Here is a 144,179-nt window from a genome sequence, read left to right as displayed (position 1 = left end):
ACAGTTGTACTGTTTGTTCTCTTTGGTTCTTCTGTGGTGGCAGCGTTTACAGCCAGTGGAGCTACAGCTTACATTTGCAGTACTTGCTCTTGTTGTGTCTCCAGTTCTGTTCCTTTTGCTGTCCCTTGATTGTGATTTGCTTTGGATAAAAGCTTCTGTCAAATACATTTTAAATGTAATTGTTTATTGTGGCCTGCATTACCTATTAACAGTTGATTTTCTGTCTGTCTGTCTGTGTCTCTCTCTCTGTCTGTCTGTGTCTCTCTCTCTCTGTCTGTCTGTCTCTCTCTCTCTCTCTGTCTGTCTCTCTCTCTCTCTCTGTCTGTCTGTGTCTCTCTCTCTCTGTCTGTCTGTCTCTCTCTCTCTCTCTCTGTCTACATCTTTTTGCCCCAGGACTTCCAGCTTGAGGCCCAGGCCATCTACATGCGTGCTGGTCAGAGGCTTGTCCGACAGAGGCATTATGGGGCGGTCCGTCAGTTGCTCAAATGTGTGAGTGAATCGGGCAGTGCAACCAGAAATGACTGTGACTCTCTCATCCTCAGCTGTGTCTCCAGTGCGGAAAAAATTCCAGCTGATGTGAGTAAATTCCTGGAAATATTAAATTGAGTGCACTACTGCTGTGTTATCATGTGGTTATTTATCTGTATCTTGTTGGGGTTTTTTTAAACTATGAAGGTGTTTTTTTTTTTAAGGCAAAGGAGTTGGAGAGTCTCATTCTGGAAACCAAAAGCACAGAAAACAAGGTATTTTTTTAACTCGTAATGGATAGTTGAGCACTATAATCAGTCTAGCATGAAAGAGGGCGCCAGTAGACTGTTTTCTTATTTAGATACTGTTTTTAGCAGTACACGAAGGTTCTGTCTTCTGGGTAGGATTTATCTAGAAATTTATTCTAAAGGAAAACTTAAAGAAGTCACTTGGATGACTGGTGACATTTCTGGTGTTTAAGGAAGAAGATCAGTTGCTTCAATATAGACTACTAGATATTTTTGGCAAACAGCATCTCTAGACTGGAATGACCTGATCAGAGAGTCACGACTGCAAAGTCAGTGTCTGTGTTATGTTTAAGCTCCTTTCACACCGGGCCTGCTTCGAGTTGCTTCATGTGGCATCATGATGACGCAGGAATGTCTGCATCAGGTGCGCGCAGCAAGGGAGCAGAGAGGAGGTGAGGGCACAGAGGAGGTGCTACAGCCAGTCTGTGTTCTGATTTCTCTTCTGGTTTCTATGTCTTGTGCTGAGGTGCAGGTCTGCGCTCTGAGTTCTGTTATAGTTTATCTTTTTCCTGTGACCGGAAGCTGCAGCCGGCTTTCGTGTGTTTGCACGTGCGAACCGTCCGTGAGTGGAGATGGAGAAGTCCAGAGTTTATACTGGATGTGGACATGTCCTGTCTCTGGCAGTCAGTGTGTGAGCAGGACTTATTATGGACTTTAACACAATCAGAGAGAATTTGACAAGGTGAGCGCAGTGAGCTGCAGTCAGGCTGCAATCTGAGCTTTTTTTTTTTTTCCTTTAATTGTTCACATGCGGTGTAGTTTTACTTTATTGTGTACATGTGTAAAAGGTTTGTGTCAACAATCCTGCGTGATTTATAGCTCGGGAACAATAGAACACAGCAGGAGTCATAAACTGGCGTTGGGTAATGTGCTGTGTGGGTGTGGCACGTTGAGTACTGTTGCTTTGCTCTGACTGGCGTTGAAACTACTTCATTTCTGCGTCCTTTGCGTGACGCAGAAAAAATTAAACGTTTAATTTTTGGCGTCCGATTTGCTTCGTCCTTTGTGTCCGTCACGGTGTTGTGGTGTTGAGATACATCGTCTTGGCACTAGGTTGCATCCACGTGGTGTCGACCAAACACGAAGTGGGTCCGGTGTGAAAGGGGCTTTAGAGACTTGTTGCAAAATGATTGTAGCATTATCACCATTATTTGTCTGCCTGCAGATCAAAGCCTACCTGCTGTGCAGTAAACTGAGGCCTGCGTATCTGCTAGCGGTGAAGCTAGAGCCGAGCCGGGCCGGCCCGTTTGTGCAGGACGTCCTTCAGGCTGCTGAGGGGGCACAGGACTCAGTGATGCAGAACATCTGTCGCCAGTGGTTGTTTGAACACCTCAACAAGTCACCTCAGCAGCGTCAGAGCCGACCCAATGCCAGGTAAAGACAGAGAAAACCGAATGAGAGACTGAAAACCACATGAGGAGCAAATGATCTGGAGAACAAGAGACTTTAGGTTTTCTGTGTTGCTCAGATCCAGCCGTGTGTAGGTGGATGAGCAAACACATTATGTAAAGAGCAGCTGTTGCACACACTTGTTGTGATATTTGCTGCCTTTGCAACAAAATGTACCTCATAATAGATGTACAGAATTTCACATCAACCATTTCCAGTCTCTTAGACAACTATGATAATACATGGGTGGTTTTCATTTGGTACATCAACTTTTTGGTCAATCTAACCATTTTTGACACATCTTCACAGCCACCAAGATGACTCCGTCTCCAGTGTGTCATGCTAACCCTTTAGCACACATTGTGCAGCTCAAAAAAATTTCCCTCATGTCAAGTAGAAGCACATTTTTTTAAATGTCTTGTGTGAAATGGCTTTTAGATTTACAAATGTGCAGATGAATTATTTTCATCACAACAGATCTGATATCCACTGCACAGTGAGTTTTTACTTCTCTACACCAGGGGCATGTTGCACACCAGTATGACTTTAGCCTTTTAATTCTTACCATTTATGAATACACAAGTATCTAGACAGTGACACAATTTTTGTGATTTTCCTTCTGTACACCACCACAATGAAGTTGAAATGCAACAATCAAGTTGTTTTGGTAGTGCCTTTCTTTCAGGTTTAATTCAAGCAGTTTAATAAAATATTGCATTAATAATTTAGGAATTACAGCCATTCATACACACAGTACCTCCATTATCAGAGGCTATGAGCCAGAGGTGGGACAAAGTCACCAGCAAGTCACTCTCAAGTCATGAATATGCAACTCACAAGTCTCAAATCATAATGACCACCAATTGTTTTCAAGCTGACTTGAGACTTGCCGATTCATGACATGACTTGAGAGTGATTTAGTCCCACCTCTGCTATGAGTTCCTTTATTCTCTGAAGCTGCTTATTCTAGTTAAGGGTCATAGGGGGCTGGAACCTATCCCGGTAGTCATTGGGGAGAGGTGGGGTCCACCCTGGACAGGCTGCCAATCCATCGCAGGGCCAACATATAAACAAACACATTCACACTCTACAATCATCAAGGAGCCAGAAGGAATTGGAGAAACTAAAATGCTTTCTTTAGTCAAGTCAGGTTATGGATACGTGAACATTTCAGTCACTGAATATGTCTTGGACTTCCTTTATGTCAGTCATTATAAAATACACACTGTTATATCTGGAGTTGGTAGTTCTCAGAAACTGAATGTGCAAGAAGGAGATGAGTGAGGGAAGCCACCAAGACATATATAACAACTTTGAAGCTGTCTTCTGTGGGTATGACTGGAGAGACTGGGGATAGTGCAACTTTTGTCTGTTGTATCACAGCGTTATGGTGGAGTTGTGCAAAGGATGTTCATTTAAAAAAAAAAAAATCTTAGCTACTTTCCCATGTGTCTTCTGGCAGACTAGCTGAAATTTCATGTCTTTTTCAGAAAATCCATATTTGTTCCACACCATCTCAAAGCTGATGTGTTCAGTGACTTGGGAATGTTTGTGTATCCATCCACTGACATGTCAAGTGAAAACCTGTTGTAAAAACAACCTGCTTTTTTTTTGTACAATTACTTATGGCCTGAGAAATTTAAGTGGTCTGTTTCTAGCTGCCTAATTACTAAACTATTGTAATATTTTTGTTGAACCTCTTCCTTTAAATCTGAAACTCTGCACTACAGCTACAACACATCTTAATTATTTCATTCTAACTCCATCATGATGGTGTACAGAAGTGCGTTTAGAAAAACACTTGTGGGCCCAACTGTACATAAAAAGGTAAGTTGGCCACATTTAGTATTTATTACATTGTTGTCTTTTGGGTGATGATCAGGTCTTGCTGTTGCTCATGAGTCTGATGTATGCAGAAGAGTTTGCATGAGGCACTGGAGTCCTCGTCAGTCAGTCAGTCAGCCAGATGGAAATTGAGTCTTATGGAAGACTTGAAAACTTGTGGAATTTGAAATTAGAGCGGTCTACCCACCCTGGGGATCGCTGTTTTTGCATTTGTTGTGTGGCATGATGAACCACCATTGTGGTATATGGAAATATTTTCAAGTTCTCTACCTTGACAGGAAACAGTGTCGTCACATTGGAATAACAACCAGTAAATAAATGGGGAATTGTAGCGTGTATAGCTAATGTAGCTCCTAAACCATTTACAGCATGTTTTTCAATTTGAATGACTAAATTTTCACATCTGTAATGAAATGTATTTGGTCCACATCAAATAAAAAAAATTGTAGTTATATTTTAATTGGATTGGTGACTGTGAGCTTTACATCAGTACTGAACCTCTTCTGTTATCAGACGCATTAAAACAAAGCCTCTTGGGCTACTTATTCTTCTTACTAGTGTTGTCATAATATTAATATCCCATATTTCGGTTAATTTCCTTCCTTCACAGTCTTGACAAACCATATGCATTGCTTTTTTCTTGGTAGGGTAGTGTTTTACTTTAATGTCATATTCATGATCACTCAGTCCAGTGGTTTGGTCACTTTGCTTTTACACCAAAAATTCAGCAGAGTTCACTTCCAGATCAGACTGCTTTGGTTCAGTCAGGTCAGAAAACACCTTGAATTCTTCTCTACCTCAGCCACAAAGGGAGTCATATTTAATGGCCCATGAAGGCCCTCACACATTCATCACTTGTAAATCATTTATTTTATGCCTTTATATTCTTTGTGTTTGGATGAGAGTCAACTTGGACAAAAAACTGTGATGCCATAAAACAAAAGTCATTCACAAAGAAAACTGCGTAAAAGTTAGAGTAATTAAGTTTTTTTTTGTTTTGTTTTTTGTTTTTGCCTGAGGCTGTGTAGCACATTTCCTGGACAGTAAACAGTTTCCTTTTGAATATCAAATCCAGTATAAAATCTTCCAGAGCATTCAGTATAATGTGAAGAAATTCACAGAACGGAAATTAGATGGATGTAGAAAGGGACCAACTGGTTGATTAGAATAAGAGCAGTTTATGCTAGATTCATGAAAATCAGGTTCGTCTCATTTTGGTTTGTGTAAAGGCCACAGTTAATGATTATTCATGTTTGTATTTTAACATATCTGTAGGTTTTCGTTTTTGTTTTTGGCCCCCCTCATAGGTAAATTTACCTACACATGTGAACTTCTGCCTTCTGTAATGATTTAACAGCACATTTGGCCTTTCAAATGCTACAAAAGGGATTGTTTTATCTTTTAATGTGGACTTTTTTGTTTAACTTCATAAAGAATCTGTTAAATTTCAGGCAGTAGAGAAAATGTAGCCAACACGTGACAGATTTTTACTTGACTTCCATCACTTGTTACTAAAGCTGCTTTCTCAAAGGAAACATCTGTTAACAGGATGCGGTAAAAACCACCTTTACTGATGCAGCAGACATTCTCTGTTGCCATACAAATGAGACATTTTGCTCTGATGTGGACATGTTGGTTTGTTTGGGAAGAATTCAAACTTGAGATGCACACTTATGACATTCTTTGCACTATATTCTTATAATCTTCCTCATGTTTGACTGTCGTTGCTTCACTGCCGCACTTTATACTCTGTGAGCTTCAAAACAACTTTGTGTGTGTTTGGTGGGGAGAACAGAATTCTGTAACTGCTCTAATAATGAAGGTAAAATGTGTTATTGATTTCCTACGTTTCTGTAAAATATGTATTAAGCAGAAACATTTATCGGTACATTTCTTTCCTTCTGTATTTTTAAAGTGTCTATGAACAAATTGAATAAAAATCTTTGAGATGTTATTTACGTGCTTGTGATTGAACTTTGGTCAGCATTTCTTTTGTTTGTGATCCTTTAAGTAACTGGATTTCAAAGCATTAGTACAAGCAGCCATGTAGTAATAGATTATTTTATTTACATTGACTGTAAACATTCAACCCTTAACATGAATGCAGATATCTTAAAAGGCATGTATGGCCTATAAAACACAGAATATAAAGTGGAAACCTTTCTCATCACTGGTGAGAGGAGGAGAAACCTGTAAAGGGAAAACTAGTTAAGCAACAAATGTTGGGGGGGGGGGGGGGGCTGCAGCCTATCCCAGCAGTCATAGCGTGCGAGGTGGGGTACACCCTGGACAGGACACAGTCTGTCGCAGAGGATGAAATTCCTCTTTTTCTTAAAAATTCTGCACACAATACCCCATAATGATAGTATGAAACTTTTTTCTTTTTTTTTAGATTTTTGCTAATTTATAAAAAAACAAAACAAAAAAAAAAAACTAAGAAATCACATGTACATTAGTATTCACAGCCTTTGCCATTACGTTCAGAATTGAGCTCAGGTACATCCTGTTTCCACTGATCATCCTTGATATGTTTCTATAGCTTAATTGGTCCACCTGGGGTGAATCCAGTTGACTGGACATGATTTGGACAGACACACACCTGTCTACATATAAGGTCCCACAGTTGCCAGTGCATGTCAGAGCACAACCAAGCATGAAGTCAAAGGAATTGGTTGTAGACCTCCAAGGCAGGATTGTCTCGATTCACAAATTTGGGGAAGGGTACAGAAACCTTTCTGCTCCTTTAAAGGTCCCAATGAGCACAGTGGCCTCCATCAAATGTAAATGGAAGAAGTTCATATCCACCAGGACGCTTTTTAGAGTTGGCCGCCTGTCTAAACTGATCAACTGGGGAAGAAGGGACTGAGTCAGGGAGGAGACCAAGAACCTGATGGCCGCTTTGTCAGAGATCCCAGTATTCCTCTGTGGCGAGAGGAAAACCTTCCAGAAGGACAACCATCTCTGCAGTAATCCACCAATCAAGCCTGTATGGTAGAGTGGCCAGACAGAAGCCACTCCTTAGTAAAAGGCACATGGCAGCCCGCTTGGTGTTTGCCAAAGGGCACCTGAAGGACTCTCAGACCATGAGAAACAAAATTCACTGGTCTGACGAAACAAAGATTGAACTCTTTGGTGTGAATGCCAAGTATCATGTTTGGAGGAAACCAGGCACCATCCCTACAGTGAAGCATGGTGGTGGCAGCATCATGCTGTGGGGATGTTTTCAGTGGCAGGAACTGGGAGACGAGTCAGGACTGAGGAAAAGATGAATGCAGCAATGTACAGAGGCATCCTGTATGAAAACAGGCTCCAGAGCGCTCTTGACCTCAAACTGGGACGATGGTTCATCTTTCAGCAGGACAATGACCCTAAACGCACAGTCAAGATATCAAAGGAGTGGCTTTAGCAAAATTCTGTAAATGTCCTTGAGTGGCCCAGCCAGGGCCCAGACCTGAATCCAATTGAACATCTGTGGAGAGATCTGAAAATGGCTGTTCACAATGCTCTCCATCCAACCTGATGGAGCTTGAGAGGTGCTGCAAAGAGGAAGAGGCAAAACTGCCCAAGATAGGTGCGCCAAGCTTGTGGAATCGTATTCAAGCAGACTTGAGGCTGTAATTGATGCCAAAGGTGCATCATCAACGTATCGAGCAAAGGGTGTGAATACTTGTGTACATGATTTTTTTTTTTAATCTTTCTTTTTAATAAATTTGGAAAAAAAAACCCTCATGTAGTCCTTATGGGGTGTTGTGAGTAGAATTTTGAGGGGAAACATTTAATTTACTCCATTTTGAAATAAGGCTGCAACATAAAATGTGGAAGAAGTGAAGTGCTGTGAATACTTTCTAGATGCATTGTATGCATATTGTTAAAAAGGAAACCTTTACATACAGCTCTGTTCAAAATAATGTCTTTACAAAAAAGTGAGTAAAGCTCAAATTCCTTAAAATAGCTTATTTCCATACATGCAAATGAATTGGAAACACTGCACATTCTGTTCCAAATCAAAACATCAAGAAAAATGTATCAAATTTATTAATTCACAGATGGTACAGAAAAGTCTTCAGTGCATTAAAAGTTCAGATAAATAAATATAGAACAGTCAAGAACTCAAACCCAGTAATCCATATTTCCCTACTAAACAAATTTTCAAGAGTTCATAACTCCAAAAAAAAACAAATTTCTTTTGTATTTCAGAGCATTATATAGGATGGTGTCCTTTATCGAGTGACTAAATTTGAACCAGATTTGATCCAGATTACAGATTTCGTGGACATTTAAATTTAACATTGAAAGCCCCATTTAATGTATATTTTACATTATATCTTAATCAAACCTTCCCCATTCGCTCTAAAATTTGAAAATGAGGTGCAGACTGGCACTCACTATCACCTGACAAAGTTTGATCCAGATTGTGGAAATTTGAATTTAATATTGAAAAGCCCATTTGGTCTACATTTTGCATTATATCTCAGCCAAAAGTGCTGTTATGGATTTACCTACACCACCAAAATTGGATGGAGGTTCCAATTTTATGTCTGTTCTAGTTATCAGTCAGAAACCAAGTGCTAAATGATAAATTGTGCATAGCAGAGATAACCAATGTTCTGTAAAAATTATCTGAAAAAGTAAAAAAAAAAAAAAAGGCAGAAAAAAAATACAATTTTGATTCAAGCCCACTAAATACATGACATTTGATCACATCTAATTTAGCTTATGAAAAGCCACATCTAACAGGACTTAGGTAAAATTTTGTGGAATTGTAAACTAGTCTTGGCAGAGGTTTGTGCTCTATGAGCACAGTGCTCTAGTTCTTTTTGGTTCTGGGTGCCGCAGACAGTTTGTCAGAAGACCCCAAAAACTGGATCCAAGCCACAGTACACTGTAAAGACAGTGAAGCCTGGTGGAGCAAGCAATGTGATTATGGGGATGTGTCTCAAACTGTGGTATTGGGCCTAGTTATCACACACCAGGGATCATGGATCAGTTTGAATACATAAAAATACTTGAAGAGGTCATGCTGCCTTATAGGGAAGAGGAAATGCCCTCCTGCAAAATAATGTCCCCAAACTCACCAGCAAGTGAGCAGCATCCCAGACCAACTAGATTAATGTTCTGGAGTGGCCACCCCAATCCCTGGGACCTTAATCCAATAGAAAACTTGTGGGGTGACATCAAAAATGCTACTCTGAATCAATATCAAGATATGCAGAAGAATTGTGGAATGTAGGCCAATCGTCCTGGGCTGGAAAACCTGGTCACATCTGCCAGGAGTTGCTTCATGCAACACAGATGTGAAGCAGTTCTCAAAAACTGGTTATACAACTAAGTATTAGTTCAGTAAATCTTCCTACAGTAAATGTTTGAGTTTGCAAAAATGCAGACACTACTATTTTTGAACAGCCTAATATTCCTTTTTCTTCACTTTCTGTAAAGTAAGAAATTTTTCTTCATGTTCTGATTTAAAATTGAACGTGCAGTGTTCCCAATACATCTGGGTGTATGGAAATAAAAGCTTTTGTAAGGATTTTGAGCTTCACTTTTTTGAAAACAGGCTGCTATTGACTGTAAATGAGCTACTATAAAATACACTTGGACTTGAAGCACTTATCTCTGACAGCTGATCAATATTCAATCAACTTGGAAACACAGTAAGAAACTCTGCAGCTTTTTTTTTTTTTTTTAATGCTGGCACAGAAGCAGTTTAGCTGCAAATTCTTCATAAACACCTTCTGTCAAGACGCTGGCCAGGTACTGTGGTTTGACCTGTCACAGTATCCAACAGTTTTGCAATATATCAAGTTTTTTTTTGTATTCATAGTCACAAAAATATACAGTAGCATCAAAACTTTAGTTGGCTCATAAAACAGCTGTGCAGTTTTTTGCCTGTAGAACTAGTCAACAATTCAGTTACTGAATGTTAAAGTACTCAACTTATGTAGTTACTGCATTGGTACACAAAGTCACCTTCACTTCACATGATCATAACGTTCACATTATCACCTGATGATACTCAGATCTCGGGGGGGGTCTAAAGATGCAATAACTCCATGAAGTAGATAAAATGCAGAGGGAGAAAAAGGTATAATGAGTCCACTGAGAACTCAAATAATGTTCAATCAGTGCCACTCAATACTGAGAACCTCACAGCTGATGTCCCAAAGTCTCCTGGCCGTCTCCTCGCTCCGTCCCTGCGGGGCCACAAAGGCAGGGGTGCAATCACTGAAAGGAAAAACCACAAGAGGAACTCAAAAGCCAGCAAAGGGTGGGGATCATCACATAAGCATCATAATCAGGTGTCACGGGGCCTGTACTCCCTTTGTTATGGCCCACCTTACCACTTTACAATAATGCCTCACATTCACACACAGATGTCAGAGTGCTGCCATGCAAGGCACTCAACTGCACAGCAAGATCACCTCGGGGAAATTAAGGACCTTGCCCAATAACACAATGCCCTTCATGATACTCCAATCTAGCGAGGACTTGAACAGAGGATCCTCTGGTCTCAAGCCCATCCATCTATCAAGCAAGAAACGTCTGTGTGTGGGTGTTTGTCAGATCGACCTCAGCTTTAGGATAGGGCTTGTGCATAGAATGATGATGTGCATCCTTTATTCTGAAAATTTTGGGGATTCATTTTGAAAACCTTTATTTTGAAACTAAACCTTTATTTTGACATTGTAACATTAGTACTTCCAAGATGGCGCCTCCATGGGCTCTCTGTCCTGCAAAACCTCCGTTTATATATGGACTGCCACCAAAATTTGTTTCCATGTTCCGTTTATTTCGTCATAGAAAGCCGCTAACTTAAAAAAAAATCCAAAACTATATTTTATGGCTTGATTTTGACACGAAACTCACTGGTCACAAAACGTGACACTGTGGTTAAAAACAAGTGCACCCTTTCTTCTTCTATGGTGTTTAATGGCAGCTGGCATCCTTTTTGCTGCCAAACTTCTGCATCAGTCCATTATAGCAGTACTAATTCCTCTGGATGAGTCCAGTGTCTTTCAAGTATTTATAAAGTAAACACTTTCCCCTCTCACTTGATCTTATGGCTAAAATACTTCCTACAGAAACTTCTTTCAGGCCTTACGATTGATTTCCTTCACTTTAATCTTTAGTAGATAAACCATTCAAAAATGATTATATAGTTTGCAAAATAAAATATTTTGAGTGAAAATTAAAGCACTGTGCAGGTATATTAATTGGTTATCATTTTTATTATTTATATTACAACTGGTGGCATTTGAAAGTGCTGCATTCTGGTGATGGTATTTCACAACACTATTTTGAATTCAATTCTGGTGGTGGTATTTGGCATTATTATGTGATAATCTGATGGGTTTTTTTTATTTCATTTTTTAGCTCCCAATTTTCTGTAGGAATACAAACTTACTACGTGCACTGCACTAGTTGCTTTAACACCAGACCATCACCTCATCAACTGAATGCAAACTAAGAACATTCTGTTAGCCAGATTACAGAGCAGTTAGAATTTTCAGGTTTCTCACCTGCTACATGTAATATACGGCTTTTTTTCTTTCTTTCTTTTTTACGTGAGCCAACTGTTTTTGTAACCTTTGTAGTCTACCTGAAGTGTTTCCCAGAGACGGACTGTAGTTCTTCTGCCACGGCACAGTAGATGCTTGTCTGTGCTCCCTCCTGCGGCGTTTTCAGGAATATGGAGAACACAGTGAAAAGTAACATCATGAGGGTTGAGTGCCTGGTCAGATCAGAGTTGACCGTCCCCGGATGGACTGAGTTTACCGTCACATTAGAACCTGTGAGGATGAGGACACAACAAAGTTATTACAGAGAATATATAAGGTCAGGCTCGTTATTACAAAACTCTGGTGTTTTGTGTTCCAGCAATTAATCGCACCATAAAGTGTCACATTATCTCAAAGTACAATTTGAATAAAATATATTTCTAAATAAATACAGCTGTGTAAGTAGGAAATTTCCCAAAAATATAAATGCAACACTTTTGGTTTTGCTCCCATTTTGTATGAGATGAACTCAAAGATCTAAAACTTTTTCCACATACACAATATCACCATTTCCCTCAAATATTGTTCACAAATCAGTCTAAATCTGTGATAGTGAGCACTTCTCCTTTGCTGAGATAATCCATCCCACCTCACAGGTGTGCCATATCAAGATGCTGATTAGACACCATGATTAGTGCACAGGTGTGCCTTAGACTGTCCACAATAAAAGGCCACTCTGAAAGGTGCAGTTTTGTTTTATTGGGGGGGGGTACCAGTCAGTATCTGGTGTGACCACCATTTGCCTCATGCAGTGCAACACATCTCCTTCGCATAGAGTTGAAGAGAACACCTCTCCAACGTGCCAAACACCAGCGAATGTGAGCATTTGCCCACTCAAGTCGGTTACGACGACAAACTGGAGTCAGGTCGAGACCCCGATGAGGATGACGAGCATGCAGATGAGCTTCCCTGAGATGGTTTCTGACAGTTTGTGCAGAAATTCTTTGGTTATGCAAACCGATTGTTTCAGCAGCTGTCCGAGTGGCTGGTCTCAGACGATCTTGGAGGTGAACATGCTGGATGTGGAGGTCCTGGGCTGGTGTGGTTACACGTGGTCTGCGGTTATGAGGCTGGTTGGATGTACTGCCAGATTCTCTGAAACACCTTTGGAGATGGCTTATGGTAGAGACATGAACATTCAATACACGAGCAACAGCTCTGGTTGACATTCCTGCTGTCAGCATGCCAATTGCACGCTCCCTCAAATCTTGCAACATCTGTGGCATTGTGCTGTGTGATAAAACTGCACCTTTCAGAGTGGCCTTTTATTGTGGGCAGTCTAAGGCACACCTGTGCACTAATCATGGTGTCTAATCAGCATCTTGGTATGGCACACCTGTGAGGTGGGATGGATTATCTCAGCAAAGGAGAAGTGCTCACTATCACAGATTTAGACTGGTTTGTGAACAATATTTGAGGGAAATGGTGATATTGTGTATTTGGAAAAAGTTTTAGATCTTTGAGTTCATCTCATACAAAATGGGAGCAAAACCAAAAGTGTTGCATTTATATTTTTGTTGAGTATAAGTAGAGTGATTGGGAGTGTTGTTTGTAGAGGGACATTAACTGAACAAGGACAGATAAATGTTCATATGGAGCACAATTTTTAAATCAAAATGTTAAAATGATAATGTATCAATATGAATCAGTTCTTACTTCAGATTGACACTGTTCGCTTTGAATCCAAAGTAATGTTACATCGTTACACACAAGCTGTTGTTTGAACAAACCTCACACTTCAACAAACAAAAGTTGAACTTGTGCACATTTTAATGTTACTTGAAGACAAAGTGATTACAGGAGGAGAAATTTAACATTTGAAGAAAATATGCTCTTGAATTGTATGTAAAGACAGTTTATCAAAATCTGACATTATCGGGGGTCATAATTTGAGGTTTATGACCATCAGGTATTGCAAAGTCCTTGCACGGGTTCGTCTGTCTGTCTGTGCTCAGTATAAGTCCAGTCCTATTACTAGCAGAGGCTTCAAATTTACAGGCAACATTCTTGGGACACTGACCTTGGAAAAGTTTGAAGATGGCTAATCTTGACCTATTTTAAGAGGCTAAAAAGTAGGAAATCTGTTCAGTTTTGTTTATGAGTGGCGGGCATGACAGCCAATCAGAGTAGAGCTGCACTGTGACATCAGTGGCAGGTCTCCCAAAACTGCTTTGTTTGTAGAGAAGCTTGAATCTTCGAATGGATTGGGTTGCTTGACGTGAGGACGTTTCACTTCAAATTGCAGAAGCTTCCTCAGCTAAAATTCTCGCTCTGGTAGTCTGACTTCTGTCTTGACTTGTAGAGAAGAGACTTGTCTTGACTCTCTACAAAAGTCAAGACAGAAGTCAGACTACCAGAGCAAGAATTTTAGCTGAGGAAGCTTCTGCAATTTGAAGCGAAACGTCCTCACGTCAAGCAACCCAGTTCAGTCGAAGATTCAAGCTTCTCTACTATGGAAACCACCTGGACAAGTGAGAGCCTACACAGAAACATTGTTTTTTGTGTTTATATTCATGTTTCTCATAAATTATGTAAAAGCTAGTGAGAAATAAACACTTCTAAAACTGAAAATGTTGTTTTTTTTAAATCTGATAACACCTCTGGAGTCATTTACAAGACATTTTGCAGATGTTAGCATGCATGCTAACTTTTGCTAACTCAAAGCTGACTTCCTGTGGAGTTAAATTTGTCTCATTAATGCTTGCAAACGCACAGAGGGTGATCTACAAATATTCCTTGATTTGCACAACTTCCACTCTTAAAACATAAATACTGCTTTTGATTGATTGATAGAGGGGTTTTATTGAACGTTCACAAATTGTACGTAAGACAATAGGATCGTAATAATTAATTAAACAACTGAAAATTATAAAGAACAATGCTCAAACAGCTGGCCACAGCTTCATGGTGGATTCGAACAAAGAAAGATTTTCTTCAAAAGGCAACATTTCAATACACCAGTGGAGTTTTTGAGGACTGCCTACTATGGACAGATTTATCAAACTGTATTTCTTAATAACTGGTGTACGTGAAGTAAGAGACATATTTGATGATGTGGAAATGTCCATGTGTCCATCCCCTGACTTGTCTAAAGAAATGTGGCAGTAAGAGTGATGACTTGTATTAAAAAGAATCGTACTTTGTTTGGTCCATTACTTCTGAACTCTGAAAATGGATGGATTGTGCATAAAAATGGCTGTAATTCCTAAAATGTTTGAGATATTTTTGTTAAACTCCCTGAATTAAAGCAGAACAGCTACACTACAAGAACATAGAGCCTTTGATGTCAACTCAATTGTGGTGATGTGTAGAGGCACACACACAAAAACTGCCCAAATACCTATGGACCAGACTGTACATGGAGAATCATGTTTTTTTTCTTCCTCTCCCCTCTGTTTGGTACCTTTGAGTCTCCGGGCTAACTCCCGGGTAAAGAGCACGTTTGCCAGCTTGCTCTGACAGTATGCGAGTCCACTGTTGTAGCTGCCGTGGCTGTGCAGGTCATGGAAACGGATCCAGCCAAAGTTGTGTGCCAGAGAGGAGAGCACCACGATGCGGGCGGGCACACTGCGCTTGAGCAGACCAATCAGGAGGTACGTTAACAGGAAGTGTCCTGTTGGAAGCAAGACGTCACACTTCCTATCAGCACAGTGCACGCACAGCTGCTTTTTTCTGTTACGCCAGCTGTGAAAACTCACATTTAGAATTCTTTTATTTACCAGTTTATTTTGTAGTTGATCCCATAAACTAAGAATGAACTTAAACCAATTTCACTAAAACCTTAGCTACAGAAGGACAGAACTATTTGTCTGATTGTCTTATGCTATGTGATGAGGCAAGACATTATTTCATCAGTGCATAATGAATGACCAGGAATGGACAGTCAGGAGACTGAGTGTCTTATACTATCAAATGATTTCATTCAGTGGACTTTGGCACATCTCTGGACTGTATACAAGTGGCATGAAAACTGAATGTATGGGTGATTCTTTAACTACGGGCACTATTGGCCTTGTAAATGTAATTTCCACCACACCATTGCCTTACAATATAAAGCGCCTTGGGGCAACTGTTTGTTGTGATTTGGCGCTATATACATGTGCTCTGATGTCACTGTTTATCTCCATAGAAACTACCCAAACAATCTTTCATACAAACTGTTTAGGGACATTACAGTGTTGTGGTGGAAATTACGGCAATAGTGTGGGACAACTACATCTTGTTTAAAAAAAAAAATCACAACAGTTGTATGACATTGAATACCCCAATTATGTTTTGATTATTTTACTAATATTTTATTCAGAGATATTTTAAAACATTAGAAAAAACATTTCTTTACCATTCATTTTTATCATTGAAGATCAAAAGTCTGGGTGTGGGACAAGCACAAAACGGCAATATTTGCATATAATGATGCTGAAAAAAGGTGAAAAAGTCATCATAGACTACTAGAACAAATTTCTCAACACACTTTCACTGTAAAGATAACTATAAAAGTGTGAAATTTCCCCTTTTTTCTGTTTTTCATACAATATGATCAAAGGACATAAGTGCCCGTAGTCTAAGAATCACCCGTATTTGTCTTCAGACCTACACTCTGTATGACATCTACCTTTAAAGCTTTAAATAACAAGATCTTATAAAGTGAAACCTGTTTCCTCTGGTGTCTCATTTGTTGTCTGTGTCAGAGTTTTTAGGTTAACTTTTCCTTACCCAAGTGATTGACTCCCATATGCATTTCGAAACCATCTGCAGTTTTTGTGTAAGGACACATCATCACTCCAGCATTATTGATCAAAATGTGAAGCTGGTTGACCTCTGAAATTGATTAAAAACAAAACACAGAAGCACGAGAGATGTGAGAGAACAATAAATGAGGGCTGTGAGGGCAAACATCAGCTGCCGCATGCATACCCCTGAGGAATCTCTGTGCAAAGGTCTGTATGGAGTGTGTATCTGCCAAGTCCAGCTCTCGGACCTCCACTTGTGCTTTGGGGTACACTGCACAGATACTGGCTGCAGCCTCCTCTCCCTTTTCCACATTACGACATGCCATAATCACCCGGGCACCTGAAACGTGATAATATGAAGATAACAATTATGGCGGTCATTAAATGCATCCAGTGAGAGGGAAGGAGGCATCTACTGGGGTCTTGGGTGAGCAGGTGCTATTAGTGTTGGATCACTGAGTCTGTAACATGGATATTTAAAAAGACAAACACATAAAATAAAATAGAATTAAAAGCTCTAGAAGAATAAAAGAAACCTGAAGGGTTTTTTGTGGTAGGATCCCCCCCAGTGTCTATGGAATATTTATTTATCACAAACATTGGGAGTTTTTTTTTTTTAATTTTGGGGCCCCATCTTCTACAGGGCACAAAAGGAGTGTACCGGCTGTACTCCTGCATTGTGTTGATTCCTTACACTCGCTCCAGGAACTCACGATCTCCACCATGGGAGGCGGACACTCGAACCAGAAAGCTATTAGCTGTAGGGTAGTGAGGTTTACTGACTACTATTATACAGTGACTGCTGACCTCCATCAAACTAACACACAGCGTGATGCAGGGGTCATTGCTAGTTTGCACACAGTGAATGTTTCCACTCCCAGCACCCATTTTTTTCACCAAACCAAACATATTGTGCACGTACGGGTTGGATGAAAAGTAAGGTAGGTCTGTATCCCAAGAATGCTATCATCTTGACATATGAATATGCCAAGATGATAGCAGGCTTATTTCCTTTGAAGGGCCATAAATTAATCTACGTAGATGGTGGACCACGAGCCAAAAGCATTCATGCAAGATAGCATCTTGCATTAATATGCAAGATGATAGCAGGCTAATTTTTGTTGGTGTATCAAAAAAAAAAAAAAAAAATGTATCCAAAAGTACTCTGAAATATGAATGCCAGGAAATTATTTTACTGGGAAATGTTGTTTGTCTCATTTCAGGAACCCTAAAGTTTGTTCTGTAAGACATTAAAGTCCAGGAAAAATGCCACAGTTGACCCTAATTCAGAGAACAAATATCGTTGAGTTCTGTGCAGCGCATCCTAAGGGCTGACTTGCGTCTCTTTCCATACAAAATTCAGTCTCAGAGCGAACTAACTCCCCAGCAAATGGCAAGGAGACTTGAATTTGCTAGGTGGTTTTTCAAAGAACTGGAGATGGATGATTTGTTTCTTAGGAAACGTCAGACGAGGAGGTTACATTGATCATTTGGTGTGTGTAAAAGATAATGGGTTAAAACATCAAAAAGGAAAGACCGAACTAAAAACTGTGCATTACGTGCTTCAGCTACATGGTCATGCAGAAAATGTCTGATAGTATTGATTGTTTTTTCTGTGCTGTCAAAATACTTTTGGGTACATTTTTTGAGACACCCTATTATATATATACAGTAGTGTTCAGAATAATAGTAGTGCTATGTGACTAAAAAGATTAATCCAGGTTTTGGAGTATATTTCTTACTGTTACATGGGAAACAAGGTACCAGTAGATTCAGTAGATTCTCACAAATCCAACAAGACCAAGCATTCATGATATGCACACTCTTAAGGCTATGAAATTGGGCTATTAGTAAAAAAAAGTAGAAAAGGGGGTGTTCACAATAATAGTAGTGTGGCATTCAGTCAGTGAGTTTATCAATTTTGTGGAACAAACAGGTGTGAATCAGGTGTCCCCTATGTAATCTGGACTTTCATTGGCGTCGGTTAAACTTTCGTGCAGCTTCGTTCCTACAGCTGGTGATGGAGATGATAACTCTTTTGTTCTGGACAAGCAACCAGAGCAGGTGGATCCACCGATCCGCACAGATCTCCACAGTGGGTCGGATTGCGCACTTTTGTTTGCAGCTTCTCCAGGATTCAGGTGCTACAGAGCTCCATCCCAGCGCTGAGTCCTGCAACGCAGAGCAGGACGCAGACACACACTGCTCCAGCAGTGGCTCCAGGCGTGTTTCGTTTAAAGCATCGAGATCAGCGTTCGCTCCGGTTTCCATTTTGTTCCTCTGTCGTTCCTTTTACGCTCTTAATTCGCAGGCTATTCTGTGATAAAGCTCATTCATCCACCTTTTCTCAACGATTTGTGATTTTACTTTCTTCCCTTTGTTAAGGAATCGTCATATGCCATGTGACTGGGCCATTAGGTCCTGCAGACACTGTTGTAGGACCACTGTGTTGAAGAAAGAGCTGAACAAGAAGTCAAGGCTGTAGATTTATGCTCCTATCCTCACCTATGGTCATGAGCTTTGGGTAATGGCCGAAAGAGCAGGTTGAGATTACAAGGAGTGGAAATGAGATTCTCCAGTCAGGTATCTGGGCTTACACTCAGGGACAGGCTGAGAAGCTTGAATATCCAGGAGAGACTCCAAGTAGAGCCACTGCTTCTTTGCACTGAAAGGAGCTAGCTGTGGTGATGTAGGCATTTGGTGAGGATGCGCCCTAGTCCAGTGATTCTCAACCGGGGTGCCGCGGCACCCTAGGGTGCCGTGATCGATCGTCAGGGGTGCCGTGGGTATTTTTCATATTCGCGATTATTTTTCATATTCGCGATTACCGTGAATGATTTATTTTATCCACAAAGCATAAAACGACAGAATCTGACGTCAAACGTGCTGCAGCCTCACTCTCGTCTTAAGGCGGGACAATAACAAGGAGGCTGACGGCCGATTAAAACAGTGCCGTCTTCTTCAAAAGCCGTCTAAAATGTGGAGCTGTTGGTGTGTGTGTCTGTGCCTGTGTGTGCGCGCGCGCAGTTAACAGGCTGCAGACTGCGAGGGAGGGGTTGGGTGAGGGAGATTCCTGAATGCAGGTTCAGTGCACAGCGAGCGCGGAGCAGAGAGAAGATTTTAACCCGAGTGAACGTTAACAAAACGGAAACGTGAAGCTGCCTTTACTTCTCTCTGAACTTTCTCTAAAGGTGTGATTCTGCCGTTACCGTCCTGTTCACACCATGTGCGCGTCGTATGCTGAATTTATGAGATCATGAGATGAAATAAATGGTCAAATATCTTTAAAAACATATTTAAAAAATGAGAATATATGAATGAACTGAGCCACACAAAAAAAAAAAACAATGCTCAGACGCACAGATCACAAAAAGCAGGTGAGAACTCTGAACTTTAACAGCTGTTATTTTCCAAAGGTATTTATTTGTTCAATCTTGAGCTTAATGCAGTGTTTAAGCACAAAACGTGACTGATGAGGAGAAACAATTTCAGAAATGCAACAGAAACATCCACAATTCAGAAAAAGTTGGGACTGTATGTAAAATGAAGATAAAAATAAAAATGTTGCACCACTCCCAGTTTCTCCACTCACAGAAGCCAAACGTTCTTCCAGAGTTGTGTAATTATACTACAATAGTAGAATATAAAGAAGGGGAAAAAAAGAAAAAAAAATAGACAATATATTCGTCAATCGCAATTATTTGTCTGACAATTAATCGTCTCCAGAAATTCCTAATCGTGACAGCCCTACTTGAGATCAGAGCGCAAAATGCTTGAGGATTTTCAAAATGCGGTGTTTTCTGTATCGATTTTCTATTAATAATAATAATAATAATAATAATGATATTTGGGTTTTGCGCAAAACCAGAGGTAATAGCATTATAATATTATTTTGGTTGGTGGTGTGCCGCAGGATTTTGTAAATATAAAAAGGGTGCCGCGGCTCAAAAAAGGTTGAAAATCACTGCCCTAGTCGGTTCCCTAGGTAAGTCTTCCAGGCACATCTAACTGGGAAGAGGCCCCAAGGAAGACCCAGGACACCCTGGAGGGGTAATATCCCCCAGCTGGCTTAGGAACACCTCTGGATCCCTCAAGAAGAGTTGGAGGACTTGGACGTGGATTGGGAAGTGTGGGATGAGCTGCTTAGTCTGCTGCCATCGTGACCTAGACCCCAGATAAGAGGCAGAAAATGAATGGATCAATGATTGTCGCTCACCCTCTTCATGCAGATGTTTCCTCATCAGAAAACCTCTCAACACCTTTCTCTTGCATCTGTTGAGTATCACAGCACTGTCTTTGCTTCAGGTGCTCAGTTTTAAGGGAAACAACAGGTGACAGACAAACTGATGGTTGATAGTATGACATGACTACAGCACATCCATGAATAATACACTAGCTAAATCCAACCCCTTTGCAAGCAGTGCCCACCTTTGCACTCACTTTATGTGACAAAGACCTGGACATGCCCCATACAGATTTGACACATTTTCTGGTGAAAACCGCAACTTATACTCTGGAAAATAGGGTATGCATTTTAGAACACATGCTATAGAGCTATATACCTCAAGTTATACATCCTCAGCTTGCTGAAAACTTTAATCATTTAATGTCGTTTGTCAGCAGGAGGCTTTGGACATGCGTGTGTGTTTAAAAGGCAAACCTCGCACAGCCAGCTCCAGGGCCGTCTCCTTCCCGATCCCTGTATTGGCACCGGTGATGAGAACCGTTTTTCCATCCAGACGAACCGTGGACTTGCATACTCCTCCGGCAGCATATTTTCTAATTAGAAACAGGTTAATAATTAATTAATAATTCTCCAACCACACAGTCTTGGAATGAATAATAAACTGCTTCTGCAGTAAGCGTCATTTAAATACTCATTAAGACTGAACATATGGAGCTTTGCCTTAATTATTCAGAGAAAATTGTCTTGCGACACGCGTCACTGAATAAGGCCCGCCCCTTAACCAATAGATTTACTGGTGCGATGCCTACAAATAGAACTCCGCCCACGCCGAGCCTTCTGATTGGCCACAGCACTGACGAGAAGATGCCAAAACTCCAACAGTGTCAGAGCTAATGCTGAGAAAAATCACCTAACATCATATTATAAAAAAATATATCCGTGAACCCGATGTGCAGACAAACAGCATTTATTTGTAATTTAAATAAATCCTAAAAAAAAAGACAATTAAAATTCCGCGATCCCGTTTTTAATCGTCAATGACACATATTTGTGGCGGAATAAGGTTGTTCTTACCTTATGTGGGGTGCAAATAAAACCACCAGAAGCGTCACCACTCCGATTCCCGAAATAATTAATAAAAGCAGCATCTCTAAACGGATTCTTCGGTTTTATGTCACCGCTATTCACAGCCACGGGTAATCTAACATTATTCGAACGGAATCATGGGATTGCAGTTTTTAAAGAACAGCTGAAACCTTCCCCATGACGTCGAGGTCAAAGGTCCCCCCCCTTTTTTTTTATGTTTTTGACAGTTTTCATTGTGTCCTATGTTTTTATTGTCACGGGTGTTGCGTACATTTATAAAGGTTAAAAAACAAAAAACAACAACAACCATAAAATAAAATAAAATTAGCCGATTAAAAATAAAGAAATAAATAAATGGGCCAGTACTACATTATTATGTTTTGTGTTCTTCAATAAAATAAATAAATAAATAAACAAAATAAAATATATATAAAAAAGCAACCATATTTTTTAATATGGTTGCTTTTTTTTAATATGGTTTCTTTTTTAATATATATTTTATTATATATATTTAATATATATAATTAAATATATATTAATTATTTTTTAATATAATTTATATTTATTATATTTTATATATATATATATATATATATATATATATATATATATATATATATATATATATATATATATATATATATATATATATACAGGGGCGTAGGTTTGCATATGGACCATAGGGACAAGTCACAACCAATATTTTGGGATGGCAAAATAGTCCCTACCAATATTTAGCATTTTTGTTTATATAACAAAATCATTCACTATTTTTTTTGCGAACTCGATACTATAATTTTAGTCGTCACGTTTTGTGTTTTCGACGTGCCAGAGTGACAGTGTTACCCATGTTGCAATTTCATTGGCTCACGTTCTTCTCACATGGCCGTAAACAAAGCGCATCTCGTGGCAGGCAGTGCTTCATTTGTAAAGTGGGAGGTCCCAGAGCGCAGAGGATGGGTGGCTCCGGTGCAGTGTTGCCAGATGTACGATAATTATCGTATTTGTACGATAGTTTTGCCCTCTGTACGATGTACGATCAATAAATGTACGATCAATAATGGGAAAAAAATCCAATATGTACGATAATTTCAGTTGGTTGCCCAAACACGCATCTCTCTCTGACACCCAAGAATCATTTTGCAGGCGTTGCACTCAGGCGGCATCAAAGACACACCACACACAGCTTTGGCCGCCCGGGACAACATCATTTGAAAGCCCGCCCCCTCTCCATACAAAGTAATGAGTTCCATCCAATCTGTGCCGTGACAGGAAGATTCCCCAACCAACATCCTTTTTTTTTAAAAAAACTTTATTTCAACAAATGCAACAACAAACGAACAAAACACAAGAGCAAAGAGATATACAAGAAAAATAAAAAAAGTTCAAGTTCCTTATGGAGGTGTCAACATTTTTTCTGTGTTCAACAAAATCTGCACAAGTGTCCATGGCATCAGATGACGACAGCGACCTCGAGGTTGAATTCGACTATTTCTAGTCTTGTAATTAACACGTTTGTGTCCCTTCACAGAAAAAAAAAAATCTTTCTAGTAGTGCGTTCTAGATTTCCCATTACTATAATTACTGTTTAACAATGTGACATAAAATTCTTTGGAACTTAAAAAAAAAAAACACTAAAATAGCTACGTTGTATGCGTTTTGTTTGTGTACGATCATTTCTCCCAAAATACGATAATTTTGAGGTTTTGGTACGATAGTTTCATATTTCATATCTGGCAACACTGCTCCGGTGCAGAAAAACAAGAAGGGCGGGGGGGAGGGGTTGCGAACAATGCTGTGCGCCACACTTAAAATAAACTGCACACCCACACACACTTTCACAAATGACACTAACACCCTGCCTTTTCCTCAAAAATTACTACATTTATGTTTGCTGTCTGTACTTTTTTGTCACTTTTGCGCTCTTTTTCATACTTTTCCCTCGTTTCAAAAGTCACCGAACGCACTTTACCGTAATATATGCAACATATAGCACACTGTTGGAAAGCACGGGTTCTTGGCTTGCTGTCAGTGTTGAAATTTTTCAGAGTGAGGGCTTACATGAGAACTTACGGTAATGAGAATCAGCGGCGCATTAGTGTGAAACTTCCGTATTTTTCCTCTGCGTTATGACATCACAGGCTTCGTTTACCGTAATACACCATATATATCATTGGAAATCCCTTTTTTTTAAATTAGGTTGCCAGATACCTACAACTGCATTATTGATGAAGAGAATAAATTATACATCTTGGTTGCAAAAACTTTTTTTTTTTTTTGTTAGCTCCACAAGTATTTTGTTGTTGTCTTGTTCTCTCAGGTGTAGGCCTATCGAATAGATTCGTGATTTTGGGTGCAATTTTGTTATTTAAGCTATTTGTTTGTTTGCCTACACGCTTAATATTGTAAATAAAGTGTTAAATTATTCAGCATTATGTCGTCATATGTTATGTATTATGCTGTACTTGTGCATCTAATGGTATGAGTGGGTTAGGGGGTGATGGTGGTGGGCAGGGGGGCCGGGGGGTGGTGGTATTGTCCCTACCAAAGCTGAGACCAAACCTACGCCCTTGTGTGTATATATATATATATATATATATATATATATATATATATATATATATATATATATATATATATATATATATATATTATTATTATTATTATATTTCCTTTACAAGGAAACCTAAACAAAATAATAAAGTTTACGTTTTTCTTTATTTACTTTCTCAATTCGCAATCCTGACACGTGGAGACCCGCGCGATGTACTTTTGAGGTTGGATTCATGCTGGGGTCATTATGTAAAAGACCACGTGCCACTGACAGTCATAAATCGTTTAATGAATTGCTAATTGGAAGAAAATATCCATTAATAAATTTGCTTGCAAATTAATCTATAAATAAATAGCCCAAATTATTTGACATTTCAGTGGGCAATACAAATATTAATTATGAAAAGAGTTTACAAGACAGAAATGTAATAAATAAAGAGAAATAAATACCTGAATTCACATATTCTAATTAAAATATATATTGTAATTACATATGTAAATGGTTTCTGCATTTCCTTTTCCTATTTGCTATTCATTTTGTTTCGTCTTTCATCCTTTTAATCTATCTGGTATTTAGGCTTTCTGTGGACAAAAGTAAAGCAATTTATGAATGTATTCAATCTGATTGGTCAGAGGACGATACCATGAGCAGCACCCGCTCTGAGCCAAAGGGTTCTTGCCCCCTTACCTTTCCTGATGGCTTCTTCCACCAAGTCCATTTTAGAAATGTTTGTTTTGTATGTGTCTTGCTCGATGACATCTTGACTTTGCTCTCTTAAAATGTTACCAATGAATCATTTTGGCACCTATTTTGTCATGTGGGAACTTTATGGTGCATTCATGTGCACCTCATAAACACACGTTACTGTATACTGAAACCATTGAAACAAGACTGTTTCAATGGGAATGTTTTTTTTTTTTTTAATATATACATCTGTTTTTAATATTCTTTCAGTATAATATTTTAATAATTCACTATGCTAAAATCAAAACAATACCCCATTCCATTGTACATAGATTTTAAACATTCCATTAAGTACAAATCAATTCATCATAAAATTTCCCCACATTTTTTGTCCATGTACCTGCATGATGATTGATTTTCAAATTGTTTTATAGCAGCATTTTTTAATAATTATATACATGATAAAGTTAACAATATCATTTTCAGTTGTACAAGGCCAGTTCACACACACACACACACACACACACACACACACACACACACACACACACACACATATATATATATATATATATATATATACGAGGGCTGTCAATAAAGTATAGGTCCTTTTTATTTTTTTCAAAAACTATATGGATTTCATTCATATGTTTTTACGTCAGACATGCTTGAACCCTCGTGCGCATGCGTGAGTTTTTCCACGCCTATCGGTGACGTCATTCGCCTGTGAGCACTCCTTGTGGGAGGAGTCGTCCAGCCCCTCGTCGGAATTCCTTTGTCTGAGAAGTTGCTGAGAGACTGGCGCTTTGTTTGATCAAAATTTTTTCTAAACCTGTGAGACACATCGAAGTGGACACGGTTCGAAAAATTAAGCTGGTCTTCAGTGAAAATTTTAACAGCTGATGAGAGATTTTGAGGTGATTCTGTCGCTTTAAGGACTTCCCACAGAGCGGGACGTCGCTCAGCGCTCTCAGGCGGCGTCATCAGCCTGTTTCAAGCTGAAAACCTCCACATTTCAGGCTCTGTTGATCCAGGACGTCGTGAGAGAACAGAGAAGTTTCAGAAGAAGTCGGTTTCAGCATTTTATCCGGATATTCCACTTTTAAAGGAGATTTTTTTAATGAAAGACGTGCGGGCGGATTGCAGCGATGTGTCTCACAGGTTTAGAAAAAATTTTGATCAAACAAAGCGCCAGTCTCTCAGCAACTTCTCAGACAAAGGAATTCCGACGAGGGGCTGGACGACTCCTCCCACAAGGAGTGCTCACAGGCGAATGACGTCACAGACAGGCGTGGAAAAACTCACGCATGCGTACGAGGGTGCAAGCATGTCTGACGTAAAAACATATGAATGAAATCCATATAGTTTTTGAAAAAAACTAAAAAGGACCTATACTTTATGGACAGCCCTCGTATATATATATATATATATATATATATATATATATATATATATATATATATATATATATATATATATATATATATATATATATGTGTGTGTGTGTGTGTGTGTACAGGTATAGAAAATGAATTAATTTTTTGGGGGGGTTTTTTTGGTTCCTTTGTTTGATAGGTTTATATATATATATATATATATATATATATATATATATATATATATATATATATATATATATATATATTTATTTATTTATTTATTTATTTTCTCCCTTAAGCATTAGTATTTGTGGTCATTCCGGCGCTCTGTCTATCTATCTATCCATCTGTTTGTATACATATATATATAATATTGGTGCAGCCATACAGTTGGAGCCCTAGGTGACCGCCTAGGCTGCTTGAGTTTAGAAACGCCCCTGGCAAGATGAAAACTGGAACACGTCAGTTTTTAATTTTATAAGAACACAGAAGACAGAACAATGACATACTGCCGCGTTTTCCTCCACACTGAACTGAATAAATTTTTGATCGAAGGATAACGGATGATCATAAAACGTCTCACAGACTCTTAGGTCACCAAACATTAAAACTACATTTACCAGAAGGTCCCCCTGAAAGCTGCCTACATTGTGCCTGTATAAAATATACATTAAAGTTAGATTTAAAGAGTTTTTAACATTTTTTCATATTAATTAGATGTATTTGAACCTACAATCTATGATTTGAACGCGTGTAAATTATGTGATAGTAGAAAATATGGCGAAATATTAATATATCGAATTGAAATAGTTGCACTTGGTCACGAGAGACGTCATGCGGAAGCGTCTCGCGGAGCTGATTATCGACACAAAACCAGTTTAGCTTCTGACATCATTTACAGGGAAAACTAAATTATATTTTCCCTTTTTTTTTAGATAAAATACAGCTGGTCTACAATCAGTTTAAAATGTCATCGGAAGAATTTGAAAAGTTGCACGAAATGTACAAATCGCTGTATGATGAGCTCAAGCTAATACCAGAGAAAGGTCTGCAGTGTTACGGAGGTAAAGACCTTTTTACTGTTTTAACACTTTATTTCACTTTAATAATGTCTGCAGGCCACACTCAATCCGCTATTGTCACACCCACAGAGGACAGAAAGAAGCTGGTGAGAGTCTTTGATGAAAGGCAGGGGGAGGCTGAAGAAGTGGTGAGCTGTTGTACTTCATACAAGATGACAAACATCTCAAGTTTTAGTTACAGTCATTTACAGTAGAACAGACCTGCTCTGCTTTTATCCCTTAATTACATTTAAGATACTGACTTCAATATAGTTAATTTATACAGCACCAAATCATAATAAAAATTGACCTCAAAGTCAGGTCTGGAGTAGCCGGTGTCACGTACTGTGTCAGATGTGTATATTCGCTGTTAGTAGGTGACACTGGCGGTGGGCAACAGTGAAGGGCCGAGATGGTGCAGGTTTTCTTTGGCACTAATCCCCTCAGCAGGTGGTTTTATGGATGAGCTCCTTCCTCTTGTGAAGAAAGGTGTACAGATCTTGCAGAATTGATAGATACACTGATTGCAGCATTTGACAAGCTTGCAGGGGTGCCGCCAGGGATTTTGGGCCACATGAAAAGAAATCTTACTAGGCCAAATTATTTTGTCAGTATTATAATTGTGTTAGGTGCATCTCTGCGCCCCTGTCAGTCATGGGCCCCTAGAATCCGTCTCCTTATTTTCTGCTTTTCGGCACCCCTGCAAGCTTGGTGAGGAAATGTGTCTTGTTTTGCGTTTGTCTTAGATCTAGACTAAGAACTGTCTCTATGTGGTGAAAGTATTGAATTTGTAGTTACATTCGTGTCTCTGAGTCTCTGGGTCTCATTTTAGAGAGCTTTTGGGCTGGTAGGGTCCTTCAGGATTGGGGTAACAATTTATTTTAATTTTTTATCTTCTTCCGCTTCAGCCAGGGTCGGGTTGCGGGGGCAGCAGCTCAAGCAAAGCCGCCCAGACCTCACGATCCACACACACTTCCCCCAGCTCCTCCGGGGGAACCCCGAGGTGTTTCCAAGCCAGCTGAGACACGTAGTCCCTCCAGCATGTCCTGGGTCTTCCCCGGGGCCTCCTCCTGATGGGACGTGCCCGGAACACCTCTCCAGCGAGGTGTCCAGGGGGCATCCGGAAGAGATGCCCGAGCCACCTCAGCTGGCTCCTTTCGATGTGGAGGAGCAGCGGCTCGACTCCGAGCTCCTCACCCTATCTCTAAGGGAGCGCCCATTCACCCTGCAGGGGAAACGCTTCTCGGCCACTTGTTCTTGTTCTTTCGGTCATGAGCCAAATCTCATGACCATAGGTGAGGGTCGGAACGTACATCGATTGGTAAATCGAAAGCTTTGCCCTCCTGCTCAGCTCTCTCTTCACCACGACGGTCTGATACAGTGACCGCATTACTGCAGATGCTGCACCGATCCATCTGTCAGTCTCACGCTCCATCTGTTCCTCACTTGTGAACAAGACCCCGAGATACTTAAACTCCTCTACTTGAGGTAAGGACACTCCACCGACCTGAAGAGGGCAAGGCACCTTTTTCCGGTCGAGAACTATGGCCTCAGATTTGGAGGTGCTCATTTTCATCTCGGACGCTTCACACTCGGCTGCAAACCGCCCCAGTGCATGCTTCAAATGGGGTAACAATAATAATTGAAATCTTCCCCTAAGAGATGTGACATCACTTACTGGTGTTATCGCTGACGTCATGCCGTGATGCCGCTCATTTTCATAATGGTGGTTTGAGTCTTGTGTGGGTTGTACTGATCCTAACACGCATGTATCACGAACACCTTTGTCTACATATTGTCACACATTCCACTTGAATATACGAGCACAGTGTTTATTAAAACTTCACAAAGATTCAAGAATTCTTTATTGTCATCCCATATATGGTTCCACATGACATGATATGAAATTAGGTTTCAAAAAATCCCAGGGGTTATATAAACTAAAGCTAGAGTAAGGAATATAAATAATGGCAAGAATAACATAAAATAAAATGAAAAGCAACACAGTTGTAATGAGCAGCATGTCAGAATTATTGTGCAATTCCCATGTAAAACAGGCCACATATTCTACACTATACAACCCCTGGCAAAAATTATGGAATCACCGGCCTCGGAGGATGTTCATTCAGTTGTTTAATTTTGTAGAAAAAAAGCAGATCACAGACATGACACAAAACTAAAGTCATTTCAAATGGCAACTTTCTGGCTTTAAGAAACACTATAAGAAATCAGGAAAAAATTGTGGCAGTCACTAACGGTTACTTTTTTAGACCAAGCAGAGGGAAAAAAAATATGGAATCACTCAATTCTGAGGAAAAAATTATGGAATCATGAAAAACAAAAGAACGCTCCAACACATCACTAGTATTTTGTTGCACCACCTCTGGCTTTTATAACAGCTTGCAGTCTCTGAGGCATGGACTTAGTGAGTGACAAACAGTACTCTTCATCAATCTGGCTCCAACTTTTTCTGGTTGCTGTTGCCAGATCAGCTTTGCAGGTTGGAGCCTTGTCATGGACCATTTTCTTCAACTTCCACCAAAGATTTTCAATTGGATTATGATCCGGACTATTTGCAGGCCATGACATTGACCCTATGTGTCTTTTTGCAAGGAATGTTTTCAGTTTTTGCTCTATGGAAAGATGCATTATCATCTTGAAAAATGATTTCATCATCCCCAAACATCCTTTCAATTGATGGAATAAGAAAAGTGTCCAAAATATCAACGTAAACTTGTGCATTTATTGATGATGTAATGACAGCCATCTCCCCAGTGCCTTTACCTGACATGCAGCCCCATATCATCAATGACTGTGGAAATTTACATGTTCTTTTCAGGCAGTCATCTTTATAAATCTCATTGGAACGGCACCAAACAAAAGTTCCAGCATCATCACCTTGCCCAGTGCAGATTTGAGAGTCATCACTGAATATGACTTTCATCCAGTCATCCACAGTCCACGATTGCTTTTCCTTAGCCCATTATAACCTTGTTTTTTTCTGTTTAGGTGTTAATGATGGCTTTCGTTTAGCTTTTCTGTTTGTAAATCCTATTTCCTTTAGGCAGTTTCTTATAGTTTGGTCACAGACGTTGACTCCAGTTTCCTCCCATTCGTTCCTCATTTGTTTTGTTGTGCATTTTCGATTTTTGAGACATATTGCTTTAAGTTTTCTGTCTTGACGCTTTGATGTCTTCCTTGGTCTACCAGTATGTTTGCCTTTAACAACCTTCCCGTGTTGTTTGTATTTGGTCCAGAGTTTAGACACAGCTGACTGTGAACAACCAACATCTTTTGCAACATTGTGTGATGATTTAGAAAAGCGAAGGGACGCGCCACAGAGCTGTTCATTATGCGGCACAAAACCACCTCCGTGTTGGTCTCACAGGACGGCTTTGAGATGGCTTTCAGGCGGCTTCCGGTTGCTTTTCAGTCGTGTGATTATCCGAGAAATTGAGCATGAGCTGGACATGCCCCAACATGTCCTGTGAGGCTTCATCATGGCGTTGCTTTGCGCCATGCAGCTCCACCATGACACGCGGAACTCCGCTCCACTTTCCATGACAAAAACTCCTGTAACAGTGGAATGTGCCGTTCATTTCTAAACTGGACGCTGTCTTGATCCAGTATGTTGTCTGACTAGCACAGGAATTGCGGAAGACGTGGACATCAGCAGTTTTTCAGCACACTGAGACAGACGTGCGGAGGAGTTCCGCGCGTCGCGGTGGAGCCGCATGACGCAAAGCAACGCCGTGATGAAGCCTCACAGGACATGTTCTGGCATGTCCAGCTCATGCTCAATTTCTCGGATAATCACACGACTGAAAAGCAACCGGAAGCCGCCTGAAAGCCATCTCAAAGCCGTCCTGTGAGACCAACACGGAGGTGGTTTTGTGCCGCATAATGAACAGCTCTGTGGCGCGTCCCTTCGCTTTTCTTTCCATGAAAAAAACTCCTGCAACAGTGGAATGTGCCGAAAAAGTCTTGATGTCCACACCTTCTGCCTTTTTGTGAAAGTCAGACGACGTCCCGGATCAACAATGCCTTCACGTTGGAAATGATCTGGTTGTTTCAGCGGGGTTTCAGCCTGTCGATCGGCGCTCGGAGCGCAGCACGCTCTCAGCAGCTGTGGGCGGTCTTTAAACCGGCTGGATCACTCCTTAATCTGTGTAATCCCCCTAAAATCATCCCTGAAAGCCATCTGAATTTTCCGAATGGTGTCCACCTGGAGGTCTCTCACAGTTTCTGGAAAAAAAATTGATGCAGCAAAGCTCCAAATCGTTCAGACATTTATTCGCAATAAAGAAGGACGAGAGGGTGGACCAGTGCTCACACAAAGCCTGCTGACAGTCGAATGACGCAACTGACAGGCGTGAAAAAACTCACACATGCGCACGAAGGTTCAAGCTTGGCTGATGCAATCACACGTGGTTCAAATCCATATGGTTTTTGAAAAAAATAAAAAGGTTCGATACTTTTCTAACAGCCCTCGTATATATATAATGCATTTATTATTTACATTAGTTATTAAGATCCTATTGTCTTATTTAGAATTTGTACATGTTCAATCATGCCCCTCTATTTTGTCACATGATAATTTCACAAGGACCATAATGGAAATAAGTGTTTATGCTTTACTCTATCAGTCTCTCTATCAGTGTATCATTGATATAGTCACTTCTGGATATTTATATTGATGTTGCAGAATAAACTCAGTCATAAACAATATTTTATTCATATTTTCTGCATCTGCAGGAGGGTGTTATGTGCCGACGCAGGTTGAGGAGCGGACCTGTGTCTGACTGAACCCAGCGCTAAATAACCAGAAAGCGGTTCCAAAAACAAAACATTTATTTCCCTTTCTGTGCAATAATTGTGTACAACATAATATATGGTTTGTCTGGCGGAGTGAAGGACGGCGCGCTCTCCAGCGCCCAAAGGGATCGAAGCCCGGCGCTTCTGGACTCAAATTCACCGCCAAACACCCCCCAGGTGGACATGACAAACTGACTCTGTGAAGGATAGAAGAGGTGAGGTAAGTCAACAGCTACAACTAATATCCTTTAAAGGCACACACTATCAGCAACACATTCATGTCTGAATTTAAGCTTTATGTAAATGAGCAGCTTCTCACAACAGGTGGAGGATCATCAGTCCGCACGCCACGGCCGTGAGAAGCGAGCTGCACAATTCTCATCAATGTTCAAATATACTGCGTAACAAAATACCAAATTACTATTAACACTTATTCAGACAATCATTCACCTCTGATGTGTGCTGACAGCATGTGTCCCTCACCCGTCCTCCTTCACAGGCACGATGTGTCAAACCCAGGTGTGGTCCTCAGCGTCTCACAAACGAACGTCAAGGTCGAGTTCCCGGCAATTCTGCTTGAATCACTCATGGCTTAAATGCAGAATGCCATCTCGTTATCTGCTTCAGCTGAAAGTCTTTAAGTCTGCACGTGAGCATCATCCACAGGTGCTGCGAGTCATTAGGCCTGCACATGAACATCCTCCACAAGTGCAGCCAATAATGATGAGGGTGAAAGATTCTTCTGCCAGCACCTTCTCCACAGACAAAAACCAGTTTGCATACCACCTGGAGAGCAAAGAAAAGAAAACAACACAAAAACATCCAGCCAAACCCCCCCAACACACAACAGGAGGGTGTGTGAGCACATACATGAGCTTTTGAAAAGACCTGAAATTAACTTTGACTACGTGCGATGCGCGTTCATGCTGTCGTCCGTGAGATGTCTTGTAAATCACTCTTGAGGTAGTATATGGTTTCATAAGCAGTGTTTTCAGCTTTAAAAGTGTTTATTTGTCATTGCTTTTACAGAATATACAACCTATATTCAATTGAATACACCACAAAGACAAGATATTTAATGTTCAGACTGATAGACTTTATTGTTTTGTGCAAATATTTGCTCATTTTGAAATGGATGCCTGCAACACGTTTCATAAAAGCTGGGACAGTGGTATGGTTGCCACTGTTTTACATCACCTTTCCTTCTAACAACACTCAATAAGCACTTGGGAACTGAGAACACTAATTGTGAGTGTCATGATTGGGTATAAAAGCAGCATCGCTTATTGAGTGTTGTTAGAAGGAAAGGTGATGTAACACACTTGTAAACATACCACTGTCCCAGGTTTTTTGAAATGTGTTGCAGGCATCCATTTCAAAATGAGCAAAAATTTGCACAAAAACAATAAAGTTTATCAGTTTGAACATTAAATATCTTGTCTTTGTGGTGTATTCAATTGAATATAGGTTGAAGAGGATTTGCAAATCGTATTCTGTTTTTATGTACATTTTACACAACGTCCCAACTTCATTGGAATTGGGGTTGTATGAGAAACATGTTAGATTTACACAGAAACGCAGTGATTTCAGAGTGGAGTCCTCCATGTTGGATTAGTGGCCAGATAGAGACCAGCCAGTGATGTCACGGTGCCTCTCTACTCTGTCTGGCTGTCACTGTGTCCTTCCCAGAATTCCCCCCCCCCAAAAAAAATCAGGTAATAAAATAATAATAATAATAATGTGTATATTATAACAAGAAAACAAGAACCTAAACGATTTATAAATACCATTAAGACAGTAAATTAACAAAAAAAAAAAAAAATTAAACATTAAATAAAAGTGTTAAGTTCTTCTAAAAAAATGTTGAGGTCTAAGGTTCTAAAAACATTCTGGACTCGCACACCATTTCAACTTGTTATAGAAACTTTGCCTAATTTATTACCACCCTTGAAAATTATCAGATGCACATTTTATAAACACTATCTAATCTAGACCCCGTGGATCCCCACATACAACGCGCTAGTATTAAAAAATATGCACATACATATTAATATTAGTGAGCACAATGTTAACACTTGCAATCCAGCGTGATCCAAACAAAACCACAGTATGAAATGGAGAAATTACTGCATTAGCTTGTTTCAAGTAGTTATTTTTGTCCTGATAGATTAACTGCTTGAAAAGCCCTGGGAATTGTTCGGTTTTGGCCTCACTGTCTTTGTGCCACTTTTGAACATTTATGGATTTCTCTGGAAGGAAATCCAGCAGTGGAATTTTTTTGCTTTTTCTGTTTGAAGAGGGCAGGCTTGTGGGGTTAGAGGTCACTGGAGGGACAGGCACCTGCTGTAGGTGCTTGCATGGCTGTGGACAGTCCATAGTCTTGGTTCAGGGGACCAGTTCCTGAGTCAGGCTCAGGTTTATTGATGTCCTGAAAAAAGAAAGCGTAAAAGCAAAATTAAGAAAGAACAACCTGCCTGACTCAGGTACACAGGAACACCCGTGCATAGCTACGCCTAGGTTTAAAAAAACAAAGGAACAAAACTGCTCTAACCAGAATCCTGCATGTGCATCCTGCAAATCCCTGAAACTGAAATGTTCCTAACATGCCAGGTGGCAGCTGTGACTGATCAACTTTCAGGTCCATGTCCACTTTCAGTCACATGCACAACTAGTAAGTTCCTTCGGCTTGTTTTCACTTGGCGTCACCGCAGCAGTTCCAACATGAATCTGCATGTTGACTTAGCACAAGTTTGAAACCTGATGCAACTCCACATTACATAGAGAAATATAGCAGGGGTGTGGTTTGAACCGGGAGCCTTCCACACTGAAAGCAAGCGCACTAACCATTTGGCCACCACCCCGCCAGTCACACACGCAACTAAATATTATTAGTCATAACAACACTATTACTTTGGTGCAGGAGAAGCATGTTTTATCTGTATTAAACCACTTTTTTATGCATCGTTTTGCCACATTACTCTGTGATTACCTTATATGTAGTTTATAATTATCCCATTTCTTGGAGACTTGTTGGGTCTGTCTAAAATTCAGTTTTAGTAACAACATAACTAACTGCCTTGTGAAATAGTTTACTGGCAATGCTGTTCTCTCACCAGATTTTAAAAGTAACTATAAGAATTATTGCAGCACCATAGGCGTTTCACAGATAAGTATATGTAACACTTCATGTGAACATGCAAAATGAGGGGGAAGAGGGATGAGGGCGAAGGGAGAGTGTTGGGATTAGGGTTGCTTTAATTGGGGACATTCAGATGAGGAGTATCACTTGCAGTGTGAGGATGCATCAGCTTCAACTTTCTGACAGTGTAGCGAGTTTGTGGACTCACTTGCTGAGGTGATTGTTAGTGAAGAAAACCTGTACCATCTTGGCTCTTGATGCCCACACTTACTGCATGAACAAGCACTTTGGCAACAGTGGTAAGGGAAAAAAAAAACATGGGCAACATTTAACATCAGCTCCATTGCAGTGTTGTACAGAGTCAAATTTACAAAAATTGCATCACTATGCAAACACTTATGGTCCCAAATGCAAACTAACAAAACACTAAAAATATTAATCTGTTTAAAAAACAAACCGAGGAGGAAAAACGTATTATGAAATGTGAACATGTGTACGACAAAAGTCTCCTCTTGAATTCAAAGAATTTATCCAGTTAAGGTGATACTTGTCCAATTTGTAAGCCTGTGAGATTAGAACATTTTATTCTTAAAATGCTTTGGGGAAATGAGGCAGAAAGAAAAAGATCAGATTCTTTTACTCTGTAATTACACAAACTCTTCTGGTTTGTCTCCAGTTAAAAGGAATGGAAGAGGAGCTACGTGTTGCCCCTGCCTCCTTCCGCAATGCAATGAGTACGAAGCTGCGCCTATATCGCCGTGATCTGGGCAAGCTGCAGAGGGACATGAAAAATTCTCCTCCCAGCTTTGGGCTCTCACCCCAGCCAGGAGAACGAAGACAACCAGGCATCTCTTCCGCAGAAAATCAACAACGTGTGAGTGTGAGGCTGTTTAGTGTTTGGTCACTGAAAGAAAACATTATATACAGTTGGGGATGTAACAACACATCACGAATCGGTATAAAATTGATAAATGTGTGACGATTCAAATTTATTCAGATGAAAAAATGAATTGCGATGCTGATCATGGGCTAACATTACAATGAAAACTCACTAGCATCACAGGTGCCTAACGGGTGTCACATAACACAGTGCTAATTGTCTAACGAGCATGAAAACTCGCTCATGTCAATGCTATGGTGTCACATAATGCAATGCTAATGGGGTAGCGTTAGCACAAGCTGACTGTCTCCATTGTGAGAAATGGGATTTCTTATGAATTTTATAAAAGCATAATTACAATTTTGCTTAGAAAAAAATGTTTCTGCTGCCTGGAAAAATGACAGTCTAACTACCGGTATGTGTGGCTTTTGAGTTTTTCTCTGTTTCATTAACTAGCTACCAAACAAACATAACAGACACACAGATCTGAGCCTTAGAGAATTATGGTATATGGACTATGGCTAGGAGCCCTTCTGCAAATGTTTTCTGATAGTTACCTTTGAAGAAAGCTGGAACCAGCTTAATGGAGTATATTGCTTTCATTAGTGATGTCCATGCCTCAAAGGGTTCAGGCCATTATGGAGCAGGACATGATTTATTTATTTAATTTGATGACTGATTAATTTTCTTTCTTCTACTTGATCTGGATAAAACAGTGCAATTAATTGAAAAGGTGTGTTTCATAGAGGCAGAATGTTCAGCTATTGAACAAAAAAAGTTTTGTGTCGTATGTGTGATTTGTTTATTTGGTACAATGGATAAAGGTTGCGTGAAGATCATCTACATGTGACGATTCCTTAAGTTTGCAAGGAGTTGTATTCTGTGCATTAGTAAGTATACATAATTTTATCGAGGGAAAAATTCTATTTTAAAACATTATGTTGTTCCGGGGCTTCTAGTGCTGCAGATAAGAGAATATTTAGAGCGGAATCCTGCAAATGGTGATAAAAGCATCAAGTTCGTCAGAAATAGTCCTCAGACAATCCTCTTTTGAAAAAACCGATTGGCCACTTGAATTTTCAGTTGGCGTTCAGATAGGGGTCAATTGAAGAATTACACAGGAATCAAAATTAAAAGATGCTTAGTCATATTGAAACCTATGCCACATTATTTGCCTGATCATAAAGATTCCAAAAAGGTATGGTTTGGACAGTCTGTAACTGAATTCTTTGGAGTTATGGGATAAAAACAGCAAGAATGGTGGTAAAGGTCAGTGTCGGTTTATACAGGGGTGAAAAGTTAAAGTTGCTCCAATTTTGGTAAAAAGTGATGCAAATTACTAGTTGAGTTAACACTGTTTTAAAAAGGAATAGTGTGGACCATGTGTCATCCTTACTTATCACGTTATGGGGTAACATATGTCACGTCATAGAATCCAATAGACGTAGACCTTGTTTGACCTTTACTTTGGAGACCAAGCATTCAACACTGTCAAAACTATTCCATTTATTAATCGTATTAGCTCAGCCAATAATTTGCATCACTTTTTACCAAAATTGGAGCAATTTTAACTTTTGACCCCTGTACAAAATGAAACTGTGCTTTGTCACCATTCTTGTTGTTTTTATCCTGTAACTCCATAGAATTCAGTCACAGATAGTCCAAACTATACCTTTTTGGAATCTTTATGATCAGGCAAATAATGTGGAATATTTTTCAATATGATTGGAGCCGCTTTTAATTTTGACCTCTGTGTAATTCTTCAATTGACCCCTACCTGACCACTGATTGAAAAGTCAAGTGGGCAATTGTTTTTTCAAAAGAGGAGTGTCTAAGGAGTATTTCTGCCAAATTTGATGCTTTTATCACCATTTGCATGATTGTTTCAGTTATCTGCTGCACTATTCCATAAAAGTCGTCCAATAACTTTAAGTAAGGTGATGTAAAACGCCACATACCTGTCACAGCTAATACTGCCTGGAATGTATTCAACATGATAATTGTATTTGCTGAAAAGAAAACTAGCATCCATAGGTGGGTTTTTGTGTGTAACGGCTGCTTCTTGACGTTGTCACTCATAAATCAATTTAACCTGGTCATTTTCTGTCATTTTTGGCTCATCCATTCAGACGCACTTGCAGTCCCAACGAGCTCTGTTACTTCAGGGTACCGAGTCTCTGAACAGTGCCAGTCAGAGCATCGAGCGAAGCCAGCGCATCGCCGCTGAAACAGAGCAGATCGGCACTGACATTATAGAGGAACTGGGAGAGCAGCGAGAACAGCTGGATCGCTCCAGAAATAGAGTGAGTTGTGAAGAAATGCAGGTTGCTGTTTTATGCAGTGAAATCATGAGGCTGCATCAGTGTGAATCATGTCAGGATAAATATTGTGTTTGTCACTCTTAGTTTTTTCTTGTCATGTAGAATTTTCAGTAGTAGTCAAGAAGTTAAATCTAGTTTTTTTCCCTAATTAGGTAGAATTTATAGTGTGTGAACAATAATGAGAAATGTCTAAATCTGTTTAATGCTGTCTTTTTTGTTGTCATGTTGTTTTTTTTATTGTAATTCTGTTGTCTGTGTAGCTGGTTAATACGGGAGAAAATCTCAGTCGAAGTCGAAAAATCCTTCGTGCCATGTCACGGCGGTAAGTTGCTTGCTATTTAGTGATGAAATTGATATCTATACTAGCAGTATGACAATTGACCAAATTGACAGGCCCTGAATAAATCTAAATGTATTATGAACCAGTCAATGGCTTGGTTTTAATATTATAAATCAGTTGAGTTAATCTTGTTTCGTTCTCACTCCTGCAGCTTCAAACTCTCAAAACATAAACAATAAGAAAAGAAAAACACTTCTATAAGAAGGAAAAAGAGTCAACTAGACAAAACTATATTCACTGTTAAATAAATAAAACGTAGTGGAATGGGACAGTGCAAAAACAGGTGATTGGGGTACAGATGTACAGTACCTTTCAGTGCAGGGATGACCAATCTGTGCAGTGGGGGAGGGGGCAGAGTAAGTTGCATTGTTTATGAGTCCAGTTGCAGATGGAAAGAAGCTGTTTTAGTCCTGATGGACCTCAGCCTCCACAGTGGTGACTGTGGAGTCAAACAGGGTGATGGGGACAGCCAGGACTGGGTTCTTTCTGAAGTCAACAACCATCTCCACTTCTTGAGGGCATAAAGCTCCAGATTGTTCTGTCTACACCAGGTGATCAATCTCTCCTCTGTAAGCAGACTCGTCCCCATCAGAGATGAGTCCAGTGGGGTTGTATCGTCTGCGAGCTTTAGGAGCTTCACAGACTATTGACTGGAGGTGCAGCTGTTGGTGTACATGGAGATGAGTAGAGGAGAAAAAAACACAGCCTTAGGGGGATCCGGTGTTGATGGATCATGTGTCTGAGACGTACCCTCCAAGTGTCACGTGCTGCCTCCTGTTAGACAGGAAGTGAGTGATCCACCTACAGGTGGAGTCACAGGCCAAGCTGGGAGAGCCTGTCCTGCAGCAGGGCCAGGATGATCACATTGAAAGCAGAGCTGAAGTCCACACACAGAATTCTGGCGTAGGTTCCTGGGGAGTCCAGATGCTGGAGGATGAAGTGGAAGCATTGTCTACAGACCTGTTGTCTCTGTAGGTGAACTCCAGGGGATCCAGGTGGGGGTCAGAGATGGCCTTGAGGTGTGTGAGGACGAAGAGCTCAAGGTCTTCATTACCACAGAGGTCAGGGCGACGGGTCTGTAGTCATTAAGTCCTGAAGTTCTTTGGGGATGGGGATGATGTGAAGGTGTTGAAGCATGCTGGCACGTGACGCTGGGAAGGTACGTCCCAGACACATGATCCATCAGCACCGGATCCCCCCTAAGGCTGCTGTCCTATTGTCTTTCAAATCTGCAGTAGAACTCATTCAGCTGGTATAACTGGAATAACGGATAACTGCATCTGTTTGAACATCATGTTTAGCTCACAGTTTATTCATACTGTTATACCTGTTCAGACGGGAAAGTTATGCTATCCTGTACAGGTGGTGTCTTCTTCTGGGCTGCATTTTCTGCCACTGCATATGGTGCTACCCCCAGTGATGAACAAAAGGCGAGCAGAGGCAGTGCCATTGTTTTACAGCACAGTAGTAAAAACCTGAAAAAGGTTCTCCTTTTTCGTGAAATATGTATAGTCAGCAATGCCACTTTTGGGTTATTATACAGTTGTATGTAAAAGTTTGGGCACCCCTGATGATTTCTACGATTTTCCTTTATAAGTCATTGGTTGCTGGGATCAGCAATTTCGGTTAAATATATCATATAGCAGACGAACACAGTGATATTTGAGAAGTGAAATGAAGTTTATAGGATTTACAGAAAGTGTGCAATAATTCTTTACACTATGTTCCTCACAGTGGAAACTGACAGCTAAAATATCTGAGATAGATTTTTATATCCTTCCCCTAAACCATGATGTTGAACAATCTTTGTTTTCAGGTCATTTGAGAGTTTAGAGGCTCCCATGTTGCCGCTCATTAGAAGAAATGCAAAGAGTTTCCCCTCTTTGCATTTGCAAATGGCCACCTTAAATACCCTTTCTCATGATTGGATTCACTTGTGTAAGGAGGTCAAGGGTCAATGAGCTTATCAAACCAATTTTGTGTTCCAATAATTAGTGCTAAATGTATTCAAATCAATAAAATGACAAGGGTGCTCAAATTTATGCATGATGATGATATGATTTTGTTTAAATAATTATTGCACACTTTCTGTAAACACTAGAAACTTTATTTAATTTCTCAGATATCTGTTTGTCTGCTATATGATATATTTAACTGAAATTTCTGATCCAGACAACCAATGATTTATAACGGAAAATCATGAAAATTATCAGGGGTGCCCAAACTTTTGCATACAACTGTAATTTATTATGAAAAGTGAATGTCTACATTAAACAAAGAACTTCATTGTATCGTTCCTTAATAAAAAGTGTAATTTTTCAGTTGTATCGCAGGCCATGTATCTAGATACATATATTGTTTAATAATGGAGAGGTATGTATGTGTGTGTATATGTGTATATATATATGTATATATGTGTATATATATGCATGCACAGAATTTGTGGATTTATTGTTTTATTTTTTGTCCTTAATCCTTATAGTTCTTGAAACAGTATATCATAATTGTGCATGTAAGCAAGTAAAAGTCTTGTACATTAAGTACAATAAAAAATATAGGCAAATAATGCTTTATGAATAGCAGACCAGTGGAAGAAAGATATATTTTATAATCCATATTTTTCTGTGTTGGCCCCTTTTTTGTTTGTTTTGATTTGGCAGTCATTACACACACATATTAAAATTAGATTCCATGAATATTTATCATATGACGGGATTAGAGGTCTCTCTGAATTTTTTGCAAAAAAAGTGTAGCAATGACCAGAACTTCTGGTCTGCTCATTGTTGACTTTGGTTTTTTGTTTGTTTTGTTTTACAGGCTGATGACGAACAAGTTGTTATTGGCTATTATTATTTTAATGGAGTTGGCCATTCTGGGTGGTGTTGTTTACATCAAGTTCTTCAGAAAATGAACAAAACAGACCATCTGAAAGCATCTACAGTCTGGAAAGTCTCTGCTGACTGGCCAATAGCAATAATGCTGTACTGTTGTTTTCAGCTCATTTTTTTTACGAGTGCAAACAAGGACAATGAGATGGTTCAGTCTGAGAGTGGAGGACTTTATTCCATGGAAACTCCTTGAGGAATCTGTAATTTGCACTGTGTTATCAGACTGTTAGTAGCAAGGAAACTGCACTGGGGGATTTTCTTGGACTGGTACAGACCCCCAAGCGGCTCCCCCTACCCCTTCTGTAAAGTTTATTGAAGTCTGAGTATGATCCACCCACTCCCAAAAGGGTGGATACTCCTGTGTCTGCCCTTTTCAAACATTAGTCATACTACAATGACTCAGAAGGTTTTTGGGGAGGATTGAACATGTTCAGATTGAGAAACTTTATTATTAATATAGAACGCAATAGTTTTGTGCTATTATCATTGTAATAAAACCTATTGTACATGAAATGTCACCAACTTTATATCTGTAGTGTCAACGTGTCCAATAACCAAAAGATTGTATTGAGCTTTTTTTTTTTTTTTGTTAAGTTTTGAAGCCAAAAACACGCAGTACAAATGCAGTATATAGCACATTTAACATTAAAAAGAACTGCAATTTATTTGTGGAAATTTTTGTGCCCACTTGAATGTCCTTGACCTATGTTATGTGCCAACTCCTGCCCAATAATTTGTTATTGATTGAGCTTAAGGCACAGTGTCAAGCCCACCCCAACCCTCAAAATGGCACCATCTGCAGGTTGGAGGAACACACAAACATCAAGCTGTGTTGATGTTTTTTAGTGGTAGGAACTGGGAGACTAGTTAGGATTGAGGGAAGGATGAATGCAGCATTGTACAGAGGCATCCTGGATTGAAACCTGCTCCAGAGCACTCTTGACATCAGACTGTGGCGACGGTTCATCTTTCGGCAGGACAATGACCCTAAGCACAAAGCCAAAGGACAACTCTGTGAATGTCGTTGAGTAGCCCAGCCAAAGCCCAGACATGAATACCTCTGGAGAGATCTAAAAATGGCTGTGCATAGATGCTCCCCATTCAACTTGAAGGAGCTTGAGAGGTGCTGCAAAGACAAATAGGAAAAAAAAACTGCCCAAAAATAAGTGCGCCAAGCTTGTGGGATCATATTCAAGACTTGAGGCTGTAATTGCTTTCAAAAGTGCATCAACAAAGTAGAACAAAGGGTGTGAATACTTATGTACATGTGATTTCATAGCTTTTTATTTTTAAGAAATTTGCAAAATAAAAAAAAAAATTTAAAATCAAGTCGCGATGGGGTGTTGTAAGTAGAATTTTGAGGGGGGAAAAAAATAATTTACTCTATTTTGTAATAAGGCTGTAACATAAAATGTTGAAAAAGTGAATAACTGAATACTTTCTGGATGCACTGTACATGGTGTGTACCACACTGAACACGGACCACAGAAAGCCAAGGAGGGAGCCGTCTCAGGTGGTTAGAAAGACAATTACCGACAACCATGTTAAAGGCTACAAGACATTCTCCAAGCAGCTTGATGTTCTTGTGACCACAGTTGCACATATTCAGATGTTTTTGGTCCACAGGATTGTAGCCAACTTTCCTAGATGTGACCACAAGAGGAATATTGACAAATTGAAGTACTGTAATGGACAATACAAATGGTTACCAAAGCCCGAAGCCCAAAACAGCTTCCCAAGAAATTAGAGGTGAACTGAAAGGTCAAGGTACATCAGTGTCAGATCACCCCATGTAAATGGTAAATGGACTGCATTTATATAGCGCTTTACAATGCCTCACATTCACCCCAATGTCAGGGTGCTGCCACACAAGGCCCTCACTACACACCGGGAGCAACTAGGGGATTAAGGACCTTGCCCAAGGGCCCGTAGTGATTTCCTGGTCAGGCTGGGATTTGAACCAATGCTTTAACCACTATCACCTCTCCTTACTGAATGTGTCACAAAATTATGCACCTGCCCAATTTTGTTTAAATAATTATTGCACAACCAATAGACAACCAATGATTTATAAAGGAAAATCATGAAAATTATCAGGGGTGCCCAAACTTTTGCATACAACTGTGTGTTCAGGGGCTGCTTTGCTGCATCTGGTACAGGGCGTCTTGAATTTGCACAGGGTACAATGAAATCTCAAGACTATCAAGGCATTCTGGAGTGAAATGTGCTGCCCAATGTCACAAAGCTTGGTCTCAGTGGTAGGTCATTGGTCCTCCAACATGATAATTACCCAAAACGCATAAAACCACCACCTAGGAAGGCTGAAGAATAACACATTGGATTATTCTAAAGTGGCTGTCTATGAGCACTGATCTATTCTAAATCCTACTGAACATCTGTGGAAGGAGCTGAAAACTTGCACATTGGAGAAGGCACCCTTCAAACAGACAGCTGGAGCAGTTTGCTCATGAGGAGTGAATCAAAATACCCATCGACGGGTGCAGAAGTCTCATTGAGTGGTACAGAAATTGCTTGATTGCAGTGATTGTCTCAAAAGATTGTGCAACAAAACATTAAAGGGGTACCATCGTTTTTGTCCAGGTCTTTTTTTCTTTTTTTTTTAATGATTCTGTTGAGTCGCCATTCAAAACCAATGTCTCATTTGCATTAGTTAATTTTCAGTAAATTTTATAATTTACTTTTGCCAGTTTCAAGTTATTTCTGTGACCATTGTGGGTTTTTCCTTTCTCTAATAAAAGGGTGTACCCAACAAATTTGTCTGTGTGTAAATGAAACGTATTTTCAATTAAAAGTTAATAAAGCTGTAATTATGTTAAAGTACTTGTTCTCATAATGCAAATCATAACTTCAGTGGTTCCTTTCACTCACCCTTCTAATGGTAAGTTTCCAATGATGCAGCAACAGCCTTCAGTTACATTTCTTTAATTTCAAACGCAACAAGTGACATGATACTTGCACATAAAAATTACAGCACACTCATGGAAGAATGGAATATAAACTGTATCAAAAAGGTATGAAATGAATTGTTTAGCAATCTCTAATCTGATGCAAAATCTTAGTTTTACAATCTTGAATCATACACACACACACACATCAGGGTACTGTCATGTAAGATGCTCAACTGCACACCGGGAGTACTTTTGGAATTAAGGACCATCTCTCACCTTTATGCCAGTACTGTAGACATCACAGCAAGTCAGCAACAGACCAAGTTTAATTAGGCAATGTGGATTACTTAAATAAATCAGTTTCCCAAATTCCCTGTTGAAATAGTTTTACATTAAGCATTAAAATGAGTTACTACTGTAAATAAAAGTATACTCCGCTACCTTCATTTAAAAAAAAAAAACAAAAGGTCATCCAGCAAATAAAATTTATATACAAGTGCAAACTTATCTTGTCCCTCTAAATAGCACATTCATATTTTTTGTTTTTGTGCATCGCTGGTTTTTTGTGTGTCAAACTAGGGTCATCTTAATGCTGATGTAGGATCATCATGTTGTCAACTTTAAAAAGTACATTTGTAAGATTTTTGGCAACGTCATTATTGTGGATGTTTGATGCACAGCTGGAAAATGCTGTTTGCAGAGTGCAGGAATGAAGACACATTCCCTTAAGTAGCAAAGAGGCAAAATAAAAAGCGTCAAACTTCCAGCTACAGTTAGATGAAACTGCGTCAAACACGCGTTTGGTTCAGTAATCAGTTTTGCTCGCCTTAGAGGCGGAGCTGTTCGGTGTCGTTCTTCACAGCAGGGATCTCATTGAATGGAAGGTGTGCGCCTTCTCTCGTTTGTCCCAGAGATGATGCGATGATGTCTACTGCTAGAAAGGCAGTGGCTTCCACGGCCTGGCGGTTGGACGCCAGCCCTGGGTTCACCTCCACCAGGTCCATGACAGACAGCAAACCTGCACACCAGCACATTTGCTCAGTCGCAAACCTATTAATAAAAACTAGAGAAAGCTCTCAATTTTTGGAAATGTTTTGCAAATGAAAGCTATTAACGTTGCTGTTACTGTGTTGTTAACAGTACCAGTGTTCTGGATTTCCTCAGTGATGTAGATTCCCTCCCTGAAGGTCAAACCTCCATTCACTGGGGTTCCTGTAGCTGGAGCCAAAGATGGGTCAAATGCATCGATGTCAAAGCTCAAGTGGATTGGCCGCCGCTTTCTGTTGAAGGAGAGCAAATGATTCAAAATAATAAATCAATTCAGACATTTGATTTTATTGGAAGAACAAAATGTGGGCGAGATGCATTAAAACAGTGCCAGGTTGAAATTTGTTAAATATACCTTGACAGAAGATGGTCAAGAGTAAGTTCCATGACTTTTCCGATGCCGAGTCTGTCGATGTCCCTCATGCTGTAGTACCGGATACCAAGGTTCTTAAGGATGTAACTGTGCCAAAATCCAACCCAAATAAATATACATCTTCAAAAACTTGCAGTTTTAGTTTGTTAAAAGTTGTAAAATGATGTTCTTTACTCACTACTCTCCGGGATCAACATCCCGCAATCCGATGTACACCAGGTCAGTGGAGGAGAGAAATGGCTTCATCCAGGAGAAGCCTGGAATACTCGGGATCTATAACGATCAGAATGAGAGAATTGTAATAACAAAAACAGATTCACGAAAATGCCACCACCCCCAGAATGGCATGCTACTTTCAGACCTGTGTTAAAAAAAAAAAAAAATTTAAGTAATGTCTCACTTCACACTACCATCTATTGACTTGGTCGCAGCAACATCACTGCCAGTTTGCCTCCACGTCAGATCAGACGCCAGTGTGACAATCCGCGGTTGTCGACATGTTTTACCATAAAGATACATATTTGGGAGTGGTATTTGCTCTTGAATTCCAGATTTAAGTCATTTGTTTGAATTTAGCCAGACTTCTGTCTTTGGGGCCTTAGTGTGGCCTCAACTATTCAGAAGACTTGGATAATATTTCCCAGGAGCAATAAAAAAAAAAAAGAAGTTAGCAGCAGCAGGATTGGCGTCTTGTCCATACCATCTTGAAGCTGGATGATGGAAAAATGATCCCACACAATAGCCAGAGGTTCAGTATCCTGATATTTATTCCTACCTCATAGACACATCAGGTATTTTTGCTGGTCTGCCCCAGGAGGGGCCATGCTGCTGATTATTTCAGCCCCAAAGTAACACATGATACTGATCAACATGATGCATAATCCTCTTGGTGCGTCATCATTATGCTTTATGAAATACTGGCCTATGTCGAAGACGGCCATGCTGCACAAATTTCCCATTCTATGATTTGTTTTCAACATCATGATGGATTTTAATTTTCTTTCTTGCTTTATTGGTCCAACCCATTGCCTTGCATTGTCAAGCTTTAAAAAACAGTGGTTAAAATGTTTTAAAAAGTTATATAATTAAAACTAGCCGCAACTTAAACAATCCACCCAGCTCAATTATTGTCATGCCAGCTGACGTTGCTAAGACCTCACAGACTGAGTTCCCGGATGTGTGAACGAGTCAATAGAAAGTACAGAACACAACATCATCCTCAGGGTGGACAGGGGTTATCATCACACTTGTTTGCTCAAGAACGTACCTTTTTGGGAGTCGTCTTCCGCAACTAAAATGTGATAAGGTAAATTAGGAGTTCTCATGTTATCAATAAATGTTGCTCCGGTATCTCAGTAAAACATAAATTCCACCAGAGGACAGTATTAAAGTTAAAATATGACATCGATATCATCGATGTCAAAATACTAAAAAAAAACAAAAACCACAGGCCGTGTTACTACCTGGAGGAGCCCTGCACAAGACGACGATAAGAAGGAGAATTTTCCTCCAGGCAGGTCACAATCAACAGTTGGCATGGATCAACTGCTTGCTGAAATTACTAAAGTGAATACTGTGCTGCAGAGAGTCGCTGCAGATGCGTCAACGATGAAAGAATCGGTTACAGAGCTTAAAACGGCGGTGGAAGCTATGCAAAGAAGGGTGGATGAGGCTGAGGGGTGCATAGCCCCACCTGGAGGACACTTCTGCTATCTTCTTTAACTTCACCAGATTCGAATGAAGTTTCCTCAACGTTTGACATCATGACAGAAGTCTCGTGACTGACTGAGGAAACCGAGGTAAACAAACTGAGGACACGTACAAATGTTGGTAGTTTTTTTAATATCTAAGACAAAACACACATGGGACATGAGTGTTATTTAATTATTAATATGGTATTTAATAAATCATGAGGGGGAATTGTATTAAATTTGTAACCTGAAATATAAATGGATGAGGAAATCCAGTTAAAAGAACAAGAGCAATCCGAGATTTCTGGCATCCGCCAAGGGTTGACAGGGACTCAAAATAAAATATGTGATTCACATTGTGACCCAGACTTTACCTGGATCCGGATTCCACAACACAATGCAATAATTGCATACTGATCCAGAATGGTCCAACTGGTCAAGATATGATCCATCCAGAAGTTTGGACTTAATCATGAAAGTGATAAACCACGAGTTTTCAATGGCCTAATATTTATCTGTGGTGAAACCTTCGTCAAAATCTGTGCAGTAGTTTTGACGTAATCCTGCTAACAGACAACCAAATAAATAAACACCGATGATATTATTACGTCCTTGGCAGACGTAATAATATATTTGGAAAATAATCAGGCAGATATTTTTATTCAGGAAACCCATATGAAGAATGAGGAAGTAATGAAGTAAAGGATGGATAGGTCAGGTTTTCCACAGCTCTTTCAGTAACGTAACGTAACGTAACGAGGTAATGTTATTGGTGGATAAAAATGTAAACTTCATTCCACTAAAAGAGAGTTTAAGGATGAAGAAGGAAGAATTATTTGTATTCAGGCATCACTAAAAGGTCAGCAGATGGTTGTGTAACATTTATGCACCTAATAAGCCGGAACCATTTTTTTTTTTCCCCCACCAGGTGAATAAGGTATGATAGGTCCTATTCTGGATACAAGTAATTTTAAGGGCCCTCAAATGAGTACAGACAGGGCAGAAATTCACATGCTGAATCAAGATATGGGTCTAACAGACATATGGAGGCTGACAAACCCCAATGATAGAGAATATATATTCTTCTCACATTCTCATAAATCTACAGATTTCTTTTTAATTGTAACATCCTAATAAACTGTTATCAATTTTCAATTTATTTCATTTATATAGCACAAAATCACAACAGAGTTGCCTCAAGGCGCTTCACACAAGTATGGTCTAACCTTACTAACCCCCAGAGCAGCAGTGGTAAGGGAAAAACTCCCTATGAGGAAGAAACCTCAAGCAGTCCAGACTCAAAGGGGTGACCCTCTGCTTGGGCCATGCTACAGACATAAATTACAGAACAATTCACAAAATGAATATACAGGAAATGCAGCTGTACAGGAATGCAGTATCAGAAAAGTATTCTGATTTACAATATCAAGTACTTTCTAAACTTAAATTCCAGTCACATGATATTTACAAAAAAAGAAAGAACAAAAAAGCAGAATATACATTGTATTGACTGGAAACTAGTTTTAATTAAGGGGTGAAAAGACAGGCAAATTATTGGCAAGACAATGGAAGGAAAAAACTGTTTCAAATATGATTCCATTATTCAAACGGGGACAGGCTATCTCTTCAGTGAAGGATATAAACAAAACCTTCCAGGCGTATTATAAAATATATATATCTCAAGATTAGAAATCAAATTGCAGCCAAGTATGATAGAAGGACTGGTGACTGGTATCCCCAATAATTGAGATGGAGGTAAGGAAAGTGGTCTCATTAATGAAGAATGATAAAATCAACTGGTAATGAGGGTTTCCTACGTGAACATTATGAATAATACATAACAATATTGTGGAACGTGTATCAGGAAATACTCATGCTAGAGGAGATGCCCCTCACCCCACACATACTTTTAATGAGGCCTTGATAACATTACTCCACAAAGCAGATAGGGACACAACTGATCCCTCAAATTTTAGACAGATAATCCTGCTCAATTTGGATTATACAATATTGACAGAAGTCTTAGCGTTAAGATTACTACAGGTACTACCTGCTAGTATTCATCCTAACAGGTGGGTTTTACGAAGAATAGTTCACCATCTCATCATGCAAGGACATTGCTGCATTTCATGTGGTTTAAGTCAAATAAAGAAGGTTGCTATAGTTGCCATTTCTCTAGTCTAGATGCTGAAAAGGCCTTTGATAGGGTGGAATGGAAATTTCTTGTTTTTATCTTGAGACAGTTTGATTTTGGGCCAGGCATTATTAAATTGGTGAGGACATTATAAAGAACCAAAGGCTGCAGTGATAAATGGCATAATTTCACCATTTTTTTGGTATTACCAGAGGAATGCATCAGGGGTGTTTACTTGGTCCTTTCTGGATGCCAGATGCCCTTCCTGACAACTCCAAATTCTATCTGGAGAAACGCACAGTCCCTGGTCTTCCAAAGAGGTCTTACCCTACTTGTCGAGCTGCATGTAGTGTTGGAGAGCAGATTACATGACGTTGCATGACATTTACGTGTGAAAGATTTTTTTGAACATTCCAAAATTCTCTGTTTGCAACTGTGCGCGCCGACGCCCTTCTCACGTTCAGTCTCCACCCATTAAAGACAAGTTTACTCTCTTGCATGACACAGGGCGTGCAAGTGCATGCATCAAAGTCGCGCAAGTGTCAGTGGGCCTTTAGTGGAGTATTTAAAGCGAAGCAGTGTATCAATGTATTTTTAAAACATGCACTGTGCTCAACTCCACTGCAGTGCTCGTGCTCGCATAACCGAGGCATCATGCTGACTGAGCACGGCACTGCTGTGGAGTACATCACAAAGCATATTGCAAAACATGAACCAGGTTTGCTTGATCCTATACTGACCAATAAAAAATAAATAAAAACACACCTCTATAGGGTCTATCCTAATTGCAGCAGATCAGAATGGGACAGCCTTAGTTTCATTATATGCCCAGTTTTGATCGATGTGCGAACAAGATGCACAGCAGATTCATCAATGTGTCTTTTGAGGAAATCAATACGGTGAGGGGGCACTCCGCACTCTCAGTAATGTCACTTAACAGTTCTGTATCCACAGTCCCCCAGTGACATGAAACTCAAGACAAACTCTATGTAGAGTGTACATTTCTTCTTACCTTCCCTTGCAGCTCTTTGAGCATGAATGACACAGGCTGGCCATGAAGGTTTCCTGAGGGTGAAGTTGTGGGTGTGTTGATGTCAGCATGAGCATCAACCCAGATGAGACACAGGTCAGGACACAGCTGGGCATGGCCACCCACTGATCCGATGGCCAGGCTGTGAGGCAGGAGGTCACACATAAATATCAGCTTGTAATCACAGTTTACTGCCATCAGAATAAGACACACGGGGCCTGATTTATGAAGATCCCAGATAAGGAGAGCTAAACTGCACAGGCAGTCCAAACTTTTGCAAGTGATTTACTGAGTAAATGCACAGAGGTATAAAGTGACACAGCAGTATGTAAATGAGGATTTGCACGTAAGTGCAATATTAAACTAAAGCAGCCACTTAAGTTAAATTACTGGATGCAGGTGCAAGGAACCTCTTTATCCAGATTTATGTAACGCCTAAATAGATCCTTGTCCTTTGATTGGCGGTTTGCATGTCACATGATATTGATCATTCATCCCATTGTGTTCCATTTACCGTGCAATTCCAATATACCCAAACCTTACGTGTAGGTGCAAATAAAGCTGCACGCTCACACTAGCAGCGACAGCACTTAGCTTAAAAACAAACAACAGCCCAAGACAGTGCCCAGACTCGCTGGGTACCGGACGGGAAGGCTGGATGCGGCAAGAGGGCTCAAGAGTGAGGCGGGGTGCTGAGAAAGCAGTATTTGCCGGAGCCAGAGCCGTGCAGGCTGGGTTGGCCCCGCTGCAGCTCGGGGCTTGTGGGGAGCCACTGGGACACAGCAGGCTCTGTCAAATGACATCTGTGTGAGACAAGGCATCTCCATGTCACTACTGAGCTTTGGCAGACATCGTAGGACCGGGAAGGGTGCAAATCCCTTTTCTCTTGTTTATGACTGAATAAAATATCAAATGACAAGGATGTATTTTAGGCGTTATATAAAACAAATAATGAATGTTTTGTCATTCGCTACAACATTCCATCTTTTACCGAATATTCTTTGTTTCAAATATTTTATTATGAAGCATAAGACAGCAATAATACAAAAAGAGTATGGAATGGATATCTTGCTTCTTTTAACAATATTATGCCAAAGAACAAAGAACAACACAACAGACCTGCAACAGAAAAAAAAATATCAAAACCAACAGCAACAATAACAGAAAAAAAAAAAAACAGGCTAACCCTAACCCATGGAAGACTAATCGGTATCCAAATAGCAGTATATTTTATTTATCTAATACCGCCGATATTATATTTACTATCATTACTTCTTCAGTGTTGTAATCTGAACTAAAACCGATGACACTCATGCTGTTTCTCACTGTACACAAGAACTTCCTCAAATCTAGATGTGACCTTCTTTTAACCCTCTGGGGTCCGAGGGCATTTTTTGGACAGTTCACTCGCCTGGCATAAATGTTTTATTATTGCTGTTAACAGCTCTCCCTGCATCCCACAATCAAGTTTTATGTCTCTTTTTTCAGGACAACCTGTGCTTTCGGAATATTTATGTTTTTGTTGTGTTTTATAAGTGGAATAAAGGTTTACAATCAAAAATAGGCAAGGAAAAATAGATTGAAAAATAATTTTCCACACACATTTATTCAAAACACACAGCAAACTATAATAAACAACTGTTTGACACTGTTATAAAGGTAATTTGAGGTCTTGTGTGAAAGACTGCACAACAAAAGGTTCAAACAATAAACACAAATGCACATTTTTGAACAATATATACAAAATGGTCTGTGTGTTTTGTTGTCCATTGATATGGTAAACAGTGCTTTACGCAGAGAAAGCAACAGAGTTATCCAGTAACATTCACATGCAAACTAGTGGAGCAATCCTGATAGTTACACACTCTTTGTTTGAGCACGTGCGATTGTCATCAGAGGCTCTCTGTCTGCTCCTGCTTTCACTGATCGCTGTGCGTAATGGTGCAGGGCGCACTGAGTATGTACTAATAGTATGTACTCATTGGAGCACCCAGGGGGCTATTCAAATGGGCCAACTAGTAACATATCACTCCTGAAAATGAGCTTTGGCTTTTCATGTGAGGTAAATCTGCCCTACGATTGGATTTTGGAAAACCATGTGACGGTGAACCAATTCCGATTGGACACTCACATTGCGCACATCATCATCACACAGCTTCTATGAGGAGTACAAAGATGGCCGATGGCTGGCTCGAAAGTCTGCAGAGTTAACTTTTCAGCAAAATAAGAGTAAGTTTCTATCTCATATCATTAAAAAGTTATTTATAATTTAGTAAAGCTTGGTTTTAGCCGTTGTATAGGACGGCGTCGGCCCCAGAGGGTTAAATAATTTCTTGCTGTGACCCCTTCTATTGTTTTCTGATAATGGGAGATCAGGAGTACATTCACTTGCAGTATGCACCTTGCACTTCATTACACACAAACTGCGACACAGAACTGTGTTCTATATATATATATAAAAAAAAGAAAACAACCTCAGACAGACATTCAACTCCTGCTCCATCCATAGCACTCCAGCAAACCGGTGAACAATCACGCACTGCAACCACCCACAAGCCTGCCAAAACACCATGGACAAAACAAGAACCAAATGTCCCAAACAGGAAACCACTCACATACCAGTTTGCTGTAAAAGCACAAGTCCATTCCTACCCTTACCAAAAAGTAGTATATGCAAGTATGTTTCAAGTATACTTCTAGTTTACTTTTTATACACTTATAAGTACTATTTTTTGGTAAGGGTACTCCTGCCAGATTCTTCAAATTCACAGGAAACATTCTTGGGACACAGACGTTGGAAATGTTCAGAGATGGCTAACCTGGACCTATTTTATGAGGTTAAAAAGTTGCATTCTGTTCACTTTTTTTGTTGTTTTTTAGGGGCAGGGGTGACAGCCAATCAAGAGTAGAGCAGCACTGTGACATCAAGGGCTGGTTTAGCTAGCTGCAAACTGTTTTGTTTTGTGTGTAAATATAACCTCTGTCATATATTATGTAAAAACTACTAAAACTAAAAACGCTGTTTCTGGAAACACCTCTGAAGTGATTTACAAGACATTTCGCGGACGTTAGCATAGTGATGTCACATGGTGGTCTAGCTAGCTGAAAACACAGTTACGCTTTTGTGTAAATATAACCTATATACTATATATACTATATAATAGTGTAAAGGTGAAGGTACTGTAGGTCACGCCAGGTTCTCCAGGCATTGAAGAGATAAATGGTAAAATGGACCGCATTTATATAGTGCTTTTCCATCTGCCGCTCAAAGTGCTTTACAATTATGTCTCACATTCACCCTGATGTCAGGGTGCTGCCATACAAGGCGCTCGCTACACACCGGGAGCAATAGGGGATTAAAGGCCTTGCCCAAGGGCCATTAGTGATTTTCCAGTCAGGCGGGGATTTGAACCCATGATCTTCTGGACTCAAGCCCAACACCTTAACCACTAGACCATCTCCTCCCCCAATTCTAATCAACATAAAATTTATTCACAGTACAGAAAATATTAAACAAATAAGAAATAAAAATACACATACACATGTAATTTTAGTCTAATACATTTAGTCTGGCTGGACCTTCTGCTTCTACATCTCCAAGTGATACTTGTTGCCTTCACATTTAATTTTGCTTATTGAAGTGTATAAACTTCAACAAGCGCAAACATGCATGATTATAGGGTTTTATTTTTAAAAAGGTCTGCTGGCTGAAAATTAGCACTAACTACATTTATTGGAAGCTAATAGTTTTCAAAGTTATCTGAAAAGCTAATCTGCTAACAAAAGCATAGCTTCACTAATTAGCCTTTAGCTGAACTGTACCTAACGCTGTGCAATATATAAATATATATCTCCTTTCAGATTTAAACAACATTTTTGGGCATGAAATGTTAAATTTTAATTGTTGTTCACACAAATTTTTTTTTGCCATCTGGCTTCTTAATCTTTTCAGAAAAATTGAGTTGAACTTGAAAGTACTTTTCACCCGAGGCCAAAATATGGTCATCGGGTATTGCGAAGACTTTGTGTGCATCTTTCTGTCTGTGCGCAGAATAACTACAGTCTTATTACTGCCAGGTTCTTCAAATTCACAGGGAACATTCTTGGGACACAGACCTTGGACAAGTTCAAAGACGGCTAACCTTGACCCATTTTAAGTGGTCAAAAGGTCACATTCTTTCTATATCTCTTTCATTCATTACATCCATTCTCTCTGTTGTCGTAATGTTACATTTACAGGGCGTAATCTCAGGATAATGAACTTGCAGGACATTGAAGGTAGTTGACCTTGGCCTACTTTTAGGCTCAAAAGGTCACATTTTATGTTTGGGTTTCTCCACCGGGGCAGTCTATTGGCACTACTGCATGAGTTGGCCAAGTGAAACTATATATTGTGTTTCCCATATTTATGCTCACATGGCTGAGAGTACTTTAGCATTGCATTCTATATTTGAGCTTTGTGCAAATATCCCATTTACACCAGCCTGTAGTAAATCTAATATAACTTAACTGGCATTCAGTTTTTTTGAACTGAATAACTGATTTGATTTCTTGATTCTTTAACTATGTAACTGCCTCTGAATGAGGGTCAAGGTCCAAATATATGAACAGCATTAGATGTGCTGCATAATTTTGGGTCAAATTGAGCTTTTTTTGTTGTTGTTGTTAATTAAACAACTGGTGCATTTGGAGTGTGGATAATTACCTGTGATCACCTCCCAGTGTGACCAGGGTCTGGTCAGCACTAACTGCTTTACTCACAGTGGCTGACAGCAGTTCATTAGCTGCGCCCACTGTGCGAGGGAATTTCACATCCATGAAAGGATTATCTTCTTCAAGGTTTTGGAAGTCAAGGTCACCCAGGTCATGGACCGCATAGCCTGAGAAAAACACAAATAACAGCAGTATTGTCAATTCAGGCACAATATGTTTTTCACAGTTTGACTGGGAGGAGGGGACCTAAACAACTTTTAAATATTTTGAACCCAAGTACATGACTGCTTACTGATTTCTACTCTAGGTGCAACTATTTAAAGCACATATCTCTGGTAAATGTCAAATGAGCTGACTAATCACAATACAGTAGTGTTCAGAATAATAGTAGTGGTATGTGACTAAAAAGATTAATCCAGGTTTTGAGTATATTTCTTATTGTTACACGGGAAACAAGGTACCAGTAGATTCAGTAGATTCTCACAAATCCAACAAGACCAAGCATTCATGATATGCACACTCTTAAGGCTATGAAATTGCGCTATTAGTAAAAAAAAAAAGTAGAAAAGGGGGTGTTCAGTTCAGTTGAAGCATTAGTGGATGTAAAATATTCTGTCTGTTAAGAGCTTCACCTCTTGTTCCACATGTGTATTTCCCACCGGTGTCACGTACGTCCACTAATGCTTCAGCTGAACGGTGCTGTTTCTTTTTTTTCTCCCTTGTTTCAGAAGCCATAACTGGCAACTGTCCTCTAGTGCAGTGATTTTCAACCTTTTTTGAGCCGCGGCACCCTTTTTATATTTACAAAATCCTGCAGCACACCACCAACCAAAATAATATTATAATTCTATTACCTCTGGTTTTGCGCAAACCCAATTATCGCAATAGAAAATCAATACAGAAAACACCGCATTTCGAAAATCCTCAAGCATTTTGTGCTCTGATCTCAAGTGTTTTTTTTTGACGTGTTGACACTTATTCACAATAATCTGCCACTCTAATATTCACAAAGCGCAGAGGCTGCCTTCAGCGAACCCAGTTGTGAGCGAGAAGGCCCAAGTCTGACCACGGTGACATCAACGGAGGTCAGGCTGCCTTCCCCGCACACCTCCACAGCCAACGCGGTTTCTCCTTCCCCAGAGGAGCCATGCTCCGTGAGCAGCTGAGATTCACGCTGTAGTCAGAAACCCGTAACCATGGAGACGCACAACGCTATGTGCGCAAGTATGTCTATTATACTATAGTACAGCGCTTGGCTGCCATCTACTGGAATAAAAGAGCATTACATCATCTGCCACACTATTACAGCACATACACCCGATAATGGTGATATTTGATCATTGCCCACGGCACCCCTGTTGAGAATCACTGCTCTAGTGTTAGCGGAGGTTAGCCTGTAAGCTCGCCGTCGTGCTGATAATCATTCGAGTACATTTGTTTAATAAAGCTGCTGTAAATGAAGAAATCATCAAAAATTGATCAAAATATCGACGTAAATTGCGAAGGTGTTTTGCTTCTTTCATCATCCATCCACCTCAAGTTCCAAGCGCTGTTTCCTAAGCGAGGCGGAAAGAACTGTACGGCGGAAAGAATTGTACGTGACACCGGTCGGCATCACTGCGATTGCTCTCACTGCCTCCGATGCGCTTACTGAGTCTGTGGGCTCGGTAAGCGCCGCAGCGGGCCACTCACACTGCCCCCCCCCCTGTCTGCTGTGCTGAGCTGCATGCAGCAACAGGTCCAGAGACTACGCCCGCTGTTTTGATGCGCAGCGCCCGCTGCATGGTCTCAGTAATGCAGCCGCAGAGCTCCGTGGCCATGACTTGGATTCTTTGCGGGTCCCGCATCCGTACCCCCAGAGGCAGTGAGCGAAGGGAGAGCATGCGCATTGTGTTCTGCGTGCATTTATCATTTATAGGTATATGATAAAATCCTTATCAAGTTGTTTTACCAATGAATATGGCTTTATACACCCTGAAGAAAACCATGGAACTTCTGGACTCAAGCCCAACACCTTAACCACTAGACCATCACTTCCCCAATTCTATTCAACATAAAATTTATTCACAGTACAGAAAATATTAAACAAATAAGAAATAAAAATACACATACACATGTAATTTTAGTCCAATGCATTCAGTCTGGCTGGACCTCCTGCTTCTACATCTCCAAGTGATACTTGTTGCCTTCACATTTAATTTTGCTTATGGAAGTGTATAAACGCCAACAAGTGCAAACATGCATGATTATAGGGTTTTATTTTTAAAAAGGTCTGCTGGCTGAAAATCAGCACTAACTACATTTATTGGAGGCTAATTGGTCTGCTAATAGTTTTCAAAGTTATCTGAAAAGCTAATCTGCTAACAAAAGCATAGCTTCACTAATTAGCCTTTAGCTGAACTGTACCTACCGCTGTGTAATATTATATACACAGCGGTAGGTACAGGGTGTATGGTTTTCTTCAGGGTGTATAAAGCCATATTCATTGGTGAACAACTTGATAACTGATAATATTGTTCAAATTCTGCCAGACGTCTGTGTAAATTCTTTCCAATACTCTGCATTAATGAATATGGAATTTACCAAACAATATTAAAAGGTTTATAATGTATTCTGTGGTCTCACTCACGTTTTATTTTCCTACAGCATCTGATCTGACATCATGTGATGCAAATAATATGCAAATTAGATAATGACATCATTTAGCAACTTTTAGGACACCCAGTAGCTACTTTTCTTACTGAGGAGTTGGTAACACTGGGGGTGGGGGGGAGCCCCATCACACCCTACTCTGGAGCAGCCGCTGCTGTTTGTTACAGATTAGTTTCCGTTTGTGAGGACGGTGTCCAGATTATTTACTTGGTTGTAACAGTAGTATGTAAACACTTACAGGAAGCACATTCTAGCCAAGCAGTCAGCATAATGCTCCCGTAAGGGGATTAGAGAGACCGGAGTGATAATGCTGAGTCACTCTCACGGGGTACTCTATATCTGTCCTGTTTTCGAACCGGGCTGTAGGGTGAGGAGGGGGTATTAAAAAACAAAACAAAAAAAAAAAAAACCTTAAATACAAACCCTTCATTCTGTGACATCATCTGTGATTTTTTTTTTTTTTTTTTTTTTAAACTGAATGACAATAAAAACAAGTCCAAGTCTAAAAACATCACTTCTAGACAAGCGCCAATATGACCTTGATGCCTGTTTAGGAGTTATTCTGTTGATCTACAACCAGTGTGCTTCACTGGTGTTCCCAGATAGGACAGGAATAGCCCCAGTCAAGAGAACCTGAGCACCAGTCTGCTGCAGTTACTGACACGTAGCCCTTCATTTCCTGTCAAATTCACATTTACAGCCTGCAACTGAGAAGATTTCAGTTCAAATACCATTACATAATCAGTTTCATATATTTTTTATTATGTAATCTGTGATCAATTAAAGGAAACATTCCATTTTAATCTGTTGTTTATTATGCTGTTTTAATTGTATATTAGATTATGGGTAACGTTTAATATGCTGATGAATTTTCCATAGGCATGCAAGCAGTGTACTGTTGTTGTATTTATTGATATTTTTTTTGACAGAAATGTTTGCAGAGCACTTGAAGTCCGGGACAAATTTCCCCTTGGGGACAACAAAGTGTGTTGTATCGTAAAGAAAGTGTCTCACACTGGATTTTACAACTCTCTTGAGGCGACTGTCTTTAGGGTATGGGGCAGAGGGGTGTGTCTGTGTGTGTGTGTGTGTGTGTGTGTGTGTGTGAACCACGTGTGAGAGGATAATGCAGCTGGTGTTTGATTTAGTCAAAGATATATGGCAGATGTGTCAACTGTTCAAGCGGAAGTCACAGTTCAAGTGAAAGCTTTGTACTGTTGCTCACAAACTGAAATAAGGCCATCAGTAACCCAACGGGCAAAATAACGATCAGTGTGGAAGTCTGACATTGACTCAGTGCAGGAAAATACAGTAGATTTGAAAACTGGATCAATGTAGAAATCCTAAAATTGTATTGCATAATTTATGTTGAGTAAGTAACATCTGCTGCTTTGTGTAAAATAAAGAAATAAATACACTTTCTATGAGTTTCCAGCAAATTTAAATACAAAAAGAAAGATCAAAATACACACGAGGAACTTAACCACATTTCAACATTGTATCATTTTCATATTCTGACATTGTATCATTTTCATATTCTGATATTGTTATAACACTGGGAGATTGATGTTGGAGCAACACATATGTTGACTGACATCAAAACATAACAAAAAACAAAACAAAAAAACCCCCCAAATGTCACATTCTCAGACCTCAATCAGATGGCATCTGCAAATAAATAAACAAATAAGAGCAATCTAAGATTTCTGACATCCACCAATCTGGATCACCTCCAAAATTTAATAGAGTCTTCCATGCCCTAATATCTATTTGTGGCGCAAATTTGGTTAGAATCTGAAGTAGTTTTGACGTAATCCATCAAAGCCTATATAAAGTGAAATCTTGAGCCAGAATCTGGATCTGGTGTTGCTGACTGAATGGTCCCCCAAAAACCGGTCCGCCCTGCCTTCACTACGCATGCGTCATTTCGGAGCTCAGCAGCATCATCATTTTTGAGCGTCACCAGCTATTCGCTGATCATCACCTCGCTTCTGCTTCAAACTGCACTCCAGTCATCTGTCTCAGCGATAGATATCTGAAGCTTTTGTACAACAATCAATCATTTCCAATAAATTCAGCATTATTTCATCATCAAAGATGGACTGAACAGAACGCACAGCAGCTGCTGCTGCGTCGATGTCATTTCAGTGTGTCAATAACTACTTGCCAATTATCGCCTCGTTTCTGCTTAAAACTGACTTTAGAATGATTTAAGAGGTTTTACTTTGTCATCTGATGGTTAATAATCACATTAATCCATTTGATCGCTTTGTGTGTAGAGAGTCCGTCTCAGATGAGCTGCTGGTCCCAAATGATGCATGCGCAGTGAAGGCAGGGCAGACCAGTTTTTTTTGGGGGGGGGGGGGGGGGGGGGACCATTTGGTCTGTCTCACTGGATCACCTCCAAAATTCAGTGCAGTCTTCTATGGGCTAATATCTACCTGTGGTGCAAATTTTTGTCAAAATCCATGCAGTGGGTTTGAAGTAATCCTGCTAATTAAATCAATGCCGATGATATTATTACGTCATTGGTGGGCATAATAAGAATTTAAATGTGGGCAGCACAGTGGCTTAGTGGTGAATTAGGTGAACAGGAAACTTCATCGTAGCTTACAAAATAGTTGGTTCTTTTGTGTTAATTCATACTTTTGCCCACATTTATTTTATATGTATTTGTTAATTCCATTACTGGAGGTTTAACCACGCTATTATACTTTATACACCAATTACCGTTTTTTTTTATCATGTTAGCTTGCTGGGTACGGTTGGCTTATTCATGGCTAATTGAGCTCTTCTACTATAACTAGCTTATTTTCGCCATTTACAATTCTATTTTACATGGTGTAGATTTTGAATGATTCATCAGTTTATGTGTTCCTTTAAGATATCAACATATAGTACCTAAGTTCTTAGGTTTCCATTTGATAGCGTAATGATTATACTTTTTATTTTCCTATAGTATGCTAACAGAGTTACCTTAGATAGATACCAGTACACTCACACACTCATAGCTTCTGCTTCTATAGCTTAGCCTACTAACTATATTTGATTTTACTACTAGTCTACATACTAAATTACCTATAGTACAATCTTCTGTGATGTCTTATCCTTCTTATGTCTTATTATTTATTATATTGTATATACCTTTTTCTTGAGCTGCTTGGGTGGGTAGGGAGCGTTCCCATGGGATAAAAAAAAAAAAAAAGCTTTCTAACCTACCATCCCTGGTTCTCAAGACCAGGCACCTAAGTGGCTCTGCTCTACTCCTTTCTACTCTCCTATTTTACTCTTCCTTTTTAGATATACCTTTGTATACTGGCATAGTTCCACCTTAGAATTGGAATATAATATATAAGATATACCTTACTGAATTTTCATGCAGGTGTGAATGCATTTGTTTGTCTGGCCCAGTGACAGACTGGCATCCTGTCCAGGGTGTACCCTGCCTAACACCCTATGACTACTGGAACAGGCTCCAGCCCTCCAAGACCCAATTTTGTTGAAGTGTGTGTGAATTTAAATGTAAAGTTGTAAACAAATAATCAAGCATGGGATGAAAATATGACTCATAAGCTCACATATTTAAACGTATTGTTTATTAGTAGCTTTGCCTGAGGGATACACTCTTGTGATCGACTTTGTCTCTGTGGTACTACACAAACAAGATTTTGATTAGGATTACGCAACAACAAGGTTACAGTTCAAGGTCAAATTTTGAAGCACATGCTCATATAAACAGGAAAACAGCTTATTTTAAAAAGGAACAGAGTTGATATCGGTTGTTGTTTGTGAACTTGACACCTTGAGCCCATGCAGCATTTTCTGTGAGTGTGATACTTTGAAATGTGAGGGCGGCGTCACTGCTGTCTGAGCACTTTCGACCGAGCTGGGATTAAAGAAATTACTTCAAGTACCTCAACTATAGACTGGTTTGGTAGAAAATTGCAGCTCAGTTATTTATTCTTCCCTAAACAGACACCGCAAGTTCACTCACAGGGCACAGACAGTCTGGGACATCGTTTTATTGAAGCACGACTGTCTGATAATATTTGAAAGCTCTCACTCTGTTGTTCCCCCTCAGTCACGCTGGTTCCTTTTTTCTTTTGCGTGCTCCTCTCTTCACTCACTTGTTACACCCTTTGCCTCGGGATAAACTCTCCTTTCAGGGGTCTACATTTCAAAAACATGTTCTTCTGTTACACCGCCCTCCGAAAGTACTCATATAACGCATTTTAAAAATTTGTTTATGCCATTTCAAATACAAAAAACTCCAAAAACAAAATCACCACAATTTCATGTTTTTATTTTTTTCCCACTCCAAATTTTATTCTCCCAGTTTTTAAAACTGAAAGCAATGAAATGTGGAGACCATGAAGTCACCCATAAATAATATTTAATAATATTGTGAAATGTATTTGTTGTAACTGTTGCTCATGTCATTTCATTGATGTTATTCCAATAATACCCAATGTTTTATTCGTAAATGCAGAATACAGCTTTTCTTTCAGACATAACATTCCAGGGGGCAAACGTGATTTTGCAAGTGATAAATGTAACACCATGATTAGATCGCATGACTCTGTACTTTTCAGACGGAAAAGAATAAAAGCCACATATGTTCAGCCAGTTCAACTACTAATGCTGTTATCTCGAGCCCTTCTGTGTCAATCAAAAATCAGATGTGGGCAGCATGGTGGCTTAGTGGTTAGCACTGTTGCATCAAAGCAAGAAGGTCATGGGTTCGACTCCCACCTGTGGCCTTTCTAAGTGGTTGAAGATGAGTGAAGTGAGTGATATCAGACGTGATGTTTTAAACATTGTGCATGTGTTAAACTGTCTACACAAACTGTTAGTGTAAATTGTGTAACACATGTACATATGTCAGATGACACCAAGTTGGACAACCAACACTACTTGAGCCAGTACAGCGATGGTTATTGTTATATATCCTTTTTAATTGTATAAATATGGGAGCAAAAGAACCTGTTGTCTGTTGCTGCTCACAGTTTTCCACCGTCTTTGTAAAACTCAACGACCCAATAAGGACTGACAGGTCCCAGAGTACACCTCAAAGTGATTGACAGGTAAGAATGTGCATGCAGGAACTGGTTCCTGCTGCAGACACAAACAAACTCAGACAGACAGGCAGAGCCAGCTCCTGAAGTCGCTGCTGGACGCCTGGTTCATACAACTTTGTACAAGACAGAATGTGTCCAATTTCTGGCTACAATAATGACAATTCCTTCTTGTAAGTTCTTTTCCTGCAAAATGTGTATCACTTTGTAGCCTCAGTTTATAGAGTTGAGGCCATAGATTTGCATACAGGTTAAAAACTCAGTTTTCCCCAGTTGAATATATTCCATTTTATCAAATAATGCATTTGAAATCACATACACCCATTTTTGCCCGATGGCCATATAGCGAAGGCTTTGAGTCCATCCATCTGTCTGTCCTCAGCATAAGTCCAGTCCTATTACTGGTCTTCAAATTCACAGGGAACATGCTTGAGACACAGACCTTTGGTAATTTTTTTTTCTATTACTCTATGTCAATAATGTTTCACTGGCCAGCTCAGTGAATAGATACACAAGCCAGGACCCAAACCGATCTCATCAGCTTTTCATCATGAAATTCTTCCTGATTCAGTGTGATGTCATAACATTACTTTTGTAATATCATAAAAAGGACAAATTAAGCATACTGTCATTCAATGTAATTAAAATAATATGATGCCATGTGATGTCATTTTGTGACATCCTATACATATGTTCATTCAGAATTTATTTCACACCGTCATCATTCTCAATACCATTTTCAGTACCCGTTATTGTGAAAAATTCGATTGCATGCAGATACATCGAACAAAAATATAAACGCAACACTTTTGTTTTTGCTCCCATTTTTTCATGAGCTGAAGTCAAAGATCTAAAACATTTTCTATAAACACAAAAGACCTATTTCTCTAATATCCACAGCACTTTACATACAGACGCGACAAAGTATTTCGAACAGACAGCTTTGTGACTGTTTGCTTTCCGTCATGTTACGCTCTGCACGTCTTGGCTCTGCTCCTGCTTCTCTTCCACAAGAGACCAAACATCTAGGCCTGTTATTCTATAAGTGACAGGGCTACTCAATCGTGAGAGAGCTACAAACCTCTTTTTAAACATGCAAATTTACTTCTGCATCTGCAAGACTTGGAAAAATTCCACCACCCTCTGGCTTCATCTGCGTGCCAAACCATGGCACGCAGATGAAGTGAGCATTAACTGCAAAGTTAAACTTGATGCACTAAAAAAAACAACAACTAAAAAACAAAACAAACAATAACCACCCACACTGATTCACTTTAAACACACAATAATTCTCTTGTAGATCATCAACAGCGCGCATCTGACTCATTGTTTGACAGCGTGGATTTGCAGAGCCGATAACGGCGATTAAAAATAGCCCTTTCAAATTCATGTGTGTGTTCTGCAGCTCACAGGGGCAGCTCACAGGGGCACCCCCCCCTTAAAGGTCCACTTTTGAAGACACTTTTTGCACATAATAATAACAACACTAATAGTAAGTCAGCCTCTTTGGTTGCTCCCTTGTTTGCACTCAGGGTCGCCACAGCAAATCCAAGGTGGAGCTGTATGTTGATTTGGCACAAGTTTTACGCTGGATGCCCTGACTGACGCAATTCCATAATACATAGAGAAATGTGGCAGGGTTAGTTTTGAACTGAGAACCTTCCACATTGAAACCAAATGCATTAACCACTTGGCCACCACTCCTAATAATAATCCTGTGACAGACTGGCGTCCAGGGTGTACCCGCCTCATGCTCTATGACTGCTGGGATAGGCTCCAGCCCCCCAAGACACTTAATCTGACTAAGCAGTTGAATATGAGTGTGTGTGCGTTTGTGTGATAATAATAATAATAATTATATAAAAAAAAACTACTTTGACAAAAAAAGAAGAAAAAAAAATGGAGAAAAATGCTTCAAACTTTGTAACTACAGGGCACAGAATAAAAATTAAAACTAGTCACACAATGGTTAAGGCTCTTAAAAAAAAAAAAAAGAGGTACTGTGAGGCTTTTGGTGAGCTCCTCAACAAGAATGAAGGAGACGGGGGGTGGGGGGGCTCCAACTTTTTTCTGACAGCCTTAAAAAGGTCTTCTTATATTTAATTTTCTCCTGGACCCATGTACTTTTGCAGGTCAATGGACTGACATCCAGATAAAGTGTCATAATGCACTCAAAATAATAATTTAAAATGTTCATAGTATAATTATGGAGGGAGTATATTTCCCAGCTGGTTTGGGAACACCTTGGGAAGTCTTATAGGACTTAGCCATGGATAGGGAAACGCAGGATGAGCTGCTTAGTCTGCTGCCACTGTGACCCAGATTAGTGGCAGAAAATAAATGAATGAAATGGCATCATTTAATACATTAATGAGTTACACACATTAGCTGAAAACTAATTTATGGATCCAATGCTCAACAGATGATGTCGTCATAGGTTGGCCGCGAACAGGCGTAACCCTCATTTAACCAACACAGAGCTGTTTGTGCAAATTCAGAACCAGTGTTGCGAAACTGACAGCTCAGGGTGAATCTTTACAGGTTCACTCAACCACAAGTTCAGTCTTTATTCCAGGCTAGGTTAACCACACTCTGTGGAATATGCCCCCCCCCCACACACACACACATGGGGTCACTTTATGAAATTCAGATTTGTAAATATTTCAGACTTCTTTTATGTATAGGTTTAATATTAAACCTTTATTGTTTTTATAATAAATAAATAGCTTTTCCTTAAGATGGATACTTATTCAGAATTAAAGGTGGATTATTTTCCATCTGAATTTGAGCTGGATTTGGTTGAAGCCTGAATGTAAATTAATGTAGCTTGAATCTGGCTTAGTTTGGGGTTCATCGTGTCATACTTCTGGATTTGTGAGTTCAGCATTGTGCAAAAGCCATATGCAAACTCCTGCTAAATTCTGAAGTTATACTTTACCCAAATTTTGTATAGTGTCTTGTTTTGTCTTCGGTAGTAGTTTTTAATCCAGAGACCAGGAAATGCACAAGTTGGATGGAATGTACTAAAATCAGAATATATTCGAGGACATCGCTGCTGCCATAGCAACGCATGGGTACGAGAAGACGGCAAGCCAGTGCTGTGGCAAGATAAAGAACCTCGAGGCCAAGTACAAAAAGGTGAAGGATCACAATAAAAGAGGAAGAATTTGGCTCGAGTCAGATTGAGGTTGGATGTGTAAAATGAGCCGTATTTGAAAAACACGTCTGAATGCTCCTCCTCGTCGCCACGTCTCCTTGCCTCAAGTGGAGGAGTTTAAGTATCTTGGGGTCTTGTTCACGAGCGAGGGACGGATGGAGCACGAGATCGACAGACGGATCGGTGCAGCGTCTGCAGTGATGCGGTCGCTGTATCGGACCGTCGTGATGAAGAGAGAGCTGAGCAGGGGGGCGAAGATTTGGCTCATGACCGAAAGAACGAGATCGCGAGTACAAGCTGCCAAGATGAGTTTCCTCCACAGGGTGGCTGGGCGCTCCCTTAGAGATAGGGTGAGGAGCTCGGTCACTCAGGAGGAGCTCGGAGTTGAGCTGCTGCTCCTCCACGTCGAAAGGAGCCAGCTGAGGTGGCTTGGGCATCTTTTTCAGATGCCCCCTGGATGCCTCGCTGGAGAGGTGTTCCGGGCACGTCCCATTGGGAGGAGGCCCCGGGGAAGACCCAGATCACGCTGGAGGGACTACGTCTCTCAGCTGGCTTGGGAATGCCTCGGAGTTCCCCCAGAGGAGCTGGGGGAGGTGTGTGGATCAGGAGGTCTGGGCGGCTTTGCCTGAGCTGCTGCCCCTGTGACCTGACTCCGGATAAAGCGGAACAAAATGGATGGATGGATGGACGTCTGAATGCTATCAGACAAGAAAGTAATCCGGACTGAAAAGGACTCGAGCTGGATTGCCAACCCCAGTCTGAAGGGATCCAAGTAACCACTTGTTCAAAACAGTCATTCCAGTGACTTATGATCCTCCAAAAATACCCAGTACCAAACTACCCAATCCTTGCATTCACAGGTTTACTGGGGGACAGGGTGGAACAAAAAGTTAGTTTCACTTTCATTATGACCACAAGTTCCCCACACAGGAGTGTTCTTTTTGTTTTGTTTTTCTTGATTTTGTACTTTACTGAACAATACAACATCTGTCAGTTTAAAACTGACTCCCAACATCTGATGTCAAGTTTTACTTTCAGATGAGGGATGCTGCTGTCAAAATAAACCGCAGTTTAAACAATAAATAAAAGAAGAACACGGTGTTCTTGCATCCCGCGTGCACCCGAACACGTGGTCAATCAGAACAGTTCTGTGATTCTGTGGGACAACACTGTCACCCTCCGGGGGGGGGGAAACTTTATTAGGACACCGCGTCGATTTAAAGTTCTACTTTAGTGCTGTTCGTACGTTTGTTATCGATTATTCATCAGGTACTTGTAGCATAAAGACAAATACGGTGTTTTATTTATTGTGAAGGAAAACAAAAAATAGAAGCTTTCTGGTGATGTAACCGTTATAAAGCCCTCTGCACAGGTGAACCTGCCCAGCAGCCGTTAAGTAACGGTTGGGAGCTGATTTACCTAAACTGGAGAGTCTCTTTATGAGTCCCGCGTCTCTGATGACTTTCGGGCCGCGTTCCACTCCTCTTCGACCCTACAAAACAAACAAACTCAGCATCACCCGCTGCGACACAACCCAACATCCGTATCCCCACATCCGTTAGAAAATATTAACAAATCAAATGTATTTTTATATATATTGCGTATGGTGTATACGCAATATATATAAAAAAATACATATATAAAACAAAACAAAAAATTTGGAATTGGAGATCCCAAACCGTACCTGTCCTCTTGAAAAAGGCGCACCCAGGACAGCCACGGACTGCACCGATCTCCTCCACGGGCTGGTCCGGGTCAGACGACTTCCGAGACGCAACAGCAGTCCTCTGGAATTCATTTTAAAAAATAATAATTAAAAATATACAGAGAAAGAAGCGGTAAACAGTCTACGATCCGCAGACACAAAACTCTGAGGTTAGCGGCGGAGCTGATGATTTTATGTGTGTTCGAGGCAGCAGGCGGTTCTTTAGATCTCTGCTCATTAATATTCATGAGCTGCTGAGTGACGAGGAAGCTGGTTATCAGCTGGAAAATATCGTTCGGCCGTCGTGTTTAGAGTAATATTTAAATACTAGACGTTTACAAACTTTATTCTAAAAAACATTCTGCTTTTTGTGTGGATGTCGCACACTTTGAACGCGAAAAACGAGTTTGTTTTGTTTTCGTTGCGCTCCGCCTCCAATGACTTCAATGTGTGCGCGTGCAACGCAAGGTGTGGGGCGCTGTCAAAATATTATAGGCTCGTTTATTGTGTCTCCTATGGGCAGTCAACCCTTCCCTAGTTGCCCTTCCTTTCCTTTCGCTTTTGGGGGGCTTCTCAGAAACGCTTATCTTTTACAGAAACTCAACTGCGACGTGTTTTGCTCGTGGTGCAGCTGCGCAGTTATTTTCCACTGTGCAACTGAATACACTTCTAACCTCTGGCGCCCTCAAGCGTTCAGAAAATTACTCCAAGCAAGATATGGACAGCTATGGCGTTCCTGAAATGACATACACACATGACATAGACAAAAATCTATCAACGAGAAGGTAGTCATGATGTAGCAATGCTGACTCGGCAACTTTCCATATTGCGAAAAACAGATGAAGTGTACGTCACACACTCTTGGGGGGGTAGTTAACAGGAAAAATGTCAGCACATGACATAGAAAGCAACACGGACCCCCCCACAGGATTTCTCCTAAACTGGAGTCTGAGAAAGATTCCCTTAAAGACAACTGAACAGCATTACTCTGGATGCAATACATGAAAACAAGAACTTTCATTGAAGTTGAAACAACTGGGTACTGGAATCTACATCTTAAAAGTCTGTTTGACATGCTGCTGCCTTATTAGTGCAGCAGCTAAGAGAATATTTAGAGCACAATCGTGCAAATGGTGATACAAGCACTAAAGTTGGCACAAATACTCCTTAGACAATTACTCTTTTGAAAAAAAAAAGCGACTGGCCACTTGAATTTTCAATAGGCGGCCAGGTAGGGGTCAGTTGAAGAATTACACAGGGGTCAAAATTAAAAATGCTCAAATCATTTTGAAAACTACACCACATTATTTGTCTGATTGTAAAGATTCTCAAAAGGTATAGTTTGGACTATCTATGACTGAATGATCAGGAGTTATGGGGTAAAAACAACAAAAATGGTGACAAAGGTCAGTTTCAGTTTGCACAGGGGTCAAAAGTTAAAGTTGCTCCAATTTTTTGTAAAAAAAAAAAAGAAAAAAAAAAAGATGCAGATTATTAGTTGAATTAACAGAGTTTTAAAAAAGAATAGTTTGGACCATGTATCATGCTTAGTCATCACGTTACGGGGTAACGTATGTCGCATGCAGCAGATAACTGAAACAATTGTGCAAATTGTGATACAAGCACCAAAGTTGGCACAAATACTCCTTAGACATTACTCTTTTGAAAAAACCGACTGGCCACTTGAATTTTCAATAGGTGGCCAGGTAGGGGTCAGTTGAAGAACTACACAGGGGTCAAAAATAAAAATGCTCAAATCATTATAGGATCAATAAGTGGAATAGTTTTAATTGTGTTGAATGTTTGGTCTCCAAAGTAAAGGTCAAACAAGTTCAACATTCATTGGATTCTATGACTGCTAAACATTTCTTCCTGTTAAAAGGGAGTTTTTCCTTCCCACTGTCGCCAAGTGCTTGCTCATAGGGGGTCGTTTTGACCGTTGGGGTTTTTCTGTAATTATTGTATGGCTTTTGCCTTACAATATAAAGCGCCTTGGGGTGACTGTTTGTTGTGATTTGGCGCTATATAAATAAAATTGCTTTGATTTGATTTGATGACATGTGACGTGTTGTGTGGGCCGCTGAAGAGGAGGTACTGCTGGCCCACCACCACAAGATGGCGCCCTGCTTGAAGTGCGGGCTTCAAGCACGAGAGGGCCTTGGAGCGACCAGGAGTGACAGCTGTCACTCATCATCTGTACCAGCTGTCACTCATCCACTACTCATCACCACCACCATAAAAGCCGGACTGCAACTCCACCTCCCCGCTGAGAAATCAGGTACCATTCAGGTAACTTCTCTGCTGACTTATACTAAGTAATAATCTGAACTTCTTTGCAGCCGTTTTCCTGTGGTGTGTCCTTATCTGTGGGATTGGCGTTTGGTGTGATCAGCGACGGTTTCGCTTCACACCCCAACCAGATAAGTGGTTAGACAGGAGCTGCACGAGTGTGTGATTGGAGATGGAGGTTTTCCCTCCTAATTGTATACAGACTGTGGGATTACTGAGTGTGCGAACTCACACTCATCAGGACTGTCTCTGTTCTCTGCCAGCAGTACCGGGTCTGACTGCTGAAGACAGTGGCCACCTGGGGCGCAGGTCTTGGCGGCTCCGGTGTTCTTCAGCTCCGTTGGTGGTGGAAGCTGTGTGGGATCCGGCTCCTCTCTCGCCAGGCGTCTTCTATCGTCGAGCCTGCCCACACGTCACCTGGTGTATGATTGACAGTCACCATATTGTTATTGTCTGTACGTCGTTGTGCGATTCACAACATTAAATCGTTACTTTTGGCTTATCCATTGTCTGTTCATTAACGCCCCCTGTTGTGGGTCCGTGTCACGACACTTTCACAACAATATGTTACCCTGTAACATGATGACTAAGCATGATACATGGTCCAAACTATTCTTTTTTTTTAAACTCTGTTAATTCAACTAATAATTTACTTTTTTTTTTTTTTTTTTTTTTTTACCAAAGTTGGAGCAACTTTAACTTTTGACCCCTGTGCAAACTGAAACTGACCTTTGTCACCATTTTTGCTGTTTTTACCCCGTAACTCCTGATCATTCAGTCATAGATAGTCCAAACTATACCTTTTTGGAATCTTTACAATCAGACAAATAGTGTGGTGTAGTTTTCAAAATGATTTGAGCATTTTTAATTTTGACCTCTGTGTAATTATTCAATTGACCCCTACCTGGCTGCCAATTGAAACTTCAAGTGGCCAGTTGTTTTTTTTGTTTTTTTTCAAAAGAGTAATGTCTATTTGTGCCAACTTTGGTGCTTGTATCACCATTTGCACGATTTTGCTCTAAATATTCTCTTAGCTGGTGCACTAGCTGGGAAGAGATCCTTCAAGACTGCTGCTGTTATGTAAGTATGGAAAGTATGGGAGTCTCTGATGGCTGCAAACCAAGAAAGAAGAATTTCTTGCCAACACAGAAAACAAACTCTGCTTCCTGCATATGCTAAGTGACAGACTGGAGACAAGTGGTTGTCAGGTTATTCATGCTAACGGAGAGTGAAATTTGTTCACTGTTCAAACAGTTGAATCTCCCTCCCACTGTGACAGCATATTACTTGACACCGATTTGCTTGTTCCCCTTTATCATGGAAAGAAGACACCTCACAGTCTCAAACCACAGCTAAGTTGAAATTAAATGTGAAAAATCAAAAAATATAATTATAAGCTGTGTTTATAGAGCTCCTGGTTCAAACATTAATATTTTTGAGGATAAACTGATCAAAATGTATCCGGCAATTAAAAGCAAGCTTCTATTTGTTTGCGGAGACTTCAGTATAAGTCTTTTAAATCCACATAGTCAATCACAAATAACGGAATTCATAAATTCTGTGTTTTGTGTTGCACTGTATCCAATCCAAGCAGGATAACTATGAACACAGAAACACTTATTGAAAATATATATATTAACAAATATATTAACAAATATATTAACAAATGTTACTGCAGGGAACTTAACTGGTGGATTACTTCTTAGTGATGTCATTCATCATTTGCTGGTTTTTGCTGCCTTTAATTCATCACTCGCTAAAAATGTTCATCATGAAACTAGTAATTTAATAAGGAAAATAACTGATGCAACTATTGAAAATCTTAGAACAGACTTAATGCATCAAAACTGGTATGATATTTATACTGAGGACATAGACAAATCATATGAATCATTTATCTCTATTATTTCCAGTTTATATGATACACTGCCCATTTGTGCCTGAAGTTGGTAACAAACAAAATGTAGATAATCCATGGATCAGAAAGTGGCTACAGAATGCATGTAAAAAGAAAAAAAATACTGTATAAACAATTTATAAAATTTAGAACTATGCTGAAAGTAAATATAAGATATACAAAAACAAATTAACATTAAGAAGCAGTATTATAGTGATTTACTAGAAAAAAATATAAAACCAATATAAAAGGCACTTGGAAGCTTTTAAATGAAATTATTAAAAAGAAAACAAGTTGTTAAAGACTATCCAGCTTATTTTTACACAACTACAGACAAAATTATTAAGGAAAATAAACCTATAGTTGACCACTTCAATGATTATTTTGTTAATGTGGGTAAAAACTTAGCTGATTCAATTGTGCCCCCTAAAATGTGTTCCTTGGATAACAGCAAAACAATCAATACAATTTTGGATTCAATGTTTATTAAAGAAACAGATGGAAAAGAAATAATTGACATTGTTCATAAATTAAAAGGTAAAAAGTCAACTGACATCTATAATTTTGACATGTTTTGATAAAGAAGATTACTGACTGTATCATTAAACCATTAACTTATATTTGTAATTTGTCCTTAATGACTGGGAAATTTCCGTCGAAGATGAAAATAGCTAAAGTGATTCCACTATTCAAATCTGGTGATAAACATGTCTTTTCAAACTACAGGCCAATCTCACTGTTACCACAATTCTCAAAAATTTTGGAAAAGGTATTTGCAAAGAGGCTAAATGATTTTATAACTAAACATCATATACTCAGTGAACAGCAGTATAGATTCAGAAAGAATCGAACTACCTCATTGGCTTTAATTGACTTTGTTGAACGAATAACAAATGCAATTAAGAATAAGCAGTACACAGTAGGAGTTTTCTTTGATTTACAGAAAGCTTTTGATACCACAGACCATACCTTACTGTTGGATAAATTGCAAAAGTATGGTATTAGGGGATTGGCTCATGACTGGATAGGCAGCTATCTACAAAACAGGTATTAGTGTGTACATATTGGGGGGATAAACTCAGAATTTTTAAAGATTACATGTAATGTGCCTCAAGGTTCAGTCCTTGGTTCACTGCTGTTTCTTTTATATATTAATGATATATGTTTGATTTCTAAGACCCTGAATTGTATTTTATTTGCGGATGATACGACTGTGTTCCTGGGACAGCTTTTGGACATGGTGGAGAAGGAATTGCAGAAATTTGTTTGATTGGTTTGATTTAAATAAATTATCACTTCATCTTGGTAAAACAAAGTGTATTATATTTGTTAAACAAGCCCAAGAATTTAAGTATAAATGTATAATTATAGGATGCTGAAATTGTAACTGAAACAAAATTTCTTGGAGTTATCATTGATTATAAATTAAGATGAAAAACACATAAATTATGTTATTATCCAAAATGTCAAAAGCCATTGCAATCCTATATAAACCCCAAGATTTTCTCCCTCAATATTTGATAATCACTTTATATTATTCATTAATAGCTCCATATATGACATATTGTATTGAGGTTTGGAGAAACACTTATAAAACAAACACAAATTCAATATTTTTATTGCAAAAGAAAGCCATAAGAATGATCATACTAAACCTTACAGTGAGCCAACAAACCCACTATTTATTTGTTTGAATATTCTGAAATTCAAGGACTTAGTTGATTATATTACAATACAAACCATGTATAAAGCAAAAAACAAACTTCTACCTCAACATGTCCAAAATCTGTTTAAAATGAAGGACTCCAGTTATAATTTGAGAGGAACATTATTATTTGATAAATTAAATATTCGCACTACTGTAAAAAGTCACTGTGTTTCTGTAAAAGGTGTAAACCTTTGAACATCTGTTCTAAACATATTAAATTACACCCTACTCTAGTCAGCTTTAAAAGATTTTATAAAACGAATATAATCTCTCATTATAGTATGGGCAATTAAGTTTATTGATTTTGTATTATTTCCCTTGGATTGTGCATTATTATTTATTTTGTTGTGATGAGAAAATTCAGTTCATTGTTAAATCTCAAACATTTGTGGTTATGCGTATGTATTAGGTATGTGTGTATGTATGTGTATGTATATGCAATATATATACATTATACAAATAATGGATGGTAAGGAGTCCACCATCCATCAGAGACTTGCCATCCATCAGTTATGTTCTCCACCCCCCTCCCAAATTAAGCAAACAACAAAGAGTCAAGTAAATTAGATCAATTTATTTTGTTGTGAACAGCATATGATTGATTCTGAAACATCAGTAGCCTGCTTGTCTACCTTCTTAGTGTTTTTAGCATCCTTGGAGTTCAATATTTCCACCAGTTCCTCCTCTGTGAACTCGGCAAACCTCGCTGCTGTTGTTGACATGTTTGTTGCCATTTTTTCAACCAGCCTCTGTCAGCAAGTTCCTGACATCTGCTACGTCATTAGTGATGTCATCTCATGAATAATTGTATGCCGCGCTCTGATTGGCTAACTGTTGGCAGTAAGCTCTAACACTATTGGTCAGTGGGAACGGATCCAATATAACTTTTGATCCTAGCCTTTTTGGATCCCTTTGGATCCAACATAACTTTCTGGCACCAAGCATGCCAAAATACAGGTAAATGATGGACAGAAAGGCTAATCTGTGATTGGCTATTGCAATCTGAGTGGAGAACATATACATACACACACACACACACACACACACATATATATATATATATATATTTATGGGGTGGGTGTATATAAGCTGTTGCTTCTGCCTACACCCTTTCAGTCACATGTACTGTAAAATCACTATAAAATCTTTTCTTTTTTTGATATGGAGTTTTGTGTGTTGAATAAAGCATTCATTCATTCATTCAAAATGATCTGAAAAAGAATTTAGAAATGGAAAAAGTTGACAAAAAACCTGACAACACCACAAAAAGTGTATGAACTAAATACATTCTCTGACATTTGATCAAATCTGATTTAGCTTATGAAAAGCCACTTCTAACAGGACTTTGACCTTGAAATTTTTTTCCAAAGTAAAAATTTGTGGAATTGGAAACTAGTGTTGGTGGAGGTTTGCACTCTATGAACACGGTGCTCTAGTTTTGACTGTAATCTAATATACAACCCCAATTCCAATGAGTTTTTTGTACGTTGTGTGAAATGTAAATAAAAACAGAATACAATGATTTACAAATCCTCTTCAACCTATAGTCAACTAAATACACCACAAAGACAAGATATTTAATGTTCAAACTGATAGACTTTTTTGTTTTTGTGCAGATATTTGCGCATTTTGAAATGGATGCCTGCAACACATTTCAAAAAACTGGGACAGGGGCAATAAAAGACTGGGAAAGTTGATGAATGCTCAAAGAACACCTGTTTGGAACATTCCACAGGTGAAAAGGTTAATTGGAAACACGTGAGTGTCATGATTGGGTATAAAAGGAGCATCCCCAAAAGGCTCAGCCATTCACAAGCAAAGATGGGGCAGGAATCACTACTTTGTGAACAACTGCATAAAAAAATAGTCCAACAGTTTAAGAAGAGTCTTTCTCAACGTTCAATTGCAAGGAATTTAGGGATTCCATCATCTACAGTCCAAAATATAATCAGAAGATTCAGAGAATCTGGAGAACTTTCTACACGTAAGCAGCAAGGCCGAAAACCAACATTGAATGCTGTGACCTTCGATCCCTCAGGTGGCACTGCATTAAAAACAGACATCAATGTCTAAAAGATCTCACTGTGTGGGCTTAGGAACACTTCAGAAACCCATTTAACACAGTTCGTCGCTACATCTACAAGTGCAAGTTAAAACTCTACCATGCATACATCAACAACATCCAGAAATTCCACTGCCTTCTCTGGGCCCGAGCTCATTTGAAATAGGCAGATGCAAAGTGGAAAAGTGTGCTGTGGTCTGATGACTCCACATTTCAAACTGTTTTTGGAAATCATGGATGTTGAGTCCTCCAGACAAAAGAGGAAAAAGACCATCCAGATTGTTACCAGTGCAAAGTTCAAAAGCCAGCATCTGTGATGGTATGGGGGTGTGTTAGTGCCCATGGCGTGGGCAACTTACACATTTGTGATGGCACCATCAATGCTGAAAGGGACATCCAGGTTTTGGAGCAACACATTCTGCCATCCAAGCAACATCTTTTTCAGGGACGTCCCTGCTTATTTCAGCAAGACAATGCCAAGCCACATTCTGCACGTGTTACAACAGCATGGCTTCATAGTAAAAGTGCGGGTACTAGACTGGCCTGCCTGCAGTCCAGACCTGTCACCCACTGAAAATATGTGGCGCATTATGAAGCACAAAATATGACAACAGAGACCCCGGACTGTTGAACAACTGAAGTCGTACATCAAGCAAGAATGGGAAAGAATTCCACCTACAAAGCTTCAAAAATTAGTGTCCTCAGTTCCCAAACACTTATTGAGTGTTGTTAGAAGGAAAGGTGATGTAACACAGTGGTAAACATACCACTGTCCCAGCTTTTTTGAAATATGTTGCAGGCATCCATTTCAAAATGAACAAATATTTACACCAAAATAATAAAGTTTATCAGTTTGAATTTTAAATATCTTGTCTTTGTGGTGTATTCAATTGAATATAGGTTGAAGAGGATTTGCAAATCATTGTATTCTGTTTTGCAGCGGCAGAAGCCCCACACCACACACACACCAGCACGGAGGAGCTGCAGCTCCTCCACAAAAGCAATCAAAAACCAGCTTTTGTACTGTGTGAAAACATTGAGCTGATTGAACGAAGTCAACCGAAAGGATAACGTTACAAAAACTAAGCAAACGATAAGAAGCCGTCAAGAACGACAGCAAAACGAAATACGGAAGAATTGAGGTTTTTGTTGCCCTTCATTCAAAGTTTGACAGTTTAAAAATCTTGACAAAGCGCATATGCTGCAGGAACAAAGCTGAGCGAAGGTTAAACGATGCCAACGCAAGTTCAGATTTCTTGTTTCGTTAGGGCTTTGTTGGCTTTTGTTAAGTGTCATGTGACTGGGCCTTTATAAACAATAACTTGCTGTATTAAATCCACAATAGAATGACCTAAACCTATGCATAATGTGTTTATGCTGCCAGAAAACATTTCTGATCCATTGTGCCCCAGTTTCCCGGACCTGCTGTGTGCACCATGCCAGAGCATTGCAGTGATCTGACATGCTTTCACCTTTTACCGTCATTCACATGTCAATTTCAATTTATTTTCATTTATATAGCGCCAAATCACAACAGAGTTGCCTCAAAGCGCTTCACACAGGTAAGGTCTAACCTTACCAACCCCCAGAGCAACAGTGGTAAGGAAAAACTCCCTCTGAGGAAGAAACCTCAAGCAGACCAGACTCAAAGGGGTGACCCTCTGCTTGGGCCATGCTACAGACATAAATTACAGAACAATTCACGGACGAATATACAAGAAATGCTATTGGTGCACAGGACAGGAGGGTCACCAACACAAATACAACTCCCATCTCTGGATGGAGCTGCACCTTAAACAGAGAGAAAAAACAGAATCAGGCATCAGAAAGACAAAAAATACTGTATAATTTGCCAGCATTATCATTGATGTCTCATGAATCCTGCTCGGGATCTGCCAGAGGGTTCTCTCCCTCAGCCCCAACCAGTCCCAGCAGAAGACTGCCCCTCCCTGAGCCTGGTTCTGCTGGAGGTTTCTTCCTGTTAAAAGGGAGTTTTTCCTTCCCACTGTCGCCAAGTGCTTGCTCACAGGGGGTCGTTTTGACCATTGGGGTTTTTACGTAATTATTGTATGGCTTTGCCTTACAATATAAAGCGCCTTGGGGCAACTGTTTGTTGTGATTTGGCGCTATATAAATAAATAAAATTGAAATTGAATTGAATGTCACAAATTTACAACATACACACAATGCAATGCAACATACTACACCTCAACTAAAGTGACATGAAATATACACGACTAAAAATTCTTCTCTATTACCTGTGCGTAGAAGGGATAACTCAGTATTTTAACTTTATCCTGCTTGGACTAAATTGAGACTTCAGTTTGTAAACTTTACAGATTTCCTGCCCTGAGTTTAGTCTGTCAGGCAATTTTTTTTTTTTTGTCTTTCTATCCTCGTTTCCGTAGATTTCGGAGGACGTCGCATCCTGTGGATGAGTTTAAAGCCCTTGAACAGATTCTAAAATTTGTAGGACACTTTCAAACTCTATTAAAACTACTTTGAAATAGTAGTAGTTATTTGAGTAAGAAGAAAAATGACGAAAAGCTTTTTCGCTCCCAACAAGGATAGTTTGGGACTATCCTGACAGACTAATCCTAGGGCTTTAAAACCCCGTAGCAAAAAATATTGTGGTTTCCCATGATTCATTTCGAGAAGAAATGGTGTCGCTCTAACCTACTAGTTAGCAGCAATTATCCATCAGGTTGTGTACAGGAGCTAACTGCGCTGCATTTGGATAACCCGACTATTAGTAGCCACTTTAAAAGGAATTGGGCTCAGGTGAGTAAATTCGCGCAGGGCAGCTCCAGCTAATGTGAACTAGCATGGTAGTTTTCATTTGCTGTTTACTTGTTCGCTAGCTTAGCGGAATTAGTTAACTCAGTTTAAACATTTTCATTAATTTTAATCAGGTGTGCTATCCGGATAATAATGTGTCGTGAAGCAGCCATTGTTCCAGGATCATGATGTCGCTGCTTTTTCAGGTTCCTGCAGGATGTCGTACCCTCCTCCTCCTCTCAATCAGCAGTTTGGCATCCCACAGTTACCTCCCAGGATCCCTCCTCCTCCGTTTGCTGGGTTTGCGACGACAGTGCCTCCAGGTACAGAATGGGCTTGTGTACTCATGAGCTGGAACAGTTGGTACACCTGTACCACTTAAAAAGTTACTGTTGATGGCGATCAGGTAGCTGAGGAATGACCTGTTCCTGTGCCTGTTGTTTTAAATGGAAAGGAGCTTCTTGTTTTGATGCCTCCTCTCCAGTCATCAGAGACAGTGACTGCGTTTACATGCAGCCAATAACCCTTTCATAACTGGAATATTCGCAATAACCTGGTTGCGCACGGCCATGTAAACGCCAGCAAAAACCCGAATATGCTCATATTCCGTTTTTTAAAAACCCGAATATGACTCCTGGGTTACTCCTTTTGTAACCCGAATATCAGGTCATATAAACGCACATCGGGATATCCCTGTAGAGGGTTTTCAAACACGTGACCGATTTGCTGCAGGACAGGTGCCGTCTCCATTCTGGATTACAAGGAGGCTGGCGTGGGATAGGAAAATGGAGAGAATGTCCGGTTATTACGATGCTTTAAATCCTCAAGATAAAGCTAATTATCGTGATAGATATGTAGCAGTTGGTTCAGTGGATCAGTATCTTATACCAGATAGTGAATTTATTATTAACGAACTGGCCGACAATGTCACACTGCGATATTGTGAACTAGGAAGCTGCCGACCAGGTCAACCTCGCCGGCCTCCTGCAGAGCATCACAGCGGAGCTCTGAAAGCGGAAGTCGTGTTGAAGTCCTAAGTGATTTCTCTCACCAGGCGCTGGAAGGGCAGCTTGTGGATCTGCAGCTCAGTGCTCGAGGACCACAGTGTAAATAAGCATCCGTATTGGAAGTGTTCTTGTGTTATCCTCGGCAGTATTTTTATGTATTCTTATATAATTTTATTGCCAAATAAAATAAAATTGTGGGATCAGTGGATTTCTGGAAGCGGCGGATCTCTGTCAGCGCCATGGTGCCTTGAGGCTTCCTCACACCGGCGTTGAAGCCTCTGCAATTGTTCGCCAAATGCACGTAGCGTATCAAAGCGGCCACCGCGTGGTAATCCAGAAAAAGTGGGACACAAAATGACGTGACCGATACGTCACATGAATACCCTCTATAGAAAGGAATATTATTTTGTGTTCTGCGCATGTCCTATCCGCAAGGAATCTTGGTCTTTTGAGTACAGCAACTACTTGTATGCAGCGCGCGCAACCCACTGGACACCACAGAAGCAGAGGTAAACAAGTACGGCGAAATCCAGACGCAGCAGCACAGCACCACACTTTTGGAGCGAGGAGGAAACTGAATACTTCATTAGGATTGTGAAAGACATGAATATAATGTCTTTGATTGATGGTAGAAAGAGGAAGAAGAAACGGAAATGACGCATATTTGCGTCATGACGTTCTCCGTGCGTCTGGACTTTGTCCATGAGTCGCTGTTTAGATGGGGATTTAGGAGCAGCAACAAATAATGCTCAGTCTACTCTGAGCTTTTGCTTGGACTTCGGTATCTAACAAGGCTCTACACCTAGCAATCTTACAAATGATGTTGTGGGGGTGGCAGTTGAGGGTTAACATTAGGATAAAGATTAGAGATTTCGGTAAATTTTTTTGTTGTTGTTAAATACATAAAAAGTTGAGAAATTTCAACAGTTCTTCTGCTTATGGACCACTGCTTTGTGCACTTCTGGGACACTTCCATAGTAGTAGCATTTTGATATGGTCCTGGCCCAATTCTGGAATATTTCCAATTTGAAAATTGCAAAAAACCTGGGGGTCACCAACCCTGTTCCCAGAGGGCACCTCCGGGAACAGGGTTGGTTTTCCTAACTCTCCCTGTTCCACTCCCAGGCAATTAACTCTCTCAGTTGTGCTCAACCAATCACGAGCTGGAAAACACCACTTTTAAAAAATCAGGTGTGACTTCAGTTGGTAGATGTGGAAAACACGTGCAGGGCAGGTGCTCTCCAGGAACATGGTTGGTTAATCCTGCTGTACACCATGACTTGTTAAACATTACTTTGTTTTTGTCTGGTTATGAATATTAACTGCTTGTGTTATTGCACTTTACTACCTGTCTGTGTCCTTAGAGAAGACATAAGTACCTAATCTTGTGTGTGGGCATAGTTAAGGTCTTGAGGTATTTAGGCAGGGAAGAAAAGATGTCCAGTGATGTTCTTTTTATAAAAACAAAAACATGAGTGTGACAGACGTTACAAGAAAAAAACACATGAAAATTTTCTCAAACATTATTTAAAATTCTCTGAAAACTAACAATGATTCATGATTGTGAACTTCTAGTATTCAGGAGTAGGCTCGCAAATATACTGACTGCAGTAGAGAACAAATAGTTAGGCATTTAGCAACACTGGCTTCAGGGTTGTGAAACATTTCATGAAGGGGACATTACATCTGATTCATTAACATGACTTGCAGATAAAAAACAAACATCTTTTCTGAAATATTTTACTGATTTGCTTCGGAAAAGACGAAATATTCCAGTTATTGACTTTTGTATCACATTATACCCTTTCATGCATTTCTGGGTTTAAAAGGTTTTAGGAAACCTAAGAAAACGGTTTCCACTCTCCCTGCATGCCTGACCTTTCTGTATATACATGTAATAACAACATATGGGAAACCAAAAAAATCCAATGTCAAAATCTGGCAAAAACGGACAACCAACCAATTTAATTCATCATTTTACAGTCAAAATTCATGTGCGAAAGGAATAATTCCTAATTAATTAAACTCGTATTGTAACGTTAGGGGCTATAAAGAAGTCTTGAGGACCGAATTAAGAACTCCTGCTCTAAACATCCTAACCCATCAGATGCCTCTGTTGCAGTGAATCTCTGGTCAGATATAATGTTGTATGCTAACAGCATTAGCACTTGTAGCAGCTTTTGGGAACTTCACCTGTTGGCTCCATTTAATGTATGATTACTGGAAGAAATACATGGCTCATAATTTTAATGTCAACAACAAAGTAAACCATTAGGAGAACTACCGCACCACCAAGACAGACTTTCTTGCTTCTTCTTCTTCTTCTTTTGAGTTTATTGGAGGATTGCAACCCATCATGGTGCATTGCCGCCATTTACTGCGGCAGAGGTGTTCATGCACCAAGACTTTGTTTAAAAAGTGATGCATTTTTCTTTCAAAAAATATTTTCGTGAACCGATTTGTCCATTAAAAAGAGGCGTTCGAAAACTGAGGTTCCACTGCACAATAGTTTTGACCATTTGAAGTGTTATTTCTTCCTGGATGGTGAGGATTTCTTCATCTGGAGTGGGTTCAGGGTCTTTTTCTTCCTCCTCCGGCTGCTGCAGGTCAGCAATAAGGGCTTCGTCAGTGTGGACAATTCCTGAGGATTCGAAATTTTTGGATGTGATTCTTTAGATCCTTACTGCCCGTTCAGATTGACCTGGAATTTAATCATGCTCCTGCCACATCTTCTGCACACAATTGTCTGCCCTCATCGCTGAAGAGGAAGAAGAAATCACCATCCACACTGACTATTCCTCCCGAAAATGGTCAAATCAAAATTGATTTTATACGGTAGTCTAAATTTTCGGGGTCCATAACTTGACCGGAAGTAAAGCCAAATCGCGAGTTAACAGGGCTCACCTGTAATATTTTATGGCAAATTAATTTTTTTCAAAGCTGAAGAAATAGATCTACTAATGTTGTGCTTCCTTTGCTTCATTTAATGACAATAATTCATTAATTTTAAACTGTCCGTACTCTGTACCTTACTGGTTTTTTTTTTTCTTCCCATAAATGCAACAGCTTGCAGCTTTGTCTCAACAATGGAGGAACTGTACTTCCTTTTTATGACATCACTAGTAGAAGAAGTTGCTCCACTGAGGAGTCAAATTACCAGTATATTGTCTGTCAGCACACACGCTCAAGCAGGAGGCTGCCATTTGGACCCGCGACTGTTCATACGGACAGTCAGCCAGGCACCAACGTCTGGCAGCTAATATATGTGGCCTTTAAACAAGACCCGTGCATATTTAAGGGAGGCATTTATTTTTTTCAAGGTTTGACCTGCCAATTAAATGAGGCAAGGCAGTATTTAAGGTCAGGCGTTTAATCAAGGAAATACGATATATATAGTTTTTACTGGGATACCAATTAAACAACTGCAAATGATAAATAAGACAATGCTCATACGGCTGAGGGTGTTTTAGCATTGCGTTATATTTTTATTAGGCTTTGTGAAATCATGCATTAGGTTGTAATCCTCTAAAGTAAAGGTTTTCATCCAACTGTATTTGATAAAATAGACAAGTGTTTGTATTTTCAATTAGCATTTGAAAAAAGAAAAAAGCTCATCAGTAACCAAATATGTTTAGAAAATTTTGGACAGTACAGCATGTCAAAGAAATATGCAAATGAGCCATTTTTGACAAATTTCAGTTAAAGCAGGAGAATTTCTAGCTGCATTGATAATTCCAACACGTTGAGGATGTTTAACCTGTCAGTGTAAAAGGTATGTAAAATGCAGCTTTACATATTGTGCCCATTTAAACAAATGGTCCCACAGGTGTCAGTATTCCTTTAGTTAACATTTTTAGATGCTAACTTGGCAAAGCAGTATGTAAATATAATGTCTGTGTGTTTTTTGTGTGCAAGTAAAGAATTTGAGGAGTGTGTTTTACTTCTATTTACAGGAACGCCAATGATCCCCGTTCACATGGGTGTAGTGGCCCCCGCTCCCACAGTGAGTGAGGAGTTCCTACTCGTGGTTGAAAAAATGAAACAATACCTCTCATTAACTCCATAGCTCTTATGCATGTTAAAAAGTCGAGCATGATTAATTTCTTAGCACAATTACAGCACTGTTTTAATGACCATGTGCATTCTTTATTGTTAAATGTAATGGTTTGCAAAGTTTCTTCTATTGCTCATATTGTCTCTCTGTGGTAACAATTTAATGTTTTAATATAAAAAGGTAATTGGTAATTACGTGACCTTGGAATTGTATTTTATTCCATGTTGGTGTTGCAGGTTCTTGTCCCTACCACAGTTTCAGTTGCACAGAAGCCAGTAACAACAAAGGAGTCTGGCACAATCAGAACCAAGGTTGCTGATAACAGCAGTGGCCCTATCACCACTGTGTTTGTCGGAAACATCTCTGAAAAGGCATCTGACATGTTGGTCAGACAGCTGCTAGCCGTAAGTCAACATCATACACAATAGACTTCAACGTCTGCTTGAGCATGTAGTTGAAAATAACTTGCGCTGTAGTTTATTTTGCAGGGTGGGATTACAGTTTGTGTTACGCTGCCCTATGTTGGGCCCCATGTCCATATAACTCCCCTCCACACCCAGGCAGAAAAGCGCCGAGAGGGCGCAGAGAAACGCTTCATCCCACACCTCATCTCACAGATTTCTTAAAAAGAAAAAAAATGCTTGCCATAGGATTTGTTTCTATGACAATAATAAACAGCTAGCAACTATCTTACAGAAATTAAAAAGCACTCACCCTGTGCAGGAGCATGGCGTCTGTTAAATCTACTATCACAGGTTCAGAGCCAGTTGTTGTGCTTAATGGACAATGGACCTTCATGACTGAATCATTACTGTTAGTAATCGTAATTTATTTCTTTTCCCCTGATCTGCTCCCATCATTGACTATTAGAATATTCAACATTTTTCTACAAAACATACTTTATCCTTCACTATCCATCTTTCTCTTTCCTTCACTCTGAACATGGCTGACATTTATTTGGTTGAAATTAATTTCTCATGAGATGTTGTCGTGTCCACTTTTGCAAAAAATGTGAGCAAATAAGGCAGAATGATCATGCGGCGTGAAAGGCCCTTAAAAGCAATGACCAAATATTTCTCTGACATGTCACAAGTTGTTTTTTTGTTTAATGTGAATCCTTTCGGCTGCTCCCTTTTTTTTTCCACTCACAGCAGATGGTAGATCTGCATGTTGATTTGGCACACGTTTTACACTGGATGCCCTTCCTGACACAACTCCACATTACATGGAGAAATATGGCAGGGGTGGGGTTTGAACCAGGAACCTTCCACACTGAAACCAAGACAGTAATTAATAACTTGTTTAATTACTAATTTGCTCATTCAGTCATCAACACTTGTAATGTAAATTGAAATAATTGATTTTGTGTTTTTATGATAGAAATGTGGTATTGTTGTAAGCTGGAAGAGGGTTCAAGGTGCCTCTGGGAAGCTTCAAGGTAAAAAAAAAAACAACAGACACGAATCAAAATGTGGTTTGGCACATTTAAATGCTTAAGCAACATCTTCACATGCACAGCCATTTTTTGATGCTTAAGATTCCATTTACCACATTTGGCTTGTTTGAACAGAAGAAAAGTTAAACTTAAAAACAGTTCTGTTACATTTACAACCCCTGGCAAAAATTATGGAATCACCGGCCTCGGAGGATGTTCATTCAGTTGTTTAATTTTGTAGAAAAAAAGCAGATCACAGACATGACACAAAACTAAAGTCATTTCAAATGGCAACTTACTGGCTTTAAGAAACACTATAAGAAATCAGGAAAAATAATTGTGGCAGTCAGTAACGGTTACTTTTTTAGACCAAGCAGAGGGAAAAAATATGGACTCACTCAATTCTGAGGAAATAATTATGGAATCACCCTGTAAATTTTCATCCCCAAAACTAACACCTGCATCAAATCACATCTGCTTGTTAGTCTGCATCTAAAAAGGAGTGATCACACCTTGGAGAGCTGTTGCACCAAGTGGACTGACATGAATCATGGCTCCAACACGAGAGATGTCAATTGAAACAAAGGAGAGGATTATCAAACTCTTAAAAGAGGGTAAATCATCATGCAATTTTGCAAAAGATGTTGGTTGTTCACAGTCAGCTGTGTCTAAACTCTGGACCAAATACAAACAACATGGGAAAGTTGTTAAAGGCAAACATACTGGTAGACCAAGGAAGACATCAAAGCGTCAAGACAGAAAACTTAAAGCAATATGTCTCAAAAATCGAAAATGCACAACAAAACAAATGAGGAACGAATGGGAGGAAACTGGAGTCAACGTCTGTGACCGAACTGTAAGAAACCGCCTAAAGGAAATGGGATTTACATACAGAAAAGCTAAACGAAAGCCATCATTAACACCTAAACAGAAAAAAACAAGGTTACAATGGGCTAAGGAAAAGCAATCGTGGACTGTGGATGACTGGATGAAAGTCATATTCAGTGATGAATCTTGAATCTGCACTGGGCAAGGTGATGATGCTGGAACTTTTGTTTGGTGCCGTTCCAATGAGATTTATAAAGATGACTGCCTGAAGAGAACATGTAAATTTCCACAGTCATTGATGATATGGGGCTGCATGTCAGGTAAAGGCACTGGGGAGATGGCTGTCATTACATCATCAATAAATGCACAAGTTGACGTTGATATTTTGGACACTTTTCTTATCTCATCAATTGAAAGGATGTTTGGGGATGATGAAATCATTTTTCAAGATGATAATGCATCTTGCTATAGAGCAAAAACTGTGAAAACATTCCTTGCAAAAAGACACATAGGGTCAATGTCATGGCCTGCAAATAGTCCAGATCTTAATCCAATTGAAAATCTTTGGTGGAAGTTGAAGAAAATGGTCCATGACAAGGCTCCAACCTGCAAAGCTGATCTGGCAACAGCAATCAGAGAAAGTTGGAGCCAGATTGATGAAGAGTACTGTTTGTCACTCATTACGTCCATGCCTCAGAGACTGCAAGCTGTTATAAAAGCCAGAGGTGGTGCAACAAAATACTAGTGAGGTGTTGGAGCGTTCTTTTGTTTTTCATGATTCCATAATTTTTTCCTCAGAATTGAGTGATTCCATATTTTTTTCCCTCTGCTTGGTCTAAAAAAGTAACCGTTACTGACTGCCACAATTTTTTTTTTTCCTGATTTCTTATAGTTTCTTAAAGCCAGAAAGTTGCCATTTGAAATGACTTCAGTTTTGTGTCATGTTTGTGATCTGCTTTTTTTCTACAAAATTAAACAACTGAATGAACATCCTCCGAGGCTGGTGATTCCATAATTTTTGCCAGGGGTTGTATTACTTTTTAGCTGCACTCCCTCCCCCTAAAAAAGAAACCCAACCCTGTGATTATTGTTGCGCATGCTTTATTGTAGTTTAAAATCAATTGAACTTTTATTTCTTATCCCATCTCCTGGAAGCATTTGGGTTTTGTGAGTATAAGGAGCCTGATTCCACACTACGAGCCCTCAGACTTCTGCATGAGTTATTATTAGGTGACAAGAAGCTGTTGGTGAAAGTAGACGCCAAGACCAAGGCCCACTTAGATGAATGGAAAGCCAAGAGGAAGAGTACCACTGGGGTGTGTATCCCTACTAACTTGCTGAATAAAATAAATGAAATCAACATAGCTCTTATAATACCCATGTTATTGATTTACAATTTGATTAATTAATTTTTATTTCTTCCCTTTTGTCTCCCTCGTTCACCCCCTATTGGGTCAATGTTTTGACATGTTTGTGCCAAGGGAGCCATTGGGGAGTTAAAGAATGGTGAGGAAGATGAGGAGGAAGTTCTTGATGAAGAAACTCTACGCCGGGACCAGATTGTGAAGGGTGCAATAGATATCCTCATTCGAGAGTATGCAAGTGATCTCACTGCACCATCACTGGACCCTGACAGTCAACCACGCAAGAAGCGCAGAGAGAAGAAAGAAGAGGTATTTTCTACAGAATTTTAGTGTGACATTCACCAACTGCGGTAATCATCCAGTAAACATAATCACAAATGATGTCCTGCTTAGGTTTTTTTTTTTGCTTCCAAATATGATTAAAAAAACTAGAGGGACTACTGAGTAGATTAGGTCTTCCAATCTATGTGACGATGTCAAATTACACTCTATAGATTTCCAACAGGTGACAGAACCAGGATTTAGCCACACTGATAGTGGTCTTAAAATGAATGACCAGAAATGAACTGAAAACCCGCCCTCTGATTTATTGTGTTGGGCATTTCCCACCCCAGATAAATCCAGAGATCAAAGAGGGAATCTTGTCCCAGTAATCGATTGGCGGTGGCACCCTACCTTATAAATGATTATAAAATGATGTAATTTAAGTTGTATGAATCTGTCTGAAAACAAGATACTTGCTATAAATGCAGTTTCACTTGCTAGAGGGTTACAGTCACTGTTAAATACTACATAGATCATCCATCTTGACAGGCAGACAGTCAAACCCAGTCTGTGCTGGTGTTTGAAAGGCAAACTGCAACACAGCTTTCCATAGTTTGCATTAACACAGCTACCAAACTTTGTGAAACTAATAAAAATAATAGTGCCACCATTATTGTAACCAATATGGGACGTGTGTGTGTGCGCGCGCTCACTTCAGTAAACTATCTATGGAACAAAGTGTTTTTGCACTGTAGTGTTTATGGTCAGTAAGGGCCTTTATTATCATTATGGTATGGGATTTTGCCAACTTCTGATTGGCCCATTCGCCACTTTCTGAGATGTACCACGTGCCGAGTTGACCGCGCGTGCGAAACGAGTACACCTCGCGTGCAGCGTAGCGCTAGCTAATCGAGCGACGCCTTCTATCAATAACGACAAATCAGATAACGCGATACAACACCTACTTTGGCTGTCAGTTTGTTGACAAGATGGCAGAAGACAGGTTTGCCTCTGTTAGCGACGCTGACTTAGACGAATTTTACACGAAAAAGATGCGAAGAACGCCCGCAGAAATACACAGTCAGCAGCCAACCTGTTTGGCAAGTACGTCACTGAAAAGGGACATGCGCCCAACTTTGAAACTTATGAGAGACAGATGCTTGACAGAGTACTCGGTCGATTTTACGCGGAAGCTAGACAGGCGAATGGCGAACTTTATAAGAAAACAAGCCTGATGACTCTTCATCACGGACTTACCAGGCATCTCCTGTCGATTGATGGGATGTCAGTTGCTGCAGTATGACAGTAATAATAAAGAGTTGAAACTTGAGATTGATTTTTCAGTTTTAGTATGTTTGACAAACTCCCAGTTTTCTTGTTTACCATATAATAAAGCAGTTATAGACTTTTGATGAGGTGTACCAGGATGGGGTTCACCGGTGAACCCTATCCTGACCAGGTCCACATAATCACAGGTACACCTCATCAAAAGTCTATAATTGGATATTGTACATAGTCGATACCATCATATTTGTCCTTTACATTTAACCCAACCTAATTACAGCTCGACACAATACAACCACTAGGAGTGCAAAGCTGCCATATACTGTCCGTATAGCAGTCTACTCTCTCTCATTGAAATGTTTCTTGTTTTATTTTAAATGCTATTGTGACTGAAAGTTTGTGGTTGTCAGTAGTGGAACTCTGTGTTCTGTGATTGAATGTTTGGTTGATTTGACGTGATACACAAATTCAAAGATTATCATGTCACTTGATTTGCAGTATGTGATGGATACTTAGTGTATTTGTTCTATGTCTTATCCTTTTTGTGCAACAAGGACATCAATGCCATGGAGATGGAGGATGACAAGAGGGACTTGATTTCCAGAGAGATCAGTAAATTTCGAGACATACACAAGGTATTAAACTCCTGTTACTACTGTCTAATTTAAAAGCGCTCATGCACATTTGCAATTTCAAAGTCCTCAACTCCAAATTGTATTTTTATATTAGAGAAGTAATTCCTTTGTACCACTATTTGCAGTTACCATCAGTTGGTTGTTTGGTTATAGTCTAATATAGAGGAGACTAAGTAAAAGAACAGGAAGTCGTTGAGCTTGAGTCAAGCATTTTCTATTAGTGAATAAAGGTTAAAAATATTCTGTAGCTGTCTGCCATTAATAGATGGCTGTTCAATATCGTTATATCTGTCTAAAATGGCAAGTGCTGCCGGTGTTAGTAATGCTGATTTGAGATGAGAACATTAAGCTCTGCACAAGCTAAATTTGTCACACAGAGTGCATGGACATAATGTTAAATTTCATCAAAAGCTAATCTATTGATTAAACCCCACCAATATGGTAGAGTTCATTTGGTGACTAGAGCAAGATGAATCTCAGCTTTGGAAAAAGTTGCGAGGATAGGATGTAAGTATGATCTTTCATTTCTTTTTTACTCATGTTGGGCGCTCCCTTCTGGAGGGTTTACAGAGGAGTAACTGGCTCTGTTAATTTCATGTTGGCATGTACATTAAAAATAAAGCTCACAACATGATGAGGTGAGCTTGGATTTTAAATCAAAGAATTGTGAAGAACATTGATGTGGCAGCCAATGATGCCTGAATGTAATTTTGGAGTCGTAGTCAAGTCAAGTGTTGGAAGGCGGGAGAGCTCAGTGACCCTCTGCAGGTCCTCACTTGATAAATGTATTTATGACAAATACAAAGTGAATCAGCCTAACCACTACAGCAGTTTGACCTGTAGTCTATAGTATTACTGAAGTAGGGAGCGCCCCTCCACAGCACGCTTTGGTCTGAAGACTAAACAGGTAAGTCCTTACTGGACTTATTTGACTTATTTCTGCATTACCTTTTAGCCACTTTACATTTTCTTTGTTTGAATCTATCCTGAGAACTCCTTGCATTCCTTTTTAGTTTATCTTTGTGGTGACTTTAAATATGGTTTATTTGTCAAGAACAACTTTAAATGATATATTTTTAGTATGCTTGTGTGAATTTTAGCAAGGCAAAATGGCAGCATTATTACGAATAATGTGAGGGTAAAATGAAAACAGACTAACTCTAAAGAAATAGTGTATTGGCCTAAATAGAAGACTGTCTCCCTGCCCCTTTTGAAAGACATTTGAAAAACATGGACTCATCTCATAACTGCTCTCTAGACTTTTACATGCCATACGTCTGTGTGGTAGGTGGTGCCAAATATCAAATACCCATCTCTTTGACTGTCGTGCCTCTGACCCAAGAGAAGAATGTCAGGCTGGCAGTCTGTTTACACTAGCTTATCGAATAGCACTTCTCTGCATTTTAATACTACAGTCATTTATCTACACAACTTCAGCAAGATTACCCCACAAGAACCAGCATATGACAGCATTATTTACAGTCCTCCCAGGGATCCTTGCACTCTTGGTCCTGTATCAAAGTGAAGTCTTCCCCTGATCGCTAAAATATGGCTATTTTGACATATGCACAAAACAGATTCTGCTCTCTCCCTGCAGTTTTACTTCAACAGTGGAACCATGTTATTTTTGGTGTTAAAGCTAAATGTAGTTGTATATTTATATAAAAACAAAATAGAGCAGCATCATTACACCACGTTATTTTGTGTGCTTTTTACTTCTCCCTTGCCCCACCTCAGAACATACTTCATTAACTGGGAATCCACTGGTTCGTATATATTATAGAAATATTCCTGGTTCTGTTTGTTTCTGGACATAGAAACAGTTAAAGATATATATTTTTTAACTAATTTAAAATCTCCATAGTCCTCATCCCTTGATAGAAATCTTTGAGGACCTTTTAAGCATTTACCTGTTTTAAAAGTCCTTGTAGTAGGTATCAGGCTTTAAAGTGGTGAGCATGTGCAACAAGTTCCATGTGGGCAGTTCTATGGAAACGGAATTACATGCAGAGCAAATTTTTAATGGCAAGCTAAAATATGGCCAGATTTAGCTGTCATTGTAATTCGGTTACCATGGACATGCCCACTTGTGGAAAATTGATATGAGGACACAAGGTAGGCCAGTTTGCCACAGTTTATCGCACTACTGCTTTATGCAATCTAGCCTTTCTCTCTGTCTGTTGGTGGACTTTTATGTGCATTATTTGTAAATAAAAGCATCCACCGCCCACAAAAAGTCTTGAAAAGATGGGGGTAGTCTATTCGTGGCAGTCTTATATTCAGGCAAAATACAGTATGGTCTCACAGTTTGAAAGTGTCCCACACCAATGGGTTATCGTATGGCACATGACTGTCTAAATAGAGGTTTGCATGCAGTTCTCTGATATATGAATTATGAAACTGGTACAGAAGAGCTCCAATGTAGGGTTCAGAGAGACTTGATTAGGACCAAGAGCTGCCTTTTCTTAATTATGAATTTCAGCTTTATGACAGACAACCTTGGAATTATTATTATAAAGTGGTAGATGGCATGGATTGTTTTAATTTTGCTTTGTTTTAATTTGGACATTTTAGATTACTTATACACAGAGGACTAGCCAAAATGTAAAATTTTGACTGTTCATAAGTCAAGGTTAGACATGATTTGTACCATGGATAAGAATTATTAACATTTTCTGGAGTATTAAAAGCAATCATATAAGTGGCACCTACAGTGAGGAAAATAAGTACGAGGTCTGTTAGAAAAGTATCCAACCTTATTATTTTTTTAAAAAACCATATGGATTTGAATCACGTGTGATTACATCAGACATGCTTTGGCATGCGAGCGTTTTTTCACGCCAGTCGGTTACGTCATTCGCCTGTGGGCAGTCTTTGAGTGAGGAGTCGCCCACCCTCTTGTCGATTTTTTTTTTTTTTTTTTTTTTTTTTTTTTTTTTTCTTCATTGTTTAGGAATGGCTCAGAGACTGCTGCTTTGTTTGATCAAATTTTTTTCAAAACTGTAAGGCACAACTGAGTGGACACCATTCGATAAATTCAGCTGGTTTTCGGTAAAAATTTTAACGGCTGATGAGAGATTTTGGTCTGTAGTGTTGCTTTAAGGACGGCCCACGGCGCCTGACGGCGATCTGCGCTTCGAGGCGGCAGCGTCTCACCGTTTCAAGTTGAAAACTTCCACTTTTCAGGCTCTGTTGATCCAGGAAGTCGTCAGAGAACAGAGAACTTTCAGAAGAAGTCGGCATGAGGAGTTTATTCGGAGATTCCATTGTTAACGGACATTTTGTAATGAAAGAACGTGCGGGCAGAGTCGCATGTCGGGCCGGACCCGACCGCGGGGGGGTCGCGACAGGAAAAACACCTCCGTTGGAAACCTTAACGGGCAAGTTGGAACATGCCCAAGCTGTTAAACAATTTCTCAGTTACTCACTTGTTGAAAGCCATCAAAAGCCGCCTGAATTTTACAAATGGTTTTCAACACGGAGGTGTTTTTCCTGTCGCGGCGCACACAGATTTGCCGAGTCGTCACGGAAACGACTCGGCGAATTTGCACGCACTTCTTTCATTACAAAATGTCCTTAAACAGTGGAATGTCCGTATAAAGTCCTCATGCTGGCCTCTTCTGAATCTTCTCTGTTCTCTCACGATGTCCTGGGTGAATTAAGCCTTAAATTAGGATGTTTTCAGGTCGAAACAGGCCGACGACGGCGCCTGGAAGCGCTGCACGACGTCCCGCTGCGTGGGAAGTCCTTACACCGACAGAAACACCCCATAATCTCTCATCAGCCGTTAAACTTTTCACCAAAAACCAGCTTAATTTCTCGAATAGTGTCCACTCGGATATTCATCACAGGTCCAGAAAAAATTTTGATAAAGCAACGCGCGCCGTCTCGAGCAGCATCTGAAACAAAGGAATTCAGCCGAGAGGGCGGGACCACATCTCACTCAAGGCCTGCCCACAGGGAAATGACGTCACCGACACGCGTGGAAAAAACTCCCGCATGCGCACGAGGGTTCAAGCATGATTGGTGTAATCGCACGTCATTCAAATCCATATAGTTAAAATAATAAAAGGGTCGTTTTATTATCTAATAGACCTCGTATTTGTACACCCTGCGATTTTGCAGGTTCTCACACTTAGAAATCATGGAGGGGTCTGAAATTTTCATCTTAGGTGCATGTCCACTGTGAGAAACATAATCTAAAAAAAAAAAATCCAGAAATCACAATGTATGATTTTTATTTTTATTTTTTATAACTTATTTGTATGTTACTGCTGCAAATAAGTATTTGAACCCCTACCAACCAGCAAGAATTCTGGCTCACACAGACCTGTTAATTTTTCTTTAAGAAGCCCTCTTATTCTGCACTCTTTACCTGTATTAATTGCACCTGTTTGAACTTACCTGTATAAAAGACACCTGCTCACACACTCAGTCAATGACACTCCAACCTGTCCACCATAGCAAGACCAAAGAGCTGTCTAAGGACACCAGGGGTAAAACTGTAGACCTGCACAAGGCTGGGATGGATTACAGGACAACAGGCGAGCAGCTTGGTAGAAGACAACAACTGTTATTATTATTTATTAGAAAGTGGAAGAAACACAAGATGACTGTCAATCTCCCTCGGTCTGGGATTCCATGCAAGATCTCACTTTGTGGGGTAAGGATGATTCTGAGAAACCTCAGAACTACAGAGGAGGACCTGGTCAATGACCTGAAGAGAGGTGGGACCACAGTCACAAAGATTACATTAGTAACACATGATGCTGTCATGGTTTAAAATCCTGCAGGGCAGCAAGGTCCCCCTGCTCAGGCCAGCACATGTCCAGGCCCATTTGAAGTTCACCAGTGACCATCTGGATGATCCAGAGGAGACATGGGAGAAGGTCATGTGGTCAGTTGAGACCAGAATAGAGCTTTTTGGAATCAACTCCACTTACCATGTTTAGAGGATGAGAACAACCCCAAGAAAACCATCCCAACCATGAAGCATGGGGGTGGAAACATACTCTGGGGGTGCTCTTCTACAAAGGGGACAGGACGACTGCACCGTATTGAAGGGAGGATGGATGGGGTCATGTAATACGAGATTTTGGCAAACAACCTCCTTCCCTCAGTAAGAGCATTGAAGATGGGTCATGGCTGGGTCTTCCAGCATGACATTGACCCCAAACACACAGCCAGGGCAACTAAGGAGGGGCTCTGTAAGAAGCATTTCAAGGTCCTGGAGTGGCCTGGCCAGTCTCCAGACCTGAACTCAATAGAAAATCTTTGGAGGGAGCTGAAACTCCAAGCCTGAAGATTTGGAGAAGATCTGTATGGATGAGTGGACCAAAATCCCTGCTGCAGTGTCTGCAAACCTCATGAAAAACTACAGGAAACGTATGACCTCTGTAATTGCAAACAAAGGCTACTGTACCAAATATTAACATTGATTTTCACAGGTGTTCAAATACTTATTTGCAGCAGTAACATACAAATAAATTATTTAAAAAAAAATCATACATAGTGATTTCCGGATTTTTATTATTTTTTTTTTTTTTAGATTGTCTCTCACAGTGGACATGCACCTAAGATGAAAATTTCAGACCCCTCCATGATTTCTAAGTGGGAGAACTTGTAAAATCAGAGGGTGTTCAAATATTTATTTTCCTCACTGTACGTGGAAGTCAGGTTTGTTTTTTGTTTTTTTTTTGTTGTTGGTTTTTTTAAACACCCCCTACATGTATACATGTGTGTGTATATATAGCTCACTTTTTAACAGAGCATTTTACTGGGGGCAAGTTTAAAAGTAGAAGTAATAATAATACAACAAAAACATATTCGCAAAATGCAAAGTACTTAAAAACAACAAAAACAACTAGAGCACCGTACTCGTAGAGCGCAAATCTCTGCCAACACTAGTTTCCAAAAATACAAAAATATAGATCAAAAGGGCTTTTCAGTGTTAGAATCAAATATCTTCTAAATCCGCATTACGGCTTCGATATGGATCAAACTTAGTCTATTTGTTGAGAGTGCCAGTTTACACCTCATTGTCACAAATGAGAGTAATTGAGATATAATGCAAAATATATATCAAATGAGCTTTTCAATATTAAATTTAAATGTCCACAAAATCCACGATCCAGATCAAACTTTGTCAGGTGATAGTGAGTGCCTCTGCACCTCACTTTCAAATATGAGAGCGATTCGGGCGTGTTTGATTAGTTAAAATATAAATATACATTAAATGGGGTTTTCAGTGTTAAATTTAAATGGCCACAAAATCTGATCTGGCTCGGATCCGGTGTCACAGACTGAACGGTCTGCCCCTAAAAATCGGTCCGGCTTTTTATTTTTTATTTATTTTTTTATTTTATTTTTATTTTATTTTTAGCGGGGTACTGTTCGGTTGGTGACATCGGCTCAAACTTTGTCAATTGATAACACTCTCAAATGCGAAAGAAATTTGATCATTTTTGAAAATTCATTCAGTGTTAAAGACGGATTTTTCTTGACTTTGCCTTTTGACCTATGACCTTAAAAATTGATTCCGTTCTTGCCTATCAGGATGTGAATCTTCAGTAAAAATTTCGTGATGATATATGAAAATTTATGGGCTCCAGGCTGTTCACAAACAAGCAAACAAATAAACATGCGGAAACATGACCTCCTTCAACTTCGTTGGAGGTAAAATGTGGAAGGTCACATGGCAAGCAATTAACAAAATGCAACAGGTATCTGACAGACAGTTTGAATGTATTGGAGGATATTGTCAAATAATTCCAAGAGAAAAGAAGATTAAATAAACACTAATTGTTTACAAATGGTGTCACTGTTACCAAAGTACATGTTTTAGCTCTGTAGTTGAGATGTCTTTCTCTGTGGTTCCAGCCCATCACCCCAACCCCTTTATTTTTATTTAGCTCAGGCATGTAGTCCTTTTAACAGTAACACACACAGATAATTGAGCACTCTTATGGGGCTGGTGCTGTTGAGTTTCTTTTTCTTTTTCAATTCTATTGGGTTGGAGAGGCCAGAGTCCCCTGACAATCCAAGGTAAGACTACTTCAGTCATTTCCTTGTGGCCAAATGAAACACAGTATCTGATTTGTTTGAACATTGAATGAAAAACCTGTTTTGGATGTTGATGCACTGTATTTAAATGCATTATTTCACAGGTATTGTTTGATGATCTCACAATTTTGACTTCACATGACCTGCTTTTCCTTCCATGCATAGCCTATAGCAGGGGTGCTCAAGTTCGGTCCTCGAGAGCTACCTTCCTGATACTCTTAGTTGTCTCGAGGACCGAACTTGAGCACCCCTGGCCTATAGGATGTGTAGGGGCAGAAAAGCATTGAAACTATAGTTTGTCACCTGTAAATTGCACACTAGTGGCTCCAAATCTGTATTTGGAAAATGCCATAATTTGTATATTGTGGCATTTGTTGCAGTCAAATAGATTTGTGTGAATAATTTGGCATCACCAATCAGAAACTTCCTGCAAAAAGCTTTTGCAGGAGACATTTTGTGACATATTCAGACACTTTATCTTTGGTGAAAATGTTGAAATCATCCATGCCTTGTTCATTTTGCTTTGTATGTTGGAATAGAAGGTGAATTCTAGGCCCATTTAGTGCTATTATAAAATGTAGCACATTGACATATAAATTTTAAGATTTTTCTCGATTATATTAGTGGTACAGTCATTTCTGGATCTGTCTATAATAAACCGTTCCCATACTGTTGTAGGGAGTAGTTCCATTGCAGTTTGGCACTGCAGCTTATATAAACGTAGGATAGGAGAAGCATAAATTCACTTTTTTAAACCCTAAGCCCATTAACGCTACAGCAATCAAGTCTCTGAGGTCTTTGCTCTCCTTAGAGAATTGGGCACCATAGTCTCATTTGACGGTGAGCGATAAAGGGGTTAAATGAAAGACCTTGTGACGCAAAAATTGTACCTTCAGGAACAGCCCCATTGTCATTATTCACATTAAATCTCACTAACACTTCGCGACACAACCGCTCTCATTTGCCTCATCTTCCCTTCTCCACTGGGAACTGAAAAAAAAAACTCCACTTTTTGTGACTGCTTCGGTGATTGCAGCCAAAAACAAAACAGTACACCCATTTTTCAGTGTGAAGTGATGCTGTTTTTGTGTTTCTCAATGGCAGGCTGTCCCCAGAAATGGTCAAATCCCACGATATCATGCAGGGGTTCAAATAGGACTGCGCTGCCCCATTGCTTTCTTTGCAAGAAATGCTATTTTTAAAAACTGGTTGAGGAAGCAATGAATGAGAGTCAACTGCGTGGCCATAAGGGATGTTACAAAAATTCCCCATACACTCAAACTAGCAACAAAACAACACCCCTCAATGTACTCTATATTCAGTACGTTATTGGAACAATTTCTTAAGAAATGTGGCTAGCTTAGTTTTTTGCTATCAGTTTATATCAATCGTGCATCAGTCGAAATTAACTAGCATCACAGAAGGATGCCTTTGTGTCTTTTGAACATCTTTCTAACTGCATCTTCACCTTGAAGCTGTAAAACTGATGATGCAACTAAAGAAAGTTACACTATGCACAGTTTATCCAATTTCAGCTGCGGAAATGTAAAACTCCTTCGGAGTCATCATAGGTGGCTTCCCTCACTCCTTTATGGTACAGTGAACAACAAATGTTGTGTTGCATTGTCAGTGTAAGTTTACAGTATGGGTACCAATAGTGGGTAAATGGTCTGTAGAAATGTAATAATATATTCCCAGTAATATGCAGTAAGTTATGAGTCATGATAAAATGCAAAAACTCCTTAATAACTACACTGCCGTTTTAAGGTTTGGAGTTTGTTTCGAGCACCCGTGCATGTTTTTTTTTTTTTTGTTCATTTTATTGAAAAGTAATTTCTTTCACATGATAGTCATCAAAGGTAGCTTGATTTAAAAAAAAAAAAAAAAAAAGTCTTCACATTACCAAGGTTGTAAAAAGTGAACTTGACCATTTTCAGCAAATGACAAATTGAGGAGGTTCAATAGTATTGTCTGTGTACTTAAAGTATTTGTGACCAAAAATAAATGAAGATTCACAAGTGTTAAGAGATTTTTAAATTGTGGTATTAAACTTAAATAATAGTAACTCGGGAAGGAGTTCAGTTTTATCCATGTTTGCATCAGCGTGTGTGGCGTCCTTTCTGTAATTGCCCTCTTCATCAAGTAGCAATGTGAGCATCCAGCAGCCACCATCAGTTCATCTTAAGCCTGACCCAGTGTCAGCTTCTCTTGCTGCTGTCTGAAGGAGGTGAGCAGAGAAATATTCCCAATATTGACTGTGGTGAAAAGAAAGCACTGCACTTTGCAGCTAGCTGAATTTTAACTTCAGACAATACTCTATATTTTCTGCTTCCATGATGACCACAGTATCAGAGTAACTGCACAAAGACCAAACTGTTCTCAATTCATTATTTTCGGTAGTGCACCCCCCCCACCCCACTGATTTATACATTTGTTTGATATAATGAACTACTATAATACTGCAATCATATATATATATATATATATATATATATATATATATATATATATATATATATATATATATATATATATATATATACACACACACACACACACAGTGTATCCAAAAAGTATTCAGAGTGCCTCACTTTTTTCCACATTTCATGTTATAGCCTTATTCAAAAATGGATAAAATTCATTTTTTCCCTCACAATATTCCATAATGACAGTGTGAAAATTTAATCTTTTTGTTGTTGTTGTTGTTTGTTTTTGAGAATTTTGCAAATTTGTTAAAAGTATTAAAAAAAAACAACTAATAAATTGCATGTACATAATTATTCACAGCCTTTGCCATGAAGCTCAAAATTGAGCTTAGGTGCGTCCTGTTTCTGCAGCTTAATTGGAGTCCACCTGGAGTAAATTCAGTTGATTGGACATGATTTGGAAAGACACACACCTGTCTACAGTTGACAGTGCATGTCAGAGCACAAACCAAGCATGAAGTCAAAGGAATTGTCTGTAGACCTCCGAGACAGGATGGTCTTGGGGTACAAATCTGGGGAAGGGTACAGAATTTCTGCTACTTTGAAGGTCCTCTGTGGAGAGAAAATTGGTTAAATTGAAATTAAAAAGGCACATGACAGCACACCTGGAGTTTGCCAAAAGGCACCTGAAAGACTCTCAGACCATAAGAAACAAAATTCCTTGGTCTCATGAGACAAAGATTGAACTCTATGGTGTGAATGCCAGGTGTCATGTTTGAAGGAAACCAGGCACCACCCCAACAGTGAAGCATGGTAGTGGCATCATCATGCTGTGGGGATGTTTTTCAGCGGCAGGAAGTGGGAGACTAGTCAGGATTGAGGGAAAGATAAATGCAGCAATGGGTTGACGGTTCATCTTTCAGCAGGACAATGACCCTAAGCACACAACCAAGATATTTCAGCCAAGATATCAAAGGAGTGGCTTCAGGACAACTCTGTGAATGTCCTTGAGTGTCCCAGCCAGAGCCCAGACATGAATTAACATCTCTGGAGAGATCTGAAAATGGCTGCACACCGATGCTCCCCATCCAGCCTGATGGAGCTTGAGAGGTGCTGCAAAGAGGAATGGGCAAAACTGCCCAAAGATAGGTGTGGCAAGCCTGTGGCATCATATTCAAGAAGACTTGAGGCTGTAATTGCTGTCAAAGGTGCATCAACAAAGTATTGAGCAAAGGGTGTGAATACTTATGTACATGTAATTTCTTAGTTTTTTGTTTTTAATAAATTTGCAGAAGTTTCTAAAAACCTTTTTTCCCCATGTTGTCATTATGGGGTGTTGTGAATAGAATTTTGAGGAAAAAATCAATTTACTCCATTCTGGAATAAGGCTGTTACATAACAAAATGTGGAAACGGCCAAGAGCTGTGAATACTTTCTGGATGCATTTTGTGAGTGTATAAACACATTATAGCACCTTACCACCAATTGCTCGAAGGTACTTTTCAACAATACATTATGTGGCATGGGTGTCCCAAAAAAATATGCAACATTTTATCAGCAAAGGAAATGGTCAAAGCATATGTCTAGGAAATAAATTTATGGCTGGATAGAAAGCTGAAAGGTTGAAGTTTTTCATACCAATGTCAATATTGGCCCTGCATTTTGTCAGTCTAGCATAAACTCGCTGGACCTGTTTGACACTCTTGGTCTTGTGCCAAAACTCAATCATTTTTGTTCGTTGTAGAATGATTAATCTTGTTTGGCATCAACATAAACTTCAGGGTCTCTGCAAGTAAAAAAGAAACATAAGTGATTAAGTTTGTAGCATTTAAGGGTCAAACCGAGTGTTTTAAATGTATATTTTTTGGAACACCCTATATATATATATATATATATATATATATATATATCCATGTGTTTTTCCAAAAGCTACTATGAGTTTGAAAAAAAAAAAATGCTGGTGAGTGCTTTCAATTTGTACTCCTGCAGTAACTCATTATATAATCACAAATTTCCTTAATTGTTGTGGTGTCTTTCAAGAATAACCTGCAATTTAGGACTGTTGGTTTTTAGGACATCGGGGCTAAGATGACTTCCTCGTTTGCAGCAGCCAGCCTCTTCAGTGCAGTCAGTCATGGCAGTATGCGAGCATGTCTGGCCCAGGGAGTGTAAATAATTTTTCTGTATCATGCGCTGATAACCTGTTTCATTGACGTACTGCAGTGTGGCGATGTATTCAGTCAAGTCACATGTGCCGTCTTCTTCTTCCTGTTGGGCTCCTGCAGAAACTTGAAGAAGAAAAAGGAAAGAAAGAAAAGGAGCATCTGGAACTCGAGAAGGAAAGGAGAGAACGGGACAAGGAGCGAGAACGTGAGCGGGAACGGCGCGATCGTGAAAAAGAGAAGGAAAGGGAGAGGGACAAGGAGCGGGAACGAGATCGTGAAAGGGAACGAGAAAAAGACCGCAAAAGGGAGAGAACCAAGGAGCATGAGAGGGAGAGAAGTCGTGATGTCAGTGACGCCCGCAGCCGATCGAAGTGAGAACAGTGGGAATGGTCACATGACGTTATGTAATTTTAAAAATGACACATTTCCTGGTCGGGATTTATAATCTGAAATATCAAACCAGCTGCACAGTTGTAAAAATAATTATATTTAATCCATTTGAAAAGATGTGTTTCTACAAGGGAAACTTAAAACCAAAAAACCTTTTGATCACAACCAATTTCAGAAGTACTACATTTTTTAATTTTATTTTTAATGGTCTTTCATGTGTGACACAGCTGCACATCACAGTTGTGCTGCATTGTCAGAAGAAAGTACAGCAGACATCACAGGTCCGGGCAGGTCTAGCAGCAAACGATGGTGCCGCACATCACCACCTGCTGTGGTTCTTGAATAGTCACCACCCTGCCAGACAACTGACATCAAAACCTTTTGTTAATTAATCCCTGTAGTGTCGTTTGCATGTTCTTCCAGTGTTTGCGTTGGTTTCCTCAGGGTGCTTCGGGTTCCTCTGACTTCATGCATGCCTGTTCAGTGAAATGGTCACTAAACTGTAAGTGTGAATGTGTTTGTCTGTCAATATGTTTTGGCCCTGTGATGGGGACACACACACACACACACACACACACACACACACACACACACACACACACACACACACACACACACACACACACACACACATATATACAGGTGAGCCCCCGTTAACTGGTGCGAATTAGGGGCCACAAAATAAAACAAAAAACAAAAAAAAACTTAGAATCACCTTACCTTGCCATATTATCAGGATGGTGATGACTTCTTCATCTGGAGTGAGTTTGGGATGTTTTTCTTCTTCCTCCTCCGGCTGGCTGCTGCGTGTCAGCGTTGAGGGCGTCATCAGTGTGGACGATTCAAAGTATTTGGCTGTAACCTTGCTCTTTAGATCCTTACGGGCGGTCCTGATTGGGCCGTGATTTATACACGTGCCTGCCACACGTGAACCTGGCCAATCTGAACTGCCAGTAAGGATCTAAAGAGGAAGGTCACATCTAAAAACTTTGAATCATTCACACTGATTAAGCCCTCATCGCTGAACTGCAGCTGCTGGAGGAGGAAGAAAACGATCCTGAGTCAGTCCAGATAAAGAAATCATTGTCCAGAATCGTCCACAATGAAGATCTCTCCCAAAAACACACATATATATATATATATATATATATATATATATATATATATATATATATATATATATATATATATATATATATATATATATATATATATATATATATATATATATATATATATATATATATATATATATATAATTTATTTATTTTTTCCACACATGGTCCATTTTGGATCCCCAAACGTTAAAGCTACATTTACCAGAAGGTGCCCATGAAAGCTGTAGTGAAGTTGGCATGCTTTGTGCAGGTTTGGAAAATGGATCACATATGTTGGGTTCCAAATCATTTTGAAATACTAGGTTGTAGTGTCTCCTGTTGATTTTAATGTTCTTCATACTTTGGCGAAACAAAATGGTGTTTGGCCAAAGAAAAAGTTCCACAACTTGCAATTACTAGATGCCTTCCTTGATGGTTGTGACTCATGGGGATTCACATACCCAGTGCAATCAGCAGCCTTTGAACACTGGACAGTGTTAAAGATGAAGTGATGTAAAAAGTAGTTTTTAAGCAACACTATCACCTGTGTTCTGCAGAGAGAGGACCAGGGATGATAAAAAACGAGACCGTGAAGAAAATGAGGAAGATGTTTATGAGCGGCGGAGGCTTGAGAGGAGGCTTCGGGACAAAGAAGCTGCTTACCAGGAGGTACGTATGACACATCCTGTCATTTCTGTCACAGTGAGTAAGTCAAGGTTTGATTATGCAATTAATTTGTTGATAAATAATTCCTTAATGAATTCTGAAGCGCCTCAAAAACTGGGAGATCCGAGAGAGGAAGAAGGCACGAGACTACAGCAAAGAAATGGACCGGGAGGATGAGAGGCATCGTGAAATGGTAGGAAATAGGCCTGCAGATACTGAAACTAGAGGAGTCTGCAGATTACCTTTACAGCTATTTGAATAAAACTACACTCAACAAAAATATAAACGCAACACTTTTGGTTTTGCTACCATTTTGTATGAGATGAACTCAAAGATCTAAAACTTTTTCCACATACACAATATCACCATTTCCCTCAAATATTGTTCACAAATCAGTCTAAATCTGTGATAGTGAGCACTTCTCCTTTGCTGAGATAATCCATCCCACCTCACAGGTGTGCCATACCAAGATGCTGATTAGACACCAGATTAGTGCACAGGTGTGCCTTAGACTGCCCACAATAAAAGGCCACTCTGAAAGGTGCAGTTTTATCACACAGCACAATGCCACAGATGTCGCAAGATTTGAGGGAGCGTGCAATTGGCATGCTGACAGCAGGAATATCAACCAGAGCTGTTGCTCGTGTATTGAATGCTCATTTCACTTTTTCCTGGTTTTTTCCCTCAGCCCCAACCAGTCTCAGCAGAAGACTGCCCCTCCCTGAGCCTGGTTCTGCTGGAGGTTTCTTCCTGTTAAAAGGGAGTTTTTCCTTCCCACTGTGGCCAAGTGCTTGCTCATAGGGGGTCGTTTTGACCGTTGGGGTTTTTCATAATTATTGTATGGCCTTGCCTTACAATATGGAGCGCCTTGGGGCAACTGTTTGTTGTGATTTGGCGCTATATAAGAAAAAAGTTAGTTGATTGATTGATTTCTCTACCATAAGCCGTCTCCAAAGACGTTTCAGAGAATTTGGCAGTACATCCAACCAGCCTCACAACCGCAGACCACGTGTAACCACACCAGCCCAGGACCTCCACATCCAGCATGTTCACCTCCAAGATCGTCTGAGACCAGCCACTCGGACAGCTGCTGAAACAATCGGTTTGCATAACCAAAGAATTTCTGCACAAACTGTCAGAAACCGTCTCAGGGAAGCTCGTCATCTTCATCGGGGTCGACCTGACTCCAGTTCGTTGTCGTAACCGACTTGAGTGGGCACATGCTCACATTCGCTGGCGTTTGGCACGTTGGAGAGGTGTTCTTGTCACGGATGAATCCCGGTTCACACTGTCCAGGGCAGATGGCAGACAGCATGTGTGGCGTCGTGTGGGTGAGCGGTTTTCTGATGTCAATGTTGTGGATCGAGTGGCCCATGGTGGCGGTGGGGTTATAGTATGGGCAGGCGTCTGTTATGGACGAAGAACACAGGTGCATTTTATTGATGGCATTTTGAATGCACAGAGATACCGTGACGAGATCCTGAGGCCCATTGTTGTGCCATACATCCAAGAACATCACCTCATGTTGCAGCAGGATAATGCACGGCCCCATGTTGCAAGGATCTGTACACAATTCTTGGAAGCTGAAAATGTCCCAGTTCTTGCATGGCCGGCATACTCACTGGACATGTCACCCATTGAGCATGTTTGGGATACTCTGGACCGGCGTATACGACAGCGTGTACCAGTTCCTGACAATATCCAGCAACTTCGCACAGCCATTGAAGAGGAGTGGACCAACATTCCACAGGCCACAATTGACAACCTGATCAACTCTATGCAAAGGAGATGTGTTGCACTGCATGAGGCAAATGGTGGTCACACCAGATACTGACTGGTATCCCCCCCAATAAAACAAAACTGCACCTTTCAGAGTGGCCTTTTGGTGATGAGTAAAAGAGTGCGTGTCCTAGACTGGCCTGCCTGCAGCGCAGACCTGTTGCCCATTGAAAATGTGTGGCACATTATGAAGCGCAAAATATGACAAGAGAGACCCCAGACTGTTGAACAACTGAAGGCATATATCAAGCAAGAATGGGAAAGAATTCCACCTACAAAGCTTCAACAATTAGTGGCCTCAGTTCAAAAAAATGCTTGAGTGTTGTTAGAAGGAAAGGTGATGTAACACAGTGATAAACATACCACTGTCCCAGCTTTTTTTGAAATGTGTTGCAGGCATCCATTTCGAAATGAGCAAATACTTGCACAAAAACAATAAATTTTAACAGTTTGAACATTAAATATCTTGTCTTTGTGGTGTATTCAATTGAATATAGGTTGAAGAGGATTGGCAAATCATTGCATTCCGTTTTTATTTACATTTTACACAACCTCTCAACTTCATTAGTGCAAGTTTGTTTATATATATATATATATATATATATATATATATATATATATATATATAATTTTAAACTATTAATTCAAAAATTGACATTTTCTTGCTATTATTGACATATCTAATACTGCATGTTGAAATTTAGATGAAAGAAGCCAGAAGACTGAAAGAATTCCTTGAAGATTATGATGACGACAGAGATGACCCAAAATTCTACAGGTGAACTTTTTTTTTTTTTCTGTGCACATTCAGAAGTGTAAGCCACATTATTTCTTCAGGGTTTTGGGGGTCTCTGCTTCACTTGTCATTCTCGGCCTCAGGGGCAGTGCATTGCAGAAGAGACTGCGAGATAGAGACAAGGAGACAGAGTTGGATGAGCGAGACCGGAAAAGGGAGAAGGAGGAGCTGGAAGAGATCAGACAGCGACTTCTTGCTGAGGGTCACCCTAACCCGGACGCTGAGCTGCAGAGGGTGAATTCGCCCACACCTCAGTTATTGTTAAATAAACAAAACCATTGTGTCAAAATGTGCCAAGAGATGCTTTTAACTACTTGCAGTTGTACTATTAATGTGTGTACTTATCTGCTCTGTGGGAATTTAATTAACCTATAACAGTGAATCTCTTACTAAAAATGTCATTTAGTGTTTTAAATATGTGTATTTTTGGAGATGGAGGAGGAGGCAGAGCGCAGACGACAACCCCCTTTGAAACTTGAGGCAGAGAAGGGTGCGACCCAGGAGAAACCCCACAGAGATCGAGATCGTGAGAAGAGGGCTTCAGGAGATCGGGATCGTGAGAAGAGGGCTTCAGGAGATCGTGAGAAGAGGGCTTCAGGAAGACCCAAGGAGCCATCACCCCAAATCCCTCAGGACCACTCAGATGAAGTGGAAGAAATGGAGAATGATGACTTCCACAATGGCAAGGACTCACAAGAAACCAAGCCACACCTCAAGCCCATTATGCGACCAATCGCGAGCCCTCCCTCCGTGTCCTCTGCCAGTGGGAACGCAACTCCCAACACACCTGGCAACATGTCCCCCTGTGGCATCATCATTCCAGGCGAGGGTACCCCTGAAAACCAACCCCCTGAGGAACACCGGCCAAAGATAGGCCTCAGTCTCAAATTAGGTGAGTGGATCAGTAAACTACAAATCTCAAACACTTAAGAAAAAAAAAAAAATTGTATTTCTTTTGTGTCAGAATCAACTGGTTTTTCTGTCTACCACCAGGTGCTACAAATAGTCCAAGCCAGCCAAATGCTGGAAAGTGCAAGAAGTTGGCAGCCGTAGATAGTGTTTTCAACAGGTTTGATGATGAGGAGGAGGCTGATGAGGAGCCTCGCAAAAGGAAGCTGGTTCCATTAGACTATGGTGATGATGACAAAAGTATGGGGCTGGATGGGGCAGAACTTTCAGGGGCCAAAGGCAGTGTTAACACAGAGGAGAAACGAAAACACATTAAGACTCTAATTGAGAAGATTCCCACTGGCAGGCCTGAGCTCTTTTCCTATCCTCTGGACTGGGTGATGGTTGATTCGGTAAAAGCCTGCTGCAAATACATTCACCAGTTTGTTGGTATTCATTCGTTCAGTATTTAAATTGAAGCTAAATGTTTCGGCTCTTCTCCCTGTAGAGTCTAATGGATCGTCGCATTAGACCATGGATCAACAAGAAGATTATTGAATACATCGGTGAAGAAGAACCAACTCTAGTTGATTTTGTCTGTTCAAAGGTTACATTTTATTTCTCATACTAAAATGTTGGTAGCAATGCTGCACTCCAGACTATTCTGAACTCAAAGATTTGCAAACTTTGTTGGTACCACACACAAAATTATGCAAAATTGTATCTATTGTATCAGTGTCACTTAGCAATATCCACTGTTACCCTGATGTCACTGAATATGAGGGCACCTGTGGAATTGATATGAATAATCAGCAGACAAAGGTATATTCTGGCACGATTAAATACAGTTAAACAAATTGTGTATAGACTGATGCTTAAAATATGTCTCCAATATTGGTTTTCCATATATATTGGTTTTTGGTTTGGATTATTGGTCCACCAATTTACCTCATAAAGTGGCCAGAGGGTCAGTGTAGGTTTAAATACTTTCATAAAGTTAGTGTTTATGCACAAACATTGTTTACCAATGTGACAAGGCACATGTCTGTATTGTTTCTTGAGCTGGAACTGGTCAGAAGCAGGAATTTTTACATTTGAATTTTGGAACTCCCTGGTCTGAAGTGCAGCATTATGCCTGGTTCACATGACAGGATTTTAAAATTATCTGTAGGTTTCTAAAACCTGCAAGACCACACACGTGGAGATAAAAAAAAAAAAAAATCATAGATCTGACAGGTTTGGTCATACAGTGTGTGGTGTTCAGCCACACGGTAAAAACAACACACCACACACAAACAGATTTCACACACGAACATTCCCAAATCAGACAAGGAATCTTGCAAAATCTCTCGAGATTAAAAGTGACTTCAGAGTAAACAGACTGAGATAGTTTGTGGACTATTTAAAACGGAAGGAAAAAAACAATACAGAAAGAAAAGACGGTCTTTAAAGGAGTGGAGACAGCGCAACCACCGGACTTTCTATTAAGTCGGAACAGCTGTTTTGATTTTATTTTCCGCTCCGTGCGTCCGTCACCTCGCTTTCTGATTAGCTGCACATCACATGGTGTGGTGTCGGGGGGGGACACCAAACCACACACGCTGTGATATTGGGCCAAAACAATCCAACATGTTGAATATCCCCGATTTGTGATCGGAGCACCCCTGACGTACTTCCGAGCAAATCAGAGTACACTTAACACACCACACATGGCAGGAATATCTGATAAGATTATCTTTAGTGTCATCACGATTGTCGGGGCATCCTTAAGATTGTCAGAAGGGGAAGATCGGGTCCGATATTGGCCTAATTATCTTGCCGTGTGAATCAGGCTTAAGTTGTTAATTTTTTTCTTCTTCCTGAAATTTGTAATGTTGAGCATTTTTCTCACTGTAATGCGATTTTTGTCTTTTTGTTGTCAGATTATGGCACATAGCACCCCTCAGGGTATTCTTGATGATGTTGCTATGGTAAGTTGAAATTGGACTTTGTCAACTGTTAGAGAGACCTGGAATAACTACCAAACTTTGGAAGCATATGCAGGTAGTTTATTGTTTAAATCAAACACAAAAAGTGAAGGTGGGAGCCTGCAATAAAATATAAAAATGTGCGGGAATAGGCAACCGGTCTGGGAGCTGTATGTTATTGCATGCCCTACTCCTGGGAACCGCGCCAGGTTCTGCAAAGCCCCATCAAGGCAGACAACCAGTCCACCCCCACTTCTCAAAAGCAGCTATCTGCTGCAGCCAGGTGAGATGTGGGCATCCCCATCACTCTTTCCAGTTGTTGATGTCCTCAGCAGCCGTGTGCTGGTTCAAGCCTGGAGAAATGTGCCAAATCTCACAGCTAACATACCCTCAGTATGCAAGAGATACACCTCATAAGTACCTGCCTTAGGTTGCTGCCTTTCATCACTGCTTAATGATAGAGCTATACATTAAGACAGGAAGCACCCGGATTCTAAAGACTTGGACCTTCATTATCCTGCATAGGTATCACCATTGCCAAACACCTCTGTCCATGACTCCATGACACCATCGGGCATCTCTCTGCCTCAAAGGCTGAAGACACAGAGAATGAATGTCAGTGCTGAGGTACATGAATCTCTCTACAATACAGGAAATACTCGAAAGCCTAACTCTTTCTCGATCCAGCACAATTGCAAACCCAGACACACTGACTCTTCCTCAGCTTCTGCAATTAGGGCATCCATTGATTTGGCAAAGATCACAGCATCGTCCACAAAGTAAAGGTTGATAAACCTGTCCCCACTCAGAGACTCCTAAGTTTGCCACAACCTTCCCCAGCATTGAACTTGAGAAACCAAAACACATCCCTGATGAAAACCAGAATTTATTGGGCAGAAGTCTGAGACTCTGAAACTTTCAGGATGTCCCATAGTGCAGCCCGGACAACTTAATCAAATGCTTTGCGAAAATCGACATTGGCTGCAACACAGTGTTGTGGATACTTGCACTTATGTTTAGAGTGAGTACTTGCAAAGTAAGGATGCAGCCAAGAGTTGAGTTCTAAGGTGTGAAGCCAGACTTCACATCCAATAAGCTCATTAAAATGCCAACGAGGCTACGAAGGCTTTGGGTAGCATTTTATTCAAACAGAAATCCTTAACATGCCCTCCCTGGCATGTTTAATAACTTTTTATCTTAATCTGTATATTATGGACTCATAATTTAACTGGCATTTCATGAAAATGAACCGTTTTATAGTTGTGTAATGAAAATATATAGTAATGCAGATTGATTTTTTTATTTTATTTTTTTTTAAATCACATATTTGATATGTCTAATCATCCTATTTGTCCTTAGGTTCTTGATGAAGAAGCAGAGGTCTTCATAGTAAAAATGTGGAGGTTGTTGATATATGAAACTGAAGCCAAGAAAATTGGGTTGGCGAAATAAAGAGAGGATAGTTCATTCTCTTGACTTTGAAATTAACCAAATGTTCTGGTTCTTGGAGAATCTGGCCCTGCAGACGGACAAATGTGCCCGTGCACCTCCTCATCACCAAGGATCCTGCTGCCTTATCTGTTTGTGGAAGGAATGGTTTGATGGTAACAGAAAAGGGTTGCACAGAAGGACTGCATGATAAAGCCTTTGCTGTGTTTTTTTTCTTCTTTGCGAAGGCAAAACATTGGTCACTTCTTGATTTCATTTACTGCTATGTTGAAGCACTGCTTCAGTTTGTTAAATAAATAAGCTTTTTTTTTTTTTTTTTTAAATTGTCTTTCTTCCTCTATTCATTCACTGTGTGAATATTTGAACTTCGCATTGGTTTTTAAAAAAATAATTTAGACATATTGCAGGATATGGCTTTGTATATGGTGTGTTTTTGCCTAATATTTTTCCTTTAATTTTCCTCAGCTGTCTTCTGTATTCTTAGAATATTCAGATATTTCGTCTACGCTTTTAGCTGATACGTGGCAACAACTACTACGGCAGGTTGCATGAAGCGTAACCCGGAAGACGTTGCAAAATGAGATTTGAAGCATGGATCTGTTTTAAAAGTTGGATCACTCGATTGCTGGAAAGTGAAGCCGCTGGCCGCCATGTTACCACTCCTACCAAACATGTTAAACCTCGAATATATCAGTCCCACTCATTTTTGTGATTGATGACATTGTTAGACTAAAGGAATGTTGAATTTTAAAACACAAGTCACAAACAGTGCTTGGTTTGGCCACCAGAAGCTCCGTGGAATTTGAACCACACCTGCTCCTAATTTCCATCATGCACATAATCCCATAGCAAGCTCCGGTGGCAGAGAGGTCTATAGGATATTATAGCAAAACAATGTTGTGCTTTCAAAATTTGACAGCTTTTGATGGGTTTATCTACATTATATGTATATGGACGTGGGGGAAAATTACATTTATTGTCATGCTAATGCTCGACCATGTAGGGCTATTATGTTTCTGTCAACTTTTTGTTTCTGCACAATCATTTTTTTTTTTTTCTTCTTAAATTGACACCATTATTTTGGTCCCGTTGGGGGGAGAGACTAGAGAAAGGTTCTTTAAAAGAAATTACCATTATCCAGGCTGCTACAGATGCCATTTTGATTTTTAATTTCTGTGCAAGAAAATTTCTGATTGAAACCATTTCTTGGTGTTGTACCGGGGAAGCTAGAAGTAGCATCCTATTGAAAACGAGGGTCAATACGCCACATATTTTCCATCCAGCCATTTCTATACCCACTTGGTCTAATTAAGGGTAACAGGGTTTGGAGCCTATCCCAGCATTCATAGGGCATAAGGCAGGGTACACCCTGGACAGGACGCCAGTCTATCAGAGGGCATGCGCCACATATCTTTTGCTACACAAATAGAACATACGTTTAAAGCGCTGTCTTTTGCTATAGAAATAATTTCTAGACTTTATTACCTTCATTATAAAACCGTATGCCAGCTTAACGTGAGTAGAGGTGTACACCATGCTTTGCGTATGCTGTTTTGAGTTAAACTGAACTTTTGATCCATATATTAACTCGCATTGTACAGGCTACATGCCTATACTTAGAAACATAATTTTCAACATTATTTTCGTGGCTTTTAGTTCAACTCTCGTCATGTGAATGTTGACGTTCTGAAGATCCTGCTGTTTTAGTTGAAGAACAAAGTCAACTTAGACACGATCATAAGGGAGTAGAAACATGGCTTTTGGACACGACGGAGCGAACACGCGACCACTTCCCACCACGTGACTATTTGAAAACAAAACAAGTCTTGACACGGTGAGTCAAAACATCGGCACTCGCTCCGGGGCTTTGGTATTATTTGTGACGTAACGACAGGGGGCGGGGAGAAACATACAGGAAGTACTTCCATCTATCAAACGAGGCTGTTGTGTCAGCCAGTAAGCCGCTAACTACTTCGGGTACTTCTGGTCTACATATATATTTTATTGTTTAAGCTATGAGAAACGGTACAAGCAGTCGAGACATTGTACGTAAAATATGACATGCCGGAGTTAAATGTTTGTTTTGAGAGCCGCACAAATACTAAAGCTAGTTAGCTTAGCGCTGCTAGCATTTCCAGGCCAGAGGCTCTGATATCTGTTTTGGAAACGTGGATGTTTTAATGTGAACGGAAGCAAACGTGTTAACAAGTCGCTGTGACAAGTCTTGGCTGGAATTTTATGATTTTAGCTTCGAGTGACAAGAAAAACAAGCAACAGGAAAAGTGCAGCCATGGACGATTTTACCTCCATCAGCTTGCTGTCTCTGTCCATGTTGGTGGGATGTTATGTGGCCGGGACCATACCTTTAGCAGTCAACCTATCAGAGGTAAGTCAGCGCCAAAAGCTTTTTGTACAGTGCAGCTTACAGTAAGTCATCACCGCTGGAGACAGGTCAAAGGTCATGTTATTGAGTGACCTGATGTGCCTTCAGTGAGATCTTTGAGCTTGTTATCGGATAATGGAAGTTGATTGATTGTTTTGCAGGAGAAGCTGAAGCTGGTCACTGTGCTGGGAGCAGGGCTGCTCTGTGGAACTGCTCTAGCTGTCATCATTCCAGAGGGGGTTCATGCACTTTACGAAGAGATCCTTGAAGGTAGACATTACTCTTGTCATTCTTCGCGGCCTCATGAAATGCATGTTTCCAATTCTCTTGGGGTGTTTTCACACATAAAAGTCCAGGACAAGGTCTGGAGCAAAGTTCACGTTGGTAAACCTTTGGTCTGGTTAGTTCAGTTTTCACACTGCATGGTTACAGTCGAACAAAAGAATTTGTCATGAAATACTTATGATATGTCATCATCTTTGTAGGCTGTGTCTCCCCGTACTTAACAATGATTAGCTTGTAGACGTACGTGTTTGACGTCTGCTTGTTATCAATTTGATGTTAGTTCCATTTGAACAAAGAAAAATTAATGGATTCTGTTGATCATTGGGATAAATGATAACCATTTGTACTTGTCTGCTATGAGCCTCCATCTGTATAGTAGGGATGTATATAAAAATTCTGTCTCATACCAATATAAAATCTGACTGTGAATTCAGAAAGAACATGAAAGACCCTTTAAAATGACACCAAAATCATGTCATTATCTTAAGTATTAAGGAAGTTATGGGCATTTTTGCGCTGGGAATCAAGCTTGTTTTCCTGGCCTTAATGAATAGATGAAACAGTAGGGCCTTTGTGACCGAATTGGACTTGTTCCTTCATATTTTTTCTCATAACGTCCTTAATATCCAAGATATCTCCATGAATTTTTCAGGAATGATGAATTACCACAATCTCCTTCATTCTCCTTCATTTTAAATGGTATATCATCTCAACACTTGCAGTCACTGGATTTTGGCAATTGACCAGAATCTTTGTGAAACAGCCAATCCTTCTGAAATTCAGAAAGAGAAATACTTACTCTTTATTCCCTATACATTGATTTTTAAACCCTATTCTTCCTTCCAGTACAGTTTAAGTGACTTTGACGAAGCAAAAATAAGAACTCAGGTAACTTCTGTCTCCGATTGCCTGTGACAAAAATGTAAACACGAGGTGGGAGCTGGGTAATTCTTCTAAATCATTGACCTAAAAATAGATCAGGATATCCCTCCAACAGCTAATAGCAATGCGAATTGCAGGGAACTCTGTGCAACTCCTGAAAAATGCGGTCACATGCAATTATGCAGAACCTAATCGAGGCATTGGCCTACTTGTCCACATTCCTATGTATAGGTGTAGTCGAGTCAGTGAACTCAATGGTCAGTATCATACTTTTACTCTGACTTTTTGGGTCTGCAGGACTGTAAAGTTCTCATTGAATTCAATGCAAATGCAAATACAGATTATATATTGTAATTGTAACCAGTAGAACAAAAGATAAGGTGCAAGCCTTTCAGTGCAAATATAATCCTGAGTAAACTACATGCAGACTTGAAAGGTCTAGTGAAGAAAAGAAAAATAAACATAAAATTTTAATCAAATTAAAGAGGTGTGTTCAGAGTGCAAATAAAAAAAAAAGAAAATTATGAGAGGAGATTGCATATAAAAAAGAGGAAAATGTGTAGAAAACTCTGGATATTTCAGTGGCAGTGGATATTGCACATAAACAAATATTGCACTCATTTCAAGTGTGGCATGTGACATAACTAGGTGTTTCCAGTGGCATTCATAGCTCTAACAGCAGTTGGGTAGAAACTATTTTTGAATCTTTTTGTACTTCCTTTAATGCACCTGACAATGATTCGGTTTGATTCAGACCAAGACCATGTCTTTAGAGTCTACCAAATTTTGGTTCTTTGGTCTGGACCGTGGTACGAGGTGGCTTTTGCACTGGCTATTTTGGTTTGGAATAAACTGAAAAATCTGAAGGTCTGGACCAGACGAAGTATAAGTATGTTTGAAAGCATCCAGATCACAGTGTGTATGAAAATTGAATTTCATTCTGCTTAATAGAACAGTGTAACCCAGCTTTAGAAGGGTTTTGCCATTACCCATAATACAATGTGGTGTTTGTTAAAGCACATTTGTGAAATTGTTGGAAGAGTTCCAGTTTGGCACTGATTTCATCACTCTAGATTGATTTTCCTTTCCCTGGGTATTTGAGCAAAAAGGGACTGAACAAAGATGGACATCTGCTGTTTGTCTTGCTGAGAGTCCCCTAAATTTTGGCATCTGACAGTAGCCCTGTTTGAGAAAGGTCTTGTAACATTACCTTTGAAAATGTATCTCAGCATATCAGTAAAGAGAAAACATAAAATTAAAGTCTTCCAACAATTTTGTGCAACAGCAACACATTGAAATGACAAACAAACAAACAAAAAAAGTGAATGTTGAGGCGTTCCTAAGATTTGGAAAAACCTGGGAATGTACTAGATGAAATGTGGGTTCTCGACCTTGTTTGTTTTACTTTGCTCACTAGGATCTCTGCCTCAGAATCATTACAGTTTGCACTTCAGGAAATGGCACAGAAAGAAACACAGGAAGAGAGATTCTTTGTATTGACTTTTGGTCCCCATTGTTCCAGTTTGACAGATAGAGCAGCCCTGTTTACGAAGAGCATCCGCCCTGTGCTTTAATGTTTACATGCTTTAGTCACACCTGAACATTTAGCACTGTGTTGCCTAGCTCTTGATTGGCTGAACACAACTGACTGAGTTAATTAGCTGTAGGTGGAGCAGGGAGATTTAGAATACATGTCGGGTAAGTTTAGGCACCAGAACAAACTTCAACAAACAGCAGTAGACCCCTTAGACCATAGGCGTCAAACTGACTCCAGAAAGGGCCACAAGGGTGCAGGTTTTCTTTCTAACCACTAACTCAGGTGATTTCATAGATGAACTCATCCCATCTGCTCAAAGTGATGTTAGTGAGTGAAATCACCTGCTGGAGTTGGTGGTTATGGCCCAGTCACACGGCACATGATGATTCCTGAACGAAGGGGAAAAAAGAAAAAAAAAAAGCCACAGTTCCTTGAGAAAAGAGCTTTATCACTGAATAGCCTGCGAAGCAAGAGCGCAAAAGGGACAAAAGAGGAACTTAACAAATCCGAAGCTAACGATCCTAACGTTTTAAACAAAACGTGCCTGGAGCCACAGCTGGAGCAGTGTGTGTCTGCATCACTGAGTTCCAGGACTCGGCACTGGGACGGAGCTCATAGCGCCTGAGTCCCGTAGAAACTGCAAACAATCTGTGGAGATCTGTGTGCACATCGGGGACCCACCTGCTCTGGTTCCTCATCCAGAACAAAAGAGGGATCATCTCATCATCAGACTCCTCACCGTCTGTCAACACGCTGCATGCTCTGTCTTGCTCCAATTTAAAAAAATAAAAATAAAAAAAATCTCTGGTGTGCAATGGTCACTGCTGTATCACTGTATTATATTATTAAGCCATATATATTGATTTATAACAGAATGCTGTCAAAACAGGGAAGAAATATAAGTGTAAAGATGATTGAATATATCAGAGCAGTAAATTGATCAGTCCATGTGAACGCGCATTGACTCACGTGCGGTTATTTCAACCACCTGCAGCTGATCCACAAAGTGAATTCTGCCTTCCAGAACAGCGCTTTATATAATCATTTGAATTATCTACCTGTTGCCACATGAACAGAAGGGCTGGATTGTCATTCCTACACTCATATTGTTTAATAAAAAATAATCAGCGCATGCAGGAGCTGCAGCTCTCGCTGCTGCTATGTTCAAGTACTGTCTGAAATTACACAGCTTTTCTACTGTTTCAAATTCAGCAGTTGCTTGTGGCAAAATAATTAATTGTATCTACGCAAAAGATTAATTCTTCCCTATATACGGTGTCTGAGCCCAGTGAAGCTGACCCCCACCCACCCACCCAGATAAAAAAAAATCCAAGCAAACAGGCTGAGTTTGCCCTGTAATTTCCAGCGGTACATGAATGCAGCAGTGCTCAAACCGGCTTCTGCCCTGTGTGAAAACATTCAGCTAGTCGAAGGAAGTCAAACTAAACAATAACATTACAAAAACTAAACAAACGATTAAAACACGTCAAGAACGACAACAAAACATGGACGAATTGAGTTTTTTGTTGCCCTTCGCTCAAATTTTTCAACAGTTTAAAAATCCTGACGAAGCACCAGCTGCAAGAACGAAGCTGCGCGAAGGTTAAACGATGCCAACGAAAGTCCAGATTTCTTGTTTCGTTAGAGGGTTTCATTGCCCTTCGTTAAGTGCCGTGTGACTGAGCTATTACAAAGAAAACCTGCACCCTTGTGGCCCTTTCTGAAGTCAGTTTGACACCTATGCTTTGGGTTATCAAATATTTGATTTGTGATCATTCAGTTATTTGCAGAAGAAAGTTGTGGTTCATGTTGTGGATTTGGGATATTCTATGTTGCAGAATCTTAAGGCCCTGTCACACCTTGACGATTTAGCCAGCATATGCCAACCGTATTAAAAAAAGGCTGATATAAGTCTAAGTTAAGCGTAAGTTTTTTGTTTTGGTTTTTTTTTGTATATAAATTAACAGCATGCTGAAGCACATTGAAGCTCGCTGATATACGTCCTAATACGCTGAGCTCCTTGAAAAATTTTGCGCATGCTAAAAATTTTCAACAAATGCCAGCATATGACTCATGCGTCCCGCACATGCGGGACATAAATTGTAGGTAAGTTATGTGATTGTTGGCACTCGTTTCTTGTAATTTACACAAGTCTAAATACGTCCATCAATGCTGGCCACTGATTGGCTGAAACCTGCAGTCCTAATGCTGTTTCATCACACACCTGGGTACAGTCAATTAAGTCACCAATTCACCTAACTTATGTCTTTAGAAGTGGCTCGCGCGCGCGCGCACACATACACACACACACACACACACAGACACGCAATGTCAACTGCAATATTAAAATATTTGAGCAATTACCTAAGAAACCTAAACGTATAAACTGTTTATTTTATTTGAAACACCACTTTAAACACGATATGCAATAAAATGAAAACATTTAAGCAATAATATAAAAAATATATAAATATATATTAAAAAAATATAAAAAAAGTTAACAAAAAACAAACTATCTTGTAATTATAACACCACTGTACATATGATTAGAAATACAATATTAAAATAAATATTTAAGCAACAACATAAAGTTAACAAATAAACTATCTTGTAATTAGAACACCATTGTAAATATGATTAGAAATACAATATTAAAATATTTAAGCAATAAGATAAAGTTAAACTGTCTTGTTATATTATAATACCACTGCAAACATAAGAAACCCATCCATCCATCCATTTTCTTCCGCTTTATCCAGAGTTGGGTCGCGGGGGCAGCAGCTCAAACAAAGCCGCCCAGACCTCCCGATCCACACACACCTCCCCCAGCTCTTCCGGGGGAACCCCAAGGCGTTCCCAAGCCAGCCGAGAGATGTACTCCCTCCAGCATGTCCTGGGTCTTCCGTCCTGGGTCAACATAAGAAACACAATATTAAAATAAGTATTTAAGCCATTATATGAAAACCTAAAAAAATATTGCAGTTGCAATAAACCCAGTATAAAGAATATTAAAATCTATATATGTTATCAATAAAATGATAAACTAACAATCACTAGCAATCGATTAAATGTTTCCAAAACATGCTGTGCTACTTTTGAACATAAGAGATACCATCACTTGCACCCAAGGCACAGGTACTCCTGATCCAAAGGAGGCTTCTGTACACAGGTATGGTGGTACCACCTCTGACACGTCACAGCCAATCTGTGTAAACAAGGACATGGATTGTTACTTTATTCATGACCCCTGTGGACAGCCTGGCATTTACTGTGTACACAGCCCAGAACCTCCCCCCCATTGTCTAGCAGCGCTGCTGACAACAAATCCCTTTCGTTGGGGTCACGTTGCTAACCGGATGTGACGTAGTGCCGTGTTCACCTATTATATGGAATACATACGTCTAGACCCCTTGCATTCACGTGACCACTCCCCATCACCATGTTGTCGGTCACGTGCAGGGCTTCAAGGATTATTTACACGAGAAGCAACATACTTACTGGAAAGTGTAGGGCAAGCTTTGAGATAAACTCATCATGTCTGATCATGATAGTGGAGTAAGTAAACATACCAGGCATTTTTCTGGAGTGAAATTATCACCACATGTGTAAGTACATTCATAGCACAGATACTGATGGACACAGCAAATTTCATCAATGTGACACCTTCCAGGGGGGAGATAGGAGGGGGTGCATTTCGTGGCAAACTGGCTTGCCATAAAATGCACCCCCCTAAAAAATATCCTTCTGTTAGTCCCAGTGTGAAATGCTTTTAAGAGTACATTCATAGCACAGATACTGATAGATACAGCAAGTTTCATCAATGTGACACCTTCCAGGGGGAGATAGGAGGGGGTGCATTTCATGGCAAACTGGCTTGCCGTAAAATGCACCCCCCTAAAAAAAATATCCTTCTGTTAGTCCCAGTGTGAAATGCTTTTAAGAGTACATTCATAGCACAGATACTGATAGATACAGCAAATTTCATCAATGTGACACCTTCCAGGGGGGAGATAGGAGGGGGTGCATTTCGTGGCAGACTGGCTTGCCGTAAAATGCACCCCCCTAAAAAATATCCTCCATGACACCTACTCTTTATGTTTTATATACTTTAAGGATGCTAAAATCCATGGTCAGTTTGACAGAGGAGGCCAAAGACTGACAAAATAGTAATAATAATACTACTACTAATAAAAATAATGACATTTAAAATGAGGCTTATCTTCATAATTAACTGGTTTATTTAATAGAGAAAAAGAATCACATTTGATTTCATTGACATGGGAAACATTTCAATTTAAATTTGTTTTGACCCACAGATGAAGACCAAAAACTAGGGAAAAAAGGAAAACACTATAGTGTCACATTTCTGTCAAACCTAAACCTTTTTCAGATTACTTAATGCAAAGTATTTACACATTTAGCCGAATATTTACAAATATCAAGTTACATATTTTGCTAAATGTTGAGACAAATATGCACATTAAAGAGATAATTGTTGCTCCCTGAAAGACAGATTAATAAAGCATAATATAATGTAATAATATTAAAATAATAAAAATGGCTGTTTGTGCAAAATGTTGTGGGTTTTTTTTTGGGGGGGGCTCGAAGTGGGTCTCGCCCAGGGAGTTATTAATTGAAGAACTGCCACTGCTCTCCCCTTCCACGCCAATAAATCTATTTAGATAAGTAACTAGTTAGATAGAAAATATATTTCACACACTTCCAAAAATACACGTTCTTTTCACTTTTGTGTTGTATTTGGAAATTAAATTACATGGAATGATAACCATTGTTTTGTGTACATTTTTTATAATAATAATAATAATAATTCTGATGATTAGGATACTCTGAATAAATTAATATATTATACACAGACATAATACATATACAGACAATAAGAATGGATGCTAATTTCAGCGGGTCCTTAAATGTTCCACAGTGACAAGCTGCATATTAATTCATAACGTCAAAGAATAGAATTTAAATGATTTAAACAAATAAACACTAAAACAAACACCGTAGTGTGATGAAACGTCATAAAATAAACATGAAAATAGAGATGCTTCGTTCCTACTGAGCTAACAAAATATGAACATATTCTGTTCACTCCCACATATCTGGAGACAACGTGAGATAGAATAAAGATCATATTGATTTGTGTACGTTTTTGTCTGCTCAAACTGTGTATCTGTGCTGTTAAATGTGAGTTTAAAGGTGACGAGGTTCAAATGCGCGTTCCTGCGAAGGGGGTGCATTTCACGGCAGGGGTGCTGAATTCGGCACAACACCTGTTTCAGCCATCCTTGTGATCAGCAGAGGAATCAAAACATCCTGGTGTCTGCGGTGTGCGCACGTTTTCTCATTCACTCATTCCTGCAAGTTTTAAAGATCTCTAAAACGTAGCAAAGGTGAGTTAGCCATTCAGTGTTTTTGGTTCTAGAGTGGGAAAATACTTAGTTACTTGGGTAGAAAATGTCAGTGTGTTATGTCTTGCTGTTTAATTGCTGCGCGCATTTATCTCCAACGCGAACATTTGGCGGTTGCGGATCACTGAAGCAGCAGCCTCGTGTCTGTAGTTGTGAGCCATGTGGACTTTGGGGGTCATCTCAACATCACAAATGGGCATGAATGTGGGGGCTTTTACTTTTTAATTCGGGAGAAATCTCACCTCCACACTTCATTTTTTGCTCGTAAAAACATATAACGGTGCCTTTCGAAACTAAGTAAATTCTCATTTAATAAGTATAATTTCTATCATTTTGTGTTCAAAACACATTCTCAAGGCACAGTGTGTATCATTCTGCATTAGAAGGGCTCCAGCCAGATACCAGGAATGCCCCCAAAGTGACACAGAGTGTCGTGATCCGGAACCGGCAAAAGTGATCCATTTCTGGCAAATGTTTGCACCACACATAATGTGGCTTCACACTTTAAGTAGAAGCACTACCCCACCCAGACTTTTTCAGCTAAATAACATCCAAATACCCAATACAGCAATACGCAATTAAAGGACATTCAGTTGCATTATGGCTCCGTATAGCGGGACTTTAAAAAAGGTGATCCAGAACTGGGCAACCGTCTGTATAAGTCTTTCCAGCGTTTCATTATTCAGGTCCGTGGTGACCTGATCAGAAAGCAACTGGCACTTTAAAAGTGTGAAGAGTCACAGCACTCCATTCATTCAGTGTTTACCACAGCCAGTCGAGTCATCAGCGTTGTGTACACAGTGAAAATGGCCCACCAAGATAAAAAAATGAAAATTAAAAAAATAATGTTAAATTACTTTGTTCCTGAATCGCACCACACCGTGCAGTACCGACTTGAACCACTTGGTGGAAACGGGGCTGTTGGCATACGCTGGTCAATCTCAAGGTGTGACAGCTGCATTAATTAGATGTACACCAGGCTAAATCGCCAAGGTGTGACAGGGCCTTAAGAATGCAAACTTTAGCTGCTAATAATAGATTTGTCTGAATCAACAGCCCGCCTACTTCAGTCTGTTCATTCCACTTCTGTTCGTCTGCAGGTGCACCCCACAGCCACAGCCAGGTGAGAGTGGTGGAAGTGTCTGAGGCGAAAAGTGAGGGAGATGCAGCGCTGGGTGCAAGCGGGAAACATGAACACAGTTACGAGCAGCTCCATGCCTGCATCGGCGTGTCTCTAGTCCTGGGCTTTGTCTTCATGCTGCTCGTGGACCAGATAGGCAGTTCTCATGTGCATAACACCGACGGTCAGTGTGCAACAATAACAAAAATTGTCCTTCATACTAACGGTGCTCAGGTTCTAAAATCCCCAACATAGATGATACAAATTCAGCACCCTCTTAGCTTTGATCAGTGTCATGTACACAAGTAAACTAAATCATTTTGTCGGTGCATACAGCTGAGTTATTCATTACTGTGCATGCAGTATTTCTAAGAAAACACATTTCACTCTTTTATGCTCAATAAATGTTTTTGTGTTTGTAATCCATATATACACACAATAAGTGTCACACGCCACTCGACACAACGTGGGAACTAATGAATCAAATTAGACAAATAAATGGTGTCTTGTGCACACGAAGCAGTGTTTGAAACACTGTGAATTGTGGTGTCGTATGCATGTTTTTCCTCTGAATTTGTGCATCTTCAAGGAGCACAGATGGGAACAACCTGCTGTGTAACTCCCATTCTCCTCCTACATTTAGCACAGAGCCAATGGAGGTGCACACTGTAGCACTGCAATACGCTCTACATCATGTTGATGCATTTATGATATGGCAATATTGCGTTGTCATTATGTCAGCTTCACATTTCTTCCTCACCTGCTGTTAACTCCTGCTTCCACTATACTTGTTCTCATTCTGCAGGAGCTGCCCACATACAGCGCACATGTAAACACCTCAACCATGTTGTTAATATCATGGGATCTATAGTATATTGCTAATGATCTGATATTCCTCTCCTTGGTAGCAAATGATGTTGAAAGTCATTTGTCATGTGTTGTCTGTAAGCACAGTGCTGTTTGTTGAAGTGCTGTGTGCGTGTCATTCTCATGTGCATTCCTCTTCTTGAATGTTCTTAAATGCACAGAAGTTTTGTTCCTTGCAAAAACCTTTCCGACAACCTGTTCTTATCTGGTTTAGATCCAGAGTCAGCAAGGGTTTCCTCTTCAAAAATTACCACGACGTTAGGACTCGTGGTCCATGCTGCAGGTACGTCTGCCACTCGGTAAAAAATATTTTTTGCAAATTTAGTCTTCAGTTCAACCACACATTGGCCTGAACAAATCCATGAATTGAATGATTCAGCTTTCTGTCAGATGTTATGAAAACCTGTTTAATTACATTGCTATGAAACAGATTTAAACTTACCGACTGATTATTTTAATCCTGTATTTGAAATGAAATTGTGAACTCTTGTAGTTTTGAAACAGAAGTCTTGTTCAGATAGCATTAACTTTTTAAGTGGAGGCGGAGTTTAAGGTTAGACATGCTTTTTCCAAAGGATGTTATGGCCAATTTACACTGGATAAAAAAGATCTAGGCACAAATGAAAGAGATTGGAAGTTAATAAATGAGGCAGACATGTCATTGTCACCCCTCGAAAAAAAATTTTTTCCCATACTATTTCTTCTTTTTTCCATCCCCCATGTTGTCTGTTTTGTGACAGAAGAGATCTGTCTTTCCAAACAGCCTTCTTCTTCTTACCTGTTGGCTTCACTTTATTTTTATGCGCTCTGTGCAGACCTGTGGTCTGCATGTGCTAAGGCTGAACATTTGGCCTGAAGACCTCTCATGCAAGCATGAAACAAACATGTTCTATCCCACTGACTTTTTTATTTAATGGCTCACTTTATTTTGTAATATGCATGCTACGGATGATGCACAGTGAGGTAACAGAGTTGTGCTACTGATGTGATCGTTGTGTTTGGAGGAAGAAGAATGCTGAGTTGCATTCCAAGAACACCATACCTACTGTGAAGATGGGAGGTGGAAATATTATGCTTTGGGGCTATTTTTCTGCAAAGGGGACAGGACGACTGATCCGTGTTAAGGGAAGAATGAACGTGGCCATGTATCGTGAGATTTTAAGCCAAAACCTCCTTCCATCAGTGAGGGCACTGAAGATGCAACGTGGCTGGGTCTTCCAGCATGACAGTGATTCCAAACACACCACTCAGGCAACAAAGGAGTGGCTCTGTAAAAAGCATTTCATGGTCCTGGAGTGGCCAAACCAGTCTCCAGACCTCAACCCCATAGAAAATTTGTTGAGGGAGTTGAAAGGCCATGTTGTCCAGCGACAGCCCCAAAACATCACTGCTCTAGAAGAGATCTGCATGGAGGAATGGACCAGAATACCAGCTACATTGTATGCAAACCTGGTGAAGACTTACAGGAAACATTTGACCTCTGTCATTGCCAACAAAGATTATGTTACAAAGTATTGAGGTAAACTTTTGTTATTGACTAAATACTTATTTTCCACCATAATTTACAAATAAATTCTTTAAAAATCCTACAATGTGACTTCCTGGATTTTTTTTTTTTTTTCTCATTTTGTCTCTCATAGTTGAAGTGTACCTATGATGAAAATTACAGACCTCTCTCATCTTTCTAAGTAGGAGAACTTGCACAATCGGGGACTGACTAAATACTTTTCACCCCACTGTATGTGTGAACATATTACTACGGAAACTCCCCCAAACTAAAACTCAGGTGTTAATTTCAAGTTAAATTACTGTTTAATTGTCTTCCAAATGCCTCTTCAAGTGCCTTCATCCTTGTAATAAACCTTGGAAAACTCCTGTTCCACGTGGCATGATGAAATATTTACCAGCATGTATTTCCACATTATTAGTGTAACCTGAGGCGATTTCTGTGAATTATTTCATAGAAGCTCAGACTCTTTACTGGCATAGGAATATGGAGCCTATTAAAATGGCTAAAGTGGTGCATAATAATTACATTACCCCACCTCCACGTCAAACTAATCCCTTTTGAATATGCCTTTAAAATTTGCATGTGAATATTCTGAGCTGTGACAGTTGGCTCTTGAAAGCACGGTGTGTTTGTGTCCAGCTGATGGCGTGGCGCTGGGAGCTGCGGCCTCCACCTCTCAGACAAGTGTTCAGCTCATTGTCTTTGTGGCCATCATGCTACATAAGGTAAGCTTCACTCCTGTGTTGAAAATCATTGTATTTTAACGAATGCAGCACAATATGGAGAAAAATTTTTTGATATTTGCTTGATTGTTAGAAAGTGTGATAACAACAAATGACAAGTCAGAGATAAGGTACACAACAACAGTGTGTCTCCTGTACATTTTCTTGTCTGACCTTGCTTCCATATCTATGTATCTATCTATCCATGTATATGTATTAAAGATATAGCTGGCCATTCAAGTTTGAAGATTTCTCTTTATTATTATTGTTATTGAAATTTTCTTTACACTTCATCAGCACTTAAGAGCTGTAATGCTCGAACATTTAAAAAATAAAATCTCACCTGTGGCATATGGAGTTAAATTTGTCTCGTTAATACTTGCAAATGCACAAAGGGTGATTTACAAATATCCCTTGAATAGTATATGTGCTTTGTGATCCACAAACACATATTTCTGATTTGTAACTTGTGTGTTGGGTTTTACAAATAAATGTCTATTTGTAAATATATCGTTTTTTCATTTGTAAAAATAAAAAAGGCACTGAAAATTCTGTTTGTGAAGTGTGATTCAGCATTTGTAGATCACCGATCACATGCATTTATCGTGTTGCTCACTTATGCAATATTGAGACATTCTGAACGCAAAACTGCTCAGTTTCACAAATATATGTTGCTATTCACATTTCCATCCAGTAGATGGCAGTGTTGTTCTATGCATTTTGACGGGGGGGGGGGCAGCACCCCTGCCGTGAAAAGCGGGAACGCGCATTTGCAGCTTGTTGCCTTAAACTCACAGATACACAGTTTGCGCCGACAAAAACTCAGATTTAACTGCGCAGATACACAGTTTGCGCTGACAAAAATGTACACAAACGTACACAAATCAATATGTGTGTTTAAATATATTTTTTTGTCTTAACTAGTTGCATATGGAAAGAGTCTTTTGATGTAATTTTCAGTTGCAATTTTAGGGGCTCTTCTAAAATAAGAAAAATAATAAAATAGAAAATGGTTGTTTGTGCAATATTTTGTGATTTTGGGGGGGGGGGGGGGGGGGGGGGTACACCTTGGGAGGAAACGGCCACTGCTGGCCTTCCCCCAATAAATTTTCCATATGTAACTAGTTAGACAAAAATATATTTAACATACACTTTTGAAAATACATATGCTTTCACTTTTCTTTTGTATTTAGAGATGAAGAAAGATGGAATGACAACCATTGATTTGTATACATTTTTATCATAATAATTACAATAATAGTAGTCCACCGTGTGATCGGTGATCTACAAATGCTGAATCACACTTCAGAAACAGAATTTTCAGTTTTGCAAATGCTTTTTTAACAAATGAAAAAATGATATATTTCCAAATACACGTTATTTATTTATTGTAAAAACAAACACACTATTTACAAATTGGAAATGTGTGTTGGTGGATCCAAAAACGTGTACAAATCAAGGAATATTTATAAATCACCCTCTGTGCATTTGCGAGTATGACAGTGTTGCTTTGTGTGAATTGCCAGCTGTTTGTTTATGGATTTGTGCAGTTTTGCACTGAGAATGTCTCAATATTGCATAAGTGAGCAACATGTTGAATGCGTGTGTTCGGTGATCCACAAATGCTGAATCACACTTCACAAACATAATTTTGTTTTGCAAATGCTTTTTTTTTACAAATGAAAAAACAGTATATTTACAAACAGACATTTATTTGTAAAACCCAACATACAAGCTACAAATCAGAAATTTATGTTTGTGGATCACAAAGCACGTGTACAAATCAAGGAATATTTGTAAGTCACCCTCTGTGCATCTGCAAGTATTAATGAGACAAATTTAACTCCATAGTGGCAGCTGCAGGCCTATTCAGACCTAATGTCTTATCTGCACACACTCTGCCCGTGCACTCATTACGTGTCACCACAGTATTTTGCAAGGCTAGCAATACAATTTCACGTTTTTATTTATTTATTTATTTTTGGTAGTGGATGGCAATTGCAAGATAAGTTGTTCAGATATAAAGGAAAAACAAATCTACAAAAAACAAAAAAAAACAATATACCTCATCCAGTGACCACCAGGAAGGCCCCCCCACCCCAACGTTGTCCCTTAAATAAGCGGTAAACTTAGCACTTTTAACTGCGGTCGTAGCTTCATCCTTTAGGTCCATTCAATGCGTAACTACTGAGAAAATAAGCGGCACATAACTTTTAATGTCCACACCAAAGCAAATTATTATGAGAGCCACCACACAGTCCCTAGAAATAGGATTTAATAAACACTCAAACCCAGGTTAGTCTGTTAGCTTAGGTGGTTGGACTGAAAGATAGGGGTGTGTTCAGGTTTTTTTTAATCACATACTGAACCACCCACGCTCCACCCCTTCATGCATTAAGGAGCTCATCGTGAATCAGCATGGGAGGGACTGCCAACATGATGATGCCCAGACATGGGCTTCATATAGGCTGTTCCGAGTCTCTATAAAAAGGCTACGGGTGACATTACACAGGATTTGTCCAGTGTATATATTCAGTCTATATATTCTATAGTTATATCTACAGCCTTTTTAAATAAGTGAGTTCAGAAAATGAATGAATAAAAATGGATCAACAGACACTAAATACTGAGGGACTTTGATTGTGGGCAGAATAGCATGACGGGGACATCTAATTAAACTGCAGCCTATGTTGCATGTGTGAATGTGTCCACCTCACCGTGTTGTTCTTGTTGACAGGCTCCAGCAGCGTTTGGCCTGGTGTCTTTCCTGATGCATGCTGGGCTGGAGAGGAACCGCATCCGTAAACATCTTTTGGTGTTCGCCATAGCAGCGCCCTTGCTTGCCATGCTCACGTTTTTAGGTCTCAGTCAGGTAAAAAAACAAACAACAAAAAATCCAGTGACTATCATCTGTTCACATTAGTTGAAGCAGCAGTTATTGAGGTAAGACAGCCGCTGATGTTTTTTGTTTTTTTTTTGAATGTTGTTTCCACCCACAGAGCAGCAAAGAGGCGCTGTCGAACATCAATGCCACCGGATTAGCCATGCTCTTCTCCGCGGGCACCTTCCTTTATGTGGCAACCGTCCACGTCCTTCCTGAGGTTGGGGGCGGCAGCCACAGTCACACTTCCACAGCAGGGAATGGTGGGAAGGGACTGAGCAAGGTGGAAGTGGGAGCCCTGGTGCTGGGCTGCCTCATTCCTCTGGTGTTGTCTATCGGCCACCAGCATTAGACCAGAGACTTGGATGGACTAAGACGTGGTCTTGGAGGACAGCAGCCAGTCGGAGGACCATGTGGACGTGGTCACAGTTGCGGGCACATAATGAGCTGTGAAGCTCAGCTTGAAGAAGGGAATGAAGGATGTTGGCTAAATCAGTTGCAGCCACAGTGATTAAGTGTTTTTGTTATTTTGTTTTTTAATCGACTCTGACAACACTGCACCATTTCCATTCATCCTGGCAGAAGTGCACATGTTCAGTTCGAGATCACCGATTACGTCCACCATCAGAGGACCAATGCTGATGCCAGTGATGTTCTGCTGACATTTGGAACAGTTTGATTTTGTGACGTCACAGAAGAAAATTCAACTTTTCCATTGTACAGCTCATAAATGTCTTCTCACCGATGCAGACTGTTCAGGCTGTTCTAACTGGTTTTCAAGTGCCAAATAGAGAATTTGACAAGGACCTGTCATGTGAATTGTTTGCTCATTTTATTAATCAACACACATCTTGCGCTCTGTTACAGAGCGACAGCTGGCTGGGATGCAGTATCACTTAAAAAAATAACCAAGTGAAGCCGATGTACTGTTTTAAAAAAAAGATAGTGTTTCCCATAAATTCACATGCGGATGAAGCTCCCAGTCCAGCCAGCTGGTGCCCCTGTCCTGCAGGACAAAATGGGCTCAGACTGTCACGTTTTTATTTTATGTGGAGTTCATAAATGTTATTTCTGCTTGTTTACATGCAGAGTAGTTCCACAGTGTGCAGGATAAATGTACATGGAGCTCTCTTGTTGGCTGTACATAGTGGTAATATGGCTATATTTTGAGGTGGCAGGTGCGACGTGTCACTTTAACATGAATGAACAACCCTCTGGGGACACAAATGTTGGTGTTTACCAATGTCTGGGTGAGGCCAATATTTTAAGCAAACTTATTTTTAACCTCTTAATTATTTTCACTTTTAGCAATAATCACACAAGGTGTAATGTTGTTCCTCAGGAGGGCAGCAGAGTGTCTTAAGGTGGTGTAGATTAACTGGACAGAGATGTGAACGTGGCCTCGCCCTGCTGCTTAAAGAGGGAAACAGTAGTAGCGTCAGCGTGCAGGCTGATATGGATGTTGTATCACTGTGCCTGCTCTCAGCAGAGCTTGTATGTACATGTAGACTACAGAGAAACCGTTTCTTACCACAGTCGTGCCCCATGTCCCTGAGATGGAATCACTTTTGTCATTGCTGGCGTGGATGGTCTCTGAAGCCACTCTTGTGTCAGAATTCCATTTTGCTCAAGGTCTTTGGTTCAGTCTCAATTTAAACAGAACTGATAGGGTGCCAAGAGAAGAGTTGTGGCATTGTATGAGGAAGTCTGGAGTGGCAGAGAAGTATGTTAGGGTAGTGCAGGACATGTACAAAAATAGTGTGACAGCGGTGAGATGCGCAGTCGGAATGACACTCATTCAAGGTGGAGGTGGGATTACACCAAGGATCAGCTCTGAGTCCTTTCTTGTTTGCAGTGGTGATGGACAGGTTGACAGATGAGATCAGACGAGTCCCCATGGACTATGATGTTTGCAGATGACATTGTGATCTGTAGTGAGAGTAGAGAGCAAGTTGAGTCTAGTCTAGAGAAGTGGAGATATGCTTTGGAGAGAAGGGGAATGATAGTCAGTAGAAGCAAGACTGAGTACATGTGTGTGAATGAGAGGGAGCCCAGTGGAATAGTGCAGTTACAAGGAGTAGAAGTGGTGAAAGTAGATGAGTTTAAATATTTGGGGTCAACTGTTCAAAGTAATGGAGAGTGTGGTAGAGAGGTGAAGAAGAGAGTGCAGGCAGGGTGGAGTGGGTGGAAAAAGGTGGCAGGAGTGATTTGTGACTGAAGAATATCAGCAAGAGTGAAGGGGAAAGTTTACAAAACAGTAGTGAGACCAGCTATGTTGTATGGTTTAGAGACAGTGGCACTAACAAAAAGACAGGAGGCAGAGCTGGAGGTGGCAGAGCTGAAGATGTTGAGATTCTCTTTGGGAGTGACAAGAATGGACAAGATTAGGAATGAACATAGAGGGACAGCTCAGGTGGGACGGTTTGGAGACAAAGTCAGAGAGGCGAGATTGAGATGGTTTGGACATGTGCAGAGGAGGGACCCAGGGTATATAGGGAGAAGGATGCTGAGGATGGAGCCACCAGGCTGGAGGAGAAGAGGGAGACAAAAGAGGAGGTTCATGGATGTGCTGAGAGAGGACATGCAGGTGTTTGGTGTGACAGAGGAAGACACAGAGGACAGGGTGAGATGGAAACGATTGATCTGTGGCGACCCCTAACGGGAACAGCCGAAAGACAAAGAAGTTTCCTCTCTGTAATTCCTCAACCTCTCTGAAGCGATGAATGCCGCACCGAACATGACAACATCAGATACCCGTCGAAGGACTGCAGATGACAAACTGCATTTGGTTGCAGTTTTCGATCTAAGTGTCGACATATACAAAAGGGAAACCAGCATTGCTTTGCACCTGACTGTGTTTAAAGCCCCAATGTGTGCCAATTTATGTTTGTATAGGTCTGTGAGTGGCAGTGATGCCATTTCTGTTGTTTTGCTTCTGGACACCACCACAGTGGAGTTCAAATGAAACAGTCAAAAATGTACTTGAAGTGTAGACTTTCAGCTTTCAATCAATGGGTTCAACAAAATCATCACGTTAACCATTTAGGAATTGCAGCCATTCACAGCGGTATGTTGTTTCTGCAGTCAGCCATTTAAGCCATTCAGTGACTTGTAAATGTTCATTATTTATCCCCTGGCATGTCTAAAGAAACAAAACTATCAAAGTGATGATTTATATTGACAATAATGCTTGTATTTAGTTTGTCCACTTACTAATGGCCTCTGGAGATGAGTAGCTGTAGCTAACTGTGGATAGTAGTTAGGAGGCCACCAGTATGTAGACCTGGGTATGATTCCCTGGCATGCTGATTGTCAAGATGGTCTGTATTGTCTCAGCCCATCCAGCTGTAAATGTTTTCTGGTCTTCATGATTAATGTGATATTTTTGTAAAACTCCATTGAATTAAAGCTGAGAATCTCCACTGCGCTCCACTGTGATCAATATGTGCTTCAAGCATATACTGATCACTATCAATTTTATTGTGATGGTGTACAAAGGCAAGATTCTAAAAATTCTCAAGACTTGTGGGCTTCACTGTAGTGTTAAAAAAAAACACATTTATCATAGTGTAATTGCAAATTGCAATATTTCTTTCAATAAGGACAATGTGACTTCTCAAATGGTACAACCCTAATTTATTAATGTTACATAAATTCCCATCTGAGATTCAACATTTACACAGCATCTACAATAAAAAAAAAAAACTCAGTTACCTTGACCTTTATTTCATTAGACCGTATGAATCCAAGATACTTTGTGTTTTTTTTATTTCATTTGTTTATATGCATTCATTCCTGCATTTAACATCTGAAACATAGACAAAAAAAAATGATTGGGACACTAAAGCATTTACCGCTTTGTGATGTTGCCATTCCTTCTCACTACAAGACATTTTGGCATTTACGGTTACCAAGCAATGAAGCATTTCAAGTGTTATTTTGTCCCAGTTTTCCTGCAAACACATTGTTTAATAAAAACATTGTTTTAAGCCTGTTGTTTCCGAGCCTAGTTTCTAAAAGGGCGCTAATACGTCACAGCTGCTTTGTGTGTCACAAAGCTCAGAGGCCACTTAAGCTCACAGTGGTCCTCTTGGTTGTCAGTTATTTCTGAGGACAAGTGGTTTGAGCAGCACAGTGAGCAGAAAAAGGTTTAATTTTTCAACCACAAATCAACCCTAAAGTAAATCTGTCAGGCAAAGTTACTCAAAAACCCAACAAAGAGGTAACTTTTTCTCAGGACTCTCTTGTACAGTACTGTACAAAAGTTTAGGCACATTTAATGCATCACAAAAATATGAAAACCTGATAAATATTCATAAATAAATGAAATGTGTGATGCATTTCAACTCTGACGATCTGTATAACAATTGGCTTCTACAACCCCTGGCAAAAATTATGGAATCACCGGCCTCGGAGGATGTTCATTCAGTTGTTTAATTTTGTAGAAAAAAAAGCAGATCACAGACATGACACAAAACTAAAGTCATTTCAAATGGCAACTTTCTGGCTTTAAGAAACACTATAAGAAATCAAGAAAAAAAGATTGTGGCAGTCAGTAACGGTTACTTTTTAGACCAAGCACAGGAAAAAAATATGGAATCACTCAATTCTGAGGAAAAAATTATGGAATCACCCTGTAAATTTTCATCCCCAAAACTAACCTGCATCATATCAGATCTGCTCGTTAGTCTGCATCTAAAAAGGAGTGAACACACCTTGGAGAGCTGTTGCACCAAGTGGACTGACATGAATCATGGCTCTAACACGAGAGATGTCAATTGAAACAAAGGAGAGGATTATCAAACTCTTAAAAGAGTAAATCATCACGCAATGTTGCAAAAGATGTTGGTTGTTCACAGTCAGCTGTGTCTAAACTCCGGACCAAATACAAACAACATGGGAAGGTTGTTAAAGGCAAACATACTGGTAGACCAAGGAAGACATCAAAGCGTCAAGACAGAAAACTTAAAGCAATATGTCTCAAAAATCGAAAAATGTACAACAAAACAAATGAGGAACGAATGGGAGGAAACTGGAGTCAACGTCTGTGACCGAACTGTAAGAAACCGCCTAAAGGAAATGGGATTTACATACAGAAAAGCTAAATGAAAGGCATCATTAACACCTAAACAGAAAAAACAAGGTTACAATGGGCTAAGGAAAAGCAATTGTGGACTGTGGATGACTGGATGAAAGTCATATTCAGTGATGAATCTCGAATCTGCATTGGGCAAGGTGATGATGTTGGAATTTTGTTTGGTGCCTTTCCAATGAGATTTATAAAGATGACTGCCTGAAGAGAACATGTAAATTTCCAGAGTCATTGATGATATGGGGCTGCATGTCAGGTAAAGGCACTGGGGAGATGGCTGTCATTACATCATCAATAAATGCACAAGTTTATGTTGATATTTTGGACAATTGAAAGGATGTTTGGGGATGATGAAATCATTTTTCAAGATGATAATGCATCTTGCCATAGAGCAAAAACATTCCTTGCAAAAAGACACATAGGGTCAATGTCAATGAGCAGATCTGATTTGATGCAGGTGTTAATTTGGGGGATGAAAATTTACAGGGTGATTCCATAATTTTTCCTCAGAATTGAGTGATTCCATATTTTTTTCCTCTGCTTGGTCTAAAAAAGTAACAGTTACTGACTGCCACAATCTTTTTTTCTTGATTTCTTATAGTGTTTCTTAAAGCCAGAAAGTTGCCATTTGAAATGACTTTAGTTTTGTGTCATGTCTGTGATCTGCTTTTTTTCTACAAAATTAAACAACTGAATGAACATCCTCTGAGGCCGGTGATTCCATAATTTTTGCCAGGGGTTGTAATTACATGTGATTTTTCGTGACTTAAGTCACACCAGAATATAAGTCACAGGAACAAAACTATTTTAAGGATAATGCAAATTAAAGTATGAATAATTGTGTTTTATAATAACTTTTAGTACATTTTATGATCATTTGAAGTTGTGTTTGCGTGGTAGTCTACTGGCCAGTACACTTACAAAGAAATTATTACTACTATTATGGAATAAAAAATATAGTTCACATATTCACGTTTGTTAGAACTGATTTAGTGTTGACATGCAAATACAAAATGGAGTGGGGAGGAGGGCATCAAACACTGCTTTTATAATAATTCTGGGGTGCCTGAAACCTTTGCACAGTACTGTTTATTTTTACCAGTCTGTGTCATCTGTCATCAATTTAGCAGTAAAAAGCATTTAGCATGAATAATAATTATTATTCAGGTAAAGTTCATTCTCCCAAAATAAACTTTCGGTGCAATTTAAAATCATATACGAGTATGTGACAAATTCAACATAAATCTTGTGTTTCAGATGTGACTTCACAACTGAGCACACAGATCAGAGAAGAGAAGGAAAAGGCAGAAAGCAAGTCCAGAGCTGCCAGCAGCATGAGACACATACAAGTGTCACCTGAAATTCAGGTGGGCTCCAAATGCATATTTACAACCCCTGGCAAAAATTATGGAATCACCGGCCTCGGAGGATGTTTGCCTTTAACAACCTTCCCATGCTGTTTGTATTTGGTCCAGAGTTTATACACAGCTGACTGTGAACAACCAACATCTTTTGCAACACTGCGTGATGATTTACCCTCTTTTAAGAGTTTGATAATCCCCTCCTTTGTTTCAATTGACATCTCTTGTGTTGGAGCCATGATTCATGTCAGTCCACTTGGTGCAACAGCTCTCCAAGGTGTGATCACTCCTTTTTAGATGCAGACTAATGAGCAGATCTGATTTGATGCAGGTGTTAGTTTTGGGGATGAAAATTTACAGGGTGATTCCATAATTTATTCCTCAGAATTGAGTGAGTCCATATTTTTTTCCCCTCTGCTTGGTCTAAAAAAGTAACCGTTACTGACTGCCACAATTTTTTTTCTTGATTTCTTATAGTGTTTCTTAAAGCCAGAAAGTTGCCATTTGAAATGACTTTAGCTTTGTGTTATGTCTGTGATCTGCTTTTTTTCTACAAAATTAAACAACTGAATGAACATCCTCTGAGGCTGCTGATTCCATAATTTTTGCCAGGGGTTATAGTAGAAATGTCATTTGACACAAATGCTTAAAAATTTTCCAACATATCTTGTGGCTCTTTTTACAGAACCTGTTGGGCATTGTTTACCAAGAAAACAAGAAAATGGACTCTCTGGCTAAGAAACTTGGCCCTTTTATCAGGAAAGACAGAGACTCAGATATCAGTGTCCAGAATTGCATCAGTCTGGTGATGGCTCCAGCCGCCTGGACCATAGAGACCAGTTACCTTCCCATCCTTCTCTGACCTCAGAGGTCAAGGCTCTGCAAGGTCAGCTGGAGCAGGAGAGAGCAGCCTGCAGCATTCTGAGACAGCAACTCCAAAATGAACAGTCTCAGAGGATGCTGCTGCAAAAATATCTGGCCAAAACACAGAAAGAGCTGGAATATGAATGGCAAAGTTCAGCCCATCAGAAGGATCAGATGGTCCAGCAGAAGCATTAGCTGAAGTGTCACCTGACTGAAGCTGAATGTCTCATAGTTGACATTCAGTCCTGGTTTGGTGATACTGTTGGACAACTGGGTGAAGAGAGAGACAGTTTGTGCAGGCAGCTGGATGACCTGAAGGCCCAGTTAGAGCAGGAGCGAAGGCAGCGGGAGGAACAAGCAACCATGGTGGAAAAAACAAGGGCTGATCTATTGGAGAGTAGAAGGAGGTGGGAAGACGAGGAGAAAAAGTGGAGAGAAGAGTTGAACAGGGAGCAGGAGGCCAAAATCTTTGTGCAACATGATAGAGACATTGAATCCTCTAACCCTCACACTGGCTCCTGAGGAGCAACTGAGTCTGACTGTTCCCCTGATGGAGGACCTTACAGGAGAACCGCTCTCCTTCCATCCAGCACTCCCGGCTCAGGTTCAGGGTGCTGCTGCTGCTGTAGAATCTGCTCCTCTCCTGCGGGCTGCTCAGGACCTCCTCTGTCACCTCTGTACCGTCCACCTCCCAGACCACCGAGGCTCCACGAGGAAAGCAGGAGGTCAGCTGGCAGACCAGTGTGGCCGAGCCCTGGAGAACTGCTCAGAGGAGGGGCCAAGCAGAGAGACTGAGGGCCCGACCACGGAGCCGGCTGGAGGGGAGAACAGAGACACACAAGGAGCACATGAGCTTCCTCTGCAGGACAGAGAACAGCAAGAAATGACAGAGATTAACATTAATGTGTGCCGACTGCACGTGTCCACACAGACATGAGGAGGAAAACAACAACATCCATCACTAACAACCCTCAAAGACAAACAAGTAATCTGATCAAACTTACAAATGACTTTAAGTTGAAGTAACTCAGAGACATTACAGTCAAGATTTATTGCTCACAAAGTCTAAAGAAATTAACTTGAAAAAAAATTAAGAGCGTCAAATAATATTTGAGAATTTTATTTCAAAACTTTATTCCTGTAAAAATTAAAAATACAGGTAGAGCGCCGCACTCGTAGAACGCAAACCACCAACACTAGTTTCCAATTCCAAAAATTTTTACCTTGGAAAAAAATGTTTCAAGGTGAAAGTCCTATTAGAAGTGGCTTTTCATAAGATAAAATATAATACAAAATATAGGTCAAAAGCACTTTTCAATGTTAAAATGAAATATCCTCAATACAGATCAGATGAGGATCAAACTTAAGGTGCCCTGACATTGCACGACTTTGATCAGTGCACTTGCATGCACTTCATCGCGATGATCCCACCGACGCCGAGTCCCAGCTGGACGCCGTACTTTGTTCCACTGGATGTCCCGCGTTGTGCGCTGGACGCTGCATATATAAAACTAATTGCTCTAATTGCTTCAAGAATCACAGAGAACCGTTCCAGCAGCCACTGTTCTCGCTCTCTCTCTCATTCGCTGAATGAGGTGGAGAAAGCATTTAGAACAGTCTAAAAAAGTAATTATTTGTCATGTTTATATTGTTAATGGCTTGGTAAACCAGTTGCATGTTCATTCCTTCTTCTGAGCAGGTCTGTAAGAGTACATTTATGAAAGATTTAACATCTCATTATAATCATTCAGACGAGCTGTGCTTTGATGCGGTGCGCTGACGCAATCACTTGCACTGACACGCAGTGTTTTTGAATTGTTTGCACAATGGTCACGTGAAGTTCGTGTAACTAATGCATGATGGAAATTTTGAACATTTCAAATTTTTCTTTGCACACTCTGTACAAAGCCGCACACAGTTTACAACGGTTTACAATGAGTTAACACTTCTGCACGGCAGAGTGTGTGCAAGTGCACGGCTCAAAGTCGTGCAAGTGTCAGGGCACTTAGTCTATTCATTGAGAGTGCCTGTTTGCACCTCACTGACACAAATGAGAGTGATTGAGGCACTTTTGATTAAGAAATAATGCAACATATGCCAAACGGGCTTTTCAATATTAAATTCAAATGTCCACAAAATCCACAATCTGGATCAGATCCGGAACAAAATTTGTGAGGTAATAGTGAGTGTCAGGCTGCACCTCACATTCCAATATGAGAGGGACTGTGGCACGTTTTATTAAGATATAATGTAAAATATACATTAAACAGGGTTTTCAATGTTAAATTTAAATGGCCTCAAAATCTGTTATCAGGATCAGATCGGGATGAAACTTTGTCAGGCGATAAACGATACCATCCTACATAGCACTCTCAAATATGAAAGAATTCCCATCTATTTTAACAGTATGAATTCCTGAAAATTCATTAAATGTTAAAGGATAGGAATTTTTCCAATGTTCCAAGATTTTTCCTACCTTTGACCGTGAAAAGTGACTCAGTTGTTGCTTATCAGCATATGAATCCTCTGTAAAAAAAAAAAAAAACTTCCTACAGGCATAAAAAAAAAAAAACCAAAACAAAACAAAAAAGTGGTTTACAGGCTGTTCACCAGCAGACAGAAAATCAAACAAATAACCAAACAAACAGGGGTGAAAACATGACAATAAATAGTGTAATCATTTCACAAAATAGTGTGACTTTTAAAGGACTAATGTAAGTAAGACCATTCAGCTGCTCCCTTGGTTTCCCTTGGGGTCACCACAGCAAACCCCAGGTGGATCTGCATGTTAAACTGGCACAAGTTTTACATCGGATGACCTTCCTGATGCGACTCCATGATACATGGAGAAATGTGTCAAGAGTGAGGTTTGAACCAGGAACCTTCTGCACTGAAACAACGTGCACTAACCATTTGTCCACCACTCCCTACTTTCCAGATGCACTGCATATCCCATAATTAACTAAACTTGCGATGCACTAAAAAATGGTGCCATAGTAACCAGTGCTCAAAATAATAAATGACTTATTTGATATCTCATGATAGTTAATATATGAATGGTTTTTACTGGATTTGTTTTTGCAGCACATCTGCCACAGCACACAGTCCAAACTAACTGGTGATTTATTATACGATCCACTTGATCTTATTTACATTTAAGAGTATAAAATAAAATAAATGGCCTTTTTTTTAGTTAATATTTGTGCTTTACTGATTATTTACAACATAGCAATGACTGTGCTCTGTTCTGTGCTCTTCAGTCCGGTCTCCAGCTCAGTCTTCAATTTTCTACTTCTGTTGAAAGGTCTTCTGGCTCCACCAGACTCCAGAATGTTTTTACATCCTCAGTGAGGTCTAGCAATTTTCAGAGAACCATCTTCTGGAATCTTACAAATAAATACAAACAACACAGCTGTGTGAAAGGTAACACTTTTCCCACATATACTGCAAACAAATCACCAAGTACAAAAGGTTTTGTTGACTTGATACAGCTTGAATGAAAAACACACAAATGGAATCTTGCTGTGCTCCAGACAATATTAATCCAATTCATGTCCTTAAAAGGAGTAACGTAACCCCAAAATAGATGGTTGTCATTTCATTGGGGAACTGTATGTCACGCACCATTGATTATCTGTCCTACTCCAGAGAAAACATCCACTGTATGATTTGCATAATTTTTCACACCGTTTAGTTCCATTTACTTTTCATTTGGGTTTCATACATTTCGCTCCATTAAATGACTCCATGACCTTTTGGTCCATTAGGGCTGAAACAATTAGCTGAGTAACTCAAATAATTTGATTACAAAGAATGTTCGAGGCAAATTCTGTGCCTCGAGGCTCTATTTAACGTTGTAGTACATATGCCAAGCCGCTGTGTGACACTGTAATGTTCCCCCGCCAAAAAACAAATGACTAGAGCATGTGCATAAGCCATGTAAGAGCTAATCAATGTAGCACGAAAAGGCACAGCTTTCCAACATGACACAGAGTAAAATAAAGCCTTTAAAACCAAAGATGGTCCACGCTAAACATTTGAAATAGCTTACTGTGCACTTAAAGCAAAGCAGTGTGTTTGTCTGTTTTTAAAAAACACATTATTTGGTCAGCTCTCTGCTCTACGTAGGGAGTGACTATTGACTTGGTGGCCGGCTGCTGTCTCTCTCTGCCTGGTGTGAGGGGCTCTGCACTCCCCTCACAACAGGAGAGTCAAAACTGCGTCCCCAGCCACCACTGACAATTAGTCTCTGGAAGAAGATCTTCTGTGTTTTGCTCAGACTCGCACTGACTGTTTTGCTTTTTAATCTTCACTTTTTTGGGCAACACCCAACGCTTCACAAACACTGTAACTTAAATAAAATAATAATAATTTTAAAAACAGTGACTGCGAGGCTTGCATGAAAATTCAGTAAGGTATATCTTATGTATTATATTCCAATTCTAAGGTGGAACTATGCTAGTATACGAGGTATGTCCAAAAAGTAACGGACCTTTTAATTTTTTCCAAAAACTATATGGATTTGAATCACATGTGATTGCATCAGCCAAGCTTGAACCTTCGTGCGCATGCGTGAGTTTTTTCACGCCTGTCGGTTGCGTCATTCGCCTGTGGGCAGGCTTTGAGTGAGCACTGGTCCACCCCCCTCGTCGGATTTTTATTGTCAAGGAAATGGCTGAGAGGCTGCCGCTTTGCTCCATGAAATTTTTTTTCAGAAACTGTTAGAGACAGCCAGTTGGAAACCATTCGAAAGATTCAGATGGATTTCGGTGAAGATTCTGTCGGCGTCACATGGATTAAGGAGTGTTAAAACCTTTTTAAAGATGGCCCACAGCGGCAGAGGGCGCGCGGCACACCGAGCGGCCATCGACAGGCTGGAACGACCAGATCATTTCTAAACTGAACGCTGTGTTGATTCGGGACATCGTGTGACTACCACAGAAATGGCAAGAGAGCTGGACATAGCACTTCTGTGGCACATTCCACTGTTACAGGAGATTTTGTAATGAAAGACGTGCGGAGAATTTCGCGCATCGGCACGGAGCCGCTCATTGCACGCAACAAAAAAAAAAAAAAACATCTCCGTGTTGGAAGTCTCACAGGACATGTTGTGGCATGTCCAGCTGTTACACAATTTCTTGGATACTCACTCGACTGAAAAGCCATCGAAAGCCGTCTGAATCTTCTGAATGGTTTCCAACACGGAGGTGTTTTTTTTTTTATTTCATGGAGCAAAGCGGCAGTCTCTCTGCCATTTCCCTGACAATAAAAATCCGACGAGGGGGGTGGACCAGTGCTCACTCAAAGCCTGCCCACAGGCGAATGACGCAACCGACAGGCGTGAAAAAACTCACGCATGCGCAGGAAGGTTCAAGCTTGGCTGATGCGATCACACATGATTCAAATCCATATAGTTTTTGAAAAAAATAAAAAGGTCCATTACTTTTTGGACAGACCTCGTATAAAGGTATATCTAAATATCTAAAAGGGAAAGTAAAATAGGAGAGTAGAAAAGAGTAGAGTAGAGCCACTTAGGTGCCTGGTCTTGAGAACCAGGGATGGTAGGTTTAGCTTTTTTATCCCATGGGAACTCTCCCTACCCAACCAAGCAGCTCAAGAAAAAGTATATATAATATAATAAATAATAAGACATAAGAAAGATAAGACATCACAGAAGAAGATTGTAGTATAGGTAATTTAGTATGTAGACTAGTAGTAAAATTAAATATAGTTAGTAGACTAAGCTATAAATCTGGTATTTTATTATAGAAACAGAAGCTATGAGTGTGTGAGTGTACTGGTATCTATCTAAAGTAACTGTGCTAGCATACTATAGGAAAATAAAAAGTAAATAAAAAATAAAAAGTATAGTCATTATGCTATCAAATGGAAACCTAAGAACTTAGGTACTATATGTTGATATCTTTAAAAGAATACACAAATTGATGAATCATTAAAAATCTACACCATGTAAAATAAAATTGTAAATAATGAAAATAAGCTAGTTATAGTAGAAGAGCTAAATTGGCCATTAATAAGCCAACCGTACCCAGCAAGCTAACATGATAAACAAAAACGGTAATTAGTGTATGAAGTATAATAGCGTAGTTAAACCTTCAATAACGGTATTAACAAATACATATAAAATTAATGTGGACAAAAGTATGAATTAATGTGGGTAATCAAACAGAAAAGAACCAACTATTTTGTAAGCTACGACAAACGTTGCTATAGCCGGCTAGATAAGCTAACGTTAGCTGTTAGGTATAACTAATTGCACCCCACTCCTCCAATATTTACTTAAATAGTATTAAAAAGGGGGAACAAGAAAAAGTAAAGCCTGTAGAAATGTATATGGAGACATGATATAATTGATAGAATACTCGATTACTGAAATAATCGATAGCTGCAGCCCTAGTGTCCATGATACAAGGGATCTATTTAGTCAAGTCAACTCAGAGAACATGTGCTGGTTTATCCACAACACCACAGAACCACTCAAGGTCCTGGATGCCAACCACCCAGGCAGACAACCGGTGTCTAGTCAGGTGTCATGTAAAACTAATTAAAGTTTTCCATTGATACAACGGAAAGAATGTATATTGTAAATTCCACACTAAAATATGAACAAATCATACAAGTGTTTTTGAATAACTTTACCATTTCATTGCATGCCTCTGGATTGAGGAATAAAATTTTGATATGATGGGCAACTATGAATAATACTAAACTATTAAAAATAAATCACTTCAGAAAGGGTGAGAGACTGTTCAGTGTACCTGCAATTTCTAAAGTTACATTATGAAATACACAAATTCACAACTAATGACAAACACAAGAAATGTTTTCCCATTCTGTTTTATGACAAACATTGTTTTAAGCCTGTTGTTTACACGTCACTCCAGTTAGCTCCCTGCTTTCTTGTAGTGCATTTCATGTGAAATGACCAAAAAACAAACAAATTGCACAGTACGTTTTAAGCAACAGACAAACGTGCGGTGAAAATAGTCTGACAGCAGGTTTATGGAGTATTGTTCGTCCTCAGTTAACATTAGCATGCAAGCTTGCTAACGCTACTAGCTAGCATGCCAGGACGAGTACTGTTAGCGCCATAAAATAAAACCAATAGTGCTCATTGCCGATTTTTAAATTCAAATGCAGGAGTACAAGTATTTACAAAGTGTGTATTTATCGCCAGTACTCACGTTCTTTCCGCTCTCGTCGTTGGCTTTGCCGTTTCCGGTGCACTTCCGGGATACAAAAATATCGCGGCACTCCCCCCGCCCCTCCCCCATAAAAATGTTACCAGGGTTCTTTGCATTGTCTAAGCTTCGCCCCTCCCCCCACACTCCCCCGCTCTTTATGACGTCATTTTTGAAACAGCAAAGAAAAAAAAGCGCTACGTCACGGCTCCTTTATGCATCACAAAGATATTCAGAGTCTACTTAAGAGCAGTCCACTTGGTTGTCAGTTAGGACAAACAGTGTGAGCACTGAGGACTGTGAGCACAAAAAGGTTCAATTTTTCCACAACAAATCAATCCTCAAGTGAATCCATCAGGAAAAACGACTCAAAAGCCCAAAACAGAGGTAAGTTTTTTCTCACAAGTCTCCTGTACAGTAATGTACAAAAGTTTTAAGAACATTTAGTGCATCATAAAAACATTAAAAAGTATGAAAACTGGACCAATGTTCAGAAATAAATTAAACGTGCTACATTTCAGCTTTGATGATAATGAATATGACATTTGGGTTACAAGTGATTCTTTTTTTGGTATCGAAGTCACACCAGAGTGACTTTGACTCAAAACTATTTTAAGAATAACATGACTTAAAGTACACTCAACAAAAATATAAACGCAACACTTTTGGTTTTGCTCCCATTTTGTATGAGATGAACTCAAAGATCTAAAACTTTTTCCACATACACAATATCACCATTTCCCTCAAATATTGTTCATAAACCAGTCTAAATCTGTGATAGTGAGCACTTCTCCTTTGCTGAGATAATCCATCCCACCTCACAGGTGTGCCATATCAAGATGCTGATTAGACACCATGATTAGTGTACAGCTGTGCCTTAGACTGCCCACAATAAAAGGCCACTCTGAAAGGTGCAGTTTGTTTTATTGGGGGGGGATACCAGTCAGTATCTGGTGTGACCACCATTTGCCTCATGCAGTGCAACACATCTCCTTCGCATAGAGTTGATCAGGTTGTCAATTCTGGCCTGTGGAATGTTGGTCCCCTCCTCTTCAATGGCTGTGCGAAGTTGCTGGATATTGGCAGGAACTGGTACACGCTGTCGTATACGCCGGTCCAGAGCATCCCAAACATGCTCAATGGGTGACATGTCCGGTGAGTATGCCGGCCATGCAAGAACTGGGACATTTTCAGCTTCTAAGAATTGTGTACAGATCCTTGCAACATGGGGCTGTGCATTATCCTGCTGCAACATGAGGTGATGTTCTTGGATGTATGGCACAACAATGGACCTCAGGATCTCATCACGGTATCTCTGTGCATTCAAAATGCCATCAATAAAATGCACCTGTGTTCTTCGTCCATAACAGACGCCTGCCCATACCATAACCCCACCGCCACCATGGGCCACTCGATCCACAACATTGACATCACAAAACCGCTCACCCACACGACGCCACACACGCTGTCTGCCATCTGCCCTGGACAGTGTGAACCGGGATTCATCCGTGAAGAGAACACCTCTCCAACGTGCCAAACGCCAGCGAATGTGAGCATTTGCCCACTCAAGTCGGTTACGACGACGAACTGGAGTCAGGTCGAGACCCCGATGAGGACGACGAGCATGCAGATGAGCTTCCCT

The 144,179-nt window shown here is 39.9% G+C and overlaps 6 protein-coding genes and 1 long non-coding RNA gene across 9 annotated transcripts in view; 4 read left to right on the top strand and 3 right to left on the bottom strand.

The window, feature by feature from the left end:
• zfyve26 (zinc finger, FYVE domain containing 26) overlaps positions 1 to 5,571 on the top strand; it is a 90,227-nt gene extending 84,656 nt beyond the window's left edge. Inside the window, exons 42-44 of the mRNA XM_034159841.1 lie at positions 394 to 576; positions 693 to 743; positions 1,942 to 5,571. Of these exons, the coding sequence (XP_034015732.1) occupies positions 394 to 576; positions 693 to 743; positions 1,942 to 2,154 (447 nt within the window). The 3' untranslated portion in view covers positions 2,155 to 5,571. The remainder of the gene's footprint in view (positions 1 to 393; positions 577 to 692; positions 744 to 1,941) is intronic.
• Positions 5,572 to 9,688: 4,117 nt separating this feature from the next.
• rdh12 (retinol dehydrogenase 12) lies at positions 9,689 to 21,715 on the bottom strand. Its single transcript, XM_034159609.1, has 7 exons — positions 21,557 to 21,715; positions 20,957 to 21,075; positions 16,481 to 16,636; positions 16,280 to 16,384; positions 14,970 to 15,179; positions 11,608 to 11,797; positions 9,689 to 10,232 (listed from the first exon to the last, which is right to left on the bottom strand). Exons 1-7 carry the CDS (start codon positions 21,628 to 21,630, stop codon positions 10,130 to 10,132), a joined length of 957 nt encoding a protein of 318 aa, XP_034015500.1. The 5' UTR covers positions 21,631 to 21,715; the 3' UTR covers positions 9,689 to 10,129.
• Positions 21,716 to 27,015: 5,300 nt separating this feature from the next.
• Positions 27,016 to 42,147, top strand: vti1b (vesicle transport through interaction with t-SNAREs 1B). The gene is made up of 6 exons (XM_034159608.1): positions 27,016 to 27,249; positions 27,337 to 27,395; positions 35,877 to 36,074; positions 38,210 to 38,383; positions 38,662 to 38,723; positions 41,559 to 42,147. The coding sequence occupies exons 1-6, from the start codon at positions 27,153 to 27,155 to the stop codon at positions 41,650 to 41,652; spliced, it is 684 nt and encodes a 227-aa protein (XP_034015499.1). The 5' UTR covers positions 27,016 to 27,152; the 3' UTR covers positions 41,653 to 42,147.
• A 2,409-nt stretch (positions 42,148 to 44,556) lies between these two features.
• arg2 (arginase 2) lies at positions 44,557 to 68,317 on the bottom strand. Its single transcript, XM_034195570.1, has 8 exons — positions 68,095 to 68,317; positions 67,830 to 67,902; positions 55,519 to 55,693; positions 50,796 to 50,955; positions 46,137 to 46,231; positions 45,941 to 46,045; positions 45,682 to 45,818; positions 44,557 to 45,556 (listed from the first exon to the last, which is right to left on the bottom strand). Exons 1-8 carry the CDS (start codon positions 68,206 to 68,208, stop codon positions 45,366 to 45,368), a joined length of 1,050 nt encoding a protein of 349 aa, XP_034051461.1. The 5' UTR covers positions 68,209 to 68,317; the 3' UTR covers positions 44,557 to 45,365.
• A 10,405-nt stretch (positions 68,318 to 78,722) lies between these two features.
• rbm25a (RNA binding motif protein 25a) lies at positions 78,723 to 110,713 on the top strand. Of its 3 annotated transcripts, none has more exons than XM_034159807.1 (18): positions 78,723 to 78,852; positions 79,056 to 79,172; positions 83,810 to 83,859; positions 84,147 to 84,314; positions 85,291 to 85,348; positions 87,329 to 87,489; positions 87,655 to 87,846; positions 89,640 to 89,720; positions 101,494 to 101,744; positions 103,418 to 103,529; positions 103,630 to 103,719; positions 106,010 to 106,083; positions 106,185 to 106,335; positions 106,534 to 106,993; positions 107,095 to 107,402; positions 107,498 to 107,596; positions 108,912 to 108,959; positions 110,316 to 110,713. In XM_034159807.1, the coding sequence occupies exons 2-18, from the start codon at positions 79,067 to 79,069 to the stop codon at positions 110,406 to 110,408; spliced, it is 2,502 nt and encodes an 833-aa protein (XP_034015698.1). In that variant the 5' UTR covers positions 78,723 to 78,852; positions 79,056 to 79,066; the 3' UTR covers positions 110,409 to 110,713. The 3 variants fall into 3 exon arrangements, 2 of the variants coding, with proteins under 2 accessions (XP_034015698.1, XP_034015697.1); XR_004557912.1 differs by lacking the exon at positions 110,316 to 110,713 and adding an exon at positions 109,101 to 109,646 and having other exon boundaries at positions 78,786 to 78,847; positions 79,051 to 79,172; positions 108,912 to 109,039; XM_034159806.1 differs by having other exon boundaries at positions 78,786 to 78,847; positions 79,051 to 79,172.
• Positions 79,036 to 90,487, bottom strand: LOC117501010. Its single transcript, XR_004557913.1, has 3 exons — positions 90,396 to 90,487; positions 87,151 to 87,152; positions 79,036 to 79,046 (listed from the first exon to the last, which is right to left on the bottom strand). It is a non-coding gene; the product is annotated as an uncharacterized LOC117501010 (long non-coding RNA).
• A 1,608-nt stretch (positions 110,714 to 112,321) lies between the features above and the next one.
• Positions 112,322 to 128,923, top strand: slc39a9 (solute carrier family 39 member 9). Its single transcript, XM_034159808.1, has 7 exons — positions 112,322 to 112,791; positions 112,950 to 113,058; positions 122,019 to 122,222; positions 123,120 to 123,188; positions 125,055 to 125,140; positions 127,875 to 128,009; positions 128,137 to 128,923. Exons 1-7 carry the CDS (start codon positions 112,696 to 112,698, stop codon positions 128,368 to 128,370), a joined length of 933 nt encoding a protein of 310 aa, XP_034015699.1. The 5' UTR covers positions 112,322 to 112,695; the 3' UTR covers positions 128,371 to 128,923.
• The last annotated feature ends 15,256 nt before the right edge of the window (positions 128,924 to 144,179 follow it).

Source organism: Thalassophryne amazonica, chromosome 19, assembly GCF_902500255.1.
Source record: "Thalassophryne amazonica chromosome 19, fThaAma1.1, whole genome shotgun sequence".
Lineage (NCBI taxonomy): Eukaryota > Metazoa > Chordata > Actinopteri > Batrachoidiformes > Batrachoididae > Thalassophryne > Thalassophryne amazonica.
Note: the sequence above shows the minus strand (reverse complement) of the source record. Positions and strands in the feature narration are given on the sequence as shown.

Bases quoted from the DNA above. Each gene is read 5' to 3' on its own strand.
- arg2 (XM_034195570.1), bottom strand. From the start codon at position 68,208: ATGAATTCCAGAGGACTGCTGTTGCGTCTCGGAAGTCGTCTGACCCGG. The intron at 55,694-67,829 runs GTAAATCAGCTC...TGTTTTTCTCAG, and splicing joins AAAGAGACTCTCCAGTTTAG to GCTATGCGGTCCATGACCTG. The intron at 45,557-45,681 runs GTACTGTTAACA...GCTGGTGTGCAG, and splicing joins TGAGGAAATCCAGAACACTG to GTTTGCTGTCTGTCATGGAC.
- slc39a9 (XM_034159808.1), top strand. From the start codon at position 112,696: ATGGACGATTTTACCTCCATCAGCTTGCTGTCTCTGTCCATGTTGGTG. The intron at 112,792-112,949 runs GTAAGTCAGCGC...ATTGTTTTGCAG, and splicing joins TAGCAGTCAACCTATCAGAG to GAGAAGCTGAAGCTGGTCAC. The intron at 122,223-123,119 runs GTCAGTGTGCAA...TATCTGGTTTAG, and splicing joins TCATGTGCATAACACCGACG to ATCCAGAGTCAGCAAGGGTT.
- rbm25a (XM_034159807.1), top strand. From the start codon at position 79,067: ATGTCGTACCCTCCTCCTCCTCTCAATCAGCAGTTTGGCATCCCACAG. The intron at 83,860-84,146 runs GTGAGTGAGGAG...TTGGTGTTGCAG, and splicing joins TAGTGGCCCCCGCTCCCACA to GTTCTTGTCCCTACCACAGT. The intron at 106,084-106,184 runs GTGAACTTTTTT...TCTCGGCCTCAG, and splicing joins GATGACCCAAAATTCTACAG to GGGCAGTGCATTGCAGAAGA.
- rdh12 (XM_034159609.1), bottom strand. From the start codon at position 21,630: ATGCTGCTTTTATTAATTATTTCGGGAATCGGAGTGGTGACGCTTCTG. The intron at 16,637-20,956 runs GTTTGCCTTTTA...ATCACGTTTCAG, and splicing joins CCTGGAGCTGGCTGTGCGAG to GTGCCCGGGTGATTATGGCA. The intron at 10,233-11,607 runs GTAGACTACAAA...TTTTCCTTTCAG, and splicing joins GTCTCTGGGAAACACTTCAG to TGATTGCACCCCTGCCTTTG.
- vti1b (XM_034159608.1), top strand. From the start codon at position 27,153: ATGTCATCGGAAGAATTTGAAAAGTTGCACGAAATGTACAAATCGCTG. The intron at 27,250-27,336 runs GTAAAGACCTTT...TCACACCCACAG, and splicing joins AGGTCTGCAGTGTTACGGAG to AGGACAGAAAGAAGCTGGTG. The intron at 38,384-38,661 runs GTGAGTTGTGAA...TTGTCTGTGTAG, and splicing joins TGGATCGCTCCAGAAATAGA to CTGGTTAATACGGGAGAAAA.